The 140,710-nt window shown below is 39.8% G+C and overlaps 3 protein-coding genes and 1 long non-coding RNA gene across 6 annotated transcripts in view; 3 read left to right on the top strand and 1 right to left on the bottom strand.

The window, feature by feature from the left end:
• Positions 1-67,421: 67,421 nt before the first annotated feature.
• Positions 67,422-82,736, top strand: LOC109990649 (Kv channel-interacting protein 2-like). The gene is made up of 9 exons (XM_065953262.1): positions 67,422-67,841; positions 74,991-75,093; positions 75,225-75,387; positions 76,787-76,856; positions 77,704-77,774; positions 78,220-78,327; positions 78,439-78,543; positions 78,987-79,049; positions 79,771-82,736. Exons 1-9 carry the CDS (start codon positions 67,769-67,771, stop codon positions 79,816-79,818), a joined length of 804 nt encoding a protein of 267 aa, XP_065809334.1. The 5' UTR covers positions 67,422-67,768; the 3' UTR covers positions 79,819-82,736.
• On the bottom strand, positions 82,015-104,409 carry LOC109990637 (junction plakoglobin). The gene is made up of 16 exons (XM_020642814.3): positions 104,247-104,409; positions 92,947-92,993; positions 91,967-92,131; positions 91,544-91,791; positions 91,082-91,320; positions 90,224-90,425; positions 89,689-89,833; positions 89,385-89,488; positions 88,823-89,161; positions 87,532-87,684; positions 87,265-87,384; positions 87,013-87,163; positions 85,379-85,500; positions 85,056-85,095; positions 83,954-84,094; positions 82,015-82,980 (listed from the first exon to the last, which is right to left on the bottom strand). Exons 2-15 carry the CDS (start codon positions 92,954-92,956, stop codon positions 83,961-83,963), a joined length of 2,172 nt encoding a protein of 723 aa, XP_020498470.1. The 5' UTR covers positions 92,957-92,993; positions 104,247-104,409; the 3' UTR covers positions 82,015-82,980; positions 83,954-83,960.
• Positions 104,410-108,446: 4,037 nt separating this feature from the next.
• Positions 108,447-119,579, top strand: LOC136178726 (uncharacterized). The gene is made up of 3 exons (XR_010666103.1): positions 108,447-108,604; positions 110,845-110,983; positions 119,391-119,579. It is a non-coding gene; the product is annotated as an uncharacterized lncRNA (long non-coding RNA).
• A 7,184-nt stretch (positions 119,580-126,763) lies between these two features.
• hap1 (huntingtin associated protein 1) overlaps positions 126,764-140,710 on the top strand; it is a 14,529-nt gene continuing 582 nt past the window's right edge. The window contains exons 1-15 of one of the 3 annotated variants that reach the window (XM_065953264.1): positions 126,766-127,379; positions 131,988-132,064; positions 132,331-132,447; positions 132,549-132,643; positions 133,300-133,408; positions 133,555-133,633; positions 133,727-133,857; positions 134,431-134,505; positions 135,066-135,277; positions 136,034-136,252; positions 136,429-136,766; positions 138,324-138,512; positions 138,678-138,780; positions 139,060-139,118; positions 139,633-139,772. In XM_065953264.1, the coding sequence (XP_065809336.1) occupies positions 127,217-127,379; positions 131,988-132,064; positions 132,331-132,447; positions 132,549-132,643; positions 133,300-133,408; positions 133,555-133,633; positions 133,727-133,857; positions 134,431-134,505; positions 135,066-135,277; positions 136,034-136,252; positions 136,429-136,766; positions 138,324-138,512; positions 138,678-138,780; positions 139,060-139,099 (1,947 nt within the window). In that variant the 5' untranslated portion in view covers positions 126,766-127,216 and the 3' untranslated portion in view covers positions 139,100-139,118; positions 139,633-139,772. Of the gene's footprint in view, positions 127,380-131,987; positions 132,065-132,330; positions 132,448-132,548; positions 132,644-133,299; positions 133,409-133,554; positions 133,634-133,726; positions 133,858-134,430; positions 134,506-135,065; positions 135,278-136,033; positions 136,253-136,428; positions 136,767-138,323; positions 138,513-138,677; positions 138,781-139,059; positions 139,119-139,632 lie in introns of all 3 variants that reach the window. The other 2 variants (XM_065953265.1, XM_065953263.1) reach the window with 2 other exon arrangements.

Consider the following 140,710-nt stretch of genomic DNA (forward strand, 5'->3'; position numbering starts at 1 on the left):
TATTGACCAGGATCTCTGTGTTTTATCTGAGGATGACTATGGTAGCCTTCTCACTGTTCACTGTCACAAAGCTCCAGACTCTGTCCACCTTCTTCAGACGTCGATCAGCTCCTCTGGGTGACGGCAGAGAGGACTCCTCATCTGGGAGAGCTGCTGGTGTAAGGTCATTTCTACCACAGTGGATGAGCAGGGCATCTGGCACAGCTCTTAGTCCAAGCACAGGTGAAAAAAGGAGGAGGTTCCTTCAAACTAAGCGACCCCAGCCTGACCTCTGTAACAGGTGTGCAGACGAAGGTTGAAATTAGTCATTTTTAGGTTCTGTTGATTGTAAAATGGAAAAGAAAACATCACCTTTGTATTTAACATTTAGCTGGTGTATGACTCAGTGTGATTTTTATTTTAGAAGACTGTATTGTTAACAATAGCTTGTTTTGACAATCCTCTTATGAAACTTAAAAACAATGACAGGATAGATAACTTTTAACAGATGAGTTTAACTTACACTTCACCTCTGTGGAAGATGTCAGACCTGCTGCTTTTATCTCTTCTTTGCCTAAATGAAAATACAAAAAACAATTGATTTACTGTTCACTTAAATATATTGGAAAATCAGACATGAATCACATTGCAAACTATCAGTTTCTAACAAAATACAACATATTTTACCACCTGTAGTCTACGGTCTGTGGTGCTAACCTAGCTTAAATATAGCTTAAATATAGAACGATTTCGTTAAAAACAGAGGACCCAGCAGCCCACGTATTTTCAATAATGATCAAAATAACAGGTTACCGTATTTTCCGCACTATAAGGCGCACCGGATTATAAGGCGCACCTTCAATGAATGGCCTATTTTAGAACTGTTTTCATATATAGGGCGCACCGGATTATAAGGCGCATAGAATAGAACGTGTTTACAACTGAACAAGGCTGGGAGATATTGTGAATATATAAATATAAATACGTATAAAATGTAACGTATAAAACTACAAAAACAAAAGTACATAAGACGATTTCCCCAAATAATAAATTATTTCTTTGACGTTTCTCTTAACTCTCAAAACGTAGTTTTATACGTAGTGCATTCACAATAACTCAACGTTGTTCAAACGTTAATGTGCATATTCACAATATCTCCCAGCCTTGTTCAGTTGTAAACACGTAAAAGAAACACAGTCTGATACCGCTAATTCAAACGTTAGTGCAGGGGTGCCCAAACAGTCGATCGCGATCGACAGGTAGATCGCTGACTGATTCTCAGTCGATCGCGAGATATTTTGTCAATATAAAATACAATTGTAAAATAGAAAAGTGATTTCAATTTCATCTCATTGCACTGTTTCCCACACACGATACCTGTGTTGGGAGCCCAAGTATACTTCCGACCTGTGTGTATTTAATTTTTCATTTATTCATGAAATTGCTGCGTGCATGAGAGAGCGAGCGAGAGAGAGAGCGCGCGCAAGAGAGAGTGCAGGCATGCGCAAGGACATGCAGGTAAAACCGGGGGGGTAAATGTTTTACCAAAAAGTCATATATAGAAACTATGCTACGAGTATTAAGCGCATTTGATGAAGCTGCAGCTACTTTTCTCTGCTCCTCTCTGCTGTCATGACTGTGAGCATCGCGGGGGACGAGACACACCAACAAACAGCGCAAACGCACACACACACACACACGCACACGCACACGCACACACACACACACACACACACACACACACACACACACACACACACACTTGCACTGGAGCGCCAGCCACCACGCGAACCTTTTTACTTTTTACTTTTAGTGCTACAGCACACAGTTGATCCGTGATCCGTACGGACCGAGGTGGGAACACACCCGGTGACCCGGTCAAACAGTCGGTTGGACTTTACTCCGTTCACTCTCACCGTGTCTGCAGCTAATTTAACAAAAGCAAAATCATCTCACAGCAGCCTGCTGTAGTCTGTAGTCTGCATTATTTTTTACAGAACTCTCATTTATTATTTTCTGTTTGTTGTGTGAGTATTAAATGCGTTTGTAGGCTGTTGGTAAAGGCTATGGCTCACTATGTGGACTGGTAGATCTCGGCAGACTGGCAACTTTAAAAGTAGATCTTGGTTCAAAAAAGGTAGGGCACCCCTGCGTTAGTGCATAACTCAACATTGTTCAGTTACGTATAACAAGTAAAGCTCACTTTTTCAGTTCATTCCCCGTCCACGAATCCCTCGAATTCTTCTTCTTCAGTGTCCGAATTGAACAGTTGGGCGAGGACGGCATCCAACATGCCCGGCTCCCTCTCGTCATTATCCGAGTCAGTGTCGCTGAGCGCCGTGTACAACCAGTATGGATCACCCAATTAACCAATTGATCCATATATAAGGCGCTCCGGATTATAAGGCGCACTGTCGTTTTTTGAGAAAATTAAAGGCTTTTAAATGCGCCTTATAGTGCGGAAAATACGGTACTTGAAGGACTTGATGGCTACCTCCTAGTTGAAAGTCCTTGGTTTGATCTATTTGAAGTAAGACATCACAAGATGAAAGGATGGATTTTAGCAAAGGATTTGGCAAGTTACAGTATGTGAGCTTTGTGAAAGTCCTTGGTTTGATCTATTTGCTTTCCTAGTAAGATAAAGCACAGAAGTTATGCACAATCCAGCAAGGCAGGGCGATGTATAACTTTGGTTAAACAAACACCTAAGCTACAATACTATGGATTAATTCTATCAGTGTCATAGTCAAACAGAATAGCAGGCTGTTACTTGGCAACATAAAAGATATAACCAACATTCTGAAGTATGACATCACAAGATGAAAGGATGGATTTTAGCAGAGGATTTGGCAACTTACAGTATGTGAGCTTTGTGAAAGTCCTTGGTTTGATCTATTTGCTTTCCTCGTAAGATAAAGCACAGAAGTTATGCACAATTCAGCAAGGCAGGGCGATGTATAACTTTGGTTAAACAAACACCTAAGCTACAATACTATGGATTAATTCTTCTGTTAATTCAATCAGTGTCATAGTCAAACAGAATAGCAGGCTGTTACTTGGCAACATAAAAGATATAACTCAGAACTCGGAACACAGAAGTCGGAAGTCGGAACTCTGAACTCGGAACTCGGAACTCAGAAGTCAGAACTCGGAAGTTTGAAGTCGGAAGTCGGAACTGAGAACTCAGAACTCAGAACTCGGAACTCGGAACTCGGAACTTAGAACTCGGAACTCGAAACTCAGAACTCAGAACTCAGAACTTGGAAGTTTGAACTCGGAACTCGGAAGTCGGAACTCAGAACTCAGAACTCAGGACTCGGAACTCGGAACTTAGAACTCGGAACTCGGAGCTCGGAACTCGGAACTCAGAACTCGGAACTCAGAAGTCAGAACTTGGAAGTTTGAACTCGGAACTCGGAACTCGGAACTCGGAACTCGGAGCTCGGAACTCGGGACTCGGAACTCGGAACACAGAACTCGGAACACGGAACTCGGAACTCGGAAGTCGGAACTCAGAACTCAGAAGTCAGAACTCGGAAGTTTGAAGTCGGAAGTCGGAAGTCGGAAAGTCGGAACTCGGAACCCGGAACTCGGAACTCGGAACTCGGAGCTCGGAACTCAGAAGTCAGAACTTGGAAGTTTTAACTCGGAACTCGGAACTCGGAACTCGGAAGTCAGAACTTGGAACTCAGAACTCAGAAGTCAGAACTTGGAAGTTTGAACTTGGAAGTCGGAAGTCGGAAGTCGGAACTCAGAAGTCAGAACTTGGAAGTTTGAACTCGGAAGTCGGAAGTCGGAACTCGGAACTCAGAAGTCAGAACTTGGAAGTTTGAACTCGGAAGTCGGAAGTCGGAACGCGGAAGTCGGAACTTAGAAGTCAGAACTTGGAAGTTTGAACTCGGAAGTCGGATGTCGGAACTCGGAACTCGGAACTCAGAACTCAGAACTCGGAAGTCGGAAGTCGGAAGTCGGAACACAGAAGTCGGAAGTCGGAAGCCGGAACTCGGAACTCGGAACACAGAAGTCGGAAGTCGGAAGCCGGAACTCGGAACTTAGAACTCGGAACTCAGAAGTCAGAACTCAGAAGTTTGAAGTCGGAACTCAGAACTCGGAACTCGGAACTCGGAACTCGGAACTGAGAACTCGGAACTCAGAAGTCAGAAGTCAGAAGTCAGAAGTTTGAAGTCGGAACTCGGAACTCAGAATTCGGAACTCAGAACTCAGAACTTAGAACTCGGAACTCGGAACTTGGAGCTCGGAACTTAGAACTCAGAACTCAGAAGTCAGAACTTGGAAGTTTGAAGTTGGAAGTCGGAACTCAGAACTCGGAACTCAACTCAGAACTCGGAACTTGGAACTTGGAACTTGGATCTCGGAACTTAGAACTAGAAACTGAGAAGTCGGAAGTCGGAAGTCGGAACTTGGAAGTCGGAACTCGGAACTTGAAACTCAGAACTCGGAACACAGAAGTCGGAACTCAGAAGTCGGAAGTCGGAACCTGGAACTCGGAAATCGGAACTCGGAACTCGGAACTCAGAAGTCAGAACTCAGAAGAACTCGGAACTCAGAAGTCAGAAGTCAGAAGTTTGAAGTCGGAACTCGGAACTCAGAACTCGGAACTCGGAACTCGAAACTCGGAACTCGGAACTCGGAACTCGGAACTGAGAACTCGGAACTCGGAACTCGGAACTCGGAACTCGGAATTCGGAGCTCAGAAGTCAGAACTCGGAAGTTTGAAGTCGGAACTCTTCCGCGTGTCTTCCACGTTTATTTACCTCGGAAGTCAGAAATTCAGAGTTCCGAGGTTATTCCACGTTTATGTACCTCAGAAGTCAGAAATTCAGAGTTCCTAGGTTATGCCATGTTTTCTCCCAAAAAACATGTCGTTTTCCATTTATCTCGGAAGTCAGAAATTCCGAGTTCCTAATTCCGACTTCTGACCTTGGAACGCTACGTTACGTAAGAGCTTCTTATCAATGCAATGCAGTTGCAAACAGGTTTCCAAAATTAGCTACTGTGTAGCAATTGCTCATGCTAATTGAGAAGCAGTAACTGCCTATTGTCAACAGGTGGCGCTGTGACTAATCAAAAAATGTCAATCATGGATGTGTTCAGGGCGGGCCCCGTATCATGCATGAGAAATCATAATATGATTGAACACTAGATGTCAGAGATATAAGCATTTACTTTTTTGGCAAGTTGTTAAAATGCGCATCAAACTTTGAACGCACACCATGCCCAAGCCCTTTGACGAAATAACGTGCAGAGCACAACGGGATATTAAGTTAAGCCAAGTTCAGAGAGCGTGGAGAGGAGGATTTGATGGTTGACTGTGTCAAAGGCAGCAGACAGGTCTAGCAGTAATAGAACTGAGGACTGACCCGCAGCTCTAGACAAGTGAGGGATTCTGTTACTGACCATAGTGCAGTTTCAGTAGAGTGGCCCCGCTTAAAGTCTGACTGATTTTGGTCAAACAGATCATTTGTGGAAAGGTACTCAGAGACTTGATTAAAGACTGTGCGCTCGAGTATTTTTGACAGAAAGGGCAGAGGTGAAACCAGTCTGTAGTTTTCAACTTGGGCTGGGTTGAGTTTGGGTTTTTTTAGCAGAGAGGTGACCCGAGCATGTGAGGATGTTCAATCAGTGGTGTTCCATCATCAGGGATATCTGAGAGTTACATGTCCATTTCCACAACACAATCCTCATGATGACACCCTGTGGGCAATAAATGATGGCAATATATATTTTAATTGGAGCAGTAACCGTGATATCATGATATTCAAATAATAAGTTATTGCTCAATGGGAAGAGCATATTGAATTTCCAGGTTGTTTTACTATGAGGATAGACCTTGAATCCTTGAAAAAAAAAAAGAAAACTGCCAGAGCCCAAGATACAGAGAAACTCTGCATGGCAAGGTGGTGTACATGACCCCTATGCCCCTGATCTGTCATTCAGCATCTTTGATTGTTGTCTGGTAGTAGACATCAAGAGGATCTGTGGTTGGGTCCTGCTACATGGACTCACAATGTTAAAAATTCTGCTGTCGATTTTCATTGTGGATGCACCGCTGATTTTTGCATCAGCTCATGGTTCTTGTCACTGTTACAGTTAATCTCTGCTATTTGGTCCCTCTTTCAGATTTTGTCCCTTCAGGGCAATCACTGGCGGTTTTCTTTTCTTTTCTTTTCATTCTTGAATTCCATCAAAGTAGTTGATTTCTGAAATGACCTGACCTTCAGGAATGTCTTTTGCCAGTTCCAAAGCTGCTTCATGGTTTTGTATCTGAGCTGCCCTGAACAGAGATCTCCAGGAGTTAACACTTTTTGCTGAAACTTTGGTCTGATTAGTTATTGTCATCACTGGCAAACACTGTACGGGGGGCTCCAATTTGATTTTGAAAACTCAACGAATTATCCATAGTTAGGCGCGGAGCTGACCTGATTGACGGTTGGGCGTGATATAACGATTTGTCAAGAGGCTTAAAACCCGCCTCAGCTCCAGCTCTCAGCCTGTCGTTAGGTTGACTATGAGTTAGGGTGAGACAGGATTTCCATCAGGGTGGCTGCTGAGGAGCCCCCAGAACCCTCTGCCGTAACAGATGGGTGACGTCACTCAGGCTTCGTCCATTAATATTTAGAGTCTATGGTATATGCTTAATGCTATGCAGGTTGTTAAACAATCCAAATCAGTATGTCAGGCATTCAGCAAGTTATTGTTGTTAAGGCTGTACTGATGTGCACAGGCTAGTGGTGCAGCAAATCAAAGCTTGGGCAATTAGTTGAAGTTTTATGATAATCCTTTTATCATGTACAATAACAATACAGTATGTTGAGGGTAAAGTTAGCACAGTCACCTTGTTCATAAATGTATGTCTATTTATATGTTACAGACTGAGAGAAATGTAAACCACAGTCAATTTCCATGTATGTGTACACATACTTTGCCTAAAACATATTCTGATACCCTCCGAAAGATAGCTTTGCTTCCATTTTCCAGGTCAATCACAGATCTCTAGCTAGCTAGCTAGCTTACAGGCTCACTAATTTCTTTACATGCTCGAACAGAAGTACTGGTTGAAGCAGAAAGGGCATGTGCTGGATGCTGGGTAGTGGTGGGCTTCAAAGAAGATTAACTTTTTTACAGTGGAAGTACTGTGAGTAGTGCGAAACTATAAAATGCCTGTATGAGTGAGTGAAGTATTTAATTTTTTTCATTTGGTTTATTTATTTTTTCATTGTTTAATAAAACATAGTAAACATTTATTTGAAATATACAAAATTACTCTCCTCCAGAGTATACTGTTACAAATTACATTTGATCTTGTTCAAGCCCTGTCACATTCCATTACAAGCTGCAATGAGATGGTAAACGTGAGAGATTTCTGCCAGTCATTGCTCTGATTTATGGCTCATAATATTGTTTCACAATGATAAAAGTATGGGCATATTATACATTTCCTGAATACTTAGAGGCTTGTGAGTATTCCAGTTTCTGTGTTTTGTGTCCCTGATGTTCCTAGATGTCACAGGGCTAAATGAAAAAGTATATTTTAGGCGGAAATTGGAGATCCACAACTGGTCTTGAATGGAAGCCAGGAATGCCCCCTTTAAAATGATACCAAACACAATAGTATTTAACATTGAGAAATGTCCTGAACAATAGCTTAAACCAGGATATGCACCAGCGTCTAAAATGCATTTCAGTTTGGGGGGGCGGGGTCTCTTCATGAGCTGATTACTGTGACTCAGCTACCACTCAGGAAAGTCTATCATAGCAAAATATAATCTACAGACATGGACATTTTCAAAAATCATCACTAAGTTTTGTCACCTTGAGTGGTACCGGAATCTGGTCTGGCCCATGGACTATATGTTGAACATGTCTAGAACACACTGACACTGAGTTTTCGTCAAATGGATGAGCGCCCTCGGACAAGATCCTTCAAATAGGTATTGCAAAATTGTATTATTTTTAAATTGAAGTGTAAATAGCGGGCTTCCTGTACGTTTAAACGAGAAAAGCAAATAGATCAAACCAAGGACTTTCACAAAGCTCACATACTGTAACTTGCCAAATCCTCTGCTAAAATCCATCCTTTCATCTTGTGATGTCATACTTCAGAATGTTGGTTATGTCTTTGATGTTGCCAAGTAACAGCCTGCTATTCTGTTTGACTATGACACTGATAGAATTAATCCATAGTATTGTAGCTTAGGTGTTTGTTTAACCAAAGTTATACATTGCTCTGCCGTGCTGGATTGTGCATAACTTCTGTGCTTTATCTTACTAGGAAAGCAAATAGATCAAAGCAAGGACTTTCACAAAGCTCACATACTGTAAGTTGCCAAATCCTCTGCTAAAATCCATCCTTTCATCTTGTGATGTCATACTTCAGAATGTTGGTTATATCTATGATGTAACAGCCTGCTATTCTGTTTGACTAAGACACTGATTGAATTAACAGGAGAATTAATCCATAGTATTGTAGCTTAGGTGTTTGTTTAACCAAAGTTATACATCGCCCTGCTTTGCTGGATTGTGCATAACTTCTGTGCTTTATCTTACTAGGAAAGAAAATAGATCAAAGCAAGGACTTTCACAAAGCTCACATCCTGAAACTTGCCAAATCCTCTGCTAAAATCCATCCTTTCATCTTGTGATGTTATACTTCAGAATGTTGGTTATATCTTTGATGTTGCCAAGTAACAGCCTGCTATTCTGTTTGACTATGACACTGATATAATTAATCCAAAGCATTGTAGCTTAGGTGTTTGTTTAACCAAAGTTATACATCGCCCTCCCTTGCATGATTGTGCATAACTTCTGTGCTTTATCTTGCTAGGAAAGCAAAAAGATCAAACCAAGGACTTTCACAAAGCTCACATACTGTAAGTTGCCAAATCCTCTGCTAAAATCCATCCTTTCATACTTCAGAATGTTGGTTATATCTTTGATGTAACAGCCTGCTATTCTGTTTGACTAAGACACTGATTGAATTAACAGGAGAATTAATCCATAGTATTGTAGCTTAGGTGTTTGTTTAACCAAAGTTATACATCGCCCTGCTTTGCTGGATTGTGCATAACTTCTGTGCTTTATCTTACTAGGAAAGAAAATAGATCAAAGCAAGGACTTTCACAAAACTCACATCCTGTAACTTGCCAAATCCTCTGCTAAAATCCATCCTTTCATCTTGTGATGTCATACTTCAGAATGTTGGTTATGTCTTTGATGTTGCCAAGTAACAGCCTGCTATTCTGTTTGACTATGACACTGATTGATTGAACAGGAGAATTAATCCATAGTATTGTCGCTTAGGTGTTTGTTTAACCAAAGTTATACATCTCCTTGCCTTGCTGGATTGTGCATAACTTCTGTGCTTTATCTTACTCGGAAAGAAAATAGATCAAAGGAAGGACTTTGAACTAGGAGATAGCCATCAAGTCCTATGTGAGTCCAACTGTCATTGGTTAGGCTGACATCATTTTTCTTACCAAACCATCATCTTTTCCTTAGCTAACACAGAAGTTTTTTTCATTGGTCTCATTTATTCCTACGCGTGAAAGCTTGTTGGCACCAGGCACTTAAGAGCAATTTTCCAGCAATGAGTATTGGCAAATTCAAGAGAAGCCTCCAACTTGAAGAACATGTCCTTACCTTAAGACCTATATGTAATGCTGATGATTTGAGTTGTGTAGCAAATGCTAAAAGTTTTGAAGAAAAACTACAATTTTGCTTTCACAAAGCTCACATACTGTACGTTGCCAAATTCTCTGCTAAAATCCATCCTTTCATCTTGTGATGTCATACTTCAGAATGTTGGTTATATCTTTGATGTTGCCAAGTAACAGCCTGCTATTCTGTTTGACTATGACACTGATATAATTAATCCATAGTATTGTAGCTTAGGTGTTTGTTTAACCAAAGTTATACATCGCCCTGCCTTGCTGGATTGTGCATAACTTCTGTGCTTTATCTTACTAGGAAAGCAAATAGATCAAACCAAGGACTTTCACAAAGCTCACATACTGTAACTTGCCAAATCCTCTGCTAAAATCCATCCTTTCATCTTGTGATGTCATACTTCAGAATGTTGGTTATGTCTTTGATGTAACAGCCTGCTATTCTGTTTGACTAAGACACTGATTGAATTAACAGGATAATTAATCCATAGTATTGTAGCTTAGGTGTTTGTTTAACCAAAGTTATACATTGCCCTGCCTTGTTGGATTGTGCATAACTTCTGTGCTTTATCTTACTAGGAAAGCAAATAGATCAAAGGAAGGACTTTCAACTAGGAGGTAGCCATCAACCTCCTAGTTGTGTACCGCAAGGTTCGGTTTTAGGTCCCATTTTATTCTCCATTTATATGCTGCCTCTTGGCCAAATAATTGAACGCCACAATGTCTCCTTTCACTGCTACGCAGACGACACACAGATATACCTTCTTTTGAGACCTGAGGACCCTAGGAGCCTAGCTGCTGTCAGAAACTGCCTAAGCGATATCAACTGCTGGATGGCGCAAAACTTTCTCCAACTGAACAATTCTAAATCTGAAATAAATAGTATTCAACCCGCCAAACACCACTCATATCTCAAAGAGCAGCCTCGGTCCCTTATTCACCAATGTCCAACCCACCGCCAGAAATCTAGGAGTAACATTCGATTGCAATCTCACCTTTGAATCCCATATCAAAACAGTTGTCCGATCAAGCTTCTTCCATCTACGCACCATCTCCAAAATTAAAACAATCCTAACCCAACGAGACCTTGAAAAGATCATCCACGCCCTCATCTTCTCCCGACTTGACTACTGTAACTCCCTCTTTTCCGGAATCACAAATAAGTCACTGTCTCGCCTCCAGCTGGTCCAAAATGCAGCAGCTAGGCTTCTTACTGGTTGTAACAGACAACATCACATCACTCCAATTTTAGCTTCATTACACTGGCTTCCTGTACGTTTTAGAATCGATTTTAAGATTTTACTCATTACTTTTAAAGCACGGACGGGGCTGGCTCCAAGCTATATAACAGAGTTACTGACACCATATGAGCCAGCCCGCAGTCTTAGATCCTCGGGTGGGAGCCTCCTGGTCGTTCCAAAGTCGAGACTTAAAACTAAAGGTGACCGGGCCTTTTCAGTCAGGGCCCCTCGACTTTGGAACGACCTCCCTGAGGAGATAAGACTCGCAGACTCCCTCAATTCTTTTAAATCCCTTCTTAAAACATACTTTTACAGACTTGCTTTTATGTGATGTCGTCTTCTTAATGTCTTCTCTTACTGGATTTACTATTTTTATCTTCTTCTACTTCTTACTGTCTTTTATTTATGGTCTTATCTCGTATTTATGCTCATATCTTAATCTCCTCTTGTGTTTTAACTTGGTAATTTCTTATCTTACTTACTTTGTCTATTTATGTTTCGTATTTATAGTTAATTTTTATTTTTATTAATATTATAGTTTTGGGTTTTTTGATCCTTTAACCACTTGTTTTTATTTCCTTTACTGCGCTTACCTTCTCATTGCTTTTTATTTGCTTTTATCTCTTAGTTTCTTACATCTTTTTAAATCTTTGGTCCTCTTGGTCTCAGCTCATGTTGTTGGGTTCTTATGTTCCTGGGTTCTTATGATGGTTCTTATGATGGTTGGGTTATATATGTCTGGTTGTGTATCGTGCACTTTGGGTTCTTTTCTGTTGAATTGTTTTTAATTATTTTTGGTATTTTGCATCTGTTATATTCTTACTGTTGTTAATGTTTTTCTGTGTTTAGTTTGCTTTGTTCTTGCTGTTTGTCAAAGCACTTTGTAAACCTGTGTTTTTAAAAGGTGCTATATAAACAAAATTATTATTATTATTATTATTATTATTATTATTATTATCAAGTCCTATGTGAGTCCAACTATCATTGGTTAGGCTGACATAATGTTTCTTACCAAACCATGAGCTAACACAGAAAATTTGTTCATTGGTCTCATTTCTTCCAAAGCTTGAAAGCTTGTTGGCACCAGGCACTTAAGAGCAATTTTCCAGCAATGAGTATTGGCAAAATCAAGAGAAGCCTCCAACTTGAAGAACATGTCCTTACCTTAAGACCTATATGTAATGCTGATGATTTGAGTTATGTAGCAAATGCTACAAGTTTTGAAGAAATACTACAATTGTGCTTTCACAAAGCTCACATACTGTAAGTTGCCAAATCCTCTGCTAAAATCCATCCTTTCATCTTGTGATGTCATACTTCAGAATGTTGGTTATACCTTTGATGTAACAGCCTGCTATTCTGTTTGACTATGACACTGATTGAATTAACAGAAGAATTAATCCATAGAATTGTAGCTTAGGTGTTTGTTTAACCAAAGTTATACATCGCCCTGCTTTGCTGGATTGTGCATAACTTCTGTGCTTTATTTTACTAGGAAAGCAAATAGATCACACCAAGGACTTTCACAAAGCTCACATACTGTCAGTTGCCAAATCCTCTGCTAAAATCCATCCTTTCATCTTGTGATGTCAAACTTCTGAATGTTGGTTATATCTTTGATGTTGCCAAGTAACAGCCTGCTATTCTGTTTGACTATGACACTGATTGATTTAAGAAGAGAATTAATCCATAGTATTGAAGCTTAGGTGTTTGTTTAACCACAGTTATACATCGCCCTGCCTTGCTGGATTGTGCATAACTTCTATGCTTTATCTTACTAGGAAAGCAAATAGATCAAATAAAGGACTTTCACAAAGCTCACATACTGTAACTTGCCAAATCCTCTGCTAAAATCCATCCTTTCATCTTGTGATGTCATATTTCAGAATGTTGGTTATATCTTTGATGTTGCCAAGTAACAGCCTGCTATTCTGTTTGACTATGGCACTGATTGATCTAATCCATAGTATTGTAGCTTAGGTGTTTGTTTAACCAAAGTTATACATCGCCCTGCCTTGCTGGATTGTGCATAACTTCTGTGCTTTATCTTACTAGGAAAGCAAATAGATCAAAGCAAGGACTTTCAACTAGGAGGTAGCCATCAAGTCCTATGTGAGTCCAACTGTCATTGGTTAGGCTGACATCATTTTTCTCACCAAACCATGATCTTTTCCTTAGCTAACACAGAAGTTTTGTTCATTGGTCTCGTTTATTCCTAAGCGTGAGAGCTTGTTGGCACCAGGCACTTAAGAGCAATTTTCCAGCAATGAGTATTGGCAAATTCAAGAGAAACCTCCAACTTGAAGAACATGTCCTTACCTTAAGACCTATATGTAATGCTGATGATTTGAGTTATGTAGCAAATGCTACAAGTTTTGAAGAAATATAAAATTGTGCAATACAAAGCTCACATACTGTAACTTGCCAAATCCTCACTGCCTTGCTGGATTGTGCATAACTTCTGTGCTTTATCTTACTAGGAAAGCAAAAAGATCAAACCCAGGACTTTCACAAAGCTCACATACTGTAAGTTGCCAAATCCTCTGCTAAAATCCATCCTTTCATCTTGTGTTGTCATACTTCAGAATGTTGGTTATATCTATAGGCTGTAAAAATAATGGACAGGACAAGGTCCCCGGTCTAGTGAAGCTTTTATTTTTAGAGCTCCCCCTACTGACTGGCTGCAGTATAGGTCATAAACCCTGCCTCCTCATTGATAACAGATGGGATGTGGGTCAAACTGTAAAGCTAAAATACTCGTCACATAATTTTTTTCCAAACCTAAACTCTGCTGTGATCATTAGTTATTATCACACTACATTGTGTTCAAGTGCTCATTTTTCTGTGAAGTTTTTTCTAAATAAGTTATTTGAGGTTGAAAAACGGGATTTTACGTCATATTTGACGATGATTGACAGCCGCGGATCTTGCCTAGCTCTCTTTGTGAATAGTAAAAGTTACTTCGTGAAGGAAAGCCGAGACGCCATTGAATTTTTTCGTTCAGTTTTTTCGTCTTTTTTGAGCTGGCAAAATGAGTTGTTCTGCAGTAAACTGTTCTAACCAACCTGTTGGATCTAAGGGATCTTTTTTCGGTAAGTAAAAAAGTGATTCATGTGTCATTGGTTAAAGTTGTTATCTAGCTAGCTAACACATAAGCAGTCTAAGGTTAGCTGAAATGTTGTAAAGCTAGGTTACTTATCCGGCATGATTTATCTTTTTATTTTATTTTATTAAATGAGCAAACCTAATAACTGACATGCTATGTTTCTTGATATTGTTATGTCGTTATTGTGATTGAAATTGTATTTAAAACCAAGAATGGTAATATAAAATCCGCTCATAGATGTGGTTCATTGACTGTACAGTTATTTTACAGCAAAAATAAAAACGTCTGGTAAGGTCTCAAAAGTATCTAGGGGAAAAACAAAGTGACATAATTGTAATCTGGCCTGCATCATTACTAATGTGTACATGTTTACAGTCTGAGTGATAAGTGGGCTATACCGAGAGTAACAGGTTTTACTTTCACTGTGCAGGCTGAAATTCATAGGACTATATACGAGGGTAGATTATTTCTCTATGTATCCAGATAAAACTAAAGGTAAGCTCTGATTTAGTATAACTGTTACTGATTTAAGAGACTAACCGAAACGTGAACACAAACATCAACAACCGGCGGCGGTGTAATGTAATATTAACCGAGCATCATGCTGCTTAAACGTGATAAATATTCTACATTGTCTTCCACACACACCAATTCAACAGTCACAAGTTGATCATATTGTACATTTAATGACGCTCATTGAGAAATTGTTCTAAAAATTGACAAAACCTGACAAACATTGTGGTGATTGTGACTGTATCTGTATTTATCACCTTTGAAAGGAAGGTGTTAATGCAGGAGACCAGTGTTACGCACAACAGGCTGCTGTTATTGTAGTTAGGAGGAGACATAGGAGGAGACAATAAAAGAAGGCATAAAGATCGCGTTTTCCCCCACACATGTTAATATGTTTTAAATGTCATGCATTTATTTTTGATTTCGCTTCAATAATCGTTAACGAAGAGAAACACCAGGATTAAACTACAGGCTATTGTTGCCTTAGCCAAAGAAAACTGAACATTCACAGCCTCTGCATTCAAAAGAATTTCAACATTTACATTTATGTCGTCCTGTTTCCCTCTTCACCAACATTTTAAACTGGGGATTTCCTTTTTCTCAGGTTGCGCTCCTCTCCATAATGTGCTCGTCTCCTCCCTCTAAAGCTGCTGATACTCTGTATGACGCTTTGATTGGGGCACCTCATCAATAGAATACTATTTTATATTTTATAAGCAGTTTGCCACCGCACTGCACTTTTATTCTCCAAAGGCATATGAGTATGTGCGTGACAACTTAAACAAAGCTTTACCACACAGTCACACCATCCGCACAGCTGATCCAGGATTTACGGTAGCATCTTCTACAGCACTAAAAGGTCATGTACAGGCAAACAGAGAAGGGAAAAGAAACAGTCTCAAATCTTTTTGAGGAATTACAGCTAATTTTTTTTTACTTTGCATACAGTACATCCTCTGATAAATACAGTGAAGTACTTTGATTGCATTTCTGTGGTGTTCCTGTAGGAGACCATGATGCAGCCAGACTGAAGCAGCAGCTTGTGAAGGTGGACGCCATCATCTTGTCTTTGCAGTGCTGATTCTGAAGAGAACGCCTTCACATAGGACTCAAAGGTAAAATGATCTCGCATATGATTGGACCGTGTTATTGTAACCGCTATCGGCATCAAAGTAATTTTAGTAACAATTTATAATCCTTCCTAAAATGTAAGGAAGACTAGCAGAAGATTTTAACAGCCTCTGTGGTTCTGCAAGAAGTTCATGTTTAAATTGTTCTTCTTTCTGTCTTCAAGGAAATCAATGCCCAAAGGAAACAGCAGTCCAGACTCTGATTCCAGCTCCGGTGAGGTTCTGCACACAAATTGGCTGTCTGATTATCTGAGAATATTTAACATTAGTTTAATTCATCAGGCTGGCCCATGTGATGACAGTTTACAATAATCTTCAATAGAAAGTGGCAGGAACACTTTTGTCTTAAAACATAAATTCATGAAGCTGATCATATTATTGGATTCATCATGTCTTATTATATATTTTGTTTTTCCTCTTAAATATTTATCCTGTCTTAAAAACAAACTTTAGAAGCTGAAGTTTAGCAGAACCTGAGGACAGATCTGATTTCAGGTCTGAGGCAGAAACATCACAGTAAAATTCATTATACTTTACATTTAACTCCATGATTGTTTTTCTCTATTACAGAAGATGCCCTCAGATTCAGATCCATCAGCAACCCCTGACAACATGGAGGACTCGTCCCCTGAGCGTTTCCTGTCCTCTCTCGATGGAGTTCTTCTCTTCAGTTATTAACTCTTGAAAACAGCAGCACAAAATGCCAGACTGTTTGACAAGTCTGTGACTGAATAAATGGAAATAGAATCTCATGCGTATCTTGCTATGCTTATTGGCTTTAAATGTTTAATATTAAATTAGTTTGAAGGCCATTTATCTCAGACGAGACCAGCTGAGCTTGTCTGTTAGCTTTGCTGTTGTCTTAGCTGTTGTTGGTCAAGAAGAAATGAATGTCAGTTCAAGGCCTTTTCAAATGTGAACTATAAACTTAACTGCTAAATTATTTTACTGTGACCAACACTTTGTCTTGCTCCAGTTAATCAGAGACAGTCAATTCAGATTTTTAAAAAGTTTATTTAAACATTTTATGAAAAGAAATCTTCAATAAACAACCCATGGCTTCATTAACCATGTGGAAAATAAGAAAGGGAGACCATCAGGTCGAACTGCTGGGACATAGGAGAAAGTATAAAAAATAATTTAACAAAGAAATCCAAACAAAAATCAAATAAAGTAAAGAGATCCTGGATGATTGTTTGACTGTTAAACTATGATGGAAAAGCAAATCCAACACAACCCTCCAGCATCTGGCCTTTCAAACACAGGGCAACATCATGTTAAGAAAAATAAATTAAATATTGACCAGGATCTCTGTGTTTTATCTGAGGATGACTATGGTAGCCTTCTCACTGTTCACTGTCACAAAGCTCCAGACTCTGTCCACCTTCTTCAGACGTCAATCAGCTCCTCTGGGTGACGGCAGAGAGGACTCCTCATCTGGGAGAGCTGCTGGTGTAAGGTCATTTCTACCACAGTGGATGAGCAGGGCATCTGGCACAGCTCTTAGTCCAAGCACAGGTGAAAAAAGGAGGAGGTTCCTTCAAACTAAGCGACCCCAGCCTGACCTCTGTAACAGGTGTGCAGACGAAGGTTGAAATTAGTCATTTTTAGGTTCTGTTGATTGTAAAATGGAAAAGAAAACATCACCTTTGTATTTAACATTTAGCTGGTGTATGACCCAGTGTGATTTTTATTTTAGAAGACTGTATTGTTAACAATAGCTTGTTTTGACAATCCTCTTATGAAACTTAAAAACAATGACAGGATAGATAACTTTTAACAGATGAGTTTAACTTACACTTCACCTCTGTGGAAGATGTCAGACCTGTTGCTTTTATCTCTTCTTTGCCTAAATGAAAATACAAAAAACAATTGATTTACTGTTCACTTAAATATATTGGAAAATCAGACATGAATCACATTGTAAACTATCAGTTTCTAACAAAATACAACATATCTTACCACCTGTAGTCCTTGGTTTGATCTATTTGCTTTCCTAGTAAGATAAAGCACAGAAGTTATGCACAATTCAGCAAGGCAGGGCGATGTATAACTTTGGTTAAACAAACACCTAAACTACAATACTATGGATTAATTCTTCTGTTAATTCAATCAGTGTCATAGTCAAACAGAATAGCAGGCTGTTACTTGGCAACATAAAAGATATAACTCAGAACTCAGAACACAGATGTCGGAAGTCGGAAGTCGGAACTCAGAACTGGGAACTCAGAAGTCAGAACTCGGAAGTTTGAAGTCGGAAGTCGGAACTGAGAACTCAGAACTCGGAACTCGGAACTCGGAACTCGGAACTGCGAACTCGGAACTCAGAACTCGGAACTTGGAACTTAGAACTCGGAACTCGAAACTCAGAACTTGGAACACAGAAGTCGGAACTCGGAACTCGGAACTTAGAACTCGGAACTCGGAACTCGGAACTCAGAAGTCAGAACTCGGAAGTTTGAAGTCGGAAGTCGGAACTCAGAACTCAGAACTCGGAACTCGGAACTCGGAACTCAGAACTCGGAACTCGGAACTCGGAACTGAGAACTCGGAACTCAGAAGTCAGAAGTCAGAAGTTTGAAGTCGGAACTCGGAACTCAGAATTCGGAACTCAGAACTCGGAACTTAGAACTCGGAACTTAGAGCTCGGAACTTAGAACTCGGAACTCAGAAGTCAGAACTTGGAAGTTTGAAGTCGGAAGTCGGAACTCAGAACTCGGAACTCGGAACTCAACTCAGAACTTGGAACTTGGAACTTGGAACTTGGATCTCGGAACTTAGAACTAGAAACTGTGAAGTCGGAAGTGTGAAGTCGGAAGTCGGAAGTCGGAACTCGAAACTCAGAAGTCGGAACACAGAAGTCGGAACTCGGAACTTGGAAGTCGGAACCTGGAACTCGGAACTAAGAACTCGGAAGTCAGAACTCAGAAGAACTCGGAACTCGGAAGTCAGAACTCAGAAGTCGGAACTCGGAACTCGGAAGTCAGAACTCGGAAGTTTGAAGTCGGAAGTCGGAAGTCGGAACTCGGAAGTCGGAGCTCGGAAGTCGGAACTCGGAACTGAGAACTCGGAACTCGGAAGTCGGAAGTCGCAACTCGGAACTCGGAACTCAGAACTTAGAATTCGGAACTCAGAAGTCAGAACTCGGAAGTTTGAAGTCGGAACTCTTCCGCGTGTCTTCCACATTTATTTACCTCGGAAGTCAGAAATTCAGAGTTCCGAGGTTATTCCACGTTTATTTACCTCGGAAGTCAGAAATTCAGAGTTCCGAGGTTATTCCACGTTTATGTACCGCGGAAGTCAGAAATTCAGAGTTCCTAGGTTATGCCATGTTTTCTCCCAAAAAACATTTGGACGTTATGTCGTTTTCCATTTATCTCGGAAGTCAGAAATTCCGAGTTCCTAGGTTATGTCATGTTTTCTCCCAAAAAACATTTGGACGTTATGTCGTTTTCCATTTACCTCGGAAGTCGGAAATTCCGACTTCCAACTTTAGACCTCGGAAATCGGAACTCGGAAGTCAGAAGTCGAAAATTTAGAGTTCCAACTTCCCAGGTATCTCGGACTTTAGAAGTCGGAAATTCCGAGTTCCGAGTTCCAACATCGGAAATTCCGACTTCCAAATTCCGACTTCTGACCTTGGAACGCTACGCTACGTAAGAGCTTCTTATCAATGCAATGCAGTTGCAAACAGGTTTCCAAAATTAGCTACTGTGTAGCAATTGCTCATGCTAATTGAGAAGCAGTAACTGCCTATTGTCAACAGGTGGCGCTGTGACTAATCAAAAAATTTCAATCATGGATGTGTTCAGGGCGGGCCCCGTATCATGCATGAGAAATCATAATATGATTGAACACTAGATGTCAGAGATATAAGCATTTACTTTTTTGGCAAGTTGCTAAAATGCGCATCAAACTTTGAACGCACACCATGCCCACGCCCACGCCCTTTGACGAAATAACGTGCAGAGCACAACAGGATATTAAGTTAAGCCAAGTTCAGAGAGCGTGGAGAGGAGGATTTGATGGTTGACTGTGTCAAAGGCAGCAGACAGGTCTAGAAGTAATAGAACTGAGGACTGACCCGCAGCTCTAGACAAGTGAGGGATTCTGTTACTGACAGTAGTGCAGTTTCAGTAGAGTGGCCCTGCTTAAAGTCTGACTGATTTTGGTCAAACAGATCATTTGTGGAAAGGTACTCAGAGACTTGATTAAAGACTGTGCGCTCGAGTATTTTTGACAGAAAGGGCAGAAGTGAAACCAGTCTGTAGTTTTCAACTTGGGCTGGGTTGAGTTTGGGTTTTTTTAGCAGAGAGGTGACCCGAGCATGTGAGGATGTTCAATCAGTGGTGTTCCATCATCAGGGATATCTGAGAGTTACATGTCCATTTCCACAACACAATCCTCATGATGACACCCTGTGGGCAATAAATGATGGCAATGTATATTTTAATTGGAGCAGTAACCGTGATATCATGATATTCAAATAATAAGTTATTGCTCAATGGGAAGAGCATATTGAATTTCCAGGTTTTTTTACTATGAGGAAAGACCTTGAATCCTTGAAAAAAAAAAGAAAACTGCCAGAGCCCAAGATACAGAGAAACTCTGCATGGCAAGGTGGTGTACATGACCCCTATGCCCCTGATCTGTCATTCAGCATCTTTGATTGTTGTCTGGTAGTAGACATCAAGAGGATCTGTGGTTGGGTCCTGCTACATGGACTCACAATGTTAAAGATTCTGCTGTCGATTTTCATTGTGGATGCACCGCTGATTTTTGCATCAGCACATGATTCTTGTCACTGTTACAGTTAATCTCTGCTATTTGGTCCCTCTTTCAGATTTTGTCCCTTCAGGGCAATCACTGGCGGTTTTCTTTTCTTTTCTTTTCATTCTTGAATTCCATTAAGGTAGTTGATTTCTGAAATGACCTGACCTTCAGGAATGTCTTTTGCCAGTTCCAAAGCTGCTTCATGGTTGTGTATCTGAGCTGCCCTGAACAGAGATCTCCAGGAGTTAACACTTTTTGCTGAAACTTTGGTCTGATTAGTTATTGTCATCACTGGCAAACACTGTACGGGGGGCTCCAATTTGATTTTGAAAACTCAACGAATTATCCATAGTTAGGCGCGGAGCTGACCTGATTAACGGTTGGGCGTGATATAACGATTTGTCAAGAGGCTTAAAACCCGCCTCAGCTCCAGCTCTCAGCCTGTCGTTAGGTTGACTGAAAGTTAGGGTGAGACAGGATTTCCATCAGGGTGGCTGCTGAGGAGCCCCCAGAACCCTCTGCCGTAACAGATGGGTGACGTCACTCAGGCTTCGTCCATTAATATTTAGAGTCTATGGTATATGCTTAATGCTATGCAGGTTGTTAAACAATCCAAATCAGTATGTCAGGCATTCAGCAAGTTATTGTTGTTAAGGCTGTACTGATGTGCACAGGCTAGTGGTGCAGCAAATCAAAGCTTGGGCAATTAGTTGAAGTTTTATGATAATCCTTTTATCATGTACAATAACAATACAGTATGTTGAGGGTAAAGTTAGCACAGTCAATATGTATTATTTGTTTACCTTGTTCATAAATGTATGTCTATTTATATGTTACAGACTGAGAGAAATGTAAACCACAGTCAATTTCCATGTATGTGTACACATACTTTGCCTAAAACATATTCTGATACCCTCCAAAAGATAGCTTTGCTTCCATTTTCCGGGTCAATCACAGATCTCTAGCTAGCTAGCTAGCTTGCAGGCTCACTAATTTCTTTACATGCTCGAACAGAAGTACTGGTTGAAGCAGAAAGGGCATGTGCTGGATGCTGGGTAGTGGTGGGCTTCAAAGAAGATGAACTTTTTTACAGTGGAAGTACTGTGAGTAGTGCGAAACTATAAAATGCCTGTATGAGTGAGTGAAGTATTTTTTTTTTTTCATTTGGTTTATTTTTTTTTTCATTGTTTTATAAAACATAGTAAACATTTATTTGAAATATACAAAATTACTCTCCTCCAGAGTATACTGTTACAAATTACATTTGATCTTGTTCAAGCCCTGTCACATTCCATTACAAGCTGCAATGAGATGGTAAACGTGAGAGATTTCTGCCAGTCATTGTTCTGATTTATGGCTCATAATATTGTTTCACAATGATAAAAGTATGGGCATATTATACACTTCCTGAATACTTAAGAGGCTTGTGAGTATTCCAGTTTCTGTGTTTTGTGTCCCTGATGTTCCTAGATGTCACAGGGCTAAATGAAAAAGTATATTTTAGGCGGAAATTGGGGAAAATGTGTGTTTTTTACAATTTCAAGAGCTACAGTTACTTCAATGTATGACATAAAGATCCACAATTGGTCTCGAATGGAAGCCAGGAATGTCCCCGTTAAAATGATACCAAACACAATAGTATTTAACATTGAGAAATGTCCTAAACAATAGCTTAAACCAGGATATGCACCAGCGTCTAAAATGCATTTCAGTTTGGGGGGGCGGGGTCTCTTCATGAGCTGATTACTGTGACTCAGCTACCAGTCAGGAAAGTCTATCATAGCAAAAAATAATCTACAGACATGGACATTTTCAAAAATCATCACTAAGTTTTGTCACCTTGAGTGGTACCGGAATCTGGTCTGGCCCATGGACTATATGTTGAACATGTCTAGAACACACTGACACTGATTTTTTGTCAAATGGATGAGTGCCCTCGGACAAGATCCTTCAAATAGGTATTGAAAAATTGTATTATTTTTAAATTGAAGTGTAAATAGCGGGCTTCCTGTACGTTTAAACGAGGAAAGCAAATAGATCAAACCAAGGACTTTCACATAGCTCACATACTGTAAGTTGCCAAATCCTCTGCTAAAATCCATCCTTTCATCTTGTGATGTCATACTTCAGAATGTTGGTTATATCTTTGATGTTGCCAAGTAACAGCCTGCTATTCTGTTTGACTATGACACTGATTGAATTAATCCATAGTATTGTAGCTTAGGTGTTTGTTTAACCAAAGTTATACATCGCCCTGCCTTGCTGGATTGTGCATAACTTCTGTGCTTTATCTTACTAGGAAAGCAAATAGATCAAACCAAGGACTTTCACAAAGCTCACATACTGTAACTTGCCAAATCCTCTGCTAAAATCCATCCTTTCATCTTGTGATGTCATACTTCAGAATGTTGGTTATATCTTTGATGTTGCCAAGTAACAGCCTGCTATTCTGTTTGACTATGACACTGATAGAATTAATCCATAGTATTGTAGCTTAGGTGTTTGTTTAACCAAAGTTATACATTGCTCTGCCGTGCTGGATTGTGCATAACTTCTGTGCTTTATCTTACTAGGAAAGCAAAAAGATCAAAGCAAGGACTTTCACAAAGCTCACATACTGTAACTTGCCAAATCCTCTGCTAAAATCCATCCTTTCATCTTGTGATGTCATACTTCTAGAATGTTGGTTATGTCTTTGATGTAACAGCCTGCTATTCTGTTTGACTAAGACACTGATTGAATTAATCCATAGTATTGTAGCTTAGGTGTTTGTTTAACCAAAGTTATACATCGCCCTGCCTTGCTGGATTGTGCATAACTTCTGTGCTTTATCTTACTAGGAAAGCAAATAGATCAAACCAAGGACTTTCACATAGCTCACATACTGTAAGTTGCCAAATCCTCTGCTAAAATCCATCCTTTCATCTTGTGATGTCATACTTCAGAATGTTTGTTATATCTTTGATGTTGCCAAGTAACAGCCTGCTATTCTGTTTGACTATGACACTGATTGATTTAACAGGAGAATTAATCCATAGTACTGAAGCTTAGGTGTTTGTTTAACCAAAGTTATACATCGCCCGCCTTGCTGGATTGTGCATAACTTCTGTGCTTTATCTTACTAGGAAAGCAAAAAGATCAAAGCAAGGACTTTCACAAAGCTCACATACTGTAAATTGCCAAATCCTCTGCTAAAATCCATCCTTTCATCTTGTGATGTCATACTTCAGAATGTTGGTTCTATCTTTGATGTTGCCAATGTAACGGATGTGGTCAGGGGAGTTGAAGAAAACCAGACTTTGACTGTTTTCCAGCTTTTATTTCCTGCAGAAGACCAAAGAACATTCAATGTGCCTTCTGGACATTTGTTTTCTGCACCTCTGCTCCCTCAGCAATGCAAAACGGCACTGTCTGAGCGCAAAACAAATTTATATTACATAGAAATATATTACAATCATCATTTCAATATTTTAACTATATGTACATATTTATAACCAAGAGCTGCTACAAATGGCTGAAAAACTTCGGTTTTACAGTGTATATTAACAATAAAACGACATGTCGTAAATAAACGACAACATGCGGCTGTAAAACCAAACAGAAAGTATGAAAATACAAGGAAAAATATACCTGCAGAAGACAAAAGAACATTCAATGTGCCTTCTGGACATTTGTTTTCTGCACCTCTGCTCCTACACATGCAAAATAAATATTATTTTAACTGAGAATATCTGCGGCACTACGTCAATCACGTGACACAGGCGCTGTAGGATATTACACAATTCGCGCCAAAACCACTACATTAAAACAGTCTCCAAAGTGATATAAAACTCTCAAAACCTAAACAAAATGACTGATTAACATCGTATTACTATCAGTTTATAAAATAAACTGAACATTACAACTTAAATCACTTATTTTCCACAGTAAATAAGGTAATGATGCAGCAACGTTTTTACATACAACTTACCCTCAGCAATGCAAAACGGCACTGTGAGGGACAGATGGAAGGAGCTACGGTAACCCAGGAGGTACAGAAGCCGCAAAGTGCCAAAAAGGTAATTCTCAAAGGAAACATAAATTTGATAAAATAACAGTAAATATACATAACTCGTTAAGATAAAATTCTATCGAAAATACAATCGAAGTAGACATGACAAATAGGGTTAGACTTGTTACCAAGAAAACCAACATCAAATGTATCCCATAAGGATGACGGGGTATGAGAGCAGTGCTTATTTCTCAACCCAACAACTGGAAACAGGGTGCCTTCTACACCCCGCAAGACCCCAAGAAACAGTGCAGTGCAGGCTCAAAAAAAAAAAACTGCTAATAACAAGGAAGTTGGAAGAAGAATATTACACAAACACTTATCAGTCTGTGTCATGGTATCAGCATTGTCAGGCTGACTTGCATGTGTGGAAGAGTCCTCAGCAGCTGTAAAGCTGGAACCACAAGTCGCAGGCTGATTTGTCTGATGACACACAAGAGAGACTGAAGTACTCTGAGGGTCAGAGGTCACACACGTCAAAACAGTAAAGTCCACCTGTGATAAACTTGGCTCAGAAAGTTGGGTTATCCACTCGATTGTTCTCCACTCAGAATCCACAGGCTCAGGATCAGTCATGGGACCCCGTCTGGTCACAGTCACAGCTGAGCTCCTGCCACTCTCTTCCTCAAGGTTTTCACTATCCACACAATGAGTCCTGCTCTCACCCTCAAACATGGTGTCTCCTGCCTCTCCATCAATGTCAGTCTCCTGGACAGAAGAGCCTGTGAGAGACGTGGATGAAGTCAGATCAGACAATCCACTCGAGTCCTCAATAGGAAGGAAGTTGACTGGCATCAACAGGTTCCTATGGATCACCTTCTCTAGTCCAGTGACTGTGTCACAAATCCTGTATGTATGTGTCTCAACATTAATGTCCACTACAGTGTAGATGGTAGATTCCCACCGATCAGCAAGCTTCTTTTTACCTCTCTCCTTCCTGTTGGCCAAGAGAACCCTGTCACCGATGACAATGTTGGACCCTTTTACTCTCCTGTTGTACAAACGAGCATGTCTGCTCTGCTCTTTCACAGCATGGTCCTGGGCAAGATCCATCGCCTCTTTCAGATCATTCTTGAGACATGCCACATACTTATCATAGCCTGTGACAGCAGAGTCGTGAAGGACAGAACGGAAGAGGACATCAACAGGTAAGCGAGGAACACGGCCAAACATAAGGTAAAAGGGGGGAAAGCCCGTCGTCTCATGGGCAGTACAATTGTACATGAAAGTCAGAGTCTGCAAGCGTCGTGGCCAGTCAGTCTTTTCTTCAGGAGATAAAGCACGAATCATGCCCCCAAGAGTCCGATTAAATCGTTCCACACTACCGTTCCCCATCGGGTGATAAGGAGTTGTGTGGGACTTCCTGACGCCTGAGACCCTCATTAGCTCACTTATCAAGTGGCTCTCAAAGTTCGCACCTTGGTCGCTATGAATCCTTTCGGGGAATCCAAAGACACAGAAATAGCGATTCCAGAGAACTCTCGCTACCTGCTTAGCTGTCTGATCTCTACATGGAAAGGCCTGAGCCATTCGTGTGAAATGGTCTGTTATAACCAAGACATCGACAGACTTGTTTTTGGAGTCTTCTGCCAACCAAAAGTCAATACAGACCAGCTCAAGCGGCCTGCTCGATGTTATGGACTCAAGGGGTGCTCGCCCCTCAGGCTCAACAGTCTTGCTTACGGTGCATCTCTGACAATGTCGAATGTAGTCTCTCACATCTCTGTCAAGGTTCAACCAGAAAAACCTCTGCCTAGTCAAGCTGAGGCTCTTGGACTGAGCTTGATGACCAGCTCCATCGTGAACTCCACGTAAAACCTCAGTCATGAGTGAATCGGGGACAACATACTGGAGACGCTTTGCTTTCATTTTCTGGTCTTTTGAAACCCTGTACAGGACACCATTACTCACAGTCAGTTTCTCCCAGTGCTTCAGGTATCTTGTGACAGCGACTGACTCCCTAAACCGTTCTCTTCTAGAAGGTCTCCGACGTCTCTCAACGTACGACAGAACACGAGAGAGAGTTCCATCCTCCAGCTGCTTGTCATGGAGCTCTTTCTCAGAGTAAGCAGGCAGGGTATCTTGTCCAGGAGGAACAAACTGAGGCAGGAACTGCAAAACTTCAGCAGCACGGGCTCTAGGACCAGCATCCCACTCAATGTGCGACTGAAACACAGCAGCCACTTCCTCCCTTGCTACAGAATGAGCACACATGAGAAGTGAACCACATGTAGACTGTACAATGTCACTTACAGGAGAGGATTTATCGTGAGCACTGGACGAACGGAAGGCATTTTGAACAGAAACACTTGACACATCTTTGACTTCAGCAAGAAGACCTGCATATGTTTCGGCAAGCAATCTGTGACCGACATTTTTCTTGACAAATGGCACTCGCCAACTTGGCTACCCAGCGTTGCTCACAACAGTCCAGCTTCGGCTTAGTCAGGATGTGAGTCAACGGGTTGTTGTCCGTCCAAACCGTGAATTTATGACCCTTCAGCCAGTGACTAAACTTGTCACAGACTGACCATTTTAAAGCAAGAAACTCAAGGCGGTGTGCTGGGTAGTTTTTCTGGGACTGAGATAATGACTTGCTGGCAAAAGCAATGGGTCTAGCTCGTGTGTCACCTTCCTGGACCTGAGATAAAACAGCACCTATGCCATCTAGAGATGCATCAGTCGACAGCAAGAAGGGACGTGTGAAGTCAGGATGAGCGAGGGCGACACTGTTAACCAGCAAAGCCTTCAGGTTTTCAAAAGCCTGATCCTGCTCAGGTGTCCAGTCAGACGCATGCAATTTCCTGCTTGACACTTTCTTCTTGTTCTGTTTACTTTTCTTCCTTTCACCCTTCAGCAGATCAAACAGCGGCTTGGCAGTGGCAGAGTAGCGAGGCACAAAGTGTTGATAGTAATTTATCATCCCCAAAAACGATCTTATTCGCTTCTGAGACGGGGTCACACCATCAGGCTCCATGAGGTCAAGGCTTGTCATGTTCGTGATGCTCTCAACCTTACTGGGGTCCGTTGAAACACCATTCTCATCGATTATGTGCCCAAGAAACTTGACAGACCTCCAGAGAAAGAAGCACTTTTTGGGGGCTAACTTTAGGTTATGGCCCCGCAGTCTGTCAAACACCATATGCAGCCGCAACAAGGCAGTCTTTTCATCTGGTGCGAACACCAACAAGTCATCCAAGTAGCACAACAGAGACATGTAGTTTTGATCCCTGAAAATGCTGGTCATCATGCGCATAAAGCTTCCCAGGCTGTTGCAGAGACCCTGTGGCAGACGATTGTACTCGTACAGGCCCATGGGAGTGGTGAAGGCAGAGTACTTCCTGTCATCCTCGTGGAGTGGCATGTTGTAAAAACCTGAAGTCAAATCCATCGTACTGAACAGACAGTTGCCTCCCAGGGCTGCCAAGCAGTCCGCCTGATGAGGGAGCGGGTGAGCATCTTTCAGGGTCCTCTTGTTCAACCAGCGAAAGTCAGTACAGATGCGAAGGTCTCCATTTTTTTTCCAGACCAGCACCAACGGAGATACGTATTCGCTGGTCAATTTTCGGATGATTTCTTTTTCTTCCATCTCACTCAGTACTTGACGCAGCTTTTGGTACTGACCAGGGGGCACTCTCCTGTATGGTAGCCTGCATGGTCTGCTGTCTGACAGGTGTATTCGGTGTACAAAGCCCTTTGCCTCTCCACAGTCGAGGTGGTGGCGTGAAAAGATGTCATCATACTGCAAAACCAGATCAGCCATTCTCTTTTTACAGTCCTCTGACACCTCACATGACTCAATGTCAACGTTACTGAGCCCCACTGAGCATAGTTTGTCTTTGGCAGAGTCCGCATCAGTAGTAGGTGGTACCGCTGACTGGGTGCAGTTGACCAGGGGGACCTCCGAGTGACTGTCAACATCCATGTCTTCAAGCGCCACACAGGAGTAAACATCAGCCAGCTTTGCATTTTGTCTCAACAGCACAGGCTTTTCAGATGTATTAATGAGCTTTAGCGGGACCCACCTGTCTCCCCAAAGAGGAGTCACAATCCTTGAGACCAGAACACCTCTGGGAGCCGAACGGGACAACGTGGGCTCAGTCATAACCGTACTGCCTGGTGACACAGCTGTGTTTTTGGGCAGTTTCCCCCAAATGAGATATTCACGGCCAGGCTCAAGGCAGGTAACTGAGTTACACCTGACAGTACCAACCTTGTCAGGAACATCCTCGCCTTTCCAGGGGTTCAGACCAGAGAGCATAGACAGGAAACGTTCAACTTCAGGGTCTGTGGAAGAGCAGGGGCCAGACACAGTCTTCCAGTATGACTCACACAGTTTAGACTTACGTAGGATGTGTTTTATGACATTCGTCCCAAGAATCAAGTCATCGTACTGACCAGGAACAACAAGCGTGGGAACCAGCATCTTGCAGCCATACACTTCCATCTCAATGTCGAAAGCACACTTTGGCTTAACACGAAGTCCGCCACATCCAACTAAGACCACGTCCACATCAACGTTGTTTTGGTCAGTAAGTACGCCAGATTCTTTCAATTTGGTCTCAGCAGTTTCGCTGATGCTGCAGGCCATTGAACCACTGTCCATCATCCCACCCATTGTCAATGTCCCACACATTATAGCAGGTGTGTAGAAAAGGCTGTCACAGCTGCCCACTCTGTGAATGTTCAGATAAACAACAACTTCAGAGTCCTTGCATGAATTTTTCACAGATGAGTAAACCGATTCAGCGTCAGATGTGTCATTTTGGGAGCTTGCGACATGACCTGTACTGTCTCCCTCCGAATACAGGTCAGCTAGTTTCCCTCAGGCTGGGGCAGGGAGGCGCTACTAGCAGGGCAACTGAGTCTGGTGTGGCCAGGAGCAAGACAGGAGAAACACAATCTTTCAGACATGCAATGTGAGGTAGTTGAGTGACCTGGGTCATTGCAAACTTTGCAAACTGTACCTCTGGAGTGCTCGTCACGAAAGGGCCCGCTGGAACTTCCCACCTCGAACTGGATGAGAAATGTTGCGCTGCGGCATATTCTCCATCATCTCCTGAAACATGTCAACCATACGAGAGAGGAGCCGCTCCTCCGACTGTTGGAGATTTTGTGCCACAACTGGAACAGAGGAATGACGTGAAGCATGTTGGGATTGACCTTGAACCGGCACAGATGCTGGAGAGATGTGTGACGGGTGGGAAGCCTGACACTGGCCTCCGAAAGAGGAAGGCAGGGAACTCGGAGTGTGGCTCTGCTCAGACACTGCTAGGCCTGATGATGGTGGGCTGGCCTGCTCATGGGCGATGGCGCTTGTGTGACATTTAAGCTGTGCAGCCACAAAAGCTCTGCCTCTAGCACTCCACTCGCTCTGGTAATCATCAATCCTCAGCTGAACATCTCTTGAAGACCACTCCTGAATTGGCTTACACTTAAAGGTGAAGGATAGCTCTGGGTCAGGGCAGTGTTTGACGAACATGAGAGCCACTTCATCATTCATGTTCTCCGTCTGCTTCCCTTTTCTGTGCAGGCCCTCAAGAGTCAAGTCAGCTGCCTTGTTGAGTCTTATCCAGTAGTCAACTGGATTTTCTTTGTGCTTGGGAAGAGTAGAATAAAAGTCAGCAAGAGGCAGACATGAGGGAGCATCACTGAAATAGTGGAGTAGAACATTGTCAGTTCAGGTCTCTGTTTGACACTAAGTGTGGGGTCACTCCGCATGGCAATTTTTACAACATCTTTGGCCTTGCCCATCAAATGACTCATGATCTCTTCCGCCTGGTCACACACAGGGATCTCTTGCTTTCTGAGATGAGTCTTAGTCAAGTCAATCCAGTCCTGGACTGAGAGTTTATCAGTGTTGTCACCTCTGAATGTCTGTAGTGTCTTATCAGGTCTTACATGAACTGTTATGTGAGGAAGTTCATTCCTGTTAGTGTCAGAGTATGTGTTTCGGCTAGGAGATGCTGTCTGGACATCACTATTCGTGTTAACAACACCAGCCGACATTAACTTTGCAACAATGGACTCACCAATCTGAGCACCTAACTGTCCTACCATGTCTGTGAGATGGTGAATGGCATCTAAATCACTGCCAGGAGTGGAAGTATGGGGACCCTCCCTCATAAACCCACTAGCAGGAGTACACCCGAGGCTCTGACCTAAACCTGTGTCTACATGACTATGGGGTCCCCGTGAGTGACCCACAGCCCCACTGTTTGCCAACTCACTGAGCCAAGCTCCCCTACCTTTAGGCAAACTAGGACTAGAAAAGTTATCCATTATTATTATCTGTCTAGACCGAATGAATGCACTTGCGTTGTGTATTTTTACAGTAACTAAGCAGAGCAGAAAAACTAAAAGACAAATTACACAGAAAACAGTGTGTTTAACCCACTGAGGACAAACATCACAGATCACTTAGCCCCAATTCAGAGTCTCTTACAAACTTGACCACACAGTTATCTTGAAACAAGGATCAGGATGGCAGCACAGCATCCACGGCGATGAGCATCAAGCTGATCAGAAGATCCGAAAGGTCACGGCACCAGTGTAACGGATGTGGTCAGGGGAGTGAAGAAAACCAGACTTTGACTGTTTTCCAGCTTTTATTTCCTGCAGAAGACAAAAGAACATTCAATGTGCCTTCTGGACATTTGTTTTCTGCACCTCTGCTCCCTCAGCAATGCAAAACGGCACTGTCTGAGCTCAAAACAAATTTATATTACATAGAAATATATTACAATCATCATTTCAATATTTTAACTATATGTAAATACGTATAACCAATAGCTGCTACAAATGGCTTAAAAACTTTGGTTTTACAGTGTATATTAACAATAAATCTCATTAAAAAAACATGAGAAACAGTATACCAAATGGTAAAACAGTGACACCTAGTGGACAAAATAAACGACAACATGCGGCTGTAAAACAAAACAGAAGTATGAAAATACAAGGAAAAACATACCTGCAGAAGACAAAAGAACATTCAATGTGCCTTCTGGACATTTGTTTTCTGCACCTCTGCTCCTACACATGCAAAATAAATATTATTTTAACTGAGAATCTCTGCGGCACTACGTCAATCACGTGACACAGGCGCTGTAGGATATTACACAATTCGCGCCAAAACCGCTACATTAAAAACAGTCTCCAAAGTGATATAAAACTCTCAAAACCTAAACAAAATGACTGATTAACATCGTATTACTATCAGTTTATAAAATAAACTGAACATTACAACTTAAATCACTTATTTTCCACAGTAAATAAGGTAATGATACAGCAACGTTTCTGCATACGACTAACCCTCAGCAATGCAAAAAGGCACTGTGAGGGACAGATGGAAGGAGCTACGGTAACCCAGGAGGTACAGAAGCCGCAAAGTACCAAAAAGGTCATTCTCAAAGGAAACATAAATTTGATAAAATAACAGTAAATATACATAACTCGTTAAGATAAAATTCACAAATACTTAACAGAAATAAATTATAAATGAAATCTCAAGTATAAATTGTGAACTGTACTCAAAAATAAAGTGCATTTTAACTCCGTTACACCAAGTAACAGCCTGCTATTCTGTTTGACTATAACACTGATTGAATTAATCCATAGTACTGAAGCTTAGGTGTTTGTTTAACCAAAGTTATACATCGCCCTGCCTTGCTGGATTGTGCATAACTTCTGTGCTTTATCTTACTAGGAAAGCAAATAGATCAAACTAAGGACTTTCACAAAGCTCACATACTGTAACTTGCCAAATCCTCCGCTAAAATCCATCCTTTCATCTTGTGATGTCATACTTCAGAATGTTGGTTATATCTTTGATGTTGCCAAGTAACAGCCTGCTATTCTGTTTGACTATGACACTGATTGAATCAATCCATAGTATTGAAGCTTAGGTGTTTGTTTAACCAAAGTTAGACATCGCCCTGCCTTGCTGGATTGTGCGTAACTTCTGTGCTTTATCTTACTAGGAAAGCAAATAGATCAAACCAAGGACTTTCAACTAGGAGGTAGCCATCAAGTCCTATGTGAGTCCAACTGTCATTGGTTAGGCTGACATCATTTTTCTTACCAAACCATGATCTTTTCCTTAGCTAACACAGAAGTTTTGTTTATTGGTCTCGTTTATTCCTAAGCGTGGGAGCTTGTTGGCACCAGGCACTTAAGCGCAATTTTCCAGCAATGAGTATTGGCAAATTCAAGAGAAGCCTCCAACTTGAAGAACATGTCCTTACCTTAAGACCTATATGTAATGCTGATGATTTGAGTTATGTAGCAAATGCTACAAGTTTTGAAGAAATACTAAAATTGTGCTTTCACAAAGCTCACATACTGTAAGTTGCCAAATCCTCTGCTAAAATCCATCCTTTCATCTTGTGATGTCATACTTCAGAATGTTGGTTATATCTTTGATGTTGCCAAGTAACAGCCTGCTATTCTGTTTGACTATGACACTGATTGATTTAACAGGAGAATTAATCCATAGTATTGAAGCTTAGGTGTTTGTTTAACCAAAGTTATACATCGCCCTGCCTTGCTGGATTGTGCATAACTTCTGTGCTTTATCTTACTAGGAAAGCAAATAGATCAAACCAAGGACTTTCAACTAGGAGGTAGCCATCAAGTCCTATGTGAGTCCAACTATCATTGGTTAGGCTGACATAATTTTTCTGACCAAACCATGATCTTTTCCTTCGCTAACATAGAAGTTTTGTTCATTGGTCTCATTTATTCCTAAGCGTGAGAGCTTGTTGGCACCAGGCAGTTAAGAGCAATTTTCCAGCAATGAGTATTGGCAAATTCAAGAGAAGCCTCCAATTTGAAGAACATGTCCTTACCTTAAGACCTATATGTAATGCTGATGATTTGAGTTATGTAGCAAATGCTACAAGTTTTGAAGAAATATAAAATTGTGCAATACAAAGCTCACATACTGTAACTTGCCAAATCCTCACTGCCTTGCTGGATTGTGCATAACTTCTGTGCTTTATCTTACTAGGAAAGCAAAAAGATCAAACCAAGGACTTTCACATAGCTCACATACTGTAAGTTGCCAAATCCTCTGCTAAAATCCATCCTTTCATCTTGTGATGTCATACTTCAGAATGTTGGTTATATCTTTGATGTTTCCAAGTAACAGCCTGCTATTCTGTTTGACTATGACACTGATTGAATTAATCCATAGTATTGTAGCTTAGGTGTTTGTTTAACCAAAGTTATACATCGCCCTGCCTTGCTGGATTGTGCATAACTTCTGTGCTTTATCTTACCAGGAAAGCAAATAGATCAAACCAAGGACTTTCAACCAAGAGGTAGCCATCAAGTCCTATGTGAGTCCAACTATCATTGGTTAGGCTGACATAATGTTTCTTACCAAACCATGATCTTTTCCTTAGCTAACACAGAAGTTTTGTTCATTGGTCTCGTTTATTCCTAAGCGTGAGAGCTTGTTGGCACCAGGCAGTTAAGAGCAATTTTCCAGCAATGAGTATTGGCAAATTCAAGAGAAGCCTCCAACTTGAAGAACATGTCCTTACCTTAAGACCTATATGTAATGCTGATGATTTGAGTTATGTAGCAAATGCTACAAGTTTTGAAGAAATACTAAAATTGTGCTTTCACAAAGCTCACATACTGTAAGTTGGCAAATCCTCTGCTAAAATCCATCCTTTCATCTTGTGATTGTGATGTCATACTTCAGAATGTTGGTTATATCTTTGATGTTGCCAAGTAACAGCCTGCTATTCTGTTTGACTATGACACTGATTGATTTAACAGGAGAATTAATCCATAGTATTGAAGCTTAGGTGTTTGTTTAACCAAAGTTATACATCGCCCTGCCTTGCTGGATTGTGCATAACTTCTGTGCTTTATCTTACTAGGAAAGCAAAAAGATCAAACCAAGGACTTTCACAAAGCTCACATACTGTAACTTGCCAAATCCTCTGCTAAAATCCATCCTTTCATCTTATGATGTCATACTTCAGAATGTTGGTTATATCTTTGATGTAACAGCCTGCTATTCTGTTTGACTATGACACTGATTGAATTAACAGAAGAAATAATCCATAGTATTGTAGCTTAGGTGTTTGTTTAACTAAAGTTATACATAGCCCTGCCTTGCTGGATTGTGCATAACTTCTGTGCTTTATCTTACTAGGAAAGCAAAAAGATCAAACCAAGGACTTTCACATAGCTCACATACTGTAAGTTGCCAAATCCTCTGCTAAAATCCATCCTTTCATCTTGTGATGTCATACTTCAGAATGTTGGTTATATCTTTGATGTTGCCAAGTAACAGCCTGCTATTCTGTTTGACTATGACACTGATATAATTAATCCATAGTATTGTAGTTTAGGTGTTTGTTTAACAAAAGTTATACATCGCCCTGCCTTGCTGGATTGTGCATAACTTCTGTGCTTTATCTTACTAGGAAAGCAAATAGATCAAACCAAGGACTTTCACAAAGCTCACATACTGTAACTTGCCAAATCCTCTGCTAAAATCCATCCTTTCATCTTGTGATGTCATACTTCAGAATGTTGGTTATATCTTTGATGTAACAGCCTGCTATTCTGTTTGACTAAGACACTGATTGAATTAACAGGAGAATTAATCCATAGTATTGTAGCTTAGGTGTTTGTTTAACAAAATTTATACATCGCCCTGCCTTGCTGGATTGTGCATAACTTCTGTGCTTTATCTTACTAGGAAAGCAAATAGATCAAACCAAGGACTTTCACAAAGCTCACATACTGTAACTTGCCAAATCCTCTGCTAAAATCCATCCTTTCATCTTGTGATGTCATACTTCAGAATGTTGGTTATGTCTTTGATGTAACAGCCTGCTATTCTGTTTGACTAAGACACTGATTGAATTAACAGGAGAATTAATCCATAGTATTGTAGCTTAGGTGTTTGTTTAACCAAAGTTATACATCGCCCTGCCTTGCTGGATTGTGCATAACTTCTGTGCTTTATCTTACTAGGAAAGCAAATAGATCAAAGGAAGGACTTTCACAAAGCTCACATACTGTAAATTGCCAAATCCTCTGCTAAAATCCATCCTTTCATCTTGTGATGTCATACTTCAGAATGTTGGTTATATCTTTGATGTTGCCAAGTAACAGCCTGCTATTCTGTTTGACTATGACACTGATAGAATTAATCCATAGTATTGTAGCTTAGGTGTTTGTTTAACCAAAGTTATACATCGCCCTGCCTTGCTGGATTGTACGTAACTTCTGTGCTTTATCTTACCAGGAAAGCAAATAGATCAAAGGAAGGACTTTCAACTAGGAGATAGCCATCAAGTCCTATGTGAGTCCAACTGTCATTGATTAGGCTGACATCATTTTTCTTACCAAACCATGATCTTTTCCTTCGCTAACATAGAAGTTTTGTTCATTGGTCTCGTTTATTCCTAAGCGTGAGAGCTTGTTGGCACCAGGCAGTTAAGAGCAATTTTCCAGCAATGAGTATTGGCAAATTCAAGAGAAGCCTCCAATTTGAAGAACATGTCCTTACCTTAAGACCTATATGTAATGCTGATGATTTCAGTTATGTAGCAAATGCTACAAGTTTTGAAGAAATACTAAAATTGTGCTTTCACAAAGCTCACATACTGTAACTTGCCAAATCCTCTGCTAAAATCCATCCATTCATCTTGTGATGTCATACTTCATAATGTTTGTTATATCTTTGATGTTGCCAAGTAACAGCCTGCTATTCTGTTTGACTATGACACTGATAGAATTAATCCATAGTATTGTAGCTTAGGTGTTTGTTTAACCAAAGTTATACATTGCTCTGCCTTACTGGATTGTGCATAACTTCTGTGCTTTATCTTACTAGGAAAGCAAATAGATCAAACCAAGGACTTTCACAAAGCTCACATACTGTAACTTGCCAAATCCTCTGCTAAAATCCATCCTTTCATCTTGTGATGTCATACTTCAGAATGTTGGTTATATCTTTGATGTAACAGCCTGCTATTCTGTTTGACAAAGACACTGATTGAATTAACAGGAGAATTAATCCATAGTATTGTAGCTTAGGTGTTTGTTTAACCAAAGTCATACATCGCCCTGCCTTGCTGGATTGTGCGTAACTTCTGTGCTTTATCTTACCAGGAAAGCAAATAGATCAAACCAAGGACTTTCAACTAGGAGATAGCCATCAAGTCCTATGTGAGTCCAACTGTCATTGGTTAGGCTGACATCATTTTTCTTACCAAACCATGATCTTTTCCTTAGCTAACACAGAAGTTTTTTTCATTGGTCTCATTTATTCCTAAGCGTGAAAGCTTGTTGGCACCAGGCACTTAAGAGCAATTTTCCAGCAATGAGTATTGGCAAATTCAAGCGAAGCCTCCAACTTGAAGATCATGTCCTTACCTTAAGACCTATATGTAATGCTGATGATTTGAGTTATGTAGCAAATGCTACAAGTTTTGAAGAAATACTAAAATTGTGCTTTCACAAAGCTCACATACTGTAACTTGCCAAATCCTCTGCTAAAATCCATCCTTTCATCTTGTGATTTCATACTTCAGAATGTTGGTTATATCTTTGATGTTGCCAAGTAACAGCCTGCTATTCTGTTTGACTATGACACTGATTGATTTAACAAGAGAATTAATCCATAGTATTGAAGCTTAGGTGTTTGTTTAACCAAAGTTATACATTGCCCTGCCTTGCTGGATTGTGCATAACTTCTGTGCTTTATCTTACTAGGAAAGCAAAAAGATCAAACCAAGTACTTTCACAAAGCTCACATACTGTAACTTGCTAAATCCTCTGCTAAAATCCATCCTTTCATCTTGTGATGTCATACTTCAGAATGTTGGTTATATCTTTGATGTTGCCAAGTAACAGCCTGCTATTCTGTTTGACTATGACACTGATAGAATTAATCCATAGTATTGTAGCTTAGGTGTTTGTTTAACCAAAGTTATACATCGCCCTGCCTTGCTGGATTGTGCATAACTTCTGTGCTTTGTCTTACCAGGAACGCAAATAGATCAAACCAAGGACTTTCAACTAGGAGATAGCCATCAAGTCCTATGTGAGTCCAACTGTCATTGATTAGGCTGACATCATTTTTCTTACCAAACCATGATCTTTTCCTTAGCTAACACAGAAGTTTTTTTCATTGGTCTCATTTATTCCTAAGCGTGAAAGCTTGTTGGCACCAGGCACTTAAGAGCAATTTTCCAGCAATGAGTATTGGCAAATTCAAGAGAAGCCTCCAACTTGAAGAACATGTCCTTACCTTAAGACCTATATGTAATGCTGATGATTTGAGTTATGTAGCAAATGCTACAAGTTTTGAAGAAATACTACAGTTGTGCTTTCACAAAGCTCACATACTGTAACTTGCCAAATCCTCACTGCCTTGCTGGATTGTGCATAACTTCTGTGCTTTATCTTACGAGGAAAGCAAATAGATCAAACCAAGGACTTTCACAAAGCTCACATACTGTAACTTGCCAAATCCTCTGCTAAAATCCATCCTTTCATCTTGTGATGTCATACTTCAGAATGTTGGTTATGTCTTTGATGTAACAGCCTGCTATTCTGTTTGACTATGACACTGATTGATTGAACAGGAGAATTAATCCATAGTATTGTAGCTTAGGTGTTTGTTTAACCAAAGTTATACATCGCCCTGCCTTGCTGGATTGTGCATAACTTCTGTGCTTTATCTTACTAAGAAAGCAAATAGATCACACCAAGGACTTTCACAAAGCTCACATACGGTAAGTTGCCAAATCCTCTGCTAAAATCCATCCTTTCATCTTGTGATGTCATACTTCAGAATGTTGGTTATATCTTTGATGTTGCCAAGTAACAGCCTGCTATTCTGTTTGACTATGACACTGATAGAATTAATCCATAGTATTGTAGCTTAGGTGTTTGTTTAACCAAAGTTATACATTGCCCTGCCTTGCTGGATTGTGCATAACTTCTGTGCTTTATCTTACCAGGAAAGGAAATAGATCAAACCAAGGACTTTCACAAAGCTCACATACTGTAACTTGCCAAATCCTCTGCTAAAATCCATCCTTTCATCTTGTGATGTCATACTTCAGAATGTTGGTTATATCTTTGATGTAACAGCTTGCTATTCTGTTTGACTAAGACACTGATTGAATTAACAGGAGAATTAATCCATAGTATTGTAGCTTAGGTGTTTGTTTAACCAAAGTTATACATCGCCCTGCCTTGCTGGATTGTGCATAACTTCTGTGCTTTATCTTACCAGGAAAGCAAATAGATCAAACCAAGGACTTTAAACTAGGAGATAGCCATCAAGTCCTATGTGAGTCCAACTGTCATTGGTTAGGCTGACATCATTTTTCTTTCCAAACCATGATCTTTTCCTTAGCTAACACAGAAGTTTTTTTCATCGGTCTCATTTATTCCTAAGCGTGAAAGCTTGTTGGCACCAGGCACTTAAGAGCAATTTTCCAGCAATGAGTATTGGCAAATTCAAGAGAAGCCTCCAACTTGAAGAACATGTCCTTACCTTAAGACCTATATGTAATGCTGATGATTTGAGTTATGTAGCAAATGCTACAAGTTTTGAAGAAATACTACAATTGTGCTTACACAAAGCTCACATACTGTAACTTGCCAAATCCTCTGCTAAAATCCATCCTTTCATCTTGTGATTTCATACTTCAGAATGTTGGTTATATCTTTGATGTTGCCAAGTAACAGCCTGCTATTCTGTTTGACTATGACACTGATTGATTTAACAAGAGAATTCATCCATAGTATTGTAGCTTAGGTGTTTGTTTAACCAAAGTTATACATCGCCCTGCCTTGCTGGATTGTGCATAACTTCTGTGCTTTATCTTACTAGGAAAGCAAAAAGATCAAACCAAGGACTTTCACAAAGCTCACATACTGTAACTTGCCAAATCCTCTGCTAAAATCCATCCTTTCATCTTGTGATGTCATACTTCAGAATGTTGGTTATATCTTTGATGTTGCCAAGTAACAGCCTGCTATTCTGTTTGACTATGACACTGATTGATTGAACAGGAGAATTAATCCATAGTATTGTAGCTTAGGTGTTTGTTTAACTAAAGTTATACATCGCCCTGCCTTGCTGGATTGTGCATAACCTCTGTGCTTTATCTTACTAGGGAAGCAAATAGATCAAAGGAAGGACTTTCAATTAGGAGGTCGCCATCAAGTCCTATGTGAGTCCAACTATCATTGGTTAGGCTGACATCATTTTTCTTACCAAACCATGATCTTTTCCTAAGCTAACACAGAAGTTTTTTTCATTGGTCTGGTTTATTCCTAAGCGTGAGAGCTTGTTGGCACCAGGCAGTTAAGAGCAATTTTCCAGCAATGGGTATTGGCAAATTCAAGAGAAGCCTCCAACTTGAAGAACATGTCCATACCTTAAGACCTATATGTAATGCTGATGATTTGAGTTATGTAGCAAATGCTACAAGTTTTGAAGAAATACTACAATTGTGCTTTCACAAAGCTGACATACTGTAACTTGCCAAATCCTCACTGCCTTGCTGGATTGTGCATAAGTTCTGTGCTTTATCTTACTAGGAAAGCAAAAAGTTCAAACCAAGGACTTTCACAAAGCTCAAATACTGTAACTTGCCAAATCCTCTGCTAAAATCCATCCTTTCATCTTGTGATGTCACCTTTCAGAAAGTTGGTTATATCTTTGATGTTGCCAAGTAACAGCCTGCTATTCTGTTTGACTATGACACTGATTGATTGAACAGGAGAATTAATCCATAGTATTGAAGCTTAGGTGTTTGTTTAACCAAAGTTATACATGGCCCTGCCTTGCTGGATTGTGCATAACTTCTGTGCTTTATCTTACTAGGAAAGCAAAAAGATCAAACAAAGGACTTTCACAAAGCTCACTTTCTGTAACTTGCCAAATCCTCTGCTAAAATCCATCCTTTCATCTTGTGATGTCATACTTCAGAATGTTGGTTATATCTTTGATGTTGCCAAGTAACAGCCTGCTATTCTGTTTGACTTTGACACTGATTGATTGAACAGGAGAATTAATCCATAGTATTGTAGCTTAGGTGTTTGTTTAACTAAAGTTATACATCGCCCTGCCTTGCTGGATTGTGCATAACCTCTGTGCTTTATCTTACTAGGAAAGCAAATAGATCAAAGGAAGGACTTTCAATTAGGAGGTAGCCATCAAGTCCTATGTGAGTCCAACTATCATTGGTTAGGCTGACATCATTTTTCTTACCAAACCATGATCTTTTCCTTAGCTAACACAGAAGTTTTTTTCATTGGTCTCGTTTATTCCTAAGTGTGAGAGCTTTTTGGCACCAGGCACTTAAGAGCAATTTTCCAGCAATGAGTATCGGCAAATTCAAGAGAAGCCTCCAACTTGAAGAACATGTCCTTACCTTAAGACCCATATGTAATGCTGATGATTTGAGTTATGTAGCAAATGCTACAAGTTTTGAAGAAATACTACAATTGTGCTTTCACAAAGCTCACATACTGTAGGTGGCCAAATCCTCTGCTAAAATCCATCCTTTCATCTTGTGATGTCATACTTCAGAATGTTGGTTATATCTTTGATGTTGCCAAGTAACAGCCTGCTATTCTCTTTGACTATGACACTGATAGAATTAATCCATAGTATTGTAGCTTAGGTGTTTGTTTAACCAAAGTTATACATCGCCCTGCTTTGCTGGATTGTGCATAACTTCTGTGCTTTATCTTACTAGGAAAGCAAATAGATCACACCAAGGACTTTCACAAAGCTCACATACTGTAACTTGCCAAATCCTCTGCTAAAATCCATCCTTTCATCTTGTGATGTCATACTTCAGAATGTTGGTTATATCTTTGATGTTGCCAAGTAACAGCCTGCTATTCTGTTTGACTATGACACTGATTTAATAATCCATAGTATTGAAGCTTAGGTGTTTGTTTAACCAAAGTTATACATCTCCTTGCCTTGCTGGATTGTGCCTAACTTCTTTGCTTTATCTTGCTAGGAAAGCAAATAGATCAAAGCAAGGACTTTCAACTAGGAGGTAGCCATCAAGTCCTATGTGAGTCCAACTGTCATTGGTTAGGCTGACATCATTTTTCTCACCAAACCATGATCTTTTCCTTAGCTAACACAGAAGTTTTGTTCATTGGTCTCGTTTATTCCTAAGCGTGAGAGCTTGTTGGCACCAGGCACTTAAGAGCAATTTTCCAGCAATGAGTGTTGGCAAATTCAAGAGAAGTCTTCAACTTGAAGAACATGTCCTTACCTTAAAACCTATATGTAATGCTGATGATTTGACTTGTGTACCAAATGCTACAAGTTTTGAAGAAATACTAAAATTGTGCTTTCACAAAGCTCACATACTGTAACTTGCCAAATCCTCTGCTAAAATCCATCCTTTCATCTTGTGATGTCACCTTTCAGAAAGTTGGTTATATCTTTGATGTTGCCAAGTAAGAGCCTGCTATTCTGTTTGACTATGACACTGATAGAATTAATCCATAGTATTGTAGCTTAGGTGTTTGTTTCACCAAAGTTATACATTGCTCTGCCTTGCTGGATTGTGCATAACTTCTGTGCTTTATCTTACTAGGAAAGCAAAAAGATCAAAGCAAGGACTTTCACAAAGCTCACATACTGTAAGTTGCCAAATCCTCTGCTAAAATCCATCCTTTCATCTTGTGATGTCATACTTCAGAATGTTGGTTATGTCTTTGATGTAACAGCCTGCTATTCTGTTTGACTAAGACACTGATTGAATTAACAGGAGAATTAATCCATAGTATTGTAGCTTAGGTATTTGTTTAACCAAAGTTATACATCGCCCTGCCTTGCTGGATTGTGCATAACTTCTGTGCTTTATCTTACTAGGAAAGCAAATAGATCAAAGGAAGGACTTTCAACTAGGAGGTAGCCATCAAGTCCTATGTGAGTCCAACTATCATTGGTTAGGCTGACGTAATTTTTCTTACCAAACCATGATCTTTTCCTTAGCTAACACAGAAGTTTTGTTCATTGGTCTCATTTATTCCTAAGCGTGAGAGCTTGTTGGCACCAGGCAGTTAAGAGCAATTTTCCAGCAATGAGTCTTGGCAAATTCAAGAGAAACCTCCAACTTGAAGAACATGTCCTTACCTTAAGACCTATATGTAATGCTGATGATTTGAGTTATGTAGCAAATGCTACAAGTTTTGAAGAAATACTAAAATTGTGCTTTCACAAAGCTCACATACTGTAAGTTGCCAAATCCTCTGCTAAAATCCATCCTTTCATCTTGTGATTTCATACTTCAGAATGTTGGTTATGTCTTTGATGTAACAGCCTGCTATTCTTTTTGACTATGACACTGATAGAATTAATCCATAGTATTGTAGCTTAAGTGTTTGTTTAACCAAAGTTATACATCGCCCTGCCTTGCTGGATTGTGCATAACTTCTGTGCTTTATCTTACTAGGAAAGAAAATAGATCAAAGCAAGGACTTTGAACTAGGAGGTAGCCATCAAGTCCTATGTGAGTCCAAATGTCATTGGTTAGGCTGACATCATTTTTCTTACCAAACCATCATCTTTTCCTTAGCTAACACAGAAATTTTGTTCATTGGTGTCGTTTATTCCTAAGCGTGAGAGCTTGTTGGCACCAGGCACTTAAGAGCAATTTTCCAGCAATGAGTATTGGCAAATTCAAGAGAAGCCTCCAACTTGAAGAACATGTCCTTACCTTAAGACCTATATGTAATGCTGATGATTTGAGTTATGTAGCAAATGCTACAAGTTTTGAAGAAATACTAAAATTGTGCTTTCACAAAGCTCACATACTGTAAGTTGCCAAATCCTCTGCTAAAATCCATCCTTTCATCTTGTGATTTCATACTTCAGAATGTTGGTTATATCTTTGATGTTGCCAAGTAACAGCCTGCTATTCTGTTTGACTATGACACTGATTGATTGAACAGAAAGAATTAATCCATAGTATTGTAGCTTAGGTGTTTGTTTAACCAAAGTTATACATTGCCCTGCCTTGCTGGATTGTGCATAACTTCTGTGCTTTATTTTACTAGGAAAGCAAATAGATCACACCAAGGACTCTCACAAAGCTCACATACTGTAACTTGCCAAATCCTCTGCTAAAATCCATCCTTTCATCTTGTGATGTCATATTTCAGAATGTTGGTTATATCTTTGATGTTGCCAAGTAACAGCCTGCTATTCTGTTTGACTATGACACTGATTGAATTAATCCATAGTATTGTAGCTTAGGTGTTTGTTTAACCAAAGTTATACATCGCCCTGCCTTGCTGGATTGTGCATAACTTCTGTGCTTTACCTTACTAGGAAAGCAAAAAGATCAAACCAAGGACTTTCACAAAGCTCACATACTGTAACTTGCCAAATCCTCTGCTAAAATCCATCCTTTCATCTTGTGATGTCATACTTCAGAATGTTGGTTATATCTTTGATGTTGCCAAGTAACAACCTGCTATTCTCTTTGACTATGACACTGATAGAATTAATCCATAGTATTGTAGCTTAGGTGTTTGTTTAACCAAAGTTATACATTGCTCTGCCTTGCTGGATTGTGCATAACTTCTGTGCTTTATCTTACTAGGAAAGCAAATAGAGCAAAGGAAGGACTTTCAACTAGGAGGTAGCCATCAAGTCCTATGTGAGTCCAACTATCATTGGTTAGGCTGACATCATTTTTCTTACCAAACCATGATCTTTTCCTTAGCTAACACAGAAGTTTTGTTCATTGGTCTCATTTATTCCTAAGCGTGAGAGCTTGTTGGCACCAGGCAGTTAAGAGCAATTTTCCAGCAATGAGTATTGGCAAATTCAAGAGAAGCCTCCAACTTGAAGAACATGTCCTTACCTTAAGACCTATATGTAATGCTGATGATTTGAGTTATGTAGCAAATGCTACAAGTTTTGAAGAAATACTAAAATTGTGCTTTCACAAAGCTCACATACTGTAACTTGCCAAATCCTCTGCTAAAATCCATCCTTTCATCTTGTGATTTCATACTTCAGAATGTTGGTTATATCTTTGATGTTGCCAAGTAACAGCCTGCTATTCTGTTTGACTATGACACTGATTGATTTAACAAGAGAATTAATCCGTAGTATTGTAGCTGAGGTGTTTGTTTAACCAAAGTTATACATCGCCCTGCTTTGCTGGATTGTGCATAACTTCTGTGCTTTATCTTACTAGGAAAGCGAATAGATCACACCAAGGACTTTCACAAAGCTCACATACTGTAAATTGCCAAATCCTCTGCTAAAATCCATCCTTTCATCTTGTGATGTCATACTTCAGAATGTTGGTTATATCTTTGATGTTGCCAAGTAACAGCCTGCTATTCTGTTTGACTATGACACTGATTGATTTAACAAGAGAATTAATCCATAGTATTGAAGCTTAGGTGTTTGTTTAACCAAAGTTATACATCGCCCTGCCTTGCTGGATTGTGCATAACTTCTGTGCTTTATCTTACTAGGAAAGCAAAAAGATCAAACTAAGGACTTTCACAAAGCTCACATACTGTAACTTGCCAAATCCTCTGCTAAAATCCATCCTTTCATCTTGTGATGTCATACTTCAGAATGTTGGTTATATCTTTGATGTAACAGCCTGCTATTCTGTTTGACTATGACACTGATAGAATTAATCCATAGTATTGAAGCTTAGGTGTTTGTTTAACCAAAGTTATACATCGCCCTGCCTTGCTGGATTGTGCATAACTTCTGTGCTTTATCTTACTGGGAAAGCAAATAGATCAAAGCAAGGACTTTCAACTAGGAGGTAGCCATCAATTCCTATGTGAGTCCAAGTGTCATTGGTTAGGCTGACATCATTTTTCTCACCAAACCATGATCTTTTCCTTAGCTAACACAGAAGTTTTGTTCATTGGTCTCGTTTATTCCTAAGCGTGAGAGCTTGTTGGCACCAGGCACTTAAGAGCAATTTTCCAGCAATGAGTGTTGGCAAATTCAAGAGAAACCTCCAACTTGAAGAACATGTCCTTACCTTAAGACCTATATGTCATGCTGATGATTTGAGTTATGTAGCAAATGCTACAAGTTTTGAAGAAATATAAAATTGTGCAATACAAAGCTCACATACTGTAACTTGCCAAATCCTCACTGCCTTGCTGGATTGTGCATAACTTCTGTGCTTTATCTTACTAGGAAAGCAAGAAGATCAAACCAAGGACTTTCACATAGCTCACATACTGTAACTTGCCAAATCCTCTGCTAAAATCCATCCTTTCATCTTGTGATGTCATACTTCAGAATGTTGGTTATATCTATAGGCTGTAAAAATAATGGACAGGACAAGGTCCCCGGTCTAGTGAAGCTTTTATTTTTAGAGCTCCCCCTACTGACTGGCTGCAGTATAGGTCATAAACCCTGCCTCCTCATTGATAACAGATGGGATGTGGGTCAAACTGTAAAGCTAAAATACTCGTCACATAATTTTTTTCCAAACCTAAACTCTGCTGTGATCATTAGTTATTATCACACTACATTGTGTTCAAGTGCTCATTTTTCTGTGAAGTTTTTTCTAAATAAGTTATTTGAGGTTGAAAAACGGGATTTTACGTCATATTTGACGATGATTGACAGCCGCGGATCTTGCCTAGCTCTCTTTGTGAATAGTAAAAGTTACTTCGTGAAGGAAAGCCGAGACGCCATTGAATTTTTTCGTTCAGTTTTTTCGTCTTTTTTGAGCTGGCAAAATGAGTTGTTCTGCAGTAAACTGTTCTAACCAACCTGTTGGATCTAAGGGATCTTTTTTCGGTAAGTAAAAAAGTGATTCATGTGTCATTGGTTAAAGTTGTTATCTAGCTAGCTAACACATAAGCAGTCTAAGGTTAGCTGAAATGTTGTAAAGCTAGGTTACTTATCCGGCATAATTTATCTTTTTATTTTATTTTATTAAATGAGCAAACCTAATAACTGACATGCTATGTTTCTTGATATTGTTATGTCGTTATTGTGATTGAAATTGTATTTAAAACCAAGAATCGTAATAAAAAATCCGCTCATAGATGTGGTTCATTGACTGTACATTTATTTTACAGCAAAAATAAGAACGTCTGTTAAGGTCTCAAAAGTATCTAGGGGAAAAACAAAGTGACATAATTGTAATCTGGCCTGCATCATTACTAATGTGTACATGTTTACAGTCTGAGTGATAAGTGGGCTATACCGAGAGTAACAGGTTTTACTTTCACTGTGCAGGCTGAAATTCATAGGACTATATACGAGGGTAGATTATTTCTCTATGTATCCAGATAAAACTAAAGGTAAGCTCTGATTTAGTATAACTGTTACTGATTTAAGAGACTAACCGAAACGTGAACACAAACATCAACAACCGGCGGCGGTGTAATGTAATATTAACCGAGCATCATGCTGCTTAAACGTGATAAATATTCTGCATTGTCTTCCACACACACCAATTCAACAGTCACAAGTTGATCATATTGTACATTTAATGACGCTCATTGAGAAATTGTTCTAAAAATTGACAAAACCTGACAAACATTGTGGTGATTGTGACTGTATCTGTATTTATCACCTTTGAAAGGAAGGTGTTAATGCAGGAGACCAGTGTTACGCACAACAGGCTGCTGTTATTGTAGTTAGGAGGAGACATAGGAGGAGACAATAAAAGAAGGCATAAAGATCGCGTTTTCCCCCACACATGTTAATATGTTTTAAATGTCATGCATTTATTTTTGATTTCGCTTCAATAATCGTTAACGAAGAGAAACACCAGGATTAAACTACAGGCTATTGTTGCCTTAGCCAAAGAAAACTGAACATTCACAGCCTCTGCATTCAAAAGAATTTCAACATTTACATTTATGTCGTCCTGTTTCCCTCTTCACCAACATTTTAAACTGGGGATTTCCTTTTTCTCAGGTTGCGCTCCTCTCCATAATGTGCTCGTCTCCTCCCTCTAAAGCTGCTGATACTCTGTATGACGCTTTGATTGGGGCACCTCATCAATAGAATACTATTTTATATTTTATAAGCAGTTTGCCACCGCACTGCACTTTAATTCTCCAAAGGCATATGAGTATGTGCGTGACAACTTAAACAAAGCTTTACCACACAGTCACACCATCCGCACAGCTGATCCAGGATTTACGGTAGCATCTTCTACAGCACTAAAAGGTCATGTACAGGCAAACAGAGAAGGGAAAAGAAACAGTCTCAAATCTTTTTGAGGAATTACAGCTAATTTTTTTTTTACTTTGCATACAGTACATCCTCTGATAAATACAGTGAAGTACTTTGATTGCATTTCTGTGGTGTTCCTGTAGGAGACCATGATGCAGCCAGACTGAAGCAGCAGCTTGTGAAGGTGGACGCCATCATCTTGTCTTTGCAGTGCTGATTCTGAAGAGAACGCCTTCACATAGGACTCAAAGGTAAAATGATCTCGCATATGATTGGACCGTGTTATTGTAACCGCTATTGGCATCAAAGTAATTTTAGTAACAATTTATAATCCTTCCTAAAATGTAAGGAAGACTAGCAGAAGATTTTAACAGCCTCTGTGGTTCTGCAAGAAGTTCATGTTTAAATTGTTCTTCTTTCTGTCTTCAAGGAAATCAATGCCCAAAGGAAACAGCAGTCCAGACTCTGATTCCAGCTCCGGTGAGGTTCTGCACACAAATTGGCTGTCTGATTATCTGAGAATATTTAACATTAGTTTAATTCATCAGGCTGGCCCATGTGATGACAGTTTACAATAATCTTCAATAGAAAGTGGCAGGAACACTTTTGTCTTAAAACATAAATTCATGAAGCTGATCATATTATTGGATTCATCATGTCTTATTATATATTTTGTTTTTCCTCTTAAATATTTATCCTGTCTTAAAAACAAACTTTAGAAGCTGAAGTTTAGCAGAACCTGAGGACAGATCTGATTACAGGTCTGAGGCAGAAACGTCACAGTAATATTCATTATACTTTACATTTAACTCCATGATTGTTTTTCTCTATTACAGAAGATGCCCTCAGATTCAGATCCATCAGCAACCCCTGACAACATGGAGGACTCGTCCCCTGAGCGTTTCCTGTCCTCTCTCGATGGAGTTCTTCTCTTCAGTTATTAACTCTTGAAAACAGCAGCACAAAATGCCAGACTGTTTGACAAGTCTGTGACTGAATAAATGGAAATAGAATCTCATGCGTATCTTGCTATGCTTATTGGCTTTAAATGTTTAATATTAAATTAGTTTGAAGGCCATTTATCTCAGACGAGACCAGCTGAGCTTGTCTGTTAGCTTTGCTGTTGTCTTAGCTGTTGTTGGTCAAGAAGAAATGAATGTCAGTTCAAGGCCTTTTCAAATGTGAACTATAAACTTAACTGCTAAATTATTTTACTGTGACCAACACTTTGTCTTGCTCCAGTTAATCAGAGACAGTCAATTCAGATTTTTAAAAAGTTTATTTAAACATTTTATGAAAAGAAATCTTCAATAAACAACCCATGGCTTCATTAACCATGTGGAAAATAAGAAAGGGAGACCATCAGGTCGAACTGCTGGGACATAGGAGAAAGTATAAAAAATAATTCAAAATCCAAACAAAAATCAAATAAAGTAAAGAGATCCTGGATGATTGTTTGACTGTTAAACTATGATGGAAAAGCAAATCCAACACAACCCTCCAGCATCTGGCCTTTCAAACACAGGGCAACATCATGTTAAGAAAAATAAATTAAATATTGACCAGGATCTCTGTGTTTTATCTGAGGATGACTATGGTAGCCTTCTCACTGTTCACTGTCACAAAGCACCAGACTCTGTCCACCTTCTTCAGACGTCGATCAGCTCCTCTGGGTGACGGCAGAGAGGACTCCTCATCTGGGAGAGCTGCTGGTGTAAGGTCATTTCTACCACAGTGGATGAGCAGGGCATCTGGCACAGCTCTTAGTCCAAGCACAGGTGAAAAAAGGAGGAGGTTCCTTCAAACTAAGCGACCCCAGCCTGACCTCTGTAACAGGTGTGCAGACGAAGGTTGAAATTAGTCATTTTTAGGTTCTGTTGATTGTAAAATGGAAAAGAAAACATCACCTTTGTATTTAACATTTAGCTGGTGTATGACTCAGTGTGATTTTTATTTTAGAAGACTGTATTGTTAACAATAGCTTGTTTTGACAATCCTCTTATGAAACTTAAAAACAATGACAGGATAGATAACTTTTAACAGATGAGTTTAACTTACACTTCACCTCTGTGGAAGATGTCAGACCTGCTGCTTTTATCTCTTCTTTGCCTAAATGAAAATACAAAAAACAATTGATTTACTGTTCACTTAAATATATTGGAAAATCAGACATGAATCACATTGCAAACTATCAGTTTCTAACAAAATACAACATATCTTACCACCTGTAGTCTACGGTCTGTGGTGCTAACCTAGCTTAAATATAGCTTAAATATAGAACGATTTCGTTAAAAACAGAGGACCCAGCAGCCCACGTATTTTCAATAATGATCAAAATAACAGGTTACCGTATTTTCCGCACTATAAGGCGCACCGGATTATAAGGCGCACCTTCAATGAATGGCCTATTTTAGAACTGTTTTCATATATAGGGCGCACCGGATTATAAGGCGCATAGAATAGAACGTGTTTACAACTGAACAAGGCTGGGAGATATTGTGAATATATAAATATAAATACGTATAAAATGTAACGTATAAAACTACAAAAACAAAAGTACATAAGACGATTTCCCCAAATAATAAATTATTTCTTTGACGTTTCTCTTAACTCTCAAAACGTAGTTTTATACGTAGTGCATTCACAATAACTCAACGTTGTTCAAACGTTAATGTGCATATTCACAATATCTCCCAGCCTTGTTCAGTTGTAAACACGTAAAAGAAACACAGTCTGATACCGCTAATTCAAACGTTAGTGCAGGGGTGCCCAAACAGTCGATCGCGATCGACAGGTAGATCGCTGACTGATTCTCAGTCGATCGCGAGATATTTTGTCAATATAAAATACAATTGTAAAATAGAAAAGTGATTTCAATTTCATCTCATTGCACTGTTTCCCACACACGATACCTGTGTTGGGAGCCCAAGTATACTTCCGACCTGTGTGTATTTAATTTTTCATTTATTCATGAAATTGCTGCGTGCATGAGAGAGCGAGCGAGAGAGAGAGCGCGCGCAAGAGAGAGTGCAGGCATGCGCAAGGACATGCAGGTAAAACCGGGGGGGTAAATGTTTTACCAAAAAGTCATATATAGAAACTATGCTACGAGTATTAAGCGCATTTGATGAAGCTGCAGCTACTTTTCTCTGCTCCTCTCTGCTGTCATGACTGTGAGCATCGCGGGGGACGAGACACACCAACAAACAGCGCAAACGCACACACACACACACACACACGCACACGCACACGCACACACACACACACACACACACACACACACTTGCACTGGAGCGCCAGCCACCACGCGAACCTTTTTACTTTTTACTTTTAGTGCTACAGCACACAGTTGATCCGTGATCCGTACGGACCGAGGTGGGAACACACCCGGTGACCCGGTCAAACAGTCGGTTGGACTTTACTCCGTTCACTCTCACCGTGTCTGCAGCTAATTTAACAAAAGCAAAATCATCTCACAGCAGCCTGCTGTAGTCTGTAGTCTGCATTATTTTTTACAGAACTCTCATTTATTATTTTCTGTTTGTTGTGTGAGTATTAAATGCGTTTGTAGGCTGTTGGTAAAGGCTATGGCTCACTATGTGGACTGGTAGATCTCGGCAGACTGGTAACTTTAAAAGTAGATCTTGGTTCAAAAAAGGTAGGGCACCCCTGCGTTAGTGCATAACTCAACATTGTTCAGTTACGTATAACACGTAAAGCTCACTTTTTCAGTTCATTCCCCGTCCACGAATCCCTCGAATTCTTCTTATTCAGTGTCCGAATTGAACAGTTGGGCGAGTACGGCATCCAACATGCCCGGCTCCCTCTCGTCATTATCCGAGTCAGTGTCGCTGAGCGCCGTGCACAACCAGTATGGATCACCCAATTAACCAATTGATCCATATATAAGGCGCTCCGGATTATAAGGCGCACTGTCGTTTTTTGAGAAAATTAAAGGCTTTTAAATGCGCCTTATAGTGCGGAAAATACGGTACTTGAAGGACTTGATGGCTACCTCCTAGTTGAAAGTCCTTGGTTTGATCTATTTGAAGTATAACATCACAAGATGAAAGGATGGATTTTAGCAAAGGATTTGGCAAGTTACAGTATGTGAGCTTTGTGAAAGTCCTTGGTTTGATCTATTTGCTTTCCTAGTAAGATAAAGCACAGAAGTTATGCACAATCCAGCAAGGCAGGGCGATGTATAACTTTGGTTAAACAAACACCTAAGCTACAATACTATGGATTAATTCTCCTGTTAATTCAATCAGTGTCTTAGTCAAACAGAATAGCAGGCTGTTACATCAAAGCTATAACCAACATTCTGAAGTATGACATCACAAGATGAAAGGATGGATTTTAGCAGAGGATTTGGCAAGTTACAGTATGTGAGCTTTGTGAAAGTCCTTGGTTTGATCTATTTGCTTTCCTCGTAAGATAAAGCACAGAAGTTATGCACAATTCAGCAAGGCAGGGCGATGTATAACTTTGGTTAAACAAACACCTAAGCTACAATACTATGGATTAATTCTTCTGTTAATTCAATCAGTGTCATAGTCAAACAGAATAGCAGGCTGTTACTTGGCAACATCAAAGATATAACTCAGAACTCGGAACACAGAAGTCGGAAGTCGGAAGTCGGAACTCAGAACTCGGAACTCAGAAGTCAGAACTCGGAAGTTTGAAGTCGGAAGTCGGAACTGAGAACTCAGAACTCAGAACTCAGAACTCAGAACTCGGAACTCGGAACTCGGAACACAGAAGTCGGAAGTCGGAACTTAGAACTCGGAACTCAGAACTCGGAACTCAGAAGTCAGAACTCGGAAGTTTGAAGTCGGAAGTCAGAAGTCGGAACTCAGAACTCGGAACTCGGAACTTAGAACTCGGAGCTCGGAGCTCGGAACTCGGAACTCAGAACTCGGAACTCAGAAGTCAGAACTTGGAAGTTTGAACTCGGAACTCGGAACTCGGAATTCGGAACTGAGAACTCAGAACTCAGAACTCAGAACTCGGAACTCGGAACTCGGAACTTAGAACTCGGAACTTAGAACTCAGAACTCAGAACTCGGAACTCGGAGCTCGGAGTTCGGAACTCGGAACTCAGAACTCGGAACTCAGAAGTCAGAACTTGGAAGTTTGAACTGGGAACTGGAAACTGGGAACTCAGAACTCGGAACTGAGAACTCGGAACTCGGAACTCGGAACTCGGAGCTTGGAACTCGGAACTCGGAACTCGGAACTCGGAGCTCGGAACTCAGAACTCGGAACTCAGAACTCGGAACACAGAAGTCGGAACTCGGAACTTGGAAGTCGGAACCTGGAACTCGGAACTCGGAACTAAGAACTCGGAAGTCAGAACTCAGAAGAACTCAGAAGTCGGAAGTCGGAACTCGGAACTCGGAACTCGGAACTCAGATGTCAGAACTCGGAAGTTTGAAGTCAGAACTCGGAACTCGGAACTCGGAAGTCGGAACTCGAAACTCGGAAGTCGGAGCTCGGAACTCGGAACTCGGAACTCGGAACTGAGAACTCGGAACTCAGAAGTCGGAAGTCGGAAGTCGGAAGTCGGAAGTCGGAACTTAGAATTCGGAACTCAGAAGTCAGAACTTGGAAGTTTGAAGTCGGAACTCTTCCGCGTGTCTTCCACGTTTATTTACCTCGGAAGTCAGAAATTCAGAGTTCCGAGGTTATTCCACGTTTATTTACCTCGGAAGTCAGAAATTCAGAGTTCCGAGGTTATTCCACGTTTATGTACCTCGGAAGTCAGAAATTCAGAGTTCCTAGGTTATGCCATGTTTTCTCCCAAAAAACATTTGGACGTTATGTCGTTTTCCATTTATCTCGGAAGTCAGAAATTCCGAGTTCCTAGGTTATGTCATGTTTTCTCCCAAAAAACATTTGGACGTTATGTCGTTTTCCATTTACCTCGGAAGTCGGAAATTCCGACTTCCAACTTTAGACCTCAAAAATCGGAACTCGGAAGTCAGAAGTCGAAAATTTAAGAGTTCCAACTTCCCAGGTATCTCGGACTTTGGAAGTCGGAAATTCCGAGTTCCGAGTTCCAACATCGGAAATTCCGACTTCCAAATTCCGACTTCTGACCTTGGAACGCGACGCTACGTAAGAGCTTCTTATCAATGCAATGCAGTTGCAAACAGGTTTCCAAAATTAGCTACTGTGTAGCAATTGCTCATGCTAATTGAGAAGCAGTAACTGCCTATTGTCAACAGGTGGCGCTGTGACTAATCAAAAAATGTCAATCATGGATGTGTTCAGGGCGGGCCCCGTATCATGCATGAGAAATCATAATATGATTGAACACTAGATGTCAGAGATATAAGCATTTACTTTTTTGGCAAGTTGCTAAAATGCGCATCAAACTTTGAACGCACACCATGCCCACGCCCACGCCCTTTGACGAAATAACGTGCAGAGCACAACGGGATATTAAGTTAAGCCAAGTTCAGAGAGCGTGGAGAGGAGGATTTGATGTTTGACTGTGTCAAAGGCAGCAGACAGGTCTAGAAGTAATAGAACTGAGGACTGACCCGCAGCTCTAGACAAGTGAGGGATTCTGTTACTGACCATAGTGCAGTTTCAGTAGAGTGGCCCCGCTTAAAGTCTGACTGATTTTGGTCAAACAGATAATTTGTGGAAAGGTACTCAGAGACTTGATTAAAGACTGTGCGCTCGAGTATTTTTGACAGAAAGGGCAGAAGTGAAACCAGTCTGTAGTTTTCAACTTGGGCTGGGTTGAGTTTGGGTTTTTTTAGCAGAGAGGTGACCCGAGCATGTGAGGATGTTCAATCAGTGGTGTTCCATCATCAGGGATATCTGAGAGTTACATGTCCATTTCCACAACACAATCCTCATGATGACATCCTGTGGGCAATAAATGATGGCAATGTATATTTTAATTGGAGCAGTAACCGTGATATCATGATATTCAAATAATAAGTTATTGCTCAATGGGAAGAGCATATTGAATTTCCAGGTTTTTTTACGATGAGGAAAGACCTTGAATCCTTGAAAAAAAAAAAGAAAACCGCCAGAGCCCAAGATACAGAGAAACTCTGCATGGCAAGGTGGTGTACATGACCCCTATGCCCCTGATCTGTCATTCAGCATCTTTGATTGTTGTCTGGTAGTAGACATCAAGAGGATCTGTGGTTGGGTCCTGCTACATGGACTCACAATGTTAAAAATTCTGCTGTCGATTTTCATTGTGGATGCACCGCTGATTTTTGCATCAGCTCATGGTTCTTGTCACTGTTACAGTTAATCTCTGCTATTTGGTCCCTCTTTCAGATTTTGTCCCTTCAGGGCAATCACTGGCGGTTTTCTTTTCTTTTCTTTTCATTCTTGAATTCCATTAAGGTAGTTGATTTCTGAAATGACCTGACCTTCAGGAATGTCTTTTGCCAATTCCAAAGCTGCTTCATGGTTGTGTATCTGAGCTGCCCTGAACAGAGATCTCCAGGAGTTAACACTTTTTGCTGAAACTTTGGTCTGATTAGTTATTGTCATCACTGGCAAACACTGTACGGGGGGCTCCAATTTGATTTTGAAAACTCAACGAATTATCCATAGTTAGGCGCGGAGCTGACCTGATTAACGGTTGGGCGTGATATAACGATTTGTCAAGAGGCTTAAAACCCGCCTCAGCTCCAGCTCTCAGCCTGTCGTTAGGTTGACTGAAAGTTAGGGTGAGACAGGATTTCCATCAGGGTGGCTGCTGAGGAGCCCCCAGAACCCTCTGCCGTAACAGATGGGTGACGTCACTCAGGCTTCGTCCATTAATATTTAGAGTCTATGGTATATGCTTAATGCTATAATAATAATAATAATAATAACTTTATTTATATAGCACCTTTTAAAAACACAGGTTTACAAAGTGCTTTGACAAACAGCAAGAACAAAGCAAACTAAACCAAACACAGAAAAACATTAACAACAGTAAGAATATAACAGATACAAAATACCAAAAATAATTAAAAACAATTCAACAGAAAAGAACCCAAAGTGCACAATACACAACCAGACATATATAACCCAACCATCATATATAACCCAACCATCATAAGAACCAACCTCCTTCAACTAGGAGGTAGCCATCAAGTCCTTCAAGTACCGTATTTTCCGCACTATAAGGCGCATTTAAAAGCCTTTAATTTTCTCAAAAAACGACAGTGCGCCTTATAATCCGGAGCGCCTTATATATGGATCAATTCGTTAATTGGGTGATCCATACTGGTTGTGCACGGCGCTCAGCGACACTGACTCGGATAATGACGAGAGGACCAAAGATTTAAAAAGATGTAAGAAACTAAGAGATAAAAGCAAATAAAAAGCAATGAGAAGGTAAGCGCAGTAAAAGAAATAAAAACAAGTGGTTAAAGGATAAAAAAAAAAAAAAAAAACTATAATATTAATAAAAATAAAAATTAACTATAAATACGAAACATAAATAGACAAAGTAAGTAAGATAAGAAATTACCAAATTAAAACACAAGAGGAGATTAAGATATGAGCATAAATACGAGATAAGACCATAAATAAAAGACAGTAAGAAGTAGAAGAAGATAAAAATAGTAAAAACCAGTAAGAGAAGACATTAAGAAGATGACATCACATAAAAGTATGTTTTAAGAAGGGATTTAAAAGAATTGAGGGAATCTGCAAGTCTTATCTCCTCAGGGAGGTTGTTCCAAAGTCGAGGGGCCCTGACTGAAAAGGCCCGGTCACCTTTAGTTTTAAGTCTCGACTTTGGAACGACCAGGAGGCTCCCACCCGAGGATCTAAGACTGCGGGCTGGCTCATATGGTGTCAGTAACTCTGTTATATAGCTTGGAGCCAGCCCCGTCCGTGCTTTAAAAGTAATGAGTAAAATCTTAAAATCGATTCTAAAACGTACAGGAAGCCAGTGTAATGAAGCTAAAATTGGAGTGATGTGATGTCGTCTGTTACAACCAGTAAGAAGCCTAGCTGCTGCATTTTGGACCAGCGGGAGGCGAGACAGTGACTTATTTGTGATTCCGGAAAAGAGGGAGTTACAGTAGTCAAGTCGGGAGAAGATGAGGGTGTGGATGATCTTTTCAAGGTCTCGTTGGGTTAGGATTGTTTTAATTTTGGAGATGGTGCGTAGATGGAAGAAGCTTGATCGGACAACTGTTTTGATATGGGATTCAAAGGTGAGATTGCAATCGAATGTTACTCCTAGATTTCTGGCGGTGGGTTGGACATTGGTGAATAAGGGACCGAGGCTGCTCTTTGAGATATGAGTGGTGTTTGGCGGGTTGAATACTATGATTTCAGATTTAGAATTGTTCAGTTGGAGAAAGTTTTGCGCCATCCAGCAGTTAATGTCGTTTAGGCAGTTTCTGACAGCAGCTAGGCTCCTAGGGTCCTCAGGTCTCAAAGGAAGGTATGCAGGTTGTTAAACAATCCAAATCAGTATGTCAGGCATTCAGCAAGTTATTGTTGTTAAGGCTGTACTGATGTGCACAGGCTAGTGGTGCAGCAAATCAAAGCTTGGGCAATTAGTTGAAGTTTTATGATAATCCTTTTATCATGTACAATAACAATACAGTATGTTGAGGGTAAAGTTAGCACAGTCAATATGTATTATTTGTTTACCTTGTTCATAAATGTATGCCTATTTACATGTTACAGACTGAGAGAAATGTAAACCACAGTCAATTTCCATGTATGTGTACACATACTTTGCCTAAAACATATTCTGATACCCTCCAAAAGATAGCTTTGCTTCCATTTTCCGGGTCAATCACAGATCTCTAGCGAGCTAGCTAGCTTGCAGGCTCACTAATTTCCTTACATGCTCGAACAGAAGTACTGGTTGAAGCAGAAAGGGCATGTGCTGGATGCTGGGTAGTGGTGGGCTTCAAAGAAGATTAACTTTTTTACAGTGGAAGTACTGTGAGTAGTGCGAACTATAAAATGCCTGTATGAGTGAGTGAAGTATTTTTTTTTTTTCATTTGGTTTATTTTTTTTTTCATTGTTTTATAAAACATAGTAAACATTTATTTGAAATATACAAAATATACTCCTCCAGAGTATACTGTTACAAATTACATTTGATCTTGTTCAAGCCCTGTCACATTCCATTACAAGCTGCAATGAGATGGTAAACGTGAGAGATTTCTGCCAGTCATTGTTCTGATTTATGGCTCATAATATTGTTTCACAATGATAAAAGTATGGGCATATTATACACTTCCTGAATACTTAAGAGGCTTGTGAGTATTCCAGTTTCTGTGTTTTGTGTCCCTGATGTTCCTAGATGTCACAGGGCTAAATGAAAAAGTATATTTTAGGCGGAAATTGGGGAAAATGTGTGTTTTTTACAATTTCAAGAGCTACAGTTACTTCAATGTATGACATAAAGATCCACGATTGGTCTCGAATGGAAGCCAGGAATGTCCCCGTTAAAATGATACCAAACACAATAGTATTTAACATTGAGAAATGTCCTAAACAATAGCTTAAACCAGGATATGCACCAGCGTCTAAAATGCATTTCAGTTTGGGGGGGCGGGGTCTCTTCATGAGCTGATTACTGTGACTCAGCTACCACTCAGGAAAGTCTATCATAGCAAAAAATAATCTACAGACATGGACATTTTCAAAAATCATCACTAAGTTTTGTCACCTTGAGTGGTACCGGAATCTGGTCTGGCCCATGGACTATATGTTGAACATGTCTAGAACACACTGACACTGAGTTTTCGTCAAATGGATGAGTGCCCTCGGACAAGATCCTTCAAATAGGTATTGAAAAATTGTATTATTTTTAAATTGAAGTGTAAATAGCGGGCTTCCTGTACGTTTAAACGAGGAAAGCAAATAGATCAAACCAAGGACTTTCACAAAGCTCACATACTGTAACTTGCCAAATCCTCTGCTAAAATCCATCCTTTCATCTTGTCATGTCATACTTCAGAATGTTGGTTATATCTTTGATGTTGCCAAGTAACAGCTTGCTATCCATAGTATTGTAGCTTAGGTGTTTGTTCAACCAAAGTTATACATCGCCCTGCCTTGCTGGATTGTGCATAACTTCTGTGCTTTATCTTACTAGGAAAGCAAATAGATCAAACCAAGGACTTTCACAAAGCTCACATACTGTAAGTTGCCAAATCCTCTGCTAAAATCCACCCTTTCATCTTGTCATGTCATACTTCAGAATGTTGGTTATATCTTTGATGTTGCCAAGTAACAGCTTGCTATCCATAGTATTGTAGCTTAGGTGTTTGTTCAACCAAAGTTATACATCGCCCTGCCTTGCTGGATTGTGCATAACTTCTGTGCTTTATCTTACTAGGAAAGCAAATAGATCAAACCAAGGACTTTCACATAGCTCACATACTGTAACTTGCCAAATCCTCTGCTAAAATCCATCCTTTCATCTTGTCATGTCATACTTCAGAATGTTGGTTATATCTTTGATGTTGCCAAGTAACAGCCTGCTATTCTGTTTGACTATGACACTGATAGACTTAATCCATAGTATTGTAGCTTAGGTGTTTGTTTAACCAAAGTTATACATCGCCCTGCCTTGCTGGATTGTGCATAACTTCTGTGCTTTATCTTACTAGGAAAGGAAATAGATCAAACCAAGGACTTTCACAAAGCTCACATACTGTAACTTGTTGAATCCTCTGCTAAAATCCATCCTTTCATCTTGTGATGTCATACTTCAGAATGTTGGTTATATCTTTGATGTTGCCAAGTAACAGCCTGCTCTTCTGTTTGACTATGACACTGATAGAATTAATCCATAGTATTGTAGCTTAAGTGTTTGTTTAACCAAAGTTATACATCGCCCTGCCTTGCTGGATTGTGCATAACTTCTGTGCTTTATCTTACTAGGAAAGCAAATAGATCAAAGCAAGGACTTTCAACTAGGAGGTAGCCATCAAGTCCTATGTGAGTCCAACTGTCATTGGTTAGGCTGACATCATTTTTCTTACCAAACCATGATCTTTTCCTTAGCTAACACAGAAGTTTTTTTTATTGGTCTCATTTATTCCTAAGCGTGAAAGCTTGTTGGCACCAGGCACTTAAGAGCAATTTTCCAGCAATGAGTATTGGCAAATTCAAGAGAAGCCTCCAACTTGAAGAACATGTCCTTACCTTAAGACCTATATGTAATGCTGATGATTTGAGTTATGTAGCAAATGCTACAAGTTTTGAAGAAATATAAAATTGTGCAATACAAAGCTCACATACTGTAACTTGCCAAATCCTCACTGCCTTGCTGGATTGTGCATAACTTCTGTGCTTTATCTTACTAGGAAAGGAAATAGATCAAACCAAGGACTTTGACAAAGCTCACATACTGTAACTTGCCAAATCCTCTGCTAAAATCCATCCTTTCATCTTGTGATGTCATATTTCAGAATGTTGGTTATATCTTTGATGTTGCCAAGTAACAGCCTGCTATTCTGTTTGACTATGACACTGATAGAATTAATCCATAGTATTGTAGCTTAGGTGTTTGTTTAACCAAAGTTATACATCGCCCTGCCTTGCTGGATTGTGCATAACTTTTGTGCTTTATCTTACTAGGAAAGCAAATAGATCAAACCAAGGACTTTCACAAAGCTCACAAACTGTAACTTGCCAAATCCTCTGCTAAAATCCATCCTTTCATCTTGTCATGTCATACTTCAGAATGTTGGTTCTATCTTTGATGTAACAGCCTGCTATTCTGTTTGACTAAGACACTGATTGAATTAACAGGAGAATTAATCCATTGTATTGTAGCTTAGGTGTTTGTTTAACCAAAGTTATACATCGCCCTGCCTTGCTGGATTGTGCATAACTTCTGTGCTTTATCATACTAGGAAAGCAAATAGATCAAAGGAAGGACTTTCAACTAGGAGGTAGCCATCAAGTCCTATGTGAGTCCAACTATCATTGGTTAGGCTGACATAATTTTTCTTACCAAACCATGATCTTTTTCTTAGCTAACACAGAAGTTTTGTTCATTGGTCTCGTTTATTCCGAAGCGTGAGAGCTTGTTGGCACCAGGCAGTTAAGAGCAATTTTCCAGCAATGAGTATTGGCAAATTCAAGAGAAGCCTCCAACTTGAAGAACATGTCCTTACCTTAAGACCTATATGTAATGCTGATGATTTGAGTTATGTAGCAAATGCTACAAGTTTTGAAGAAATACTAAAATTGTGCTTTCACAAAGCTCACATACTGTAACTTGCCAAATCCTCTGCTAAAATCCATCCTTTCATCTTGTGATTTCATACTTCAGAATGTTGGTTATATCTTTGATGTTGCCAAGTAACAGCCTGCTATTGTGTTTGACTATGACACTGATTGATTTAACAAGAGAATTAATCCATAGTATTGTAGCTTAGGTGTTTGTTTAACCAAAGTTATACATCGCCCTGCCTTGCTGGATTGTGCATAACTTCTGTGCTTTATCTTACTAGGAAAGCAAAAAGATCAAACCAAGGACTTTCACAAAGCTCACATACTGTAACTTGCTAAATCCTCTGCTAAAATCCATCCTTTCATCTTGTGATGTCATACTTCAGAATGTTGGTTATATCTTTGATGTTGCCAAGTAACAGCCTGCTATTCTGTTTGACTATGACACTGATAGAATTAATCCATAGTATTGTAGCTAAGGTGTTTGTTTAACCAAAGTTATACATCGCCCTGCCTTGCTGGATTGTGCATAACTTCTGTGCTTTATCTTACCAGGAAAGCAAATAGATCAAACCAAGGACTTTCAACTAGGAGATAGCCATCAAGTCCTATGTGAGTCCAACTGTCATTGGTTAGGCTGACATCATTTTTCTTACCAAACCATGATCTTTTCCTTAGCTAACACAGAAGTTGTTTTCATTGGTCTCATTTATTCCTAAGCGTGAAAGCTTGTTGGCACCAGGCACTTAAGAGCAATTTTCCAGCAATGAGTATTGGCAAATTCAAGAGAAGCCTCCAACTTGAAGAACATGTCCTTACCTTAAGACCTATATGTAATGCTGATGATTTGAGTTATGTAGCAAATGCTACAAGTTTTGAAGAAATACTAAAATTGTGCTTTCACAAAGCACACATACTGTAAATTGCCAAATCCTCTGCTAAAATCCATCCTTTCATCTTGTGATTGTGATGTCATACTTCAGAATGTTGGTTATATCTTTGATGTTGCCAAGTAACAGCCTGCTATTCTGTTTGACTATGACACTGATTGATTTAACAGGAGAATTAATCCATAGTATTGAAGCTTTGGTGTTTGTTTAACCAAAGTTATACATCGCCCTGCCTTGCTGGATTGTGCATAACTTCTGTGCTTTATCTTACTAGGAAAGCAAAAAGATCAAACCAAGGACTTTCACAAAGCTCACATACTGTAACTTGCCAATTCCTCTGCTAAAATCCATCCTTTCATCTTGTGACGTCATACTTCAGAATGTTGGTTATATCTTTGATTTTGCCAAGTAACAGCCTGCTATTCTGTTTGACTATGACACTGATTGAATTAACAGGAGAATTAGTCCATAGTGTTGTAGCTTAGGTGTTTGTTTAACCAAAGTTATACATCGCCCTGCCTTGCTGGATTGTGCATAACTTCTGTGCTTTATCTTACTAGGAAAGCAAATAGATCAAAGCAAGGACTTTCAACTAGGAGGTAGCCATCAAGTCCTATGTGAGTCCAACTGTCATTGGTTAGGCTGACATCATGTTTCTTACCAAACCATGATCTTTTCCTTAGCTAACACAGAAGTTTTTTTCATTGGTCTCGTTTATTCCTAAGCGTGAGAGCTTGTTGGCACCAGGCACTTAAGAGCAATTTTCCAGCAATGAGTACTGGCAAATTGAACACTGTTTTGCTGATTTCTTTGTTGTTGCCACAATAGGCCTGGATTTCTTGGAACTCTGTTGAGGAACAAAAATGATGCTGTCCATTGTTATTCATTAAACTTTGGTATGAGACTCTAAAATGGTAGCCTTCTATTGAAGACTGGTCTGAAGAAGTACTAGTACTAGTGCTACTCAGTAGCAAGAGTGAAGCAATACCCTGACACACCAAGGAGACTGTGGGCCGTCGGTGAGCGGTCTTCGCCCTAGTTTTTGCGGTGTGTCAGGCTCTTTCACTATACGTCGGCCTTAGTTGGCCTTTTTTTGGCCGACTCTACATGTTGAATCGGTGTGAGCCATCGCAGTTGAGGGTAGTAATCTCTCTGATTGGCTGTTCAGCTAAGCAAAACAGGAGAGCCAGTGCACGAGAAGAAATATGGAAGCGCCTCTTCTATTCTTGTTCCACTAATAAAAGACCAAGGGCTGACAACGCCAGTGCCACTTTCTACTTTTTATCAGACATTAGTCTTGATTAGAAGTACCTATATTACGAGTGTTGAGCGACAGCGGTAAGAAAATTATCTTTTCGTATCACAACAGAGGTTAATTTATTCGCGTTCTGTCTCGTCCTTTCCCTGTTTCCCCTTTTTGGAATGACGATTACAGACTACCGGCGCCTGCTGGCATGGAGAGTCATTGGCTGTCAGCTATAGACTTTGTGGTGTTTTCTAGTGAAACTTTTTGGCAGAGACAAAAGGCGTCGTGCGCTGACGCCACAGGTGGCCTTCGTCATCACTAGTTTTTAGCTGTCTGCTTGGTGTGTCAGGGCCTTTACTCATTCAGTCCTATGGTCTTTGATCTTTGGGGGATGGGAATGATGGTTGAGGTGTTGAAGTAGGCGGGCACAAGGCATGTCTCCAATTAAGTGTTGAAAGTATCTTCTCTTTGCAGTCAAAATGCAGTTGAAGTCAAAATAGTAAGGATTGTTTAAGTCAGTTATTAGATAAGTAAGAAAATTCCAATGATCTGATGGTAAAGACATACTCATTGTTTCTGATGAGCAAAAGATTAGTTGTTTACTTGTCTGTACAGTGAGAATTAGACCACTAGAAATACCTTCTCACTTCATACAATAGGCTATTTAAACAAGGAAACAATCAATGCTGCCCTGCAGTCAGAAGATGGTTTGAACACAAAGAACAACTGCAGCCAGATGAGTAGGATTCTCATTTCTTATATTGGTCTCATGAAATCTCTTATGAGGTCTCTTATTTGTTGTTTTGATGATTTTATCAAATCTGTCTCGTTTCTCTTATAGATAACTTGTCTCTTTTTTGTGTGTCCTCTTTGCTCCTAAGGGTCCATTAGGAGTGATAAATAAGAAACAAACCAGAATAATACAAACAAAACATATATTATTTTGTATTATTATATAAAGAATATCTATTTTTGTTCATCTTGTTTCGCTCATTAGAATTTTAAGCTATGGTTTGGTTCATTCAATTTTAAGTGTTGGATCAAGAAATGCATGGCCATGTGGGCTTCTCTAAGTAGCAGAAATGGAAATGTCAACATTGCTGATAACAACCCCACTCTTTCCCCCTGTTTTTCTCAGTATAGTATCTCTATCTCCAAGGGAAAAATTAGAACTTTGGGATTGCATCATAAAGAAACTCCTCTGATAAGCCTCTAATGGACATGAGAACATCTTGTTCGTGCAAAGATCAATTTCCAGATATGATAATGTCTTTTTGTACGTCCTGGGAACAATACTGTGGCTTTGAAATCAGACTCTGAGTATGTGAGAACGCAGGAGAGTCATGGTTCTTTGATATCACTTTATGCAATGTATTTTTAACACTGAGGACCTCAGTGACGTATTTCAAAACCCTCTAATTTTGTTGGCTTTAGTGTATATTGGGCAGTTTATCAACTCTGTGATATAATCATTCCTCTCTATCGCTCGCTCTTTCTCTCTCTGTGCTGGTTAAAGCAAAGACCCTCATGCAGAGCCAAGCCTGTGAGTTTTACTCTGACAACCCCTTAACGCTGCAGTTTATTTATAAGGTTTCATCTGAGCATATCAGCCTTCTCATCAAATATTCATTTGAGGGAAGATTGCCTACTTTGTCTCGCCTGAACCCCCCTCCTTCATCCCTTTATCATCATTTCACCCCTTATTTTCTTTATCTGTGTGTCCTCACCTGAATCAGTGTCTGCATAAAATATGAAATAAAAAAACAACTAAAAACTAAATCAGTTCAAACCACCTCTTTCCAGGGTGCACAAAAACATTAAGGCACCTTCTGGGGACATGTGACACTATACTTTTTCATTTCTTTACTGAATATTATCTACAGTTAAGCACTACCAGCCTGTGCTAGCGTACCTTGTTCAGTGTACATTCTCCGTATCTCTTAATGTGCGTATGTTATTTGTCACCTGTATCATTGCTCCCCAGTGTGCATAACTTCAGGCATCTATCCAAGCTCATTATTGGTTATCTGTCAGCTCCACTTTCCAGCCTGCAGCAGTGCTAAACTTCCTTGTAAACCCCTGTGGGAGATAAACACCATCAATACTGAGAGATTTAACCGTCCTGAGGCATATAATATATTCAAATACCTCTCCACTGCCTTCCTTCTGTCTTCTTCTATTTCTCCCTTGAGTTTTTATTTTTAACGTCTCTACCATAGATTTGCTTCTTTTTCCTTTTCAGATGCTTCGCTTCTTCTCTCTTTGATTCCTTTTACCTCACCAGGTCTCCTTTGTGTCCTCCCTTGCCTTTCATTTTTTGTCAATTTCTACTCCAGCAGTTGATAGATGTTTTCTCTTTTCCACCCATCACTCTTCTGAGGGGGGGCATAATAATCCCTCATCCACCTCCCTGTCTTTAAGGACACTTGGGCAAACTGTTAATCCAAAACAGGCATTTTTTTTATTTTTTTTCCTGGAAAAAAGACATAGGACTTGCCCAAACCTTTGTATACTCATTCATAGACCCCAGATGATCAATCCCAATGTCTTTTGTGATTTTCTGATGTCTTCTTCCATGTTGACAATTTGGTTGTTTGTGGTTTTGATAGAAATATCTTAACAAGCGTTTAACATATCATTAAATGTTTTTCAGACATTCTACCATCCTCAGAATGAATTGTGAACACTCTTGCTTTCACTTGATCCATTAGTGCTATTAACATTATAGTTTAATTTGTTTTATGACTACTTTTACATTTCTAAACTCCCATCAGCCTTTTTAAATAGTTTTTTATTATACATTCAAATGTAAGCATGTACTGTATGTGAGCATGTTAGCATCAATCTCAAAGCAAAGCTGACCCTTTAATTACAACATTACAGAGCTTCTGAAAGTTGAGACTGCCAATCTGAGAGTCCTTCAAAGGATATAAACATATTTATTGAGAGAAGATTCAGCTTGTGTTTCTTGTGGGTTTCACATTTTGTGTTTAGTCTTCATATGGACAATCTGACATCCCCACTGAGAATTTTTTTCCACAAGTTATCATATTTCTTGGTAGCCTCATATAACATGAACTAAAACAAAATTCAATAGAATTTATGCTGAAACATTAGACACTTTGCAACCCTTTCATTTAATTTAAAGTAAGCCTGAACACATTTATAGCTGACAATGACATGAAAATAAGGTTTTCAAAATGTTCTCAGATAAGAAAATATATTTATTTTAAAGCCACTCAGTTACACCTTTTCTGCAGACCTTGATGATGTCCCAGAAAAGCTCAAAGTCTTACATGTCAGCGTTAAAAATAGAAGCTTCTGATGAGAAACAAAGCTGTGAAAATCATGAAGTTTATCTTATAAATCAGATTATGGCCTCCTCTGTCTGCATCGAGCTTAAAGTGTGTATTTATGGATATTTTATTCAAATTATGGCTTTTTTTAAAATCAAGACCTTGGTGATGCATTTTCTGAAATATGAGTAAGTCATCCGTTAAATCTACTCGACCATCTCAAGGACGTCGAGCCGACAGTGTATTGATCCGCAGGTTTTACATATCCTCATCAAGCCCAAGCTGCTGAAGACCTGAGCCAAGGTGAGACCATCTATCAGAGGCAGAACAGCAGAGATACACTTCCTATGTCCCCCATCTGTATGTCTGTCTGTCTGTCCTGCTATGTCACTTCTCCTCCGCTTATTCTTCCGCTGATTAGGTAGGCTACTTAAGTATCCACATTAACAGTAGGCCTAAAATGTTGCAGGCACAGATTAACACAGTAGTCCTATTATTATTTGATTTAAGTTAAGCATTAACGCAAAAGAAGGATTTTAATGTACTTTATTGAGGCTGAGCTCAATGCAACCACTACTGAAATTATTTGTTTGTTGGATTTATCAGTTGATACTTTTTTACATTCACTGATTTATGGTTTGAGTTTTAAATAATGTAACAAACATCAAAATTATTTGACAAATCCAGTATGTTGTTTATTTTGCATGAAAAATTGCTTGAATATTTTTCAAAGAATAGTGTCCGGTTCGTTTGCTGTCAGTTGACTTGCTAACTATTAGACTATGTACTGTTGGGTAGCTTCATTTAAAAAAAAAAAAAAAAGCATATTTGTAATTCTTTTGTGTATTTTGTTCACAAAATTATTTATTTATGAAGTAATCTGAAGTTTTCGGATAATTTTAATGCAAAATTACAACAAGACCCTCAGTAAATGCCAAATTGCATGAGAAACAGATTAAGTACTTTTTGAAGGATTTTTACCTACAGTAGCCTACTTGAGTAGCCTAAAGGTACTTAGTTACTTTACTTGTCTCTCGTTTGTCTTTTTTAGCTCCACACCTTCATTAGCTGACAGACACCTTCATTAGCTGAGTTTGTGAACAGACAGCAGAGGGAAGTCATAACACATTTTCTCCACAGCAGTGACTGTAGAGCTTCACCTCAACATTTGATCCTGTCACGTCCCACAGTGACGTCAGTGCGCTGCCTGCTGCTGAGCGCGAGGAAGAGAGAGTTCAGTTTGGATGAAGATGCACAGAGACGAATAAAGAAGAGCTTTGCGTGGACTTTTTTTTTTTTGGCTTTTTGACGATCCTAGATGATATAAAAGACCAGGTCAATGACATGAAAACAGGGATGAAGAGACAGAGGTCGTAGTCTAGCTGCGGCTCTTACGCGCACACAGACCCGGCAGGTTTGGCGCGGCGGTCCCGGTACAGACACAGAAACAAACATGAAATCCAGGAGTCAGGACCAGAGTTTGTCTGACTCCAGAGAGCTGGACAGATCTTACGACCCACTTACAGGTAATACAAATTGTGTTGTATTCATGAAAGAAAATAGGTCTATGTTTGATATTCTGCTGTGTGTTGACCTGGCTGGCGATCTCTGTGTGCTCGGAAGTTTGCTGTAGTTCTTCAAAATAACTAAAAGTACATATTCAGTGGACCTGACTAATGAGTAAACCACAATCTTGTTTAATCATCTTTTGCAAGCTACTGAGAACAAGCTAAAGTGCAAACGATTCGTGTGAATGTGGACACTGCACACCCCAGCTTCTCTGAATATCCCATCAGACTCTATGAACTCTTATGGACTCTAAATATATAGGTTAGATTTTCTACTGTAAAAAAAAATAGCCTATATGAATACAAGCAAAGGTTTCTAACACTTACCTGGTTTTATCCACGCACGGGTCATCAGCATCCTGCATCTCAGGTCAACAGAATAACAGCAACACAGGAAGCTTTGTAGATTGAGTTTGATAAATGGTTTTTTTTTGGAGTGCATTGAATGCACATACTTTCCTAAATGAGTGATGCAGACTGTGTTTTGAAGCCAATCACATCTGCAGTTAAACAAATGCATGCAGTCTGAGAGTCCTGGGAAGAGAGTGTAGAATAATGGAGACAGTGCTACATGTAAGGATTAACATCAAATGAAAAAAATGTTTTGTCTGTGAAAAGTTGCAGGTTATCATTTGGGCAAAAATGTACAACATAGTATTTGCATTTTTTTTCATTTTAAATCTACATGATATGTTTTTAAAATGAATGATCAATATTGAGATAGTTCTAGTAGTTGCAGCAAAAAGTCCCCTCAGTAAGGAGCCTGTAATTATTTTTATTTCAGTGAGACTCTCTTTGTCACACTTTTCTGTATTCTTAATTTTCCTCATGAATGCACACATAGACACGAATCTTTAGTGATCAGTGGGATCTCAGTTTTTCATCTCTCTCTTTTACTGACTCACACACACAGTCACACACACAGTCACACACATCTCACGCCATTGTAAGGCTGGTCTGTCATTAATGTGACAACTTCCAAAAATAGTCTTTTCTTTTAAACATGAATATATAAATGTTTGAAAATAACAGCTCTGAGTGCTGTTCTCATGTAGTTTGCAGTATTACCACTGCGCATGGTCTTTGACTGCTGAACAGATGGTATAAACATTGAGGTTCATTGAATTGCTGATAGTTGTTGCCGGCACAATAGGCAGTGTGATATCCATTCAGCAGCAGGTTAACCAAACAGTGAACAGGTGCATGAACACTGAGGAGACACAAATGGACCTTTTTATTAAAGAGTCAAGCACAGGGCATCATGGTGCTCAGCAGCCTGAGGCACAAACCCGTGAAAGTGCTGACTAAAGTGCAGTTCAACTCTATTGTATCTGTAAAAATAAACGACACACACTATTAGTTTATGTATAGATGAAGAAAAAAAACACTTCTTATGAATTAAGTCTGTATGAAATGCATTTTAAAGATTTATCAGCTGCATAAACAAACAAACTGAGGAGAAAATGGTCAGCTAATCAGCTGTAAAGCTGCATAAACCTCATGTTGTTTACTCCTCGTGTTCATACATTATACATACTGGATCATTTTCATGTCATCACTTTTTACACCACACTTCACATGTTACTCTGACTCTGACCGTCATAAATGTCATAATTTACACTGGTGCTTACAACAAGGACAGTTGTCTAATTATATGACCTCATCGAGCTATACCCATAACTCCACTTAACTGCATGTAAATGTACTGACTCCAGTTTCCTGGGCTGTTGTTCTGTGTTGTTAGTCAACATCTGTGACCACTACTCCAAATGCACTTTTTAATCTTTCTCACTACATCCTCAATTCTACATTTCATTAAGCAGACGCTTCTATCCAAAGCGACTAACGTCAGAGAGTAAGTACAACACAAGCAAGGATCTAGAAAAGAGGAAACAAGGTCAGTGCTTTGAGTGCAAACGAACAGCTTTAAACTGCTTTAAACTGCTTCATTAGACACTCCATCAAAAGCAGTTTATGTCAGCTTCAAATATTGCAATGGATGGCTTTACGATATGTTTAGTTGATGCATCTCATGCCGAGCAAAACTATGGTATCAAATTTTGCACTTAGGAAATGAGGTTTTTACATCAAAACTTTTGTACACATTACCCCTCTAACTCTTATCAAGAAAGCAAAGAGTGTTTACAAAATGTACTCCTTTAAGATTCATGTTGCATGACTAAAGCTAGTCTAGTGGAAGAACAACCGAGTGTGAGTCTCACACACACATGGGGTTTTACCCTATTCATGAAAACCTGTTACTGATAACATAAATATTATTTTTATATAACATAATTACATGACAGACTTTAAAATCAAAGCCCTTCAGCAGCAAATAGACGTCATGTTGTTAATGCCAAGTGGATTTGGCTGTAGCCTGGACTGATGTATTAAGATGAATGTTGTGTAATAAAAAATCAAAGCGGATCCGACACAACTGATGAGTGGACGTCTGCTACTGCGTGAGTTCACAAGAGGTGAAATTATTTTATGATTTAAACCTCTATCAGCTTCACCTGGGACCTCTTGATGTGAGAGGAAGATTGTGTGTGTGTGTGTGTGTGTGTGTGTGTGTGTGTGTGTGTGTGTGTGTGTGTGTGTGTGTGTGTGTGTGTGTGTGTGTGTGTGTGTGTGTGTGTGTGTGTGTGTGTGTGTGTGTGTGTGTGTGTGTGTGTGTGTCCTTGCTTCAGATGAGACTGATGCCTGTAATCTGAGGCATGTCCCACTGGGGATTATGGTAAGAACGGAGGCTGTTGCCAGGGCGACATTAGTTTACAAACATTCATTTGGCACTGAATGACACGACTTGAGCTGCCATGACCTCTGAGTCAACACATAATTCTCAGAGTAACTAGGAATGTTTGGTTTGGGATCCTGATTAAATGAACATTACCAATTAAGGGGTTTTAAGCCTTTTTTTTATATTATATATTTTTATTATATTAATTAAAAAAAAAGAAAGAAATCAAAATATAAGCACGCACATAAAAAAGGTTTCCTTTTTATTTGTATTACATATTTGCACTAACTTTTGCTTAGTCAACTTTCAGGAACAATTCTTGTCATTTTAAGTACCAAAGACATAACTATCAATATTTCTTAGAAAATGACCCAACTTCCACAAAAGCTGTCTCCATGGCCCTTTTTTTGTTTCCAGCTCCTTCTCTTGATGCCAAAAACTTGCCTTCCTGATCTTCTTGTTGGAAGCTAATTGATGAGTACAGTGAAAATCACACTGCAACTGACCAAATGATTTCCATTTGGAGAAAAAACCTCTCTGAAGCTCCTGTCCTATATGTTCCAGGAGTCGAATCTATCTATCCATCAAAAACCATTTCCAACTAAAGCTTTGTACATTTTTTGAAGCTGTTATGAAGTTGGGTATCGTCCTCAGAGACACACAGTGCTCCTCATTATGTGGTCTGGTAATAATGCAATGTAGATTTTATTGCATTTATTTCTGCTACAGCATGTTTTTTAATTTGTAGGGTATTTCCATCATTGCAATTGTTTTCAAATTTTTGTTGATGTTAAGAAATTTGCAATTTTAAGAATTAAGCTTGAAATGTTTGCATCAGTGAATCTAACATATGGACGAAAGAATCTGTGAATGTGTCACTAACGGCATTGACAAATGTATTGATCATTCTCAATCAAAGTAACCCAGAGGGTCTCCAGACCTGAGGAAGAACTGTTGAGCCAGTTGAACCCTGAGATATTTAGATATATTGTACAGTGGGACCGTTTAAATGTCACATAACAAAAAAAGCTGACCACACAGAGCTCAAATATAGATGTATGTTGCATTTGGTCGTAATGCTACATGAAGAACAATGTTAATAAAATCCTTCATGTTTAATATCTTATATAACTGATACAATCAGCTGGAATAATACTGCAGCTCAGCCAGACATTTATAAGCTGTTTTGTCCCTCTGAGAACAAACCTCCCACCCTGTTTTTGTAGATTACTCTGCAAACAAATCACATCACACAGCTGCCCTTAGAAAGCATGTCCGTATCCTAAAATAAAGCAGTTATCAGTTACCTGCGCTTTATCACATCTAAAAACTTCTGCTACACAGACACCAAACTGCAGGAAAGTGTTTTGATGCCTCTCTGAAAAATGGCTCTTTACTTAAAAAAAAAAAAAGTTACAGTTTTTAATGGTTTTATTTTTGTTAAGCAGATATTACATTTTTCATCTTCCTTGCCTGTGTGTGTGTGATTGTGTTTTCTTGCACTTCTGTCTTTGTGAGGACCATATAAAACATTTTACCTGCTGAGTGAAGACCTCAAAGGAAGAGTGCATATTTTGTGTTCACATTCTTACAGGGCTGTTGAGACCATTCAAAGGTACAGGTTGAAATATATATTTTAAGTATGAGCATTTCATTTTGATCATACATTATGTGTGGATTATGTGATCGAGGGTCTTCAGAAAGACATAACTGCAAGTATGAGTGTGTGTGTGTGTGTTTGTTTGAGAGAAAGATCGCTCTCTCTCTCTCTGTCTCTCTCTCTGTCTCTCACTCTCTCTCTCTCTCTCTCTCTCTCTCTCTCTCACTCTCTCTCTCAAAGCTTATTTGTTTTTCCAGAGCTGTGCAGCTGCTGTGCTTGATATTTTGACGGACATGATCCTACATAAAGGCTTGGAAGCACAGATTTGGTGTCACAGAATTAAATTATATTTATAAATCTTAAATGCTGTATGCACACAAACTTTAGTTTCAATTTTTTTTAAACAGCGATAAGGTACAGCCATATGTAAAGCACTAGCAGCGCTGTGGATAGACATATAACATATAACTCATTCACATCTGCTTAAGGAAATCTTGATGTGAACTGTGGAAAATGCAGCAACACAGTGCAAACACAAATCAGAAGCATTTACTTAATAATATATAATATGTACATTTTTCCACAGTTCACACCAATTAATGTTTGTTTTATTATATTGCAGTTGTTCGCTGTAAATGTTTTCACTCTTAAATCCAGCAGTTTGCTCCGTGTGACAGTTTGGGTCTCCTGCATCACTCTTATAGGCTTCATGTGATTTTATCGTTCCTCACAATTTAGTGTAATATGATTGTAGTACAACACTGCCCTCTAGTGGTGTGAAGGACACATTCATGTTTTATAATCACTCCATAACATAACATGTTGACGTGTTACTCTGTAGCATAATATTTATAAAAAAAAACATTATTTAAAGAAACATTAATTGGATGATTTTTGTCTCTACTACTTTTGAAACATGTGCCAGTGTTTTTTTGTTTCTGGCATGTGATGAACTTTGAACCCTTAAACACTGCTGACCCGCTCTCTGACCTGTTTGCCCGTCATATGGGGTTTGTGATGGCTTTCATCTGGGCCCTGCCAGTGCTTCATTAGAAATCCTCTTGGAGTTTATTTGTTTGCTGTTCTACTCCTCCTTCCTCTCACTTACTCACTCCTATGCATCCACTTACATTACAAGGTTTTTTAAAACTCCTCACTGGAGCTTTAAGTTCTATTTTTTTTCTTTCTCTCTCTCTTTTTGTAATGGCCACATGTTTTGGAAACATACCCCTCCAAAAAAAACAAGAATGTCTTCTTTTGCTGTGAATGCCGCCTTGATTCACACATCAGAGAGTCTCTAGACAGTAAACCTCAACAATACCTTTAATGTAAATATCAGAATTAATATTTGTACAAAGTGAACATTTGTTTAAATGGCTGAAATTGTTTTTAAAATTTCATTCCCAGAAGAAAACATTACTTTATAGAAACATCTTGGGCCCTTTGAAATGTAAAAATATTACACAGTACAGATGCATGTAATAGATAAAAACAATCACCTGCTGACTTCAATCACCTTCCTGTCTTGACTGCCACTAACAGAAACTGGACAGCAGTATTTGAAACTATTAATAAAGTGTCTGCCCAAACTACTATAGACCCCAAGACCCTTGCAGCATAATGGTAGAGTAGAGATGGTATTATCTCCTGTTTATCCCCTGATAATTTTACCTTAATGGAATCTCTTTTATGAGCAATCGGCCTAGGTCAACTCGACAAATCATTGCGTTCACTTCTCTACTTGCTAGCAGGCTTTTCCTTTGTAAATGGACTCACTCCTCACCTCCTACTCATAATGAAGGGATTCATGAGATACTGCGCTGCATTACTCTGGAGAAGAGCATGGCTCCCTCAGAAAGGTTCATGAAATAACTTATTTTTATTGTATATATTGACTCTGAGCATTGATGTAAAAACGTACAACTAGCTGAGCACCAAATGGGGGATACTCTGGGGTTAGTGGGTGGGAAGATGTTGGGAGGGTTTAGATTGGGGATTTTATCAACAGAACTCTTCTGCTGTTACTGCTCTTTGGTGAATATCGTTACATTTTTAATGTAGAAAAATCAATTAAGAAACTTAGAATTAAAGAAACTGAAAAATTCATGACTTACGAAAGGGGTAATTTGGGTTCTTCATAAGATTAGGTGTTTGAACATGGCATAATATGAAGAGTCTGTCATTATCTTAACTTTTGAATTTCTAATAATGTTTTACCTTATTTGACTCAGAGTTTTCTTGAATTGATTGTGTCCAAATACATTAAGCATAGAAATCATTAATTTTACAAGTTTATCTGTGAAAACATTGTGTAATTCAGGTTGCCCTGACCTACTTGTGGCCTTGACTTGTATGCTGCTGTTACTTACAGACTGTCGAGGCAGCTAAATGTATGCAGCACCCAGGTACGGGACAAATTCCCTCTAGGGGGAATAAATGATGAAAACACTACTTATTTTAATAGTCATCTGAAAACCAAACAAACACCAAACCTAAATAATAACAAACATTTAAATCAGGTTCAGTTTGCCCTCTGAATACTTCGGTCATGTGTCTCTAAGTTCTGACATGCTGAATGTTCCCCAAACAGCTTTCATCTGATAAGTCACACTGATTCAAAACCAGGTCAGCAAACTAAACTGTGCGCACATTGTTTCATTGAAAAAGTGATTCAAAGTATTTGAGTGTTGTTTTTTGTACTTTAACCTGCTGTTTCCTGATGTTGGTCCCTCTAGCTGAATCTAATGCGGTGATTGGTTGTTTCCAGGTAATCCACCGTCCAAGCCTCATAAAAAGAGCATAAAGCAGCGCTTCCTGAAACTGATCCCCTGCTATCGCTCAAGCTCCAACTCTTCAGCCAATGAAAGCAAGTAACACAACACACTCCTATCCCTCCCATGCATTTGAATAAAGTCTGAAGAAAAGTTTTACACAAATACTTAAAATATCTTTATTATCATTTTATCCAAGTGTTCCAGATACACTCCGCTGTATCTCTGAGATTATTCATTGTATTCCTCTCTTCACTTCTCAATGCAGATAGTTTAACAGATGATGATGATCTGGCCACAGTGAGTCACAGACCAGAGAGGCTCGACCGCCTCGTACAGCAGACCAGCTTCAGCAGAAAAGAGCTACAGGTCCTCTATCGGGGATTCAAAAATGTCAGTCAGAGGTTCCTGTGGATTTTGGATTTGTGCATTGATTTATACCCTTACTGAATGACCACATATACAGTGGCTTGCAAAAGTATTCATACCCCTTGAACCTTTCCACATTTTATCATGTTACAACAACAAACATACATGTATTTCATTAGGATTTTATGTCATAGAGCAACACAAAGTGGCGCATAATTGTGAAGTGAAAGGAAAATGATATGTGAATTTCAATTTTTTTTCCAAATAAAAAACTGAAAAGTGTGGCGTGCAAAAGTTATCAGCCCCCCTGAGTCAATACTTTGTAGAACCACCTTTCGCTGCAATTACAGCTGCAAGTATTTTGGGGTAGTTCTCTACAAGCTTTGCACATCTAGAGACTTAAATTTTTGCCCATTCTTCTTTTCAAAATAGCTCAAGCACAGTCAGATTGGATGGAGAGCATCTGTGAACAGCAATTTCAAAGTCTTGCCAGAGATTCTCAATTGGATTTAGGTCTAGACTATGACTGAGCGATTCTAACACATAAATATGCTTTGATCTAAACCATTCCATTGTAGTTCTGGCTGTATTTTTAGGTTGGCCTGCTGGAAAGTGAACCTTCTCCCCTGTCTCAAGTCTTTTGCAGACTCTTAACAAGATTGCCCTGTATTTGGCTCCATCCATCTCCCCATCAACTCTGACCAGCTTACCTGTCCCTGCTGAAGAAAAGCATCCCCACAGCATGATGCTGCCATGATGGTGTGTTCAGGGTGATGTGCAGTGTTAGTTTTCCGCCACACATAGCGTTTTGCATTTAGGCCAAAAACTTCCGGCCATTGTCTTGGTAGGTTTGCAGTTGTGCCATACCCTTTCTATTTTCCGATGATGGATTGAACAGTGCTCAGTGAGATGTTCAAAGCTTGGGATATTTTTCTATAACCTAATCCTGCTTTAAACTTCTCCACAACATTATCTGATCTGTCTGGTGTGTTTCTTGGGCGTCATGATGCTGTTTGTTCACTAATGTTCTCTAACAAACCTCTGAGGTCTTCACAGAACAGCTGTATTTATACTGAGATTAGATTACACACGGGGACTCAATTTACGTATTAGTTGACTTCTGAAGGCAATTGGTTGCACTGGATTTTATTTAGGGGTATCAGAGTATAGGGGGGCTGAATACTTTTTAAATTTGAAAACCATATATCATTTTCCTTCCACTTCACAATTATGTGCCACTTTGTGTTGGTCTATGACATAAAATCCCAGTGAAATACATTTACATTTGTGGTTGTAACGTGACAAAATGTAGAAAAGTTCAAGGGTTATGAATACTTTTGAAAGCCACTGTATATGAACATGATGTTGTTGTTTTTTATATTAATCAGAAAGCCTGTGTATGTGTATGTTTTTCATTCTGCAGGAGTGTCCCAGTGGTGTGGTCAATGAAGAGACTTTTAAAAGCATCTACTCACAGTTCTTCCCTCATGGAGGTTAGTCAAGTCCTCTTCCTTCAACTTTCTAATCTTCATAGTATTTTCATTACCAAAATGTACCAACATCTTTCAATTAGCCTATGAAACAAGTTCAAAACAGAAACCTTTAGGACTTTTATATACTGCTAGATAAACTATCTTGTGTTTACAGACATACAACCATTGGTGGAGAGTTAGCAAGAGAGTTGGTCTACTGTGATTATATCACTGTTTCAATTCATGATCTATTTCGAATGGTTTCATTGTAATCCACATTGATCCATTAACTTTAATTTGTCATGTAAAGCATAGGTTCCCAACCAGGGGTGCAGGCTGCAAATATCTCCGGGAACGAGGCCTTTTCTGAGATTGTTAAAATAACTAAAATTATTACAACTACACTAGTTCAAATTTCATTTGGTAAGATCATGTGTGTAAAAGCCTTTTGGGATTTTATCAATGAAATCAACAAAAATTTCTGTCAATTTTTGACAGCAATTTATAATTTTTCTTCATGTCGGTCCTGATGGAGCGACAAGTGGTGGTGGTGATGGAGGAGGGAGGGGGGACTATAAGGAAAAAAAATTGAGAATACTGATGTAAAGTGTTTTAACTGGTGAACGTAGGGTACTATAATAATAATAATAATAATAATACATTTAATTTGTAACGTACTTTACATTTTTGCAAAAAAATCTCAAAGTGCTGCAGGAAGAAAAATAAAATAGAAATAAAAACAAATTTAATCAACTATAAAGCCACAGGCCTCACCAACTCAAAGCTTTACATATCTTATGTAAGTCTTATGTGAACTCATAAGATCAGTGCACATATGACTAACCTTTAAAGGATTTTTTATTTACAGATTCAAGTATGTACGCACATTTCCTGTTTGAGGCTTTTGACACCCACAACAACGGATCAGTCAGCTTCGAGGTGACTTCTCTCTCCCTTCACTCAACTGTCAACAAAAATGTTTTTATTCCTTCCTGCCTTCCTTCACTTTTGTGTTTCTTCTTTTGTGATCTTTGATGGAAAGTCCACACTTGCAAAACACAAACATCTCTAAATACACGGATGCTTTCACTTTCCCATTTTACTGTTTAACCTTTACTATTATCTAAAAACATATGGCACACATTTGTGTTTTTTTCCATGGGCTTTCCAACATACATACATAAGGAGGAATTAAAAGGAATTAAAACACTCACAAAGTTTTTCTATATAAGATTTTTTTCTGATTTGTATTACATATCACTAATACATACTTAATTTATTTGATATTATAGCATACTATATAGTCTTTTTTTTGTTTTGTTCTTTTGCCTTTGACTCTTCTATCACTGCCCTAATCTTATTTTCAATTTTCTTTGTGCTGTAGGACTTTGTTTTAAGTCTGTCTATTATACTGAGAGGCTCCATCAATGATAAACTGAACTGGGCCTTCAATCTGTACGATCTGAACAAAGACGGCTGCATCACCAGAGAGGTACTTACACTATGTTTCTCTTTCTGTACATGTATGAATATTTTGTCCCATTATGTCAGCTTGACTAGTTCTTACTTCTTTCTTCCTTTTCACCTCTGTCTGTCTGTGCAGGAGATGACTGATATCATGAACTCCATCTACGACATGATGGGGAAGTATACCTACCCCAACATGAGGGACAGTGCTCCCAAAGATCATGTTGACAACTTTTTCCAGGTGAAACACAAATCTGTCAAGTTTGCCGACACTGAAAATGTACAATAAAACCTAAAAACATTATAACCCAGTTGTATAATGTGGTCTGATTATGTTGCTTAGGCTTCTTGACAACCCTCTGTAGAAGTTTTGACCACAATCAGTGTCATGAAGTTTTTTACAAGCTTATCCCTGATTTGTTTGCATCTCTTTAACATGGACACAGATTTAAGCATATGAAACTATAGAAACACATACATGTGTGTTTTAATGCAATAAACCTCATCAGATGGTATTTAGTGTCAGTGCCATAAAATATGTAGCAATGTGTCAACAAAAAGCAAGATGACTGATAAATACTGCTAGTTAGAAAAAGTAAGGTACATAATAGATGCTAACAGAGAAGCACAGACAAAATGTAATTGCCCATTTAAACATCTCTACCTGTGTGATTTATTTTCCAGAAAATGGACAAGAACAATGACGGAGTGGTCACCATCGAGGAGTTCTTGGAGACATGCCAAAAGGTCTTCTGGAACAAAAAGTTTAAACCCATTTCATATAAACATTTAAAGGAAGAATGTGCAACATTTTAGAGCTAAATATATCAGATATCAAGTATAATCTCTGTAAATTACTCTCTGAGTCATGACTGTCTACAATGAGTGAGAAGCATGAGTCCCATCAGCTGTATTGTAGCGGAGCCATGTTTATATTATGTTTACATGGATGGGATGGTCTTGCATATAAAGCTGTTTTAGTCAAGGACTAGAGAAAAGAAGAATAACATTCTCACTGCATATTTGTATGTCTTGTGTGGTGTTTAGATCACAGTCATTCCATGTCAATTTATGTGAAATATGAAGCTATGAGTTAACCAAAGTGTGCTAACATTAGCCTGCTAACACAATGCAGGCCCCAGGCAGTTGCAGTTCAAACAAAGGACAATTTTTGTCCATTACTTGCACTTAATGGTGCTTAATTAAAATGCGTTCAAATTCACAACTCATTCTTGAAAATGAGTGGAGAGGGGTTGGAGGTGTGACGCTGGAGGAGAGCGGAGGCTTCAGAATAGCAGACGTGTCTCCGAACAGCAGTTTGTTTTGGTTTAATGCTGGCGCTCAAGGGCGACATCTACTGGATCAAAAAGTCACACATTCTTCCTTAAATGTCCATCAAAAGCTTCACTTCTATCTACAGCTCAATTATTGGTTTAAATTCACCCCCCCCCCTTGTTTTTCTTTCCAGGATGAAAACATCATGCAATCCATGCACATGTTTGATAATGTGATCTAAGGCTTTGGTCGACGCACACATGAGATTTTCTCTCCTGTCTGAAGCTGAAGGGACGCTGTTTGCAGGGCACAAGAACCTTAAGATATCTAACCATAAAACTACTATTTCTATCCTTTTTAATCAAGGTATGTAGTCAGTCAGGGAATAATAAGGTAAAGTATGTGTTTTAAAGCATCACACCATGATTGAATGAGCTGTGCAGGACTTTGTGACGCAGCACATTTAATGCTGAAGAGAAGCAGCTCTTTAACTTTGTGAACAGAGGCTAAAAAAAGAGACAGTTAACCCTCTCTTCACTCATCCAAATGATGACTATAAAACCTAACCATACTTCTGTAGTGCATGAATGACTGAGCAGACACATTGAAGAAATTGAATGATGCTGTAGAGCTTCACACTTTCTATACTCACAGTTTTACTACTAGAGGGACGGCTCTATTAAAGGGGGATGAAGTTTGAAATCAAGCAATAATTTTAAGGTAACAGAATCTAAACTCCTCTGTGTCCTCTCACATTTATTACAATACATAATGTGTCAGCATGAGGTGTCTGTTTTGACTGGTGATTAAGATGTGAAATAAAAGTGTTCATATATTTTATATGGTCCAGGTAACAATGAAGATCAATCTGAACATAACACAGTTTCTATGCATAATTACAGGATTTCTATTAATAATTCTAAAAATATTACAACTTCTAAAATTATATTGTGTCTGATGTCACAGTCCGCCTTCTTTTTTAGCTTTAGTTGAAGATCTAATCTTAGCTTTTTTAGTGTGTATCTTTTGCAAAGTCATACATACTCCTGAACATCAGGCTGGACATCGGCGCTACAGCAGGACTGAATTAAAAACTTCCTAATTTGGTTTATTAGTTTTAAAAACGTATCTCTGCATCTTACTTTCTCACAACAATTGGCTGTTCAAACATATCAGCTTCATGTCACCTGGCTGTTGTCGAGCCATGTCAGTGACATGCAGCAGTCTGAAATCTGCCATTCTCAATGCAATAGAAGACATATAAACTTGAATAAACTAAACACTTACAGTATGTATGTATTTCTATAGTTTTATATGAGGGATTGTACAGGCCGTAATTCATTCTGGCCCTCTCTCACACATTCTTCTATCATATACATATATTCTTCAACATATATCCATGTTAGTTAAAATCTTTGTATGTGAAAAGAGAACATGCATAAAAAGAATAGAACAGAACGTTTATTTATAAAGTACATATATGGAGAATATCTATGTGAAGAGAATATGTGTGTAAGTGAAAGGGAGAATATTTGTGTGCGACGGCCAGAATAAATTATGGCTTGTATGGCCCCTCATAGATTTAATATAATACTGTTCTCCTTGACTCTTAAAGTTCAAAAGAAACCGATCAAGCTGCTGCTACCATTATGCTGAAGGTTTAAGTTTGAATAGTGTCAGTTTGTGATTTTTAATCTTCTATCCAAGTCTAGAATGAATCTGTTTGTCAGCGTATAATGCCTGCAATGCATAATAAAAAAAACTAAATTACTACAACTTATAAATTATTTTTCATGTTGTTGTATAGTTCCATAGACTGTAAATATTAATTGACGAAGCCTGAGTGACGTCAGCCATCTTTACTGCAAGGGGGCTCCAGAGGCTCATGGGCAGCCGCCGCCATGCTGGAAATCTTTCAGTCAACCGAACAACAGGCTGAGAGCCGAAGCTGAGGCGGGTTTTAAGCCTCTTGACGAACACGCCCACCTGTCAATCATACGCGCCTAACTGTGGATAACACGTATTGTTCATAAAGTAAAAACAGTGCCGTTTAAAAAAAATCTCCCCTGTACAGTGTGTGCCCATGATGACAGCGGCTAATCAGACCTATTTTTTTTTTTGTACCAGGCTGTACACGTTTATTTATGCTGTAAAAACGGCTTTTTTCGCATGTTGTGTGTATGAGACTTAGTTTTCCTGGAGCCAGCCTCAAGCGGACACTCGACGAACTGCAGGACTTTGCACTCCACATTGGCTTCTTTTTTCAAGACCGGAGGTGTGTAAATGTGCATGATGAAGTTACACCAAAGGAGGTTGTCATCATGTGATGGATCCCAAACTGACACATTAAAATGTGCAGGTTCTTCATGTATAATCATAGCTTCCAGGTTTAACAGGTACGTCTCTCCTGAATTTAAACTCAATAAACACAGACAACTTTAAAGTTTAATATATCCTTTATTTTTATTAAACAAAATTTCAGTAAAAACTCTTGAGTAGAAACAAATTTCCCTGTCAGTAGTTTTCTTCAGCTGTAGAGCGGACCCCAACTACATTATCTCACGTTGACTGATTTTAAATCACATGACCATCATTTCTTTGAGTTCTGTTTGTATGAAAGACAACTTTGTTAATATTCTAGTAATGCCAGATAATACGAACCTTTCCCAATGTATAATTAAAAAAGATGAGCACTTTTCTAAAAACAAACATCTACATTCTGTAAAGTTATCCACATGTCAGCTGATCTCATCATTTGGGGTTGGCCCTACACTGCTCTCTCAAAGGTCTGTCAGAGACCGCCATACTCCTTGTCTGTTCATTCCTACTGAAATAGTGCTGTGAGAAAGACGGAGCCAATTTTAACTGGCTCTCCAACAGCGGGAGAAAGTTTACAGTTTATAGTGTCGAACTGCGGCGTACACAGCAGTGTCTGTTACAAAGGCGTTAAGAAAGAAAGAGAGCGGTGAGCGGGTGCACGTTCAGCCACCTCTGGCAGTGTTTTCAACTATTATTCTCTTTTTTTATTTAAACTTTTCTTAGAAAAAAGAAGAAGCTACATGATTATCATCACAAAATAAAATCTCTTTGGCATAGAATACCCACCCAAAAGCGTAAACACACACATACATGCTCACATACTCGCACACACGCACACACTCGGAAAAGTTCCTCTAACAGAAACCTACAAGCATCGCCGTTGTCAGAAATAAAATCAGCAAATTATGCCATAAAACAAAGTTGAGCCCTGTTAACATTATGAGTCCCGTACTCAGTAATAATTGCATATATTACATTAGGCCGAGAGCAAAGGGAAAAATCTCTACACATGACTAGACCCTCTTCCTTTATGTCCCATTAGGTCCCACATCTGCTCCTCAACATCTTCACCTCTCCTCTGGGTCTGGAAAATAAAGAAAGAGAAATGATGAGAAGATGTTCGCTAACTATTAAAGCACAGCTCGTCCACTTACATGTAATTTAAAGTTTATCAGAGGTTTTTGTTGAAGAGAAATATCCAACATTTAAAGATAACCTTTCTTAATTTAGACATATTTTGAGTGGAGACTTCTAACATAAAGTTTCTCCCAAACATGGGAACTTTTTTTTAAACTCTCCAGAGCGGAGAAACTCCTGTATTTATGTTTCTACCTGGTCTCTTCTGTGTCCAAGCAGGTGGAAAATCTGAAGTCAAGGATTTTACTACAACCATCAGGATTAAAGTCACTTGTGTTTTGTTGAAGTAAAAGTTTTTTCAGATGCAGAATATGTATTCTTCCTAAAACATGAAAACAATCACTGTAGAAAGTAAGCCGTGTAAACTTGTAAATGGAAGTAATCATTTGAAGAGGAAGCTAACTTTCTACTACAGACAATTTCCAAATATATGGATGTAAACCACTCAGACTTTGTATTCATCTTTCCCCCCATTGCTGAATAACAGTAACAATTAAATAAAGTATTAATTCTCATGTTTTTAAAGCACCTATACTCTCCACTCACTTCCATACTTTTTAAAGAGAAGGTGATGCATGGCGTGTATGCTACCGGGACACCACCCGGGGCCTGATCACCCCTGGCATTGAATACATTTACTGAGACTGAGCTACTGCCGCCCCAAATTTTGCCATGTAAACTTAAAAGTTTTGAAAAAAGATGAAAACAAATGTGTCGCCAACTCACTGTCAACTAAATCTGAACAAGCTGGTTTAAACTAGTTCAGCTTAGATTGTCTTTGTTACTCTTTATATGCCCTTCAAACAATTTGATTATAAGTAAAACGCCTGTTATTTTGTGTTCCAAATTAAATATTTACTTTTATTGAGATTTTTTAAAAACGTATCTTGATTGGCTTTGGTAACCTCTCATGTGCTCACCTTAAGGTCAGTACTCAGGGTATGCTTGTCTGTCGTAGGCCATGCTGCCTGCGTATTCGTCGTGCATCATGGTCCCATCCATGCAGTCCATGGGAATGTCAGCTGCATACCCTCCGTAGCCTTGGAAACCAGCGTCCAGCTCTGCAATAGATTACATTCATTAATTACTTGTTAGACACTTGAACAACAAATTTTATGTCATTTATCTTGACTTAAATACTGCATCTGTCATAATAGGGGGTAAGAAAAGTGTGATAATAAGCTTGTAAAAATCTTCCAACATTTTCCCCATTTTGGGCACATGGAAAAACACAATAACAGAGAGAGAAGACACTGATCCTTTCTCACCTCAGGGTCCCTCTACTCTGAGGAGACAGAAAAATACCACAGCCATACAAGGAGAGACAGAGGAGGTGAAAATGTAGGAATTAAGGAAGGGATAATGAAGAAGCAGAGTAGGATTTTCTGGCACGACTTCACCAAGTAACAAGATGCACCAAGAGTGAAAGGCTTGAAGAGGTCAAAATGCTCCAGTAACACTTGGAGTATGAAGATCCACTTTATCTAAATAACAACAACTTTGTTAAAGTTGATCTTCATACTACAAGTGTTGCTGGAGCATTTTGTCCTGAATTGAGGAAGGGATGAAAACCCAAAAAGAGAAGTAAAATGACAGAGAGAAAAAAAACTTTCGACTAGATAATTAAGTTTACAACAAAGAAGACTCTCGTGTCATTCACTGAAAGTTTAAGTAATCTGCTGAATAATGCGGTAACAGAGAGTTAGCTGAACATAATGCAACTATTATTAAAGCTAAAAAGGCAAACAGAACATGGGTTCAAAGGAGACATTTCCAGCATATGGAAACTAGGGCAAAGGGAAACTAGAAATCAAATACAAATATCCTAAATGTAACATTTCCAAAGCTTCATTTCACTAAAACACTTTTTTTTAGGTTAATGAAGCCGTGAAAATGTTATGTGTGGGCAGAGGCATCCTGTTAGCAGATTACAGCACATTTGCACTGCAGTCACTCTCTGTGGTGGAGTGACCCAGAGCGGGGGAATGTGCTGCCTGTGCACATTTCAACATAGTTACTCACCATCTGGATACGGTCCCTCTGCTGGCATACTGTTGTGTGCCTGCAGGGAGGTCACGAGATGGGGAAAGGTCAAATAAAGGCAGCACTTTTATAAATAGAAAGCTTATTAATAGTCTTCAAAGAATTACTAGATTTTAAAACAGTTCCAACAAACAACTGATTAACAATGTTCTTTACAACTTCTGTCAGCATTATAAAAAAAAAAGTGTCCAAATAAGCATGATGTTAAACCAGAGACGTCTGGAGAATAAAACAAATGTCTTTAGAATCTAATTTAATGTTCAGTTGTCAAGTCCTGGCAGCAGAGGGCGCCACACACTCACCGCCTCCCAGGCAACCGGGTCGTGTCTGAACAGGGAGTGTGTGAGCTCCACCGAGACGCGCTTCTTGTAGTCTGAGTTCTTATCCTCTGAGATTCGGAAGAGCACAGCTGCAGCGTAAGTGGCTGAGGAGAAAAAAAAAACACAAAGACACATTCAATGTCACACAGTAGTCTTCAACTCCTTTTTACAAAATGAACGTGTTAAAGTGTGGGTGTGTCGACAGGGAAACAGATCCAGTCCACATTTTAGTCTAGTCTTCACCAGAGGTTAAAGTTTGAAGGATAAAGAAACAAACAATATCATAGTTTTAGTGCTAATGACTGCAGCAATGACTCCAGGTATTAGTAGTAGAAGCATTCTCTGAGGCATTATGTTTTAAAAAAAAAAAGAATTCAGAGTCAAATGTAAAGCTTAAAAACATTATGTGCTGTTTTTCTGTAAAATTGTGCAACAGTTAATCAGCTAGTCTTGTTTATCAATCTTAGTGACAAATACTATGTAGTATGAGAAACAAAATATTATTAATTATCTTAAATGCATATTCATTATAAAATTTAGTTATTTGTTATTTTGAAAAACACAAATGTTCTCTTTGTCGAGAGATTAGATCACTGATAACCCTCTCATAGCTTAACACTAAATCAAGAGCCGGAGCTAACAGCTAGTTAGCTTAGCTTTAAAATAAAGATTGCAAACAGGGAGGACTCCTTACCTGAAAGTTAACAAAATCAGCCTACCAGCACTTTAAAGCTCACTGATAAAAAAAAGTTTGACTTGTTTGTTAACTATTAAAGCTCCTGTGAGTCATTCTAATTTTGTTCTCTGTGGACAAAGTAGTGCCTCTCAACACTTCAGCTTATTTTGACCTGTACATGTTCAAGTTATCTGTTGTAAAAAAGGGGAGGAACACACTTTTTCTTAAGCGGCTGTTAATAATTAAATCTGACACCTACCGCCCTGGCAGCAGTTTCAAGGCATCAACATTTATTATAAGGGAAAAAATATTTTTTATGCTGATGATCACGTTACTTTTTTTAGGTCATAAAGACACATCAGTATAAATTTAAGTCAGTTTCATATCCAGCAAAAAAAAATCCTCAGTGGCTTTAACAAAAAAAGTTAAAGCGATTTAAGCTAGCTAGCTGTAATCTTTATATTTACTCTTCAGACACAAACGTGGCATACATCTTCCACTTATAAGTTAGAAAAGCATTACAAAAACAGGAATATATCAGTCAGATCAAACATATTTAAAATATTGCAAGTCACTTTCTGTAATTTTATTTGCTACAAACACAAACAGTCACTCCGCTGTGAGTGTAAAGTGATATCTGTGTTTCATGTTTAATTATTAAGTTAGAACTAAGAATTTGAATATTTCATGAAGTCAATGACGTGTAGCTAGAATAAGCTACAACACTGCTTCCTTTCTTGACTGCATAGTTTATTTCTTGGTCAAACTGTCGTTGTGAAATATAATGCAGTAAAAGCACACAGTCATTCAGAGTAATTTAGAGAGAAGCACCTGCAAACTGCACTTACAGTATGCACCACAAGTACTTCTTTGCTTCCAACCTCCAACTAAATGCTTCATTATGGTCAGCTAATGACAAAACATTATCTATGTGTCCTACCGATGCCCTCGTTGCTGGAGTGCAGCAGGTCCATCAGAGGAGACGACGCTCCCTCTGCGTCTATCATCTCAGCTGACGTTTTGTCCAGAGCCAGCTCGCACAGTATGCCTGCCGCCACACGCTTCACGTTATCCACGGGAGAGTAGAGGAGCTGGGGAAGGGAAGAAAGTAATTAGTACAATAACAAAAAAAAACACAAGTAATTTATTTATCAGGACACGGAAGTATTAGTGTTGAAGCGGCCTTTGTTACCTGAACAAAAAGAGGAATGGTCTGCAGGTTGGCGATCTCGGCTCTGTTGATGGGGTCTCTGGCCAGGATGTGCAAAGCTCCTGTGCATCCCTCCACAATCTCCTCCATCCTTACTCCATCCTGAGGAGCAGCATGACAAGAACAAATGTTACCCAAGCATACAGAAAATCCTCAATAATTCAAAACTCCTTTTCCCCAAATCCCTAAAACACACAAGTTGTTTTCACAGAGATCACAAGCGTCCTCTCAAACTTGCTCTTGATGTACCTGGTATGTCTGCTGGGTGGATGAACCGTGTTTCTGAGCATCCTGGTGGGCTTTGAGCAGCAGGTTGACCAGACGGGGGATCGCTCCAGAGTCCCTCAGAGGGGCCTGGTTCTCAGGGCACAGCGCCAGGTTACGGATAAGGCCCACCACAGCCTTCAGGCAAGAAGGAGAGACAAAGAAACAGTCATGAGATGTACACTCTTATTGGTTAACAAGTAAAACAAAGCTGACATACAACTTCAAGATTCTCCATTACATGAATTGATTATTTTCCCCTCAATGCCAGGTCTTGAGCTGTAATGAGCACTTTATGCTCGTTCAGGCTGACTGAGACTCTGGCCTGCAGCCTGACCTGCCAAGCCCCTTGTCCATCTGTCAAGTACCAGCAATTTTGCCCAGTTTTTCTCGTTTCCCCCATGCCCATTAGCTCCCAAATGTGTTTACAAAATTGCCATACGGGCTCCTGTGAGGAACTTTTGGATTGTGCCCCCCTGTGGGTACATCTAATCTCTTTGCTGATCTTATCCTGTATGTGTTTTAATAACAAATCTCATCCTGCATCCTCTTTTCTTGTTTTTTGACTAAAATACTTTTTCTTCAGCATGCTCATCCGACACAGACCTTTACATGCGATAAAAGTTACTATAAAGAAATAATCATAATCATAATAAGCATAATCTTTATGCTGATCATTTTGTTTGCATTTGTATGTCACAGAGACATCAGTACACATAGCTTTAAAGCTCATGTGAGGAACTTTAGGTTTGTGACGATTTTGGACTCCGATGTGAACAAAGTGGTACTTTTAATTTTTAGCAGATTTTGTCCTTTACAATTGTTTTTTTAACAAAATAACTTCATACTCCTTTTTTTTACACTCAAACATATCACTTCTCCAGAATCGCTGCTGTTGAAAATGTTAAAAAGGCTGTTTCTGCAGTGTAGACTTAATCACCTCTGACATCTACTGCAGTTTAAGATATAGAAAATAAATGTAGAAATAATCCCTCCACTTTCTGATGGTCTCATTAGCTTTTTTAGGTCATATATATATATATAGAGAGAGAGTAATCAGTAAACATTCAGTCTATTTCATAACCAGCTAAAACTTCTCACAGGACCCTTTAGTATGAAAACCCCTCTCTAGAAAAACCTGGGACCTCAAAAATGAGTCAGTATGACATATGAAATGTGTTACAACTGGCATACAAAAAAGCACCAAGTAAACCTGGTATGACAAATGTAGTTATTATTACATAATTTCCAATTTAATTCCCCCCCTTCTCTCTACCTTGATGACAGGCCAGTAGTAGGGTTGGTTGAGCAGCTTGACGATGGCAGGGATGCCGTAGTGTTGCCTAACAGCGTTCTGTGCCAGCTCAGCCTGTTGGTGGCGGGAGGTCAGGTGACGCAGGGCACAAACAGCAGGCTCAGTCACATCCTGCTTCTCACCAGCACGCAATATGGCATGGATCAGAGACTCCACGCCGTTGTTCATGGTGACCAGAGATTTATTGTGGGCGTTGTTACATGTGAGGTTCGAGAGGATGCCAGTGGAACAAGTGAGCATGTTGATGTCGTCTGAACTGAGGAGGCCGACCAGCGTCTGCAGCAGGCTGTCCATGCCCTCCTGAAACATAACAAAAAAATATTGGCACTGTGCCATAACTGCCAGATATTTTAGTAATATATATGTGTGCTTCGTTTGGTGGAAGGAAAGTGGTGTCACTTCTTTCTGTGCATGTCTTGGGTCCCAAATATTTCACCAGCGCAATTTTGGCTTCACTATGTATAATGGAAGTGGATGGAGACACTGGCCATATTAATATAAAGGCAATGGTGTGAACACAGACCTGCTTGGTGGCAGCGTCAGACAGGTTCCTGAGTGTCCACAAACAGTTCTGCATCAGACGCGGGGTGGACCCTGTAAGGTGTTTCCCCAGAGCCTGCATCCCACCTGCAGGAACACTGAGGTTAGATCACTCAACATCTCATAAAATTGTACTTTCATGTAGCCGACAAGACGCCATCAGAAGCAGTTCAGGTATTAAAGAGTTGACACACCTGTAAGACTGCCTTATACACACACACACACACACGCACACACACACACCCCCACACAGGTGTGCAATTACACAGAAAACACACATTACATACCAGCCTCAACAATGGCGGGTTTGTTGCTGGGGCACACAGAGAGGACTTTGAGCACACGGCTTGTGGTCCACAGCAGCTTCTCATAGTTGTAGTTTCTCATGATGTGAACCAGACCCTCAGGACCCCTGTTGGCGAGGATGATCAGCTGTGTGTGTTTGTGAGAGAGAGATAGAGAGAGAGAGAGAGAGAGAGAGAGAGAGGCTGTTTAAGTATGCATTGGTATACAAGGTGCTAGTGGAAAGATAATAACATGTACTCTATATCACTCAGGATCCTTTTGTAAAGAAAATCCTTTAACAAAGCTTTGACCTGTCCAGGCAGACAAACAGCAGTTAATCATCAACAATTTCACTACTTTATAACCACACCCAAACCCGCACTGTGCCAGCATCTGAAGGACTCGGTTCACATGCCGCACCCAAAACAAAACACATGCATGCACAAGCTCGACAACCTGAACAATATCAAATTACAACACTCAGCTAGTATGAAGGGAACCAGTCATTTTGACATGTACAAAGTCAGAAACACACACCTTGCTCTCCTGGTTGCCGTAGGACAGAAGCTGTAGACAGTCTGTGGTGATGGCCAGGAACTTAGGGTTGGTTTTATTCAGCAGGGGAACCATCTTCTGCAGGCCATCTGCCAGACGCACGGCCATCTTGGCTCCTTCCTGGTGCAGCAGCAGGTTGTGGAGCGTGGTGATGGCGTAGAAGAGCACAGACTCCATGGGAGAGCTGAGGGTTCAAATAGGCGGGCTTAGTGTTTATCACAAGAAGAGGCATTTACTGTTGCCATGCATTGAAGTAAAAATCCATTGCAGTGTGCTCATGGTTAGACGCCATCCCTCAGTACATTTCATGTAAAATTTTAAGTAGTTATTCTTTTTACTTTTGGGTTGGATCTACTTTATTCCAACCTTTCCACTTCTTCTTGATTCCCAAACTAGTCAATATAGATTTTGGTCAAACTGCAACTGATTGTGGCAAAGTTTTTCTTTTAGGATACTGTAGACATTTAACATCGGGCAAACTGGCAGGTTAAAGGCTTTTTATTTTTCTTCTCCCTAGCCATGCCTCACTGTTTAATACCTCCATATTATTTCACATCGTCTGGCATTTTTCAGGAAGGATTTTGAACAACGAACTCAAACAGCAAAAACTATCTTTACTAAAACCATTTCAGTGTTCTAAATTAGTGACCAGTTGGGCCTTCCTCTGCCAAGCCAGGCATGGTCGACGGCAGTCCACCAGTGAGTCTGGTTCTGCTCGGAGTTACTGCTTATTCAAAGGTTTTTTGGAAGTATTGGTGGATTGATGTTAGATCTCGGAAAACAATATTAGAAAGAGTATGGTCAAGTCAAGCCCTGATCCTTGAATTCATCCTGAAGTACCTGAGCATGCGGACCAGAGCAGGGATGCCTCCAGACTTAAAGATGGAGAGCAGGCCCTCTCTCTGGTGGGACAGGTTGTGGAGGATGCTGGCTGTAGCCCGCGCTGTCTCCATGTCGCTAGTGTTCTGCATTGCTCGCACAACCGCCGACACCATCAGCGGGGACTGCATCATTGCACGCCGAGACGCGTCCTTCTTTGTGAGCTGGTTGACAATCTGTGCTGCCTTGCTGACCACCACCTGGTGAGAAACAGGACACAGAGTTCATCTCTGCTGTTGGAAATATTATGAACACCTTTACAGTAAGTGACTCTCCTGGTTTCAATTCCTCATCTACAGTGGAGCATGCTTAATATTATTATCTCTCACAATATCAACATATATCATAAGTGATGTATAATTTAAATAAATAAATCTATGTTGATTTCAGACTGTTTGTGTGTTAAGAGTGTGACATAATTACCGCGTCTTCATCGTTGAGCAGTTTAGTGAGCTCGGGAATGGCACGGGTGGCCAGCTCGGCATCGTCCTGGTAGTTGATCAGATGGACGATGGCCTCCTTGAGCTGCTGGGAGGGCTCGGCCAGTTTCTGGACGTTGGTCATCTGGGACGGGTCCGTCTGAGTTAGGAGCACACTGGTACCTCCCGCAAGCGTCTCTGGGAACATCGCTGCACGCACCCTCTCTGCTCTGGTGTGATATTGGGCCTCATCTTGAGTTGAAAAGAGAGATGATAATATCACCAGTGCACTGAGGAATTTGCCTCTGTATACAGAGCGCCTGTTCTACTGGATGAGCTCCCAGGCGACACATTATTCAGGTAAAGGTGTAGTAGAGTATAATGTCGTTTATATGCACATTAGCTGGGTTGGGTCTTGTTCTCTTACCTGGTGCTTCACTTGTGACCGTGGTGGTCATAGTGTAGTGCTTGGTGTATTCACTGTCGTCATCTCTATTGATTGTGGGGGCTGCAGACTGGATACCAGAGTCCATGTTGTACCTTGTCTCCTGCCACTGTGACACCTTCGTGATGCCCCTTTCAGCCTCACCCACTGCAGAACAGGAAGAGAGAAATTGTTGAATGTTAGAGGTCCAAGTCACTAATGAATTCTGTTTTAAGATATTTAGTTGTTGACATGTGACTTAAGTTTTTTTTTTTTTTTACAAACTATTGGTTTTTTTTTCTGTGCTCAGCCCTGATTTTCCTCCCTGAGTGTGACCTGCTACACTGTTCAAAGAAACAGTTTTACAGAAGTCACCTTTAGTTCTTGTTTGTATTTAGGAAGTGACCTCAATATAAATACATGAAAACAATAGTTGGTAAGGTCATGTGAGAAAAAAAAAAGCTCATTGGTCCCATTTACAAGTCGTATTGAATTATGTGATGCAGAAAAAGCTTAAAATGAAATTGCCCAACTAAAGTCAAGGTTGTCCAAACTTAAAGTACCTTTATATTTTTTGCCTTTTAAAACAAAACAAACTTCATTACATTAATGATCAATAACATTGAAAAGTACAGAAGCTTTAAGTAAAAATCTTCGGACATATTTTAAACCAAAAGCTGTGAGCAATAGTGATAGAGTGCCGTTTAAATAGCACAAATATGAACTATTGCAAATGTATTAGTGCAAATTGGATAGTAAGAAGGAGTGTGCCTGTTTTTATTGGTTATTAAAAACAACAAATCACCCATGAATGAAACAGGTATCATTTTGTTTTTTTCAGTATTATAATCTACGTTTAAATTCTAGTATGTTGACAACCCTACCCGAGATCAACATAAACTAACTGTGTTACTAAATATGGAACAGAAAATGAAATACATTAAAATGTGTTGAAAACAAGAGCTGAATTATAAATTACTTACTCATTTCCATCCTGGCTTCCCGTTATAAACACAACGCTGAAGCAAACCTAAAAAGAAACAAACAGAGTCAAAGTTAGGATTCAGTGGAACATTTTTCTGTCATAATGAAGACAAATCTGCATGCCTGCTTTTCTCATGAATAAATGAATATTCCAGTGAGATCTCTGCTTCCTTACACAACACTGTCTTTCAGTTTTATATGAAGCTGGTACATGACAGCTTAAAGATGACCCCCAACACACGGACACACACACGCTCTCTCTCAGACATGCACCCTGACCTGTAAATGACAACACGGAGCAGCAGCAGAGGCTCATGGGAGAGAGAGAGAGAGAGAGGGTGAAGTGGGCGGAGAGACAGCTGTGAGTCAGGAATGCTAGCCAGCCCCAGTGACCCTTCACCCTGGGCCTCCACCCATACAGTCGTGGGAGCTGCCTGCCGTTGTCAGGAAACCTGCTCATCAGGTTTTCACTCCACAGACTAATGTGTGTGTTTGAGTGAGTTTGTATAAGTGAGCATACTCCTTGTCAATCACAAGCCTCAAACAAAATGCCTGTGACTTGACAAAATTATTTTATATTAATAATTACTACATAACATCGAATACACCTGGGAATGAGTCTTTCCAGGTTTCTCTTCTGACTTCCTGATCTTGTGTAGTTTTTTTTTGGGCAGGGCTCCAGATTTTGTATCTGCAGCGCGACTTGTTGGTGCAAGTTTGAGCTACACCTTATACATTTTTCAAATAAAGAACCATCCTATCTGATAAGTTCACTTGGGTTCGCAATACTCACCAATGCACCTTACTGTATGTTTTTACATTATTCAATGCAAGAACCTCAGAGGAGAAGTGTATGAAAACTACAATATACATGTAAATCCCAACCTTTTATGAATTGTTTTACAAGAAAAAGCAAAAACAGTTTCTGCCTTGGTTACTGTCTCAAACGTTACAGTCAATTTTAAAGGAGACATTTCAATGTGTCAATTAATCTAATCTTTCCATGTTGGCACACAAGAATTCTTATTTTATGTTCTAATTTATAAACTTCAAATGAACTCTACAGCACAGTCTTTCCCTACCAACTTGTTTTGGTATGAGGCTCAATAAACCCAAAATAATCTCCTGTTTTCTATCTCCGCATTTCTGCAGAATGAATGTTACCCACCACAGAAATCCTCTTCATAATAACGTGTGACATATGGCTTTAACAGTACAATGCCTTCACTGTGCTGCTTACAAGTGTTTTCAGATGTTTGACAGTCACTGACAGGAATCTATGCTGAGCACATTGCAGGGGTACATTGTGTGTGTCTGTGTCTGTGTGTGTGTGTGTGTGTGTGTGTGTGTGTGTGTGTGTGTGTGTGTGTGTGTGTGTGTGTGTGTGTGTGTGTGTGTGTGTGTGTGTGTGTGTGTTACATGCAAGACAGTGTGTTGGCAAATTTATGCAGACCCGGCAGATGCACCGAAGGTGCTAGGGGGCACTAGAGATGGCAAAGTCAACAAGCAAAGGCCTTAATAGACAAATAAAGGGGGACGGTAACCCTCATTAACGCTCTGTTGTATGGCAGCTGGTTATGGCTCGATTCCATGCAATAAGCAACCACGCTTATCTTCCGTCTTCAAAGACAATAAAACAAGTCGAGGTGCTGTGTTGGCACAAACTGAGCTATAAACCCCATAAATTGCCACCTTTATCTCTGTTCACATTCATACTGGCACAACTTCACAATGTGTTGAGTACTGTAATCAAAGTTGATCTCGGGGGTTTGGAGGAACAGAATTTGTACAGAGATGAACTGCTTTGTCTCGCTGCTTTTCACCACAGCTTTTCATGTTAGTTAAAGCACCACTCCCTCATCTTTTCCCCCTCAGGCTTTGCATAAGGATGTGTCGTGTTGTGTTTCAGTCCCTTAGCCTACCCCGCCCACTTTTTCTCCCCCAGGCATGAATGTGTGTGCACAGTGCTGTTTGTGCTGAGTTTCATTGTAGCTCTTGCAGGCAGGGGGCTTTGTTTTTCATTACCGTTGTATGAGTGATAGAATTGTTTTTGTGAAACAGAGAAATGTGTGTACTTCATGTGTTTCACAAGTCTTTGTCTGTTCTGAATTTTCTCTCTGCGGCACTTAACCCAGCAACTAATTGAAATTCTCCACATGTTTTGCCTGTTTGTGTTATTTACGATACAGATCTGCTGTTTTTGGTAAGTTCCACGTTTTCTTTCTACAGATTCTGAGCTTCACAGGGCGCAATAGCTCAGTGAGTTTCAGCTGTAGTAAATCTGGCACGAGATCCTGCAGGACCAGGCCACGGAGGACTGTCTGTGCTTGCAGCTACATGCTACCTTACAGATAATACACTGACTCATACATGCACAGGCAGCAACTATGCTTACAATTAGTGTGAGAAAAAGCAAGAAGGCATGCCATCTAGATACAAATATCTGTTCGCCATCCTTTGATCAATACATAAATTGTAATAAATCCCACTCCAGCTGAGGCTCTGCTTATTAAGCCCCCTGAACACTGTTTGAGGTATTAGTATAGCATGCACAGCACGTCGACACACAACTTTCCTGTTCTCAGTAAATCAGGGTCTGTGTTTGTGTAGTCTTTGTTTTCCTGGGCGAGGCATCGAGTTCAGCCAACTGTTGCAATGCTGCGACACGCCCTGCATATCGCCTAGGTAACTGAAACACTGCTACGGCCCTGTACGGGGGGGGGGGGTGGTATCTGCTGACCCATCTGATGTCTAGAGCTATGCTTGCTTGATTGCTGATAAGAGTTGTTGCCTCTTGGGTTGTCTGATAATCGTCTTTTAGTTTCCACAGCTTTGCACTGTAATCAAGCCAAAGAACATGAAGGTAAAAATGTAAGAAAATCATGTTTTTAAAATAGTGTTCTAAATCTGAGTCTTAACAAAAACAAAAAAACATTCATTTGCTGCCTTATGACTTGCTTTTAGTTGTGGTGCAACTGAGGCATTTTGTCAGTGCTGGCTAAAAGCTGTTGTTGGTTTTATTGTGCACCTTCAACTGGACTTTGCCCTTTTTTAGTTAATGAGTGATGCATCCTCTCAACTGTACCTTGCTCTGTAATCGTCTTTTAAAACACCACAGTCCTTCTAACCATTCATCCACCGACAGCCATGAGCAGAAACATGGAAGCCGCACTTTTCACACAAATCTGACACCCATCACCTCCCACTATCTGCACCAAAAAAAAAGCAACAGCCTCTGTTTAAGTCGCTTCTCCTGCTGGAAAAAATAACCTGCACAGTAAAATCAGGAATGTGTGTCGTCGTAGGCTGCCAGTGAAGGAGTTGCAACAGAAAAGCACGAAAAGATGCTATGCATCTGAAACTCTAGTGTGACATTCCACACTAATGCTATATATTCAATCTGTCCGACGCACGTAAATCTTGTCCTGTAAAACCCACACGTTTAAAACTCTACTAAGACTGAACTCTTCTAAACATAACTCAATGACTCACTCAGACGCTCATGAAACTAGCAGATACTATGAGGACATGCCGGCTGTGACAATGCATGAATAACTTAATCATGAAAACAGGTTCACTCATCAGCCCCCCCTCCAACCTCAGGCATGTAACACAGGGAGTGTCTCCCCAGCAGTGACTCGCTCTCGATAAGGGTGTGGCAGAGAGTGTGGCTGTACCAGTTAACTGGGTGAGGCTGATTACACCTTGTGGCTTAAGGGGCTTAACTGTAGATCGGAATCCTCCTTTTTATTAATTAGTTATGCGGTTAAAAACTCAGTAAAGATATTAAAAACATGCCAGGAGTTTGACTTTGCTGACTTAAGCCTCTCTTTGTGTCACAGCAGGAATAAATCAAGTCGGGTAGGGGCCCGGGGGGCTGGAGATACACTCTGGTCGTATTCCTTAGTGCGTCCTAGCTTACATCACACAGTTTGCAGTGATTTGTTGTTCTGCTGCATGGTTTTCTGGTGGGCAGGGGTGTAAAAAACACGACACAGGAGCTTTGCCTGCGGTTCTTCTATGACTGCTCGTGAAGATTAAAAGCAGTTTGACATTTTAGGAGGCGCTCTTTGAATTTTGGCTGTTTGGAAGAAAAAGACTGATTCTTTTCTCCAATCTGTTAGTTAAATTTAAAGCTGGAGCCAACAGCCAGTTAAGAGTAGATTCAGTCAATACCTGGCTCTGATGAAAACTAAAACTAAAACACACCTACCTAATTAATACTGTTCATTAAAACACATGTTATAAATACTCCTTCATATGAAGACTAAAGAGCAAAAACTACAGGAAGTAATCCTGCATATAATCAACTTCACAAACCTGCTGTTTTTACACAAATGCTCACGGTAGTTTTAAGCATACGTAAGACCTGAGCCAGTTTTTCCCTTATCATGCTAACTAACAACAATATTGTTTATAATTTCAAAACTTCAGACAAAAACTAAAGAACAAAAACTCTGAGACCCTGGATGTAACACTTATTTCAAAGTTCACCCCTCTGTTTGATTGAACGTAGAATACAATTCAACAAGAAGTTGGAGCTAGCCTCTCTTTACAAAGAGAGAAGCAACGGATCACCTCAAACTAGAGACACCCTCCCCTACACCCTGACGAAGTGCTGACTTTTTTTTTTCATTTCCCCTTATAACTGAACTGGGCTTTTGTATGCCATCAAGCTTTGCTCTGTCTTTTACCTCGGTTTAAAAATCAGGGACAAATACATGTCAAATGTAAAACCGGATTTCGGGCCACATATCAATGTCAAAGGACCAATGTGTATTTGTTAAACTGTAGATATCTGCATCAAGGCCAAATGCGCTTAATGAGATCTTTTTCACAACTGTTTTCATTACGTTTATACTGCAGGACGCCATGTTGAAAGACTTTTGCTACTCAGTCGGACTGATGGAGCGTGTTCCAGTGGAAAAGTGGGAAAAGTGACGCCAGTGCATACGCTATAAAGTCTTTCCCCTGATTGAGTATAAAATAGCATTTTCCACCAGGCAAAAGTTACAAAGTTCTTACTGTCTCTTTGGCTGGCTGTAGTTTACAATTTATGGTACACACTTATGGCATTAATCTTCACAATCATTTCATGCAGAATTGTATCTTCTTTACATGTGATCTGCACTTTCTCCTTGTAATCCTAACATCGCAGCTCTGTTGTCCAAACGTGTCGAAACATAACCTCATCTGTTCCTAACAGGCTTGCTGATGTCATGTTTAAACTGACATGCAAATAAAGCAGATTATGTTACCACACATCTGTAAAGCTCCCTGCACCATCTGCACAGATCAACTATTAGACATATAGGCTTCTCCCCCCCAACTCTTTTGCTGTCACGTATATGTCCCCTGACATGCAACCACACTCCTTTTCCTCTAAACAGTTATCCATATTGCTTTAACACAACACCCTGCACTCAAACAGCTAATGGTTGGTGCAGCCAGCTGAGCCTCCAGAGCTGTGGTTGACATTGAGCTCTGTGCATCTCATCTCCACAGAGTCTGGGTTCAGCCGTCCCAAAGGGATGCAGCTTAACACCAACCACTAACCTTCCCAATCCCCAAACCACACATCCCCCGTCCTCCACTCGTCCCACAACGGCTGTCCTGTCACTGTAATGGCGGCAGCAGGGGCTCACTGCTGTTATAAATCAATAAGGTAGGATGGGAAGTGGTGCACAACTAATGGATTTATTGTGGTGGGTGACAGGAAGTGGTGGTCAACATTGTCTGACTCACCAACAATGCCAGGCTGTCCAGTCAGAGGGGAAGTTTGTTAGCAGAAGCTGGAGTTTCACAACAGTTCCTACATACTGTAAATAAAAAACTATGATAAACTACTGTTGGTACGTTATGCGCTGAGTTCTGAAAGTCACATCGCTTGCTTCTTCAGCGAGAGGATTTGTTAATTGACTGTTACAGGCCGTTGATAAAATCCAGACCATAGCAACGCTGGCATGCCAAGAGCCCAGAGAGAGAGAACAGAAAACGAGATACTGCTGGTGTGCACTTGAGCAACACACTGAATTTGTCCAGACGTGGCAGATACATCACAGCGCTCTCCCCTTCCTGTCCTGATCTGGAAACATTCCCAACAACAAAGTCAACCACAGTCAGCATACCAGTGAATAAAGCAAGCAGCAAGATGGTTAATGGTCCCAGATCTGTCAGTTGATTCACTGTAGCCATTTTAATAAGTTAAATTAGGCAAGTGGATTCAGTATGTTGGCTGTAAACTGGAATGCAGTTGTTTACTCCCAGTAGGCTCTCACTGTGAATCAAAGGAAATGTGAGCTGCCTCGGAGGAGGTGCTGGAGAGAAGGGCAGGATCAGATTACATGAAGCTGATAAAGAAGAGGGGAATGTGTAAAAAAAGGGGGTGTATCTACTGTGGTAATACACCCTCATTTGCAAAGCCACAAAGTTCACCAAATAGTCCATTACATGTCAGATTATGTAAAAGAGAGAGAAGTTTGTCCACAGATAGTCTTCCGTTTCAGGTTGTCGGTCGGCTGGGTTCATAATGATACCATACTGCACCATACCATATGATAAGATAAGATACACTTTATGGCCTCTTTCGGGAAATTGTTCTTGGACTTCAAGTGATTCATTTAGCTGCCTCAACAGAACCTACACAGACATCAGTAACATCTAGAGTTTTGATTAGGGCTGGGAATCTTTGGGTGTCTTTCGATTCGATTTTAGTTCTTGGGGTCACGATTCGATTCAGAATCGATTTTCGATTCAGAATCGATTTTCGATTCTCGATTCAAACAATGCTGGATTCATTGATCCATGGATTCAAAGTCTATCTATGAATGAGTACATACTTCCGGATCTACTCCAGTCATCTGTGAGACTGACTGAATTTCTTGTTGCTCTCTTTGGCATTCTACTAAGTTAAAGAGCTAGCTTTAGCACTTAGCAGGGAGTGACTGATTAGCCAAAAAAATAAATAAAAGGATTTTAGGAAGTTGTGAATCGATTTTAAATCTTACAAGAATCTCGATTTTTACATAAATTGATTTTTTTTTTTCCAACCTCTAGTGTTGATTGAGCTGAGCACAGAAAGTTTTTAACTGAGTGTGAATTGGGGGATTTAGATTTGTCTACTAGACTTAAGACATAATTTGAACATTTGATGCCGAGTTACTTGTTGTGAAGTGGTAAAGAAGTTCTCTCAGGTAGGTTGTTCGGACCTACACAGTCATTAGGATGGTCCAGCCTCCATGTTGTTTGGTAGACAGTAGGAAGGAGAAGGATTGACTAAGTCTCTGACACAGCACAGAGAGGTTTCTGTGTTACTTTGTAAGGGGTAGAGAGGAAAAGAGTAGCTTCATTGTCCCATTGACTGCTGTTACAGTGAAAAGGAAACCGGGTTTCAAGTGTTCCCGTTGGATGGGACCAAAAAGGCTGAAGCACATCAAAATGGCTCTGTGTGTTCAGTAGCCAAGTTTAGTGACCAGCGCTGCATCCAAAGCATCGCTTTAAGGCCTGGCGGGGAGTTATTTCTTAAACTGCTACGCATCGGTGTGCGCCTGAGCACTGAGGCGATGTGACAGATGATTAATTTTTCAGGGAGATTAGAGGCACGAGGGAGCGGGAGGGGGTGCTTTAGAGAGAAGGGGAGAAGTCTGAAGGGGGGTGAAAGAATACAGCACTCCTCTGGAAACAGCTCAAGTTCATGCTTTCTTTATTACAAATATAAACATAAAATCTAAATGTGCCTCGGGAGGGAGAGTCAGATAAGTACTCAGAAATGTCACATTTAAAGCAAAAAACAACAACAAATAAACAGCCTTGATGGTCTAAAAAGTGTTTCTAAAAGATAGAGCAGGATTGCACAACTTTCTCAACCCGCAAAAGCTTGAGATCCAAACATGAAACCCCCAAAAGCCAAGTTATGACAGTTTCCCTCAACAGTAGGGAAATGCAAAAACATTTTCATTGTGAGATCAAGTAGTAAATATGCATGTAAAAGTCATCTCTTGGTGATCTGCTTTCCATTTCAACCACACCCTTGCTGTCCTCATACTCCTCACTCTCTCATAGATGTGTAATTAAGGGACAGGGTGGAGGAGGAGGAGGAGAAAAACAGACACCCCAGGCCTCATCAGAGTCACTATGCTGAGAAATACAACTCAGCCAAATCATCCAACTGTGAAAACTTTATCTTTTGAGTCAGGGCTTGAATCTAGTTCACTCCCTCCCAGCTTAGATTCGCTGTCAGTAATGAAAAAATTATCATTGGTAATGTATTCTGGAGAAAACAGCAAGATTCAGCTATTTCCAGCATGCTGTTGGACGGGTGCACAAGTGTTTTGTACAGCGCCCTGACAGGAGCTGACATGGAGTGAAGGACCTGGCAGACATTCACACAGATTCAAAAGTGCAAGTGACGGGAAGAAACAGCCATTGGGCCTGTGGGATTATAAGTAAGGGACATTTTCTTGTCCTCCTCCTTTGATAAAACCACGAGAACTGTTGGAGGTAAATAATTAATTTCAGTGACTGTCATGGGAAGAGTTCAGCTGTCCAATGTCAGCTTTACTTGCTCAGCACTATACCGCTGTGCTCTGCAGGAAGCTTCTGATTTTATCTTTTGTCAGTGACAGCCGATTCGTTCATGTGAATGGATGTTTTTCTAACTATTCTGCCAATTATTCAATTACAATATTCGTCCTTAACAAGACACCCAAAGTTATTTTGTATAAATAAATCACACTCCCTTCTCCTAGCGTTTTCTTGCACCTGCTTTATAGTTAAAGTCATCCATTTTAAAGTATATTAACCACTGGGGTATCTTGCGGTTTTGTTCTTTGGTCAGGAATGTTAATTATATGAAAGCACTGTGTGTCTATAGAGACTGGTTTAATATATCAGTGAAGATAATATTGTGTGAAGAAGGTTTTCTCTAAAGCCTCTTAATGAGAACCCCATGGAGATTCTGATGCCGTCACATCAACTCGCTTTTGACTTCAAGCACAAAGACCCCTATCCTGGCTGACGGGAAACTTTATCTCTGTGCGCCCTGTTCTCCATGGGAACAGTAAAACATAGAGGAGGACTGGTGTTATGCAAACACAGTGCAGGTCAGCAGACGTGTGCGTCTAGAGGCTGTAACTGAGTCCCTGGAAATTACTCAGTCAGGCACCAATAAACAGAGACAAAAACGAGGTAAGACAGCGAATCCACACAGAAAGAAATCCTTAAACAAAGAGGTCAGCATATATGCCATACAGTAATCCCCTTTGCATAGTGTAGACCTATTTATAAACTGAAGGATCTCCTGGCCTCTTGCTCTGCTAATGTAGGACAGTATCACGGAATTAAGCAGGAGGGGGGGGGATAATCACCGTGCTACCACAGCTGTAGCAACGAAATCTACAGTAAGTCCCCCATCCTTCCCCCCGCCGCCGGCCCACCATCCAGCCGCCCCCTTCCCTGAGGGCAGACAGGAACAGCTTTCCAACCAGGGTGCTGTCTGCTGCTGCACTACTTGATGACACAAACCCAGGGTGAGCTTGGCAGAGGGCTGACTGGCAGAAAGTATTGGCACCATGTCCTATTCAACATGACACACATTCAGCAGCCTCAGCTGGACGCATTGGACTAGAAACAAGATGAACTCCACAAACTTGTTTAGCACTGGTCTTGGTGCTTTGTTGTTGTTATTTACTGATAAACTGAACAAAAGAACAATAGATAACGTCATTTAGTGTTAAGTGACCCAATGATGGACACTTGCTCAGTTGTAATGAAAAAGCTATTTAACTGCTAATTCAAATATGATTCATGGGAAACGTTACTTTAACATACAAATGACTTAATCAGATAAGTAAAAGGAAATCAAATGGATGCTGATTTCAGTAAAGATTTTCCAACGAAATTTGTTCTCCTTATGTCATCAGGCATGGTTGAAAAACTTCTGCCCTGTCAAGTTGGGTGCATCTGCTAACTGAAGAATGACATCATGGAAGTTTGGCAACACCTGGAGATATCACTGCTGGCATGAACAGCTGTGTTGGAGTCGTGGGTGCCATAGTTACACTCACTTTAGGGATGTGATTAATAATTCAATGTCATACATTACACATAGGTGTGAACTCAGCTAACTCCCCCTGCAAAATGAGCTCATTGTGCTAGTCACTCTAGTTTTGAAAAAAACAAAAACTTAAATAGATTAGGGCTTCAGTTCATGAAGCAAATTGAATTCGCTTATTAACTTTCAGGTTAATCATTGGTCCATAATATCTCATAAAACAGTTAAGTTTGTGTCTTCAAATTGCTTGTTATTTCCAACCAAGAGAAAAAAAAGTCACAATAAAAGGACAATCAAATTAATGTGAAAAAACAGAAAAACATATAATTCAGTAAAGAGATAAGAACATGTGCATTGTTGACACTTTAGAAATTGCTAAAAAAAAAAAAAAAAAAAAAAAAAAGGGATTATAGGGAAGTTTAAAACATGCACATTAATATAGCTTGTATGAATTGGCTTATAATTTGAGCAAATTATTTATTTTAAGTCTTATCTATCTACGAGTTAGCTGGAACCATAAATGTTAAGTTATCTGGTAAACAAGTGTCCATAAAAGTTAATTTGAGATATCCTAAACGTTAGGCGTTGCAAAGTATAGCCCATAACCTCTTAAATCTTGTCTAGGGCCAATATATAAAAAAAAAAAACAAGTGAGTCGCGTTTTATCTAAATCTACGGTAATAACGCTTCACCTGCCTCTCTCTCTCTCTCTCACACACACCACACACACACACACTGGGACACACACACACACACTGGGACACTGTGGGATTCTATTGACAAGTGACGTCAAGTTGAACGATCGATAGCCTACTGGGGCCATAAAAGTCGTATCAACTGTATCATCGGGGGCGTCATTGTCACCTTGGACAATGAAAGCGTAAAGTTCAAAGCGAGAAAGCAAACTTTTTTTTTTTTTTTTTATGTCGAGAGGTCGCGCATGTTACGTGAAGCTACACCGAAACAGCAGGCAGCAGTGGTCAGTTAAAGGCATGCGGAAATGAATTCCAAATATGAGTCTGGATTTGCCCCTATTATCTAGGAAAAACAGATCAAATGTGACAAAAAAAACATGTTACCTCACTCACACACAAAAAACAAAGTGTTAAACTAGAATAGCCTACACAAGAAGAAGTTAAGAAAACACACACCAAAAAAAAAAAAACACCGTCGATGACAAAGACACCACAACCAGCTCAAAAGAAGAGTCGGAGGAAAGAGGCTCAACATGGGTTCAGGGAACCTTACCTGACGAAACAAACGGAGGCGTTTGAGTTTATTCCAGATAAGTGTTGTTTTCTGCGGGATGGGACACTTCTCTGTATTTCCTCACTTCTCTTCACTTTCTCTGCTGCTGCTGCTGCTGCTGCTGCTGCTGGAAAGCTGCTCCTGGCCGACAGACCTCTGAACAAAAATGAGTAAAGAAGCGTCACCTCAGCCCAGACTCCGCCCCCGACATCCCGACCCCACCCTGCCACAGCTTCACAGTCTATCTCTCCACACAGGCGAGAGGCCATGTAGCTTGTTTTATTGCCAGGAACTGTAGTCAATTGGTAAACAATAAGATGTTTTTTCTTAGAGACATGCCCGAAGCAACAAAGCCTTTTATACTGCAGTGTTAGGATATAGGCTACTTTTGCAAAGACAATCACGGAAAAACGTAATAAGGGACCATTATAGGCTGTATAATCCCAAAACATGTCTCCGAGATGTAGCACTTTTTGAAAAACTTTTATCACGCGTGTCATGCTGTTTTGATAAAGGTAGGCTTTAATATGCTGAGCGTATGCCAGATAACAACTCACAGCAGCCCTTTATAGAATTGATTTTCAAATGGATCAATGTTGAAAGGAAATTGGACCAAATAGGAGCAATACAGTGGGGGAGAGGGTCTACGACACAATGCACGACCATTTCGAGTTTTGTGTGAGAAAGTGACTACAACGACGCTGTGTGCTGACAAGCGTTTGGTGCACCTGTATGACGAGCGACCACACCTTGGATTACAGCACGAAACCAGACAACATGAGTCACTCAGGCAGCCGGGAAATGACACGCTGTCAGAGCGGCTGCTCACGCTATTTACTCAGAAAAAGAGATACTATCGATGTTGCATGTTTTGGTGTTTTCTCACCCCACATCACAGATAGCCTAAAAAAAAAAAACCCAGAAAGGGAGACTGAGTCAAATAGAAGGTGTAGACAGAGTGAAGACGAGAGCTCATGGAGAATCAGATACCTTGGCATTATCAGTGTTTTTGTGTCAATAGTTTGCTTGTTTAAAAAACACATGCTTTCACTAGTATTGATTTAAGATATGAGTTGAATCAAAAAATTGCAAAAAGAAGTGGGTGGGGCTGAAACTAACTAATCATGTCAATTAGGTTATGTCACTCTGCCGTTTGCTTTCTAGAGTCATTTGTGAACTAATCATCCCAAACTGAATTATTCACAGCAATCAATCTTTTCAACAAATAGGAAACCAAAAACTGTCTTCTAACCAGTGACTGTCTTGTTGCCAGAGTTGATGAGCATTTATTGGACACAGCCCACAAAGCAAACAAGAACAGACAAAACACAGAAAAGTAAGTTTCAGATAAGAGGGTGTTCGGGAGGTTTTGGGGGCGGGTCTCATATTTTAGGCTCAGTTGACCCTGAAATGAACCTTAGTCATGTATACAGGACTATTTAAGAAAGTGCCAGAAATTTTGATGACAGCACTCCTCCCTCTTTTTTTTCAGTGAATAAATGCCAGAAAAGCGTTAACTTCCCTCTATCTGGACACAAATGGTGTGGTCATCTGAGGTTAGCAAGTCTGTGTGTCTTCAGTATTAAAACACATTCATCCCTGATTGCAGTCTCAGAGAGGTCAGGCGATATATTATACAGCCTGCCTCAGGCAAAATGTCACGGCTCTTCCTATGTGGCCATTGTGACAGGCATCATCTGTGCCTCCTAGAGTGAAGGAGATGGGGTCTGAGGGGGACAAGGCCACTGATGGCTTTATAGGCCATTATACTTGTCAGAGTGAATGTGTTGACTGACAGCCCCCTCTTTGAAAACAGCTTCAGGCCCAATTAACAGTCTTGGCTTTTCATATGTTCAGGACATTTATGCCTTCATAACTTTATACTCTTACTTTTCCCTGCATGTCTTGTCTTGTTTTGGCTTTTGGACACTGGGGCAGCAGGGACATGAATGGGGTCATTGTTTTGAGAACAGCAGCCGCTTTATCTTGAAAATCAGCCAGGGATTAAAAGAGTGGGATTCATGTGGGTTTCAGATCATTCTGACCTTGTCAAAAACACCTGCAACACTAATTCACTATTTAAGTCTCTCTTAGATAAAGTTGAAGGCTGCTTTATCTTCCTCTGTATCTGACGTATCGTAGATACTCCACAGCCTGATAAACTCCAAACGTGTTTCCTGGTAAACATTAAAGCCGGTCAGTAAGACGTCTGCACTGGTGTCTATCATTACTTTGCTTGTCTTGCCCTGTAACTCACCAGTAAACACGTCATTAATCTCACTGCAAGCTCAATTCTGTCTTTGACTCCAAGGACAGGGCACACTGATATGATGTCCCTGCTTCACAATACTGGCCTGTTTGGCTCTCGCTGGTCCTCTGTCTTCTTCCCCACAGGAAATGGCCCCATTGTCCTTGGGAGAGGAAGTGGCCTGCAGCAGAGCACTGGCTCACTGGACTGATTGAGACTGGGGTAAATTATTAATCATCACCTACAAATGGAAGACATGCAGCCCTGCTGTACAGTGTCCAGTGAGGAATGTTTTTAAACAATGGACAGTGGAGCTGCAGCTGACCACCTGTACAAAGAGAGAGGCACGCTGTGAGTATAAAACATGTTTTAGTCACCTCAGCATTTTCTGGAGGTTGGAGATTTGGGTCTAGATAAAATAGGTCTAGAATTGAGGTCATACATAAAACATAAGAAACACAACTTGTTCTTACTTTGACCAAATTCCCTACAGGAGCTAAAGATGAGCTTTACAGTTCAGTTCTGCTTTTGCTATCTGCAATGACCAACGACCAAACCCTTTAAAGGTTCACACATTCACCACTTTGGTCATTTCTTTTGAATAGAGAAACCCCTTTGTTCATGAAAAAGGCATGCAAGCTGAGCTTGGAAACATCAAACACACTGGCCCCCGCCCAGAAAAAGTCCCCATACATACTTATTCTGGAGCTCCAACCCAAACAACATCTTTTTTATTATGCAAATTAACATTTAAACAAGTTGCATAGTTTTTATTTTACTTGAATAAAACTGTATTTTAATGAGAAATGAATAACATATTCTTATTTACAGTAGTTGCTGAGATAAGCTAAAAGACAGCACTCCCCAAAGAAACATGTACCAACAAGAATTACAATAATTTGACAACAATAAGTACACGTGACAAAAATAATCAAAAAATGAGAAGTACATGTGACAAAAATAATTTAGGAAGTACACGAGACAAAATAAATACATAAATGATATGCAGCGTATGTTGTTTGTGTTTAATTTATCCATGTACATATATGGATTATCATTGTATTATTATTATGATTATTATTATTTGTATTACTATTATACATTTATACATACATTTATGCACTATGTGAAATTCTATACAAACGGTAGCAACATAAAAGCAACTAAAAACTACAATTTTAATGTTCATGGTTTAACCACTAGAGGTCAACATTACCTCACACAATCAGTTAACACTACAGTCTGTTGTTCAGATCATATCAGATCTGTGTGGGAGTCTGTGGGTGTACGTTTGAGTGTTTTATCTTTCTCACACCAGCTTGGATGGTGGCCCTCACGGTTAAAATAGCTTAGCACTTGGTTCAGTCATGAGAGTTTCCTTTTCGGTCAGAAAGATTCCGATAAAGAAAGAGAGGCACGTGAAAATAACTCTGGGTATTCTTTTAATAGCACACATAAGACACAGATAGATATACCATTGCATATCGTAAATAATGACTCCGTTTGTTTATTTGCAGTGCAACCCTTTCTTGTGAACTTATACTTCAGATATTATTTCAGGTAGACCCATTTAGATATCCAGCAATTAGTGCTGAAAGTGTGTCACCTGTTGGTCATACACTGTCTGTGCAGTCTGTCAGGACAACCAAAAATATCACCAAGGCATGATGTGATTTCTCCGTCTTAAAATACTTTGCATGTGACTAGTTGCTACTATAGGACCTGGCTTAATTTGCATGAGTCAAACACCTGCTCATATACAGTATATTGCATACAGCAGTTGTTTAAGTGTGAGTTACAGTGTAGCCTATATTAAAGCCATAATTGTAACGATATATTTAATACTTCTGAGTGACGCTAAGGTCATATCATTATCAGGTTGAGCATAATAATTTGTTTTGATCTTTTTTTTTTGTTTACAAGCGCTACTATTTTTGTGATTCAAAGAATCACTTCCTTGAAAAACTACATGTCCCATGATCCCTCGCTCCCAAGATGACCAAATGGAACACGGAGCCGACGAGCCGCTGTGACAGCTGAGCACCAAGTTTTTCTGAGAGAAACTTCTGCACCGACTACGACCTTCAACAGACACGAATGAAACAGACATGTACGTTACTTATTTTCCCTTTTCTTTACCTAATAGTGTCATTTCTTTAACAGTTTTGTTCTCCACCTGTCGCTTCGGTGTTAGTTTCTTAAACTGTCCAAACTTGGTGAGGGGAAATTTCCATAACGCTGCAGGGTGTGTTATTCCTCCTGCAGGAGTAGATGTTACCATTCGAGATGACCTGTTATTAAACATGTACACTCTTGAATAATACTTGAATAGTTAGTTATAAGTGCAGTCACTTTTTGGGGAAGTTGGTTTGAAACAGTTTCGAGTGATAATATGTTTCCTGTGAAAGTTTTATTTGTAGCCAAGTCAGCTAACATCCTCTTTGGTATCTCGCTCTGCTTATTATCTTATAATTTGTCATAAGGTCAACTAGTATCCTCGACGATCAATCCGCAGCCCGTATCATACTTTATACTCATCCAAGTTTTTATTGATAGTTTTATTGTAATTTGAGATTTTTTTTTTTTTTGCATAGCTTTCTCATTGAGAGTAAAAATCAAAAACCTACAATAGGTTACTTAAGGCAGAACAAAGTCATCTTCTCCGTGTTGATCTTGCAGGTGACGACCTTAGAGTGACAATAGTTTTAGTCTTTGTAAACTGCTTTGTAACAGTACAGTTAAGTCTCACTAAAGGTGCACCCTCTGTACACACACAGACTGGTTGGAGATGAGTGGCAGCTTTGTGTGCAAATCTAATTTTTCACTTTGCATTCAGTCAACTCTGTCAGTAGAAAACACTGCTAACCCTTGTGCAAACTAAAATGTGACCCAGGTAGTATATTCTGCGTGTGAAGTATGAAGCACACAGATGACATTTCATATATTACAGTCAAGGGGGAAAAATATATAATCAGCTTTTCTCTCCTCTGGGGATTTTCTTGTTACATATGTCGGTTTAGCCTCATTAATCTATTGCATTTGTGCTTTTGTTCTTAATTTTATTTTTCAGGTCCCATTTCAGGTCCCATTTTTCATTTTCATTAATTGTGTGTTTAGGGAATCAAAAGAAAAAAAATCCTTTGTTCACGCAAACATTTCTAAGAATAATTGATGTACTCGAACAAAGACAACATGTTTGTGGGCTGTAAAGGTCCTTCCAGATTTAGCGTAAAGAGTTCAGTGTATACAGTGATTAAAGCCTCTTACTTTCTGGACAAAACATCTGCTGTGATGTAATTGAATATTTCAGCCACTTCCCGTGATATCATGACTGTATCGGGTTACATGGTGAATAACAGAGGAGGTCGCAGTCTAGCTTCTATTTAAGAACAGGAATTATCCACAATGAGAAACTACAATGCCCTTTTTTGGTGAACATGCGGGGCCTTAGACTCGGCTAAAATATGCCATCTGGAATTAACCACAAACACAACAACATTTATCATGGTAATTAATCGTCTTTACATCTTGCTGTTATCTTCTCTTCTTGCTTTTAGCAGGAAATTGGGAGAATAAGGAAAAGTAGCATTAATAGCATTGGACTTTTTTTCTCTATATGCTTTACGGTTGTGTTATATTATGACTAATCACTTAGCTGAAAGTTTAAATCCAAACATTCGATTTAAAATGAACTGTGGCCTCTGCGAGCTGCAACCTACAATTCACTGCCCTTGTTCTATAACTGAAAATCTGTGATTTTCTTTCTCTGAGGTAATCTAAATGTGCCATCAGGAAACTATGAATTAACTCCGGTGCACACATGCAAGAAATGAACATTGTCCAGATCCTATCAAAGTGGAGGAACTTTGTTACAAATATTTAAAAAAGTTAAATGAGTTAATGCATGGAAAGGTGAAACTTAATTAAGATTAATTTAAAACGTGTCTTTGTAAGAAAATAGCATAGGTTTGTGCAGTTTAAGATAGCAGCTAATTAATCCCTGTCTGTAAATCAGTGACCAGCAGTGCTGGGAAACAGACTTGGTGTTGTTGCTTGCTCTGATAAAGACTGAACTATATATCTCATTTGGATAATACAGTAGAAACCAGAGCCATGATGCAAATGACTGAGTCCATGAGGAAGAGGTCACCCCTGACCTGCAGCTGCACGATAACCCTGACAAGAAGTGCTGACCTCTGTCCTGCTCCTCTTTTTAACTTCTCTCTGTTGTGTCTCAGACGTACACCATAATAAACCAGCACGCCTTTTCTTGTACGGCCCACTTCCTCCTCCACAGCCCCGCCTCACTGTTGCTCACTCTCTCTCCCTCTCCCTCTCTCTCTCTGACAGGACACTCTCGGGACAGGACAGAAGCCGGTCGGTACAGCAGCACTAGCAGCAGAGAGGATTTCATTTGATGAACACTGAAGGAAACAGAAACCTACGTACACAGACCATCACATGCTGAGATAACCACGGCAACAGCACAGTAAGTCTTTTTTTTTCTTTAGTTTTTAAATTACTTCTAGCTCTCATTGGCTTTCTTCCTTATTATTAGCATGTAGCATGTGGTCCCTGTGTGTGTCAGTCTGTTGATCAGCATTGATCCAGCACAGACTCCTTCCTGTTTATTTTGTTCTCTACACTTGTCCTGTCAACATGATTGAACCTTAAAAAAAAAGAAGGGGTTTTCTTTACTCTAAGACTTGCACACACACTCAAAAACTAGGGATAGTTTGTACTTCATCTGAACAACAGGGATGTCTGTAATTCATGTTAGTAATGATTGTCGTTTTGGTATAAGTAACATAGCGATGTTTAAGGATGTTTATTTTCAACTGACTGCAGTATTTTACATCATCATAAATAAGATTACTGCCTCTTGAAAGGAAGTTTATTTCTTGCCATTGTAATTTATGCTAAAATGTTGCTAAAGTACTCATGATGGATTAAGGCTGGGTTTTTGTAACATAACAATGATCAAGGTATTTTTACCTGCTCTTTTGTAAAGTGTCTCAAGATAACACTTGTTATAAATTGGTGCTATACAAATAAAGATTGATTGATTGATTGATTGATGGAAATTCTGTTTTTGAAGATTAGAGATTCAATTGTCAGAAATCTGAGTATAAGCTGTAAACGCTACTTTTACTCTTATATATGTATATGCTGAGATGGTTTGTGGAAGACAATCTGTAAATGAAGTGTAACAAACCTGGTGTCAGTTTAGCTAAAAAGGTATGAGGAAATAGGTTCGACAATCCTTGCCAGTTTAAATTCGTAGCTGCAACGTTGTAGCATGAACGAGTGATTTGTTATGAACCAAAAATGTTTTCACTTTAGACAGTCGCACCACTAACAGGATGATTAGCCTACGATGCTAGTCGAGTAAGTTTTGCACAAGACTAGATTTCTTGGTAGTAGGAAAAAATAATAGGCAAAGACAAGCTGGACAGCCATCCGACCCCTTATTAAATATTCATGAGGGATGAAATTTGCTTCAACCTTGTCTCTTTGTACATTTGAATGATCTGTCCTAGGGTTATTTTTCATTTCTGTTTTGAATTAGTGTGTCATTTGTCTTGTATCTGTTGCATATGTCAAAGTGAGGCGGATTCACCTTTTTAATGTCTCTCGTTTTAAGTTCCTGATCACAACACATGTGTATGATGAAGGTGCTCACAGGAGACTCTCACTGTTGAACACGATGACCTCATGCTATCACTGTTGGCATCATTACAACAGTTTTATTGTTTCTACCTGTGAATCTTTTTTTCCCACCTTTGATCCATGTTGAATTTAAAGTCACATGAAGAGTTTAAGAATCGAGGTATGAAGTTAAACCCTGTGTTTCAGAGTGTCTCACATACACTAAGCTGTTGAACAATCACAGCTGAGTTACAGTATAACACAGTTTAGTTACTGATATGTGTGGTTTGGTGACTCTACTGCTCCTGTCTGAAATAATCTGCAGTTTTGGCAACACAATAACCGTATAAATGGCCAAAGGACACATCTTTTACAATACTGATGGAAAATAACGTTTTTGATAATTATAACCTTGTATCTTCTGTATCTGTCAGTTTCTCTTTTTAAGGTCAGGGATCTTAGGTGTTAACTATAATAAACACAACGTTTATACAGTTCAGAGCGCAGGTGGAAACGCATACTCCCAACATCCAGGGAGTCTCCCCCCGCACAAAAGCGCTCACACGAGCATGCGCCACCCCAGTTCAAGGTTCACATCCAAAACATGTTTTACCGTAAATAATATAGCAGAGGCGAAAAACATTAGGTGAACTCTTATCTGTAACTCTGGAGTCTGACGAGATGTTTTTCCTGCTTGAATCTGAAAGATCTGCAGACAGTGTTTTAGTTGTAATATGGCTCTGATGATATCTTACAGCTCCGGGAGCAGATTTTAAGTACTGCATGCTGGGTGAAAACAGCAGAGATTGCCCTTTAGAGAGTGAGAGAGAGTGACTAACTGGCTGTTAGATTTTTGTGCCCACTTTCTGTCACAGTTTGCTGCTGTCCAGATTTAGCTCTTCCAGTTGTCAGGGTGACATTCTTGCTCACTTTAAGGTCCTCTGGACATCGGCCTCTTGTTTGGTTCCCATGCTCCTTTTCCTGTAGTGTTTCTATTTTTCTCTCCACGTTGTGTTGTGATACTAAGTTGTTTTTATTTTTTCTCTTTCTTCTCTTTTCTTTCCAGTACTGTAATCAGTAAGATTATAATGTAGACCCATTATCTGTCAAGTTTTCAGACAAACTTTCACTTGTTCCCATGAGGCTGTCAGGATACCAGGATGAAACTTTGATATGATACTAGTAAAAATCAAACAATATTAGACACCTCTGTTGTTACCAAGACAACACAATTAAAGTTTTAAGTAGTAGGCTATAAATATTCGGTAAGTTGTAAATACTGGTTTTTGAGTTACCAAAAAATGCAAGCAAACTCCTGAACACTGTCTAACAGCAGAAATAAATTGGCAGCATGCTGTACTGAAACGTTGCCAATTTATTTGAGCAATTTAACCAGTATCTCTGCTGTCCGTCTACTGCTCCCTGTCTGTTTTCCAGAGACATCATTTTTAACTTCTACATCTTAATGAGACTGCAAAAGGAATGTCAGTTTTTGCTGACTTGTCATTTTGAAAGGACCACCACTGATCTCACTCTTTTTCTCGCTGCAGCTTCTGTTTTCAATTATGAACGATGACCTAACCTGTAGGTTTTTCAAAACGTGGATACTTTTTTTAAGCTTTTTTTTTTTAGCTTTTCATGCCTTTATTTTGAGAGATATGATAGTGGATAGAGTCAGAAGTCGGGGAGAGAGTATCAGGGAATGACATGCAGGAAATGAGCCACAGGTCGGAATCGAACCCGGGCAGCCTGCTTGAGCCTCTGTACATGGGGCGCACACTAACCACTAGGCTACCGGCGCCCAAAAACTAATGGAGCTGGTATGGTTTTTGATAATCGGGGTCTTAAAGTATCCAACAGTTTGACAACCTTAAGTTCCTTTCAGGTTCCAAAACTTGTTTTTCTTTATATTTTTTTATAATTCTGAGATGTATATATGTTTGGATTTGGTATCCCCCTTTAGAAAATGAGAAGGGCATTTTCACTTTAATCTTTTATTCAGTTAGACGATAATCTATACTTATAAAAAGCATGACAGAATCGGCTCATCTTTTGCAGATTTACTCTTTCCTTTCACGTCCTCGTCAGTGCTGTAAAGCCTTGCTATAAGTGTTAATATTTGTTGTGTATCAGTCATTATATACCCCGTCTCTTCCATCATGTATGCTTTGTGTTTGCATCATGCTGCTGCCTTGAGCCTGATACTCTAAAATGAAGACCCGTTTATAGTTTAACATTCTGGATACCGACATATCTGCGTTGTATCAAAGTGATCCATGGCCTTGATGAAGCAGATTGCACAACTTCTCCTTAAACCTGCGTATTGAATCACCTAATCTTCATTTTTAATACCCCGTCCGGCAGCTGTGTCCATAATCACCTTTATGACTGTTAACACATGAATGACTAATAAACTTGTCCTTTTATGGAAACTTGGTAAACCACACACGGGTTGAATGAATGGTTAACTAAACATCTCTCCTGATTGAACACTCTGGAGGAGTCTGGTGCTTAACAACTGAAATGTGTTTATACACATTACATAATGTCATTTATTGGATTACAACATGTGGGTTTCATTGCAGATTTAGTCTTGTGCAGCTGGTTAGTGTTGAAATAACGTTGTGGCTAAAAGGCAGCTTAATCTGCTCAAGGTTTTAAATGTATTTAGAGTGATAACGTAACACTGTAGACAAAGGGATGGTTAATAGTATTTGGCTGCGTAACGTCTGAGTAATGATCACTTATACAACTTGATATTTACTGAGTACAACCAAAGTTTGCAGCCCGACTTCAGAAAACTTAATGACATAGACACAGATAAATTCAGTGTATTTTGTTCTTAAATTTCTGCCACATTTGTTTGTATCAAAATAAAGGATGAATATGATTGATTGACTGTGTTGATGTCACAGATATTGTGACCTGTGAGCAGCAAAGAGCACATCGAATGCCACCACAGAGAGAGGACATTCATGTCTTGCTAAAACATCATAATTGAAGTTTGAATGGTCAATAAATGTCTTGTGATGCGTTTGTGTTGGCAGACCGCAGGTTGGTGAGGATTGTTTGGTGACATCATGATGTGCTCTGAATGTGACCTGATGCACGTTCTCTCTTAACACGGCCTCTGAACTCAGTCTGTAAAATTATATTACGACATATAATCATTACATGGCTGCACTTATCCACACCATGGGTACATTATCCCTCAGTGCTAAGTCGAGGCCTGTATGTCGTGTGCTGCAAACTGCAATTTAGCAAGTTTACCTGCACTCTATTTAAAGCTCTTCAAGCTAAGGCCTCACTCACTGTTACTGGAAGACTTACAGAACTTCTGGCATGTTTTTAAGAAGTTTGCACATTCAAAGGCGGGCTTATTTTCTATAAGCTTTAGTTAATGCTCAGTTAGAATAATAACTTTTAGGAATAGATGTAATCTGCTGATTAAGAGAAAGCTTTTTGTTGGCTGCTCTCAGAGGTTAAGATGGGAAAACAAAGAACGTGTTAATACTTCCTTCTTATTCCTTTAGACCCTCAAATTTATACAGTATAAGGACATGTGAGAATCTTTTTAGTTTTGTCCCGTGAACAAATAACCAAGGACAGGCTGAATGCCGGATATTAAAGGAAGAATGTGCAACATTTTAGAGATTAATATATCAGAAATCAATATCCTGTAAATGTCTCGAGCCATGACTGTCTCAATGAGTGAGAAGTGTGACTCCCACCAGCTGTACTGTTGTCAGAGCCGTGTTTACATCATGTTTATATATAAAGCTGTGTTAGTCAAGGACTAGAGAAAAGAAGAATAACATACTCACCGCTTATTTGGATGTCACGTAAGTGTGTTTAGATCACTGTCATTCTGTGTCAATTTATGTGCAATATGAATCTACGAGTTAACCAAAGTGTGCTAACATTAGCCTGCTTACACAAAAATGCAGAACACAGGCAATTGCAGCTCGAGCAAAGGACAAATTTCTCCACCGCTTGTGCTTAATGGTGCTGTTTATGGTGCGTTCTAATTGATCACTCCTTCATGTAGAAAATGTGGGTTTATGAACTTCTGACAGTTGTTTCTGGTTATCTGAAGAATGAGCTGTAGCCCCTTCAGTTAAAGTCACAGAGGAAGAGAAAAGCAAAGTTTCCTTTGGGCTAGCTTGCAGAATGGTACTCACTCATTCTGCTATCCTCCCTCCCCCTCCTCCCTGTGTGTCCTTTCCCTCCTGTGTGCCTCTGCTCACGTACACACCCTCCTGCAAGGGCATTGTTTACTCAGAGTACCAACGTAGAGCTTTTCAATCACCCTTCACTGTACCTCCATTCAGCTGAGCTCAGGTCCAGTCCAGACTCCAAGGTCAAAGTCCGGCTTTCATTTCAGACGTGACTTTGAGCAAGTATCACGGCGGCTCACCCGCCTCTTCTACTGCAGTTCATGTGACTAGTTTTGTTATTATTTTATTAGATTAAAGTCTCACAGATTGTGGTATCTGTACACTCTCAAAAACCCCTGTTGGCATTGTAAGTCTGCTTTGGGCTGCTACTCTGTTACTGTTTGTGAACGCGGAGGCTAATCTCCTCTGCAGCTCCATTATGCTCTGTATGAATGATGCTCTTGCAGAGTTCTCAGCTGACAGTTCCCCCCCCCCCCTCTGGCTTCCTGCCTGGCACAGTAAAAAGATTAGAACAGAAACGAGGGAGAGAGGGCTAATAACCATGTCCCCCAGTGTCACCCCTAAGTGGCTGACAGGGTCTCGCTTGGCTGCATGCTTAACAAACCAGCAATGTGTTTCACTCACTGCTAAATTAGAACTGACACAGTGCTAATGTGAAAAAGCTTGGAAATGCTTTTTTTCCTCTTCATGAGTGCACAACTAGTTTTTTTTCAAGTAAAATTATGTTTTTTTTGTTGTTTTTTTTTACCTCAAAATGAATCTTTAAGTGAAGGTTTGGTTGTTGTATGGTACGTGACAACATCACCCTCCTGATTACACACACGCATATCAGTGTCAGAAAAGGTTGCTCGGATGGGAGGTGAATGTTAAAGCTGAAGTGTGTGCAGCTGGTGGGTCTCCTCAGACATCTTTAAGAGAGAGAGAGGATTGATGGGAAAATGTTGGCTATGACCCAAAACACTCAGCTGATTGGATGGAGTGCAGAGGAAAGAAGGGGAAGAGACAAACAAGATGTATAAAGACTAATTGAGTGCTTCTGTTGGTGATGTCTGATGCTGGTGCTTTGGTTAAATCAGGTTGGTGTGTTATGATGTGTACACTACTATGTGTGCATGTGAAAGTCCTGTTTTTACCACGATAGATGAGCATCTGTTGCTTTAATTGGGCCTAACCCTTTGCCCTTCAGCCAGCATGTTGTATTGACTGCAATAACTGGGTCGAGGTATCAAGTGTCCTTTTGTTACCGGTCTGAATAAAGCATGGCGCCTGTGCCATGAACACATCTTTTTATATATGACTCATAGGCTATGTACTGTAGGAGCTCTTTATTTGTTCTTAGTATTCAGTTGTGTAGTTAACTAATATGAAATGGTATGTTGGATTATTCTAGACTATTTTCTTTATTTACATTAGATCCTTGAATTTTTAGTTTTTTTAATTAACTATATTTAGTTTTTGGATATTCACTTTTTTTTCTTCTTTTTCTTTATTTACCAGAGCAAGAGAAGCAGCAGTCCTGGTTTTCTTTGTTCTTCTTTTGTATGCTTGCTTGCTTTTTGTAAAAATAAACCATCAGTAAGGTAGACCTTTTGCATGGACAATGGACTTCTTTTAACCATGTACACCACATCCCCATGGTGCATCAGTGGCCATTTTATTATGTTTTGATTTAAAACTGATTTAGCTTTCGTACAAATAGCCACTACATGCTAAATGAGTAGAGTGTTTCCTAAACATGTATAGATGTCACTGCACTACTCTACAGACACTGTTGGTTTCTAACTTTGAGTTTCAGATGTACACAGCCACCAGCTGATACCTGCATGATAAATACCAACACAGTGAGAGGAAAAGTTAAAGCAGCGTTTGAAACAAAGTAACCACACAGAGTGAAATATTAGCGCTCTACGACCCATGTCTTCTGTGTGAAAGTCATAGACTGTGTTGAAAGTCTGAGAGAAGCTTTGGTAAAAATATATTTTAAAGACTGAGTTGTTTTTCAGTCTTTGTAGAGCAGATCTCCATGGTGACTACATGCATTGCTTTAATGCCACCGCCTTCTCACTGAGGCTGCACAGGGGTTCAGAACATGCAGTACATTTATTTTACACTTTGTTGATTATTTTGCATCAATCCACGGATCACATGCAGCCTGAACAGTGGGGGGTTAGCGAACCGATCATGGATCAACTGTGATCTGTTGCATCACTACAAGTGAGTGTCTAGACATGCTTAGATCTTAACTCTCACAACACATAAGGACAGTATTGGTCGATATGTAAAGCAGGTTGCATACTCTGAATGTATTTACTGTTGGATCATGTCAGAGACAGAACTATGATACAGATTATTGAAACTTGACGGATATTTTGAACCATTCTCCCTAGCTCTACTGGCCTGTGTGTAATTCTTAACGCATGTGCTGCCTCATGCTGTGTGTGTTTATGGGAGTGTTGCAGCTATGCTGAGCAACCTGATCTGTGTGTAGCTTCTGGCTGTGGAAACTTAATCTTTGTGACCCTGAAGGATGGGCTGCTGGAGGCCCGGCCCGTCTTTGTTTGATCAAACAGAAGGTTTCTAATGAAACAGTTCAGATATTTTGAAAATAAAACAGTCTCAGTCACTATAGAAAATGTAGCTTTGTTTTGAGTGACTTTGGATTCAACATATAATTTTAATGCGAGTATATTTTGTGGAAAAAATGCCCTCAAATATCAAATAAGAAGATCAAAATACAGATCTGCAATAAAAGTCATGAGAAATCCTTTTGAAAAACACCAGAGACTTTCTTTGCTATATACCTTATGTGATATCACAGATGAAAGAGTCTTGAAAAAAAGCATTTTTCCTGCTTTACAAATCAAATTAAACCTTATTTGATAGTTTTCGCTCCTCTGTTTTCAAACTATTATGGGTTTAATGTATTTCAAATTAGCAATATTCAGCTAAATAAGTCAGGATGATACTGTCATGTGTCAAAGACATCACTGTACAAAGTATATTTGATATTCTAATGTCCTCTTTTCTTCCCTCTCTTCCTCTTTGTGTTTTCCTTTCTCTACTCATCAGCTACCTGGCCCCTCAGAGCCCGATGCCCTGGAAGCCTGTGTTGTCTCCCTGAGCCACCAGGGGGCCTCAGTCCCTCTCAGGGACAGTCAGCTCTGAGTTTGTCTTCACCCTGAACCCTCCAGCTCCTGTCAAGCTGTCCCACCCTGCCTCCTCTCCCTCTTCCACTTTTGCTGTTGCTCCCCATTCTCCTCCCTCCTGGCCCCCAAAGACACACCTGGACTCCCAGTCAGCCTTCTCCCTCCATGAGGGGCAGGGGGAGGTGCAGGGGGCCTTGGATGCGGCCCCACAGCCTCTTCATTTGGCTTTACCTGGGGACCTCAGGGACCTGAGACAGCAACACTACCATGATGCATCAACATTAACAGGTAAGTGTTGAATAAGGCATTCAATCATCTTTTGAAATAGATTTATTAATTAAGATTCAGTAGACAAATAAAACCACTATAACAAAACAATCTGCAAATTATAATTGATTAAATATAGTTTAATTTATATATAACCCTAACCATAAGAATAATGGATGTATTCCAATGTGTTAAATTAGCGTTTTATCAGTAAAAGAATAATGTAGGTTCACAGATTTATCACTAGAGGGCAGTGTGTCATGTAACTGACATGTCAGTGTAGATGGGTTTATTGCATTGCAGCTTCCTTTCTCCTTTTTTTTTGTCGTTCTTCATACATTAACCCCTACACTCATAAATAACTACAGTTGTTTCCCACACTCAGACCTTTGCTCAGACCTGCCGGAGCTTGAGATAGTGAGCCTCCTATCAGAGGGTCAGCCCAACTACACTCTGCGAGCAGACAGCGTGTTTGGATACGACAATGACGACTGGCTGCACACTCCTCTGCTGGGACCAGAGGTCGTTCTGGGACTCACACACGAGCAGATTGAGGAGACCTTCAAGTACTTCTGTGAGTGCAGTTTTTTTTTTACGCAGAGGCATACAGTAATGGGATTAGGAGGCATCATTTAATTTAAGCCCCACTTTGTGTCCACAAACGACCTTTAACCCTTAATTTAGACTTTAGTTTGGGTATTTAAGATGCTGTGTTTTCATATAATGGATTGAGCTGCATGAGTATTTTACAAGTGATCAGAAATCCAATTAGCTAAACACTGATAAAATTTTGTTTTTTATCTCTGTCAATTACCGTATGTCCTGACGAAGAATCAATAGAGTCGAAACGCGTAGACAGATCCCTGTTTAATAAAGTTTTATACGACATCAGAGTGCCTCGGACTTTCAGTTTGGACTGCCTTTCTACACCTCAAACTTTGTTTGTCATCAGGACAGTCAACTTTTGTATTAGCTATTTGACTTTTGTCCCCATTTCTTGAAGAGCACCTGATTCCTCTACATTTCTTTGACCCAGTTCAGCACTCACTTCTACCTTTTTTTTAGGCCTATACACGTCGGTGACCACAGTCTGTACTTAACAAGTTGTAATAAAAATAGTAATATTATAATCATCATAATCAATTAAAAATTCAGTGAAAAGATTGATCCAGTTTTAGATGAGTAATGACTGCTTTGATTTCCAGTGTAGTAGTTCTGTTTTCTTGGCGACAGTTAGAGGTATGAGTAGCAGCAGGTTTCTGTATTGTGTTGGAATATCTGTTTGGGTAATCTCTGAGCAGACGGAGTGATGGGGATCGAGGAACTCTGCAACCTAAAATACCTGAAAGTTTGTTTGTGATGGCTATCCAGAAATTGTGAAGAGGTTGACATGCCTGTCCAGGTTGCATAAAATTGCATTGTGAACAGATGTCAGTGTCCGTTAAGCCCATTTGTACCATTATGTTTTGCAGTGATGTGGTGAATGGTTTTATATTGAATTGGAGTTGTAAGTTACTGAACATGGAGATGAAATATTTGCATGCAGCGTTTCTTAACGCAATGAATGCAAAGAGTTTTTTTTCGGTTTACCATGAATTGGATTACAGCGACTTCGTTCTGACAAATACTTGAACACATTTGAAAGGACAAATGAGTGAAAGTATTATTATACCTAGGCGGACTGGACATACAGAGGACACCTATAACTAGTGTTCATTTGAAATGAGCAGAATAAATAGGATCCTGTGCAAATAGGGAAGAGCTTCTGAAGTGTGTCTTTGTCTCTAAAGGTTTAAGTGAATTTGATAACTATGGACACCAAACTCTTTCTCTTTCTTTATTGTTTTTCAATGATTTTCTGATTTACATATATTTTATTTCCAACCAGTGAATTACAGGAAAAATATCCCTGACGTACCAATTATTATTTTGAAAGACTAAGTGATTTCTTACTTATTTCATAAATGTATCAATAAATTTATGAAATGATCGCTAGCAATCAATCAATCTTTATTTGAATAGCGCCAATTCACAAAAAGTGTTATCTTTTTATTAATTGTCCTTTAAATGAAATTTAAATGACCCCAGGTCTGTGTTTATTTTGACACAAGAATTTGATGCCGAATCTCCTGCCCCGTCTCCTAAACCCTCTGCTACATTTTAGGCACAGATGTCAAATGTCACAAAGCCGATTAACCTGCTGTCACTTGGCTTCATAAACAGTTTCCGCTGGAGTGCTGCAGAGGAAGTACCTCACTGACCAATCTGACATAAAAAAGAGTAACCCAGAAGCCGTTTATTATTAATCACACAGCTTGTCTAGACTTGGAGGTTGATAGGTTGTCAACTACTTCAAGACTTTGGTTCTGTTGTTGTGTGCTTTCAGCATTGTTATGGAAACTGAGAACACTTTGATCAGAGGAGGTGATGAGCAACTCTTAGAGATTCTCTCCACTTTGCAATACAACATGATACTTTTTAAAGACACCGCCTAACTTCAGAAAATTTGTCCTCCAGAGGAAGTATCAGTGCTTCATGAACCTTTATCTCACAGCTGTGCAATTAACATGTTTATCTCCCTCATTATGAGCAGTTTACTTAATTCACCCTACCACAAGATTATACACGCCTCTATTTTAAAGATTCATTTTGGTGCTTTTATGCCTTTAATTCGAGAGGACAGTGGATAGAGTAGGAAATCATGGACATGTTGGAAAGGAGCCGCAGGTTGGACTTGAACCCTGGCTGCCCCCGTGGAGGACTAAAGCCTCTGTACTTGGGGTGTGACCTTGCTGCTTGGCAACAAGCCCCCTATCTACAATCTTTTTGAGTACCACGTGTTGAAACACTGAACCAGAACAAAATAATAAGGACCTCTATGCAGGTGAATCAAATAATACAGATAATTGTAATATTCCCATCTCTGTGAATAGTTGTGACGTTGTGTAAAATGTGAATAAAAACATAATGTGACGATTTACAAAACATTAAAATCATGTCAAATGTTTAAAGTTAGAATTTTTGTTGTTTTTTAAAAACTAATATGCCCATTTTTAATTTTATGCCAACAACATGTTACAAAAAAGTAACAACACTCCCAGCATGTTGGGAACTGAGAAGAGTATTTCCAGTCATTTTAAAAAGTGGAATATTTAAACATCTTCCTTAATGTGGGATTTCAGCTGCTCAACACTTCAGGGTTTAATTTGTCTTAAAATAATAAGCCAAACGTTTTCAATGGGTGACAAGTTGGGACTGAAGGAAGGCCAGTTTATCATAGACTGTAAATAAAACATGGACGAAGCCTGAGTGACATCAGATATAATGAAGGTGGCTTGAGCCTTCTGACCCACCTGTCAGTCTGTTCAGCTACGTGCCTTATTATGAATAACTCACAAAAACAATCACCCCCGTACAGTGTGTACTGATAAAGACATGAGTTTACTGGACAAGGCTTATTTCTGCTTTAAAACAGGCTTTTCTAATGGGTGTCCAGGGCCAGGACAGGTCAGGTTGCTGCTATTTTATCACCCGGACTCTTTTACTACGGAGCCGTGCTGTTATATTAACTGAATGATTACAGCCATCCAATCTGGTCTTTTGGCATTGACCCTGCAGAGAGATTTCTTCAGTTTCTCTGAATCTTAAATGATATTAAATACTGTAGATGATGAAATCCCAACATTTTTTTTTACAATTTTACAACAAGAAACATTATTTCTTTAGTGTTGCATTGTTTGCCTTCACAGTCTTGTCCAGTCTTTTCCAATCGGGCATCTAACTTTACAAAAAACAAAGACATTTCTCGGTCTCAATATTAGACATGTTGTCTTCGTGTTATTTTAATCATATTTGTGTTTCAGTGAGTTTCAAATCATCTTATTCACATTTTATTCACATTTTACACTGCGTCCCAACTTCTTTGGAAACAGGGTTTGTAAACAGTCTCTCTTGGGGAAGGTCTGTTGATCTAAACTTTATCAACCAAACTTCTCATGTAGAGAAGTGCCTCATCGTGCCATGTAGACTTTACTCGCCTGATGCCAAGGCACGTGTTCCTTTCAGAATCAGGTCAGTCTGACCTCCTGGTTCACACAGACTGTGCCAGGCTGTACCAGACTAAAGTGTCAGTCTGTGTGGCAGGTGGCATATGGAGCCGTTTGTTTTTAGTGTTCTTAACTCTTGCTCACTGCTTGTTTTTTCTGCTCCATCTGTTTGTGTTTTGTCTTGGTGTGTTTACAGCTCCTCGCTGTGTCCTCAAACGCCCACACATACTACTAAAACCAATTAAAGTGACACCTCCCATCTTCATGGGACATTTAATTTAGAATGTTTTTTAATGTTTGCCTGACACTATGTGATTTTACAACTCTTATTACTGTTTCTATGGTTACTCACTTGCAGATTTGTTTGTGAAAAAATGACAGTTGTTTTCTATAAATAATAAGTTAAAGACAAGAAGTGTTTTGTAAATTGCAGTGAAACAATTTTACAACCAAATATATACAATGAATAAAGTTTAATTTATATTTAATGGAACCTCCTGAAGTACGAGGAAACATTTAAGAACATTTTTAAAAGTTTTTAAAAAATTAACCAAATAACCAAATATTTCATATAAAGTAAATGGCTTCATGGGAAATTCCCACAAATCAACTCAGGTATGCAGTCTGTCTCAAATGGTAAATAGTAAATGGACTTGAGCTTGAATAGTGCTTTTCTAGTCTTCTGACACTGCCGGTCACACTGATGGCAGAGGCCGCTGTATAAAGTGACCATCAGTATTAACTAATCCCATGCATACACATTCACACGCTGCTGGGGTCGAGTGTCACTCTTGCCCAGGGACACATCAGACATGTGGCTGGAGGAGCTAGACCCCCTAACCCTAAACCCACGACCTTCCATTCCACCCCAATGGACACCAAACTATTTCTCTTTCTTGTTTTTCTATGTTATTCTGATTGACATACAGTATATTTTATAGAAAAATCCCTCTGACTGAACCACAGCCGTCCCTAAGGTCTAAGCTGAAGCTCAGGGGGACCGAGCCTTATCAGTGACAGCTCTAAAGCTCTGCCTGCACATGTTTGGCTGTCCCTCACTGCCTTAAAAAAAACATCAAACACTCATGCACACTTCTTTTCATTGGCTTTTGGCTCGGCATAAGAGTTGCCTTTTTTAACCCCTTTTTCCTCCCCTATTGGTTTTTACGGTTATTAGTATCTGATGTGTTGTTGTTTTCAATTGGTCTTAGCGTTTTATTGTGTTGTTGTTATGTTTTTATGTGTGGTTGAACAGCTCTTTGGTCAGCTTTAGGTGTTTTTAAATGTGCTTTTGTATAAATCTGGATTGATTTGGGTAAGGCTCACTTGTTTGGTTGAATTATAAACAACGTCTGCAGCACGGGTGGTGCTGAGCATATTTTTCTTGAATAAATTACAATGTTTAATGTAAAATAGCAAATACTTGCACAGTATGTCTGTGTATCTGTAGGTGCTTGAGGGCAAAAAGTATGAGAAAGGATGTTTCAAAGTGCTTCACATCTCAGTTTGCTGAGAATTTTGTTGGTTATGTGGGGCTTCTTGTCAAGACTTTATTCAAACAGAATTTTATTGCCTTCCCTTTGTTAAATATATGTTGTATTGTATTGACTACATTTAGATCATTCAGAAGATATGATGGTTGAGACGGTTAAATCGAAGCAACCACAGGAGTGTAACTTTTATGACTGGGAGGTGACTCAAACACAGAGCACTTGTCTTGTTTTTGCTTGTTACAGTGGGCAAAGTACTCTGAACATTACTTCCTTCAGTGTTTCCCCTAGGTTTACAGCGTTGGGGGGGGTGGGGACATGCCGACACAACGACACAAACACTTGAAGGAATCTTGGTGTTCATGTGTTACTTTTAAAGACAGATGTCCTTTTCTATCAGAAAGGTATCCTTAAATGACTTATTTCCCTGATTTCCGACTCTATACACTATCCTATCCCTACAATAAAGGCACAAAAAGAAAAAAAAGAAAAAAAATATATATATATTATTATTATTATTTTTTTTACTTGACCTTTAGGGGGGGTGAGCCGCTGTTACCGCGATTACCGCTGTTCCTTTTAAACTATAGTGTATACGTTATGTTGGCATAATACTTCCCTGTTAACATTATATGAGTGAACCATCTCTCTGAATAAGTGATTCCAACTTATTCAGTATGATTCCTCCAGCACAAAAAAAACAATAATTCTGATCCTGCAGGGACTTACAAATGCTCACAGAGCCAGAGCATGCCAGTAAATGAGATACAACAGTTTGTGAAAGCTGCATCTCCGCTGTCTCTTGCGTGCAGCTTTTGACCTGGAAAGAGTCTGTTTGTGTGTGAAACATTAATGAGGAGGTGAATATTTGATTGTAAGAAAACTACTGTGTCTAAGTTAGCAACTGGGAGGACGAGAGACGGACAGAGACAGAGTGAACATGATGAGCGGGTGCTGAACGACTCTGAAGCATCACAGCACTGTGCAGTTTAAAAAACATCATGAATTCCTTTGTTTTGATTTGTTCTTTTAAAATGAAATGAGACAAGATGAAAAAAAAATGTTTCTCTGCTCATCTAGGGAAACAGAATATTAAAATGATTTCCTAAAATGAACACCAATTATTTTGGATAAAAATAAAAATAACCAATTAGAATCATCTTCTATTCTAACACAAACAATAATTTTGTAAAGGGAAAAAATGCAAAAAAAGATGCAAATGAGATTTTTTTTTTTCTTGTGTTCCCTATTAATAATTTCATTTAAGACATTTAAGTCATAAAATGTAATCTTTTTTAAATGCCTCTATCAGACCCTTTAGAGTGGGAGTGGCTGTGCCTGCAGCAGTATTACGCAGAGCCCTCTCTACGTCTGGTGTTACGTATATGCACTGAATAAGATCTGCCATTGGCATGGGTGGACCCTACCATCTCCCTCAGATCCACAGGGGTGGGTGGTCTTAATGCAGCATCCTTTTAGACGGCCCCAGCTTTCCCATTCTGAATAATTTAATCCATTTTAGCCACATGGTGCTCATTCTTTTGTGAATGGACAAGGTCAGGGTGAGCACTGTCAGCGTTTCTGGCTTTTGGTTTAGATTTTTCTTCCTCCTCACCCCTCCTCCTCTTCCTCCCCTCTTTCCTTACCCGGTAGTCCAACGTGGCCAGGTGCACGGAGGCAGGCATGACGACAGATGGCCCGTACAGTCTGAGGGATTATACATTAACACAGAGGAGCTCAGATTCTCTTGCACACACAAACACAGGTGTTTACACACACTCAGTCGGGCTGGTGGATAACGGTTTCTCCCATCACACCCGCCAGCAGAATGATGCTGAAGACACAACCGGTGTGCCTCAGCACAAAAACGACGCAGTAGAGTCAGAAGAACGAGGGATTTAACAGATTGACGAAGAGACAGAGGGCAGTTTTTTTCTTCGGTCACCATGGAGGTGTGGAGCTCCTCTGCCTCCGAGGAGGAGGAGGAAGAGAAGATCACTCCCGGTCTTGTGGAAGAAGTAGTGGAGGGAGAAGAGAAGTGCCAAAACAGCAATAACAATAACAACAATAACAACAACAAAGGCAACCTTTGCCAGGAGGTGACGCAAGGTGAGATAAGAAACAGCGTGATGAGAAACAGTTTGAGGAAAGGTGCAAGGGTCTGATCAGTGACCTGCAGAGCTGACGTTCTGCAGAAAGAAATAGAGAGAATCCTAAAGTGTCATCTTGTGATTACGATTCACTGCATGTCAAATATTACTGGTTGGTGTATTTTGCACTGCTTTGCATTGTCATGGTTTCTGTTATCTAAGTGCTTAAATACTTTATAGTGTACAGTGTGTACTGCAGGCTGCAGTGATGTCACTGAAGGTGCATCACGCAAATGATGAAACCATTCATCCAAATGTACGATGTCACTGCTCTTGTCATGAGACATCTTTAGTTGAAGATAAAAGTGACTTGAGATTTGTATAAATTTGTGAATCTATTCAGCCTGAATGTTTCCTCTCAGTCTGGTGAAGGTCACGGACACACTGTGTGTGTGTGCGTGTCTGTGTGTGTGTGTTTGCTGCACCAGCATATTCACGCTTTGTGTACATGTAAGCAGTTTTCAAAGGTAGTTTTGTGAAATATCTCTTTAACTGTTGTTAAATACATTAGATACAGGTCAGGTTATATGTTGAAGAAAAATAATTATATAGCTACCCTGTGAAGTGTCTTGAATATCTTCCACCCTGACAGACTTTGACTCTCAGAGGAGAAGAGAGCTTTTGTAATTGGAGAGAATCAAATTAGTCCAATGAGATTGGAAGAATGACCTCTTCCTAACAATTGATTGCTGTTAAGTCTTCTCAAACCTTTGACAATATGGTGTGTGGTTCACGAGGACAATGTCTGCAGGTGCAATACCTGTGCTGCTGCCCTAGTTTCAGTCCAGTGCTGTCTGCTGTTCTTGCTCATCACATAAGACATTGACATACTCAGATACATTTGTATTTATTAAAAAGTGTATCATTTATAATTGATCATTTGAGGAGGGTCGAGCTGGCGTGTAGTGATACAGATTTTATCTTTATTTTCTCACAGTTTTTAAAGTTGGTGTTAGTTTTTTTTTAAATGACAAACATGTTTGAAATCTAACATGAATCTCTTTTAACAGAGCTCTTAATGTGGGCAGGGATCCTCTCCTCTTCCTCCTCTGTAAGGAGTGTTCTTTGTCTGAGCGGGCATGTGGCTGGGAACTGCACGAATACTGCGACACAGGCACCCCTCCAAAAAAAAAACCAGGACACTCTGGACAAATTCAAGCCTCTTTGTTATGCAATCGGTCAAATGAATCCTACGATATGCACTTGTAGATATTAAGCCGTTTTTTGTTGTCATATTGTCGAGTTTGTATTGTATTGATATCTTCATTGCTGATATGAGATAACGGACATCAGACATAAAAGTGAACCTACGTCAGCAAGGTCATAGGTGCAGCATTAGGCTAGCAGTTTAGGGTAACCTGCTGGATTAAGGCTCAGCAAAAAAACCCTAAAAGCTCGAGCTGGCAGCACGGCGTCTCCTCCTCTGATCTGTTGTACGTCTCGGCTGGCAGGTCAGGAGGAAATAGATCAGAGTTCTTCGCCAGGGGAGACTTTATCGATGCACACTTTAAGTGCTAGCTGAAAGATCCATTTATCAGAGTTGAAATAAGCCATCCAGTGGGGATGTTGAAATGAATCGTCTCTACGATGCGTCGTGATGTAGACATGGACGATTTTGGATCGCAGTGACAAAACATAATCGATTATTTCACTTTTTAAACATTTTTATAATTATTTTACCATGTAAAGACATTTATGTTGACGTTGAATTCGAAAGCACTTTCTAAATAAAAAAAAAAAGGAGTTCATATTAATCTGACTGATGGTCTTCATTGATGTAAAAGTAGCCATGTGCAGTCATTTGGAAAATTGATGATGCAACCTGTCCTGATATCGAAGCGAACACCAAACACATCTGATAAAACATGACGCTTAATGAAGCGTTACAGCATTTACTTATTTGAAGTAATGACCAGCAGTAGGACACTGGGGCAGACTGAAGTGAATCAGTATATTATTCTGTGTGTGAACAGGTTGGTGTCTGAAAGCTGCTGACTGCAGTCCTGCAGCTGACTTTGTTTTTAATAGAGATTCAATCCACTTACTGAGTATAATAGGCTTTAAGGACGATGAACTATTATCTGATTAACCTTTGTTAATTTATTAATAGAACTTAATTTCCTTAAACCATTAACCATTCAGTGCTCAGGAAGAATCCCACGCACATTGTTATAATCATTATTATTAAGGCAGGGTTTATAGTCTACTAACACGATTGTTTGGTGTTCATTAAGTCAGCGTTGACATCCAGATAGAAAGATTATATTTTTCAGACTGAGACATGGTGACCCTCTTCTGGATCAGGATGTCTATTACACTCCTAAAGACACTTTTTTAAATAGTGTAATTAACAAAAATGCTTTTTACTTTAAGTTCAATGTTGGTCCTAAAATAAAACATGTATTTGACATGGAACCTTGTTTGGTAGCTTTTGATCACATTACAGATCTTTGTCAGCAGATGGCGGAGTTGTTGCACAGATATTTATTTTATGCTGGCTTTAAAGTAAATATAAAGGAATGAGAGCTGATCAGACTGTCACAATCAAAATTTGATAAAAGACTACATTCATGACTCGCAGTCAGGAAGACGTCTGGCCAGTGGTGAAATAACATCCCTTGTTTTGGGATTCTCTGGTATAGTTGATTTTCTTTGCTGCCATGTTTGAGAGAAACTCAAGATCCTGACAGCAGACCTTTAGACTCGGGTTGCACTTTGACTCCCTCTGACTTTTGCCTTGTAAGGCTTTGTGGTGATTTGTGACAGGGGTTTAAATGCTTTCACTATCCTGCTTCTTTTTTTCTGCATTCCTCTTAATTCTAATCAGCTAAATTATGTCATGGTCAGCTGCAGCACACTTTATCTGCAATAGACCCGGGCAACAGACCAAGGTTAGATTCTTTCCATTAGATTGATTAAACACTGAGACAGCTATCCAACCACACTGTTTCCAGGCCAAATCCAAGGAAACTTGATCTGATTACTTCGCTGTATGGCAACCTCCCATCTCTTTAGGCCAGCTAAGCTTTCTGCCAAAGACTATATGAATCATTGTTTTAGAGTAATGTGGTGTCATTAAGATGAACTGATGGCTAATTCATGATAATCGTCTAAGCTGTAGAATTATGGTCTGCATCTTGAGTCACTGAGTTCTGCTTCAAATGTCTAAAACCTGTCCTCTTTGCTAGATGGTGACAACCTTTAAAACTATTATACCAACACTAATATATTGTGTTCCTTTTTGCTAAACATACAGCTTCAAAGTGTCTTCGACCGCCTCTGGATCCGTCTCAACTGAACAATGATTTCTTGAACTTCCACTTCCGTGCGTTTGAAGTGGATGCAAAACAAACGGATTTGAACCAAGCTGCAGGTCAATAGTCAGTCACTGTGTTCCTGTCCACGTTGTACATGTCCTGCCTGTATGGACACTGCCAGATAAGCCCTGGCTGTGTCACAGGTTGAGCTATATTGGTATCCCGGAGAACCAGGTCTTTATTTGCGTCTTATCTGGGCTAGAAAGGATCAGGCTAAGAGGATCAGTGTGGGGCAGTGACCACATGGAGATGTTGTGGTCTGCATCTGTGGAGTCTTAAAAAGAAACAAAACCTACTCAAGGCATTCATTCATACAGACAACGCTGATTCACTGTAACTCTGTTTTGTTACAAGTTCATGTTACAAGTGTTTAATAATTGTGAGACAAGAGGGTATTTTTCTTTCATTGTATACATCAATGAGCACCCCCCCCCCCACACACACACACAAAATACTTTGTTTTTAAAAATCAACATACTAAGTTTTCTTTGATACAACGGCGGCTGTAGCTGAGTAGCTCCTGAAGCTACATGTCCGATGTGTCCTTGGGCAAGACACTTGACCCCAATTTGCTCCTGCTGCTTTGTCAGTAGCGTATGAATGTGTATGAATGGAATGAGTTGGTTGGACCCTTTACATAGCAGCCTCTGTCATCAGTGTGTGAATGTGTAGGTGTGACCTGTGGTGTAAAAGCGCTTTGAGTAGTCAGAAGACTAGAAAATAACGAAACTAGCTCAAGTCCATTTACCAGAATAGTCTGGCACATACAGAAAGACCTTTGTATAAACTATCCAGTTATTGTTATCATGATTAGAGTTAAAACCTCAGAGCAGACAAAGCCTTCATCTCCCATGAGATCTTGTGGCAACCCCCTGCCGCTGGAGGGTTCAGACCCCATGTTGGGAACCAATGACTTACATGATACTTAAATACTTTCAACAGAATTATTTTTTTTTTTTTCAGAAATATCACTTGCCATTCTAAAATGAATTTTGTTATCTTTCATAGCTGTTCCTCCTCTAAGTGAGAAAAGGACGGGCTTCTCTTGAGATCTGTTGTAACGATGTTTTGTTCAGCAGCTGATTGAAAAATAGGAAAAGAGGAGATCAGTCAAAATCTAAGAAGCGTCCCCATTGGCTCATCTTTATTACTTATTTGTCATTATAAAAACTCTCAACAGAATGCATGTCCTCTTTGTGTGATCTGTTTCCTGCTCCATTCATTAAATCCCTCTCTCCCTCCTCCCTCAGTGCTGTGCTCAGACAGGGTGGGCCAGGTCACCAAGACGTATCATGACATCAAGGCGGTCACCCACCTACTGGAGGAGGTAAGAGAGAGACAAAGTAGAGCATAGGGATTATAGAAGATTATGATCATCTGCCTCACTGACCACCATGTTTGCTGACCTTTTCTGCACTTTTGTTTCTGTCTGTGTCGTCAGATGAAAACTAATAAGATGTGGTTAAATCTAAACTACAACTCTATGTATCGTCACCTAGGCAGTCATTGTTTATAAAAAACTATTATGTGGCTATACATGCATAAATATCTTTTTAAGTCAAATAAATGACTCACTTGTGTATCACTTTGCAGAAAGAGCGCGATCTGGAGTTAGCAGCGCGGATCGGCCAGTCCCTCCTGAAGCAGAACCAAGAACTGACCACACGTAATGAAATGCTGGACGAGCAGCTTGAAATTGCAAAAGAAGAGGTGTGACTAAACTTCATGACGCACACTTGTGCAATCACAATTAAATACATAATCAATGTTATATCAGAGCTTTATTGATCTTAGATTACTGTATTTTCTAGATTGCTCAACTTCGTCATGAGCTCACGATGCGAGACGACCTTCTTCAGTTCTACGCCAGCACTGAGGAGATGGAGAACGCCGAAGCACACTCACTGTGAGTTCACACACATGCAAACTCATGTTTTGATGGAACAGTAGCTCAGTCTGTAGGGACTTTGGTTGGGAACCGAAGGGTTGCCGGTTCAAGTCCCGGTGTGGACCAAGTCTGGAAATTGGTGTAGTAACTGTAGAAGTGCCAGATCACTGCCAAGCTGCCCCTGAGCATGGCTGATCCCCAGCACCCCGTGCACACTTTGTCCACATGTTTGGAGTCAGTCTCTGGGTTGTTCTGCTGGACGGGTATGTGTGTTTTTTTAACAGTGAAAGTCGACATCTGTAACGACTCAACTTCATAATAAACTGGTAGAAAAAGTGTTGCCTCCACATTCAGCTCATCCCAGAGAAGTGAGCCCTGTCAGGGTGCTGTGAAGAAGGAGATGCTGCTTGCTCAAATCCACAATCGGATGCAACACAAAACAAACTTCACAGAGAAGAACAGTGGGGATGTTTGTTCTTGAATATCATAACTAAAATAAATGTGGTTAATTAGACATTGACACTGTGTAGTTAATGGTCAAAAGTGATGTGCAATGCATGGAAATAATAGCAGTCCACAGTAATCCATCCTATGTGAATTCCCCCTGTGTTTCTTGACTAAATGGGAAATAAGGGAAGGTATCTTATGCAGACATTCTTTTTCTTTTTGTCTAGAATGAAAAGGAATAGCTCATGCACTTCTCTCAGCAACTTCGTCCACTACGACTTCCTTCAGCAGAAACTGAAGGATTTAGAGGACGAAAACCGCAAACTGCGAGTAGAGGTAAGAGACAGAGGAAACTGACTGAATATGTAAACAACTTCAGAATGCAACATTTCTTAATAAATGTGGTACCAGAGGAGGATCACATTAAGTACGACTGAATGTTTATCCCAGCTATGATTAAGTCGCTGACATTTTCTGTGCAGGCCAACGATCTCACGACAGAAACAACAAACTACGAGGAGCAAGAGCAGGAGCTGATGATGGTGTGTGTGGATGAGCTCAGTAAGTGCCACACTCTTGTCTCTAATATTAAATATAAAAAGAATCCTCTTGTCGGTCAGTTGCAGGTGTATTTATTGGACTTGTGTGTTTCAGCGTCTCTTAATAAGCAGGTGGTCGACCTGTCTGAGGAGCTGGCACGGAAAGTAGAGGACTCTCTCCGACAACAGGAAGAGATCAGCTCACTGCTCGCTCAGATTGTTGACCTGCAGGCTCGATGCAAAGGGGTGAGAGACAAACACAGACACACTGTTCATTTCTTTTTAAGAAGCTTTCAAGGAGCTCAAATAAAAAAATAGTCAGTAACTTTATGATGAGTTATATAAAAGATCATATAAACTCAGGGTTAGTGTTGTAGGCAAGACCACAGTAACCAAGCAAGACCTTGGCAAGACCAAGACAGAGACCAGAGCACTACAAGACCGAGACAAGACCGAGACATTTAGACCAAGACCATAAATATCAGTGAAAAATCATCACCTTGTGTTTTAGGGGGCGTGTCACTCACATAGACTGTATCACCGGGAAGGCTGCAGACATAACCTGGGGATTCAAATGAAACTACAATTGAACTGAATTCATTTGTTCTTTCAGAAAGGGATGGTTTTTCTTCTAATCACAGTAATGATGGACAAATAGCCTTTCAGTGATGGTCTTGATTTGAAATCCAGAGTCTGCCCAGTCTGAGACTCTGAGACCGAGTAAATAGGCTTTCAAATCCTACAACACTACTCAGGGTCTCTACAAGTGAATGTGAAATAATAGAAAAACTCTCACAACTATTCTCTCTCTCCCTCCAGGTCACAAACGAGAATGAAGAGCTCAACCAGAACCTGAGTGCTTCCCGTGAAAGTCAACAAAAACTGAAATCAGAGGTAAGACGCTTACAATCAGTTGAAAAAGGATCCTGACATGTTCTTTTAACTCTTGTGTATTCGTGTACCTAAATCAATCGTGTTTTAAAGTGTTCAAACTTCTTTTGGTATATGTTAAAAGATTTACTAAATCATTTTTGAGTAGGTCAAGGACTGAAGATAATTAGAAAGAGGCGATTGGACTTTATAAAACTTTTATATGTACATAATTTACTCTGGAAGCCTTCACACAGTTACCCAGAAACCCCTTCTTTGTGTCTCTCACAGATTTGTTAGTTTGTATCTCTGCAGGAGAAGGCCTTACTTTTTCATAATTACCTACATGTTTTTATTTTCAACATGAGTTACACAAACTAGTATACACTTATTTATTTCTTCCTCATGTCTTCTTCTCTATTCCTTACCCATATTTTATCAGTTAACCAGCTACAATAACCTTCCCTCCTCTCTATACCTATTTTTCATACAATCTCTTCAGCAGAATTCAGTTTGTGCTTTCTTTCAGTTCCACTGTTTGTCTTGAACTGCAGTTTGACAGAAATGTCTCCCTCTTTCTGCAGCTCAAGGACCTGCAGGACAAGTACTCCGAGTGTGAGGACATGCTGCGTGAGGCCCGAGAGGACATTAAAAACTTGAGGAATAAAAGCCTTCCCAACAGTACGGTGCAGCGGTACACTGCGCTGGCCTCCGTCCTCCCAATGGACTCGCTGGCTGCAGAGATAGAGGGCACCTTCCGTAAAGGCCTGGACAACCCGGCTCCCTCAGAGTACAAGTGAGTCTGTGCTTTGGCTTTGCTAATTGTCTTTTATCATTCTATTTCTAGTTGAATATGATTAAGGACTTTTACTTTGTGTGAGCCATCCAGGATTATTTGATGCTTAAAGCCCAGGTTGATCTTCCCTCCTACCTACAACTATGACACAATCTTTCAGAGTCTCATTAATCCAACAGATATAAAATATTTTGTTTATACAAAGAACACAGATGGACAGCAAAAAATCTGTTGTGCTGTTTCGCTTGTGTCGACGTTTGAGGGGGTTATTTTTTTTTAAAAGTTATTTAGGCCTTTTGCTTTCAATAGATAGGACAGAGAGAGAGTGGGCGATGACATCCAGCAAAGGGCCGATGTCGGATTCTAACCCACGGCTGCTGCGTTGAGGACTATAGCCTCTGTACATGGGGCACGTGACACAACAGCCAGGCTAGCCCGCACCCCATGTACAAAGTGTTTTTATATTTTGCTGCAGTTACATCTGTTAGTAATCTGTTTTTGATAGCATCAATCCAAGCCCACTACAGATACCATTCCTTGTAACATGGTGGAAGAACGCTTCACTGAACTTTGGTTCACTTAAACCAAAATACTCTGTGAGAATAACAAGGAAATAGAAGGTTAAATATAAACTGCAGATCTTCACTGTGCAAACAAAGGTGTGTTATGATAATGATTTGTGAGATAAAACATTTTTTTAAAGGCAGAAAATAAAAGTACTTGCTGAGATTACTCATGCCATGTTTCCTCCCACAGGAACCACCCGTGGCGTGTGTTTGAAACAGTAAAGGTAGTGAACAAGGCTGTGAGGTTGCGGTCTCAGTGCCCCTCCCCGGGTCTGCCAGGATCCAACCCTTTATCCACTCGCTCCAGCTGTGCCAGCACCCCCCGAACCAGCTACTACGGTTCAGATAATATCAGCATCACTCTGGAGGACAAGCCCAGCTCCAACAGTACTCACAAAGAAGACAACAGGTGAGTTTCAGTGTGTTTATGCAGCAATGTTATATTTAAAAAAAAAAACTTGATTAGAAGCTATAATTACTTTCTTTAGATGTTTAAACATCTTTTTACATGAGGTAATGATGATTAACCCCTTAAAGGTCCTTAGTTTGAAGCATTAAAAAACCTTTTGCATCTCTTCACCTCAGTATTAGTGGGCCAAAGCGTCTGGGCCAGCCAGGTACACCTGGAGGCCAAGACCTGGAAGCGGCCTTGCGAAACCTGTCAGCTCGCCAGCAGAACCACTCCTCAGAGCGGCCTTTCTTTGACGTGGAGCGGGAACGTAAACTTCATGCCTTGGTATCAAACTGCGAGGAGGGCGAATGCTCCAGCGGCTTCCTGACCCCAAACGACAGCCTGGTCTCCAGCCCAGCAGCATCGACGGGCACCAACTACTCCAACGGAAGCTCACGGCACTCCTGTGGCTCCTCAGGAGGATCCAGATCCTACCTGCCAGACCGCCTGCAGATTGTCAAACCTCTGGAAGGTAAAAGCTTCAGCTTGATTCTGTTTGTTTTACATTTTTAGAGATTATCCAAATGTATGTGTAGTCATGAAGGATTTTAAGATATGTTTATATCAGTCCAAACAAAGCAGATGGTCCATTTTATTATCAAAATAAGTCCTTGACACAAATGAAATACTAAATCAAAGTAGCGGGGCTTATTTCAAGATTACCAAAGCATTTTGTTTTTATGTTTCAACATACTATGATACCAGCAATCAGTTGGTAGCAATCATGCTTCAAGAAATGATGCAATGTGCCAAACATGGTAGAGAAGAAAAGGACTGCAAACAAGGAAACATGAACCAAGAAAGTTTAAAATATATAATACGAAACAAGAAAAACTTTTAACATCTTAACACACCACAAGTGCAGCTGTGGATCAGTGGTCAGTCATCTCAACTGGAAGGTCAGATGATGACCTCCAGCTCCTGCAGCCACATGTCGACGTGTCCTTGGGCAAGACACTTAACCTCAAGCTGCTCCCCCTGCTGCCTCAGTGGAGTGTGAATGTGTATGAATGGGATTAGTTTGGGATTAGTTACTTCTGATGGTCACTTTACATCGTAATCACTGCCATCAGTGTGTCTGATTCTAAATATTAGAGGTTACCACGTTAATTGGTTTCTCACAGGACATTTTGTCAATGATTCTCATTTTACACAATTTGGCTTTAATAATAATAATAATAATAATAATAATACATTTTATTTGTATAGCACCTTTCATACAAGTATCGCAGCTCAAAGTGCTTTACAGCAGAACAAGACATAAAAAGAGCGTCACATAATAAAATAACACGAAATGAATTAAAAATGGCATTCAAAATTTGAAATTTGTTTAAAAAGGCATAAAATAGTATGAAATAGCAGTGAAACATAACCCTGCCTGTTCAAAATCAAAATATGCCCTCCTACAGTATATGTTGACTATTATACTAAACCTCACTAAAATGCTAAGGTGAAGAAGTACGTTTTAGGCTTACTTTTAAAAATATTTAGTGAGCTTAGCTTTAGTGGCTCAAGCGTTCACACAGAGACATACAGCCCTGCTCTGTACTCAGCCTGCTGTGCTGAGCCTGCTAACAATGGATAATAGACATGATATGGTTTACCTGGGATGAATTATATGTGAATAAAGATTGAAGTTAGCCTTACAAATTGAAGCTTTTTTTTGGTTAATTATGAGCACCAAGGGATGCGGTATAGCTTAGTCAGACGCCCCATGTTCAGCTCCCGGTCCTGACTGTTGAGTGCACGTCTCTCTCTCTCTCCACACGTCCTGTCTCTCTGGAGCTGTCCTAGAAAATAAAGACAAAAAAACACCAAAAACAATTAAAATAGGATTATGAGCACCATCAGGTTGTAGATTAACCTGTGAAATTATCAGTGCATGAGATAGAACTCAACGGAGACTTTATTTGTGTCGCACACAGGCGTGGTCATTAGAATGGTGTTAGTTTTACAGTGTAAACCTTACTGTACACACTGTATTACAACCTTCTCAATCTGCCACTCCCTCTGACTCTCTCATGGTCAGGCTCGGTGACTCTGCATCATTGGCAGCAGCTGGCCAAACCGAACCTTGGAGGCATCCTGCATCCACGCCCGGGCGTCCTGACTAAAGACTTCAGGGAGCTGGAGGTGGACTTGCAGCACATCTACAGTCTGAACGACCTGGAGGAGGACGAGCCTGACCTGTCGCAGATGTCTGGCGCTCACGGCATGGGTACGATGCATGTTAATACACATCTCCACCAGCTTTGTAACTCCTGCTCTCTCGTCCATGTTTCCTGCTTAGTCTCCTTTCTAGTTCTCTCTTGTAGATTCTCATTCAATGTAAGTTTCTTCATGTGTAGTTTGTTGTGCCTTCTCTCCCTCCATGACCTCGCAGTCTCTCCATCCGGTCCAAACCTCCCTCAGACCTCTCCCACACATACCATAACCACCTGCCAAGTCCTCCAACCCTCCATCCTCATCCCCTCATTCTCTACTAGGTAAGATTATACACACTGTAAGCACTCAGTCTGACTCTTTGTGTTTCTTTTGATTGAGGTTATTGTGGTTGTGTTTTTGTTTTTTACAGTCCTTGTAAAGTGAATTTTTCTCTAAGATTAAAATAGATTTAATCTAGAACTAGATTGACGACAAACCTCTGAATAAGAAACATCTGAAGAAGAGTATTCTGAGTTCAGTAACCTACATCCTGTTGGATATTCCAGATTTCCTCAGCTCAATCCTTTCGTTTTCTTTCCCCCTGCTCTTTACCTTCACAGTGACAGAAAACGTCTGTCGAGGCTTTTTCTCCAGCTTTAAAAGGAGCCTTAGGGGCAAAGTAAGGCTCATCATGAAAGCATGATATCATAGGAAGAGCGGAGTACGGCTTCAGATTTGTTTGACTAACAGCATCATGATTCAAATTTTGAACCTTTTCTGTTTAATCTGCAGTCTTAGTTTCAGGTCAGAGACTGTGATGTCTAACGACTGAAATGTGTTTATTGAATGTAACCCATTTGCTTCTGACTGACACTTTACTTTATGCTGCTGTGCTGTTACCTGTACGTGAATTCTTGGCATGTTTCATACATGATCGAGAGTCTCTTTCCTTTTCGAGGTTTTCATCTCAGCAAACCACCACATCAAGATTTTGTTACTTTCCACGCTAGCATCGTGTTTATCCATCTTACAAACACTAATGATGATGAACTAACTGGAACAGCTTTCATTATTTGTTTGTTGTTTATTGTTTGTGTTATAAGCCTGCATGGTGTGCAACAGGAGAAGCTTAGTCTGGACATTTATTGTGTTTCATTTCAGTTTTTAATTCTTGTTTTGTTTTCTGTTGGCAGCCTTCGCTCTTTCAGCATGCCACCTTGTCGGAACTGTGAGCTCGTGAGCACTGCATCGCCATCTTACCCGCAGCACTTTGGCCCGGGAGGCCAGACCACCCCCACCATCATGACCACCACCACAAACAGCACCCCATCACCACTTGGACTTGTGCAGCTGCTGCGAGAGCACGGCATCTCAGCTTCTACTCAAGTCCATCACAACCTGCGCTACAGCCAGAGCACCAAACCTTCAGGCTCATCGTCGACAGACAAAGCTGGAGGCTCACGATCATCGGGCAGAGAGGGAAGAAGAAACATTTTCAGTTGGAACTTGGTGGCAAAGCTTCAAAGTCTTGGTTTGCACAGAGTGGCAGCTTTGGGAATGAAAGGACTTCACGAAGCAGAGAGAAAGACGGACGTCGTCTGAAGGTTTGATGGGTGCTGTTCACACGTTAACTCCTCTCTCATTCACCCGAGTGACTTTGAATCATGATTCAGACGGAGCAGTCCAGGGAGCTCACAGCCACATGAAGTCCTAGAGCCATCAGTTAGGTTGTTTGTAGTGTACAGTAATATTATTTTCTATGAATGTGTGTACAGTAGTTGTGTGTGCATCTTCATCTCAGGACATCTCCTGATCACCTGATCAACACTTTATTTGACCTTAATATGATATCTACCTGCTTTTTACACAAAGAAAAAAACATCATGAAGAAAATCATATTTTTATACTTTGTTTTGTGGTTTTCATTTTACACACTACACCTGTATGACCTGTTTTTCTTTTGTCTTTCAGTTTCCAAAGTGGAACATTAGTTATGTGTGTGTATATAACAAAGCAGTCACTTAGGAAAAAAAGAAAAGACTTAATGCAGTAAGTTATTGTTATTTGAAAGCACGAATGAAACCAATGCTCTCACACTGAAGAACTTTGAAATGCACTAAAGAACACTCCGGTCTTCCTGCTCATAAGCTGCTTCATCAAGAAAGGCACGTTGTAAAAAAAACAAAAAACTGTCAAGTTAAACACTTCAGAAGTTGATTTAAAAAAATAAAAATAAAAGCAATGCAAAGACACTGACTGAAACGTTTTGAT

This window comes from Labrus bergylta, chromosome 1 (assembly GCF_963930695.1).
Source record: "Labrus bergylta chromosome 1, fLabBer1.1, whole genome shotgun sequence".
Taxonomy (NCBI): domain Eukaryota; kingdom Metazoa; phylum Chordata; class Actinopteri; order Labriformes; family Labridae; genus Labrus; species Labrus bergylta.

Coding starts and splice junctions, on each gene's coding strand:
- LOC109990649 (XM_065953262.1), top strand. CDS start 67,769: ATGAAATCCAGGAGTCAGGACCAGAGTTTGTCTGACTCCAGAGAGCTG. Junction 75,094..75,224: donor TCTTCAGCCAATGAAAGCAA/GTAACACAACAC, acceptor TGTATCTCTGAG/ATTATTCATTGTATTCCTCT. Junction 79,050..79,770: donor TCTTGGAGACATGCCAAAAG/GTCTTCTGGAAC, acceptor TTTTCTTTCCAG/GATGAAAACATCATGCAATC.
- LOC109990637 (XM_020642814.3), bottom strand. Junction 89,834..90,223: donor ACGGCAACCAGGAGAGCAAG/GTGTGTGTTTCT, acceptor AAACACACACAG/CTGATCATCCTCGCCAACAG. Junction 87,385..87,531: donor CCACCCAGCAGACATACCAG/GTACATCAAGAG, acceptor GCTGCTCCTCAG/GATGGAGTAAGGATGGAGGA.